Below are 144,179 nucleotides of genomic sequence, written 5' to 3' on the forward strand. Positions count from 1 at the left end.
CGCTCTGTTGTATGCCTTTCCCCCAGTGCCTTTAATTCACAGCGTCCTCATGAAGATCAAGCAGGACAAGGTGAAGGTGATCCTCATAGCACCAGCTTGGCCGCACCAGCACTGGTTCGGCATGCTTCTGGACCTCTCGGTGGCTGTCCTCTTACAGCTACTGCTCAGGCCGGACCTGCTGTCCCAAAACCACAGCAGTCTTCTGCATTCGAACCTGGCGGCAGTGCACCTGACGCTTGGCTGCTGCATGGTTAAATGCGGAGGAGCAGCAGTACTCAGCTGGTGTCCAAAAGGTCCTGTCGGGCAGCAGAAAGCCCTCCATGAGAGCGACCTACCTGGCCAAATGGAAACGGTTTGCTTGTTAAACCTCAGATAAAGGCATTCCGCCTGAGTGGGCCTCATTGCAGTTAATCTTGGACTATCTTCTGCATCTCAAGCTCCAAGGCCTTTCCCTTTCATCTATCAAGGTCCACTTGGCCACTATTTCGGCCTTCCATCAGCCGCTTGAGGGTAGGTTGGTTTTCACCCAAGACAGGACTGCCCGGTTCCTCCAGGGCTTCGAGCGCCTCTACCTGCATATCAGGAAATGCGACCTGAATCTTGTGCAGTCGCAGCTCACGGGGCCTCCCTTTGAGCCTCTGGCTTCCTGCTCTTTCCTTCTCCTTTCCTGGAAAGCCTTGTTCTTGGTTGCAATAACATCTACCCACCGGGTCTCTGAGATTAGGGCACTTACTTCAGAACCACCCTATGCGGTCTTTTACAAAGACCAGGTCCAGCTGTGGACTCACCCGGCTTTCCTTCCCAAGGGTAGTTTCACAGTTTCATACGGGCCAGGACATTTACTTACCTGTCTTCCAAAGCCACATAAGTTGGAGGAGTGTAGGTTCCACTCCCTAGACGTCAGGAGGGTGCTAGCCTTCTACATTGAAAGGATCAAGCCATTCCGCAAATCAAAGCAATTGTTCATCTGCTGCTGGCCTGGGGTACTGGCCGCCGGCCCCCTTGTTACGCAGACAAAACTACACAGGATTGTTTCAGGGGACAAGACGAGATGTCACGTTTATTATAACACAATTTGATTTATGACCAATAACTAATATCTATGTACACACACGCACACGCACATCAAATGTTCTGCAGCTGCTGTATAGTTACCAGTCCTGAATGTAGCTTGAGTTCGTGGCTTGGGTTCGTAGCTTGTGGCGGCTAACTGGCCAGGAAAGCCGGGCACAAGGAAGAGCTGGGTCTCTGTTGGGCATGCACCGGTGCCCTTCCATGTTGGCAGCAGAATGTTACCCTCCAAAGTTTTCCATCTCACCCATCCTTTCTGTAGGCTTTAGTTTGAATCCAGAGTCTATAGGTCTTGCTGTGTCATGCTGCCTCTGGTTTCGGTATGATTGATCACCTGTCAATTGCAGACATGACTTTCAGCTTAGGACCTGGCTTTGATGTTTCTTCAATTGGACTTTTGTTCTTTTCTTTTTAGGGTGGACTCTTCTTGTTTTGTCAGGGGGTTGTCTGCATCTTCAGCCATTGGTGTTTACACTTTATTTCATCAGGACAGGCTGGGGCTGGAGGTTGATTCCATCATCCATCCATACCTCATTCACACATCTAAACTAAACTAATAAGATTACAGCAGGGTTTTGCAAAAATGAAGGTTGCAGCAAGCTTTTACAAAATGGAGTGAGCATTTTAAAATGGAGTTTGAGTTACAATATGGACAAGTGTAAGGAATGGCAAACAGTGAACAGAAGTTACAATATAGAAAACTATAATGAATGACAAACAGTGAGTGGAAGTTACAATGTTGAAACAGTGTAAGTTTCAGTGATTTAAGCAGCAATTGGATTGAAAGTGAAACTCAATTAGGCAGTTATTGGGGTAACCAGTTTTATGAATGAATGTTGTTTCATTTATAAAACTTTACCTATGAAGTTATATTAATAAAGTGAACAATTAAAAACAATTTCATTGATCAGTTCTACACCCTGCCAGCTAGGGTTCCAGCCACCAGCCACGAGTCGTGGGGGCTCCGCTGCTGGCCTGGGGTACCAGCTGCCAGCCCCCTGCCAGCCAGGGTTCCATGCGCCGGCCCCGCTCAGCCCGCTGCCGGCCTGGGGTCCTGGCCACTGGCACTGGGCTCTGCAGCCGCCCCCAGCTGGGGCCCACTGGCCCCAGCCTGGGGCAGTGAGGGGTACACACAGGGACAAGACGAGTCACAGCTCAGCACCCCCACCTTAAAAATTGTTCCAGCGCCACTGTACTGGGATATTTTTAAGTGCTGATTTGTTGCTTACATCACTATCATGCCACGTGGAACAGCGCACTGCATTTGACGTTGAGATTAGAATGTACATGCAAGAACTGGAATCAGAATTTTCTGATAAATTTCAAGATTTCCAGCAATTTGGCCAGTGCTTTCTTTTCTAATTAAACCTAAAAAGTTCAACAAGAGCAACTTGGATTGGTCTGTATTTCAGTCGATGGGTGTTGAAGATTTCGAAATGCAGCTCATTCCGTTAAAAAGCTCAGAATTGTGGGCATCAAAGTCTGGAGGTCTGCGGAGTGCACTTGAAGCTACTGAGAGAGATCATGGGGCCTCTGTTCTGACCTGCTGGACGTCCCTGCCAGTGAAATTTAACTGTTTGAAGAAAATTGTGTTTGCAATGCTTTCAGCATTTGGATCCACATACCTGTGCAAACAGGTATTTTCACACATTAAATCTGTCCTCTGTCTCTCTACAGTGGATGGCACTTTGACCTAATAGCTGGAGATCCATGTTGTCATCAAATGGAGTTGCAAAGAGTTGCAGAACAATCAATTTATAAGCACCTGGAGGATAATAGGATGATAAGTAATAACCAACATGGATTTCTCAAGAACAAATCATGCCAAACCAACCTAATTTCCTTCTTTGACAGAGTTATGGGCCTAGTGGATGGGGGGGAAGCAATAGATGTAATATATCTTGATTTTAGTAAAGTTTTGACAGAGTCCCACATGACATTCACAGAAACAAACCAGGGAAATGTGGTCTAGATTAAAGTACTATAAAGTGGGTGCACAACTGGTTGAAAAACATATTCAAAGAGTAGCTACCAATGCTTCACTGTCAAACTGGGAGGACATAATTAGTGGATTTTTAATTCAATATTTTAATTGATGACTTTGATAATGAAGTAGAAAGTATGCATATCAAATTTGCAGATGACATCAAGCAGAGAGGGGTTGCAAGCACGTTAGACGTCAAGATTAGAATTCAAAACAACCTTGACAAACTGGAGAATTTGCTTGAAAAAAAAGAAAAATCAGTGAAAATAATTGCAAAGCAGTACACTTAGGAAGGAAGAATCAAATGCACAAAGATAAAATGGGGAATAACTGGCTAGGTAGTAGTGCTGCAGAAAAGGATCTGGTGGTTATAGTGTGTCACAAATTTAACATGAGTTAACAATTCTGGGGTGTATTAACAAGAATGTTGTTTGTAAGACATGGGAAGGAGTTGTCCTGCTCTACTAGGCACCAGTGAGGCCTGAGCTGGAGTATTGTGTCCAATTCCATGCACCACAAAAAATATGTGGACAAATAGGAGAGAGTCCAGAGGAGAGCAACAAAAATGCAAAGAAGTTTAGAAAAACATGACCTATTAGGCAAAGGAAAAATTAGGTATGTTTTATCTTAAGAAACGAAGATTGAGGGTAGACCTGATAATAGTCTTCAAATATGTTAAGTGCTGTCACAAAGAGGATAATGATCAACTATTTTCTATGTCCACTGGCAGTAGAACAAGAAATAATCAACTTAATCCATTCTGCAGCAAGGGAAATTTAGATTAGATATTAGGCTATATCTACACCACAGTTTATGTTGGCATAATTCATGTCATTCAGGAGTGTGAATCACCCCTATGAGTGACATAAATTACATCAACATAAGCTCTGGTATGGACAGTGCTATGTTGGTTGGAGAGCTGCTACCACCTCTCGTGGAGGTGGTTTTATTATGCTGATGGGAGAGCTCTCTCCTGTTGGAATAGAGCGCCTTCACCAGATATGCTTCAGAACTCTATGTGTAGACAAACCCATAGAAAAAACTTTTTAACTATAAAGATAGTTAAGCACTGGAATATGCTTTCAAGGGAGGTTGTGGAATCCCTGTCTTTGTTTGTTTTTAAGAACAGGATAGACAAAAATCAGCCAGAAATGATCCAGGTATACTTGTGCTCTTTCTCAAGGTCCCTTCCACCCCTCCATTTCTATGATTCTATGGTCTAACATTGTTTTGCAAGACATGACATTGCATGACTAAATCATGTCATCATGACATGCTGAAATCATATTAGCAACAGTTCTCAACCAGGGATCCAGGGCTCCCTGGGGGGTCACGAGCAGGTTTCAGGGGGACACCAAAATAAACCAGAGAGCCAGTGTTAGACTTGCTAAGGCCCAGGGCAGAAAGTTGAAGCCTGAGCAACTTAGCTTCGTGGGGCCCCCTATGGTGTGGGGCCCTCGGCAATTGCCTTCCTTGGCTTCCCCCTAATGCCAGCCCTGACTTTTAATTTACTGGGTATGCAGAAAAACAGTTGTTGTGGCACAAGTGCGCCATGGAATTTTTATAGCATGTTGGGGGTGGAGGGACTTAGAAAGAAAAAGGTTGAGAACCCCTGATATTAGGATATGAAGATGTAGCATCACCATTCCCTGGCTGATAGGAGAGAGAGAGAGTATTTCCATCCTATTGTCTCTCCTCATATTCCCTTGTGATAGAATCTTCACTGAGATGCAGGTCAGTTTGCTTAGTAATACTTGTGCTACCTAATAAAGTGCCACCTTACTAACCCCAGGCTGAATACCACTGCTGTAAAGGATAATGGCCACATTTATGCTCATGTTTTCTACTCCACTTTTAATTTTAATATAAAAACAGATTTCCTCCTATATCCTTCCCACTGTTATTTAATTTATCCCATATTTTTACACTGTCCATTTGATATCTTGCCCCTTCCCCTCAAAGTGTGTCTAAAATCTTGGGGAAAATAAACTCGCTTGTGGTTTACCACTGGAAGGACTACCAATATGGTATTACTACCCATTGTAAAAATAGAAACTTTCTAGTTTACACACTGCTTGCCATACAGTATTGTTAATACTCAAATGGAGTTAATAATTTGAATCAACTTGTTAAAATACACCAATAAAATTATTTATATTTTTATTATATATGGTCAATTGTGGAAGTCTTGCTTTGTGAAATGTATCTTATCAATGTACCAACTATTGGGTTGCATATTTCACATTAATTTTATAATTTATGTTATTAGAGGTTGAGATGCTGTAACTGTGCCTTAGTGGGTCACAACTGAGGATACCAAATTTAGGACAAACTGCTGAGAAATAGGGCAAACACAACCCAAAACTGGTGATTATTCTTTTATAAGATTTACCAAACCACCCACAAAAGTAAACTTCTATTTCACCACACTGACTAACAAGAAAACATAAAGGCAGTTTCCTCAGGCATTCCAGTTCTTATATCACCACCAAAAACACTGGATTCAGAGATGAGTGGTTCTTTACAACCAGTCTCATCAAATAATAGGTTCTTCTGATCCCAAAGGACCAACCACACACACCCAGGTCAATATAAAACTTAGATCTTACCCAAAAATCATGCTGATGCCAATCCTTTTGTATCTAAAATTAAAGGTTTATTTATAAAAAGAAAGAAAGAAGAGAGTTAAAAATTGGTAAAAGGAATCAATTACATACAATAATGGCAAAGATGTTGGTTCAGGCTTGTAGCAGTGATGGAATAAACTGCTGGCTTAAGTCAAGTTTCTGGAGTACATCCACAGCTTGGATGGGTCATTCAGTCCTTTGTTCAGAGCTTCAGTTTGTCGCAAAGTTCCTCCAGAGGTAAGAAGCAGAATTGAAGACAAAATGGAGAAGGTGCAGCTGCCTTTTATAGTCTTTTGCCATGCAGCCTGTGCTTCCTTTGTTTCAGACACAAGCTGCCCAGCACCTATTAGAGTTCTTTCCATGGGCATGTCCATGCCTGCCTTGCTGAGTCATAAGGTGTATCTGCCTTCTCTCAATGGGTCAATTGTATAGCTGATGGTCCATAACGGACCATCAAGCAGCAAGCAGTGCTGATGCCAAACTGTCTGGGGGTGTCACCCAGAATCATAGCACAAGTCTGAAATACAGACATACATACATATCTATAACTCATAATACAAAGGTGATGCAAACATATAAACAAGATTACCATATCTGGCAAATTATAACATTTGTGCAGATATCTTACATGCCAAATTTGGCTGTGACCAGTGTCCCAGTGGGGGATAACTATGGTCACTCAATTAGGATGAACTGCAAAGAATGGGGCAGACAATTCCCATAAAACTGGTGGATATTCCAATACTTATAACTTCACATACAAAAATGACATATGCATACAGATAGCATAATCGTAACCAGCAAAACATAACCTTTTCATAGACACCTCACTCGACAACCTTTGTACAATATTTGCTGCAAAAATATAACAGTGGTTGCAACAATGCTCTATATGGTCATATTCTAATCAGATAACATCACAGATGCTATTTTGGACAAGACAAGAAAGAGAATTTGTAAATAGGATTGACAAATCTGTTTTTCCAGTATTGACTTCTAGGTTAGTCTTAACTAAGAAAATGATAGTAGACTGTGACTGTACACCTCTCCAATTGGCACTAGTGAGAAAAAATATGTAAATGAATGCATCTTAAATTAATCTACATTTGCAATGCAAAGTCATTATTTTGGTCATTGAAATCTAACTATGAGGCCTTTTAATATTACATAAAGATGACTGAGCAAACTGTTCTGTCAAAATCATTGCTGTAAGAGATGTACGTCCTGCTCCTGCAAAGACTTACACACATGCTTCACTTTCGCTTCGAATGGCACTATTTATGTGCATAAAGTTAAGCATACGATAAATCTTTGCAGGAGCAGGACTTTATACACAGGTGTTTGATATCAACCAAATGAAAATAAAATGCTGATAATTTGTTTTAGGTGCAAAACCAATTAAGAAGTTACAATAGCACACTTGTTTTACAAACCAGACAAGGAAGTAAACATTGTTTGAAAAAGGTCACTTATTTTGTCATCCAACCTGGCTAAGAGGAACAAAGAAGAATCTTTCATAATGATCAGAATGCAAGCCTGAGTCAATCTCCTGAGACCGAACAGTTTTCTTTATTACTGCCAGAATAAAATGTTAATGTGGAAGAAGAATAAATTGCATTTTATTTATCTGGATCTATAAAAATGGCTCCTAGCCATATACTCTAGGCATTACTGACATATTTTGTAAGTATTTTTAAGTTAGTACTCTAACATAACTGAACTACTTCAGTCAACTTCAATACAGTCAACAACCACCAAACCAGCAACTTAAAAGCTCAGTTTCCATCTCCAACAATTTCTTTCCATTACAATTTCCCCATTCCTGTTTTCAAATATCTGGGGAAAAGATAAGCCTTGCAACAGGCCTTGAAGATCATCTGATTCAAGCTATTTTGGACCAAGCAGGGAGCACATTCCAAAACCAGAGAGCCCCTTTTGTGAAATTTGCCCTGCTAGCAGCCCTTTCTCATTATAACAGCAGGATTTCAGCTTGAGCATATCTGCTGATCTCAGTTGTGGTAAGGGGGAAAGAATATTTAAGGTAGGTAGGTCCTAAGATATTTCAGGTTTCACAGATCAAAACCAATTTTATATGGGAATGTTCAATCACTATTTGAATAATTAGTATTTAGTTTATTTATTTACATGGTGTATTTAACTTTTATTTGTTTAACAAAGATAATACTTACTAAAATGCTGTTGTATAATAGAATTCAGGAATTCACCCAGAAGTACAAGTAATGGCTTTTAAGGACAGAGGCTATGAAAGAAGACATGCTGGTAACTAGCGGATAAGCAAGGAGGTAAAATAATCCTAAAAGACATTGTGTGTGCACACATCCTAAAGGACTATAGGCTGCAGGATCAGGTTTCTGTGGGTTTTTGTGGGGTTAGAGCTAAGGATATGTTGTAGACCTGCAGGAAGCTACCATCGAGAATGCATTCTAATCCTATTAACGTTAACTCCTGTTGGTCTCTTCTCTGCACTGTCATGCCTTCTCAGAGGATGGGAAAAGAAGGCTGGGCAGTATGACTCCTCAAATTCAAGTATGATGTTTCTGAATTCTAATAATATTTCAGAAGTAGAAAGGTAAAGACATGACCACAAAAGGTCTGAAACATTATATCCAGGAAGATGTTACACTCGTGTTGAAGTAACAGATATACAGATTACATTGCTGTTTAGATCCCATTCCTTCATATGCAAAGTGTGGTACCTCTCACATGACCAGACCACAGAGGTTTTATTGCTTTTTCCATGCTTATCACAGAAAGAAGGGCATCTCATTATGTCATGTAGCTTTTTTTCCTCTCCCTTCCTTCTGGGAGAGGCCTCATCCCATATGCCTTATGCACCTGCAACTCATGAATAGAAGGTGGAATGGACATTACGGATAGTTTGAAAAAAAAAATCCATGATTCCAGAAGGACTTTTGGCATTCCATGGACTTTTATTGAGAAAGCGGCAATGAAAAAATTAATAAAATGCACTAGGTTAAAACATACATCCCTGATAAATTAAGAACAAAAGCAAAGTAAACTTATTCTCACAAGGTTGAAAGTCAAAATAAATATTCCAAAGGCCATTCATTTATCTGTTCTGCCCAGCTATGACCCAGGCAATCCTCTTCCAGTTACTGAAGGCAAACTCTCCCAGAGTTCTGTCTTCCCTGTTATTCTAAAAGCCCAGTGAAACTCCAAAGCAAATTTCACACTCTTATAACACACACATATCACTGACAAAAACCACAACCAAGTGAGTTCTGAAACCATGAATCTCCATCAAGCAATGCTTGCATAACATACCATGTCTTATGTGTGTCCATGTATGTTTGTATATGATATACACTGATGCCCTCTACTGGATGAAATGTCAAATTGTTCAAGGGTTATCTTGTTACGGCATAAGGACAAACTTATGTATATATTATTAATAATAATACACTGCCATAAGTATATTTGTTGCTTTACAAACAAATGAAAGATAGGCTATCTGCCCTGAAGAGTTTGCAATTTGGTCATTAGTTGGGGAAACTGAAGGGGAGGAAAAAGAAAGAAGAAACAACAACAACAAAACCAACAAACATGCACACAAGGATCAAAAGAGACTGGTGGAAAATTGCTAACACACATTGTTATCTTTTTACTCCCTCCTTAATATCTACCATTGTTGTGATTAGTACAAATCACCACCATCTGTGACTACTACCTTATATAATCACATCTGTCTCTCCCTTGCCCTCTACTTCCTACCCATTTGTCTGTGTATTCACCTGTTGCACATTAAATCCTGGATTGTGAACTCTCTGGAGCAGAGATTGCCTTTGTGTTATTTGTACAGTGCCTAGCATGATGGGACCCTAATCCCGGTTTGCAGTATCTGTTCAGTACCACAATTTAAATAAAAAGGAGTACTTGTGGCACCTTAGAGACGAACAAATTTATTTGAGCATAAACTTTCGTGAGCTACAGCTCACTTCATCGGATGCATGCAGTGGAAAATACAGTGGGGGATTTATATACACAGAGAACATGAAACAACGGGTGTTACCATACACACTGTAACCTTTCCCTCCCCCATCCTCTCCTCCCCGCTCTCTTGCTGGTAATAGCTCACCTTCCCTGATCACTCTTGTTACAGTGTGTATGGTAACACCCATTGTTTCATGTTCTCTGTGTATATAAATCTCCCCTCTGTATTTTCCACTGCATGCATCCGATGAAGTGAGCTGTAGCTCACGAAAGCTTATGCTCAAATAAATTTTTTAGTCTCTAAGGTGCCACAAGTACTCCTTTTCTTTTTGCGGATACAGACTAACACGGCTGCTACTCTGAAACCTGATAATTTAAATAATAATCTCTAATTAGTGTATGGTATTTAGGACTGGTCTACACACAAAATTGCACCAGATTAACTGAACATGTGATGTTAAACCAATGTAGCTTGCACCTAAACTGCTAAAAACTAGGTTTAAACCATTGTTAGGGTCCACACACAAAGTTACATTGATTTAACTAAAATGGTTTACCATCTCATCTTTTATTATACCAGTGCAAGTAGACAAACCTCTAAATACCACAGTGATATATGCTTTGAATGACCTAGAGGAGACAGATTGAAGCATATATGAGAAAATACCTGTAATGGAGATTGTGCTGTAGCTCAAATGAGTGAGGCCTATGTTTCTGGAATGGAAGGTTTGGGGTCAATGCTACTAAACTACTTAAGACTAGATGATCTAGGAGTCCTTTAGGAGTCACAGAACAACTTGCAGGAGAGTATATTTACAGCATTGCTAACCTTTGCACTATTTGTACTTGTCTTAAAGCCCCAACTCCTGGATTCATGCAATTAAACAAAAGGAGGAAAAAAGCAAATTTCTAGCCGTCCTAGTTGTGGAGAAAAACCTTGGGACCCACATTCACACTAAAGGCTTAAAAACTAGAAAACGAATCAACTGAGCCAAAAGATATTTTTTAATAATCTCTGGATTTTTGGAGGCCTGGACTCCTGATTTTTGACCACTTGCGATTGGAGATAACCCTGGAAAGTGTGTGTGTGTGTGTAAGCTAACATTACAGGTGTTGCATTGCTGAGGACAAGAAGCAACACACCTCTAAACTGACATGAGGCACAGCCCCCTGATGCCGCCAAGCTGCAGTGCTTAGGGCCTCAAAGCCCTGGGCCATATATGTGGGGGAGGGAAGGGGAGGGGAGAGCGAGCAGGAAGGTTATGACGCCAGCCAGCCAGAGGGGAGAGCCGCCTTACCTCCTTGAGCGACAGAGCACCAGCGCCAGGAGAAAAACTACATCCCCCACAATGCACCGGCGGCCCATGATGGCGTCCCCGTGGCGGGAGGGGGAGGGCTGTTATACGCCGCCCGGCGGCGGGGGGAGGGGGAGAAGCGGAAGTGGGTTCTCCCCGCAGGGAGGCCGGCTGGGTCCGGTTCCGGGTGTCACCTACTTGGCGGTGCTGGTGGAGGGGGGAGGAAGATGGCGTCGGACTTGGAGACGGAGGTTCAGGCTATTGACAGGAACTTGCTGGAATGTTCTGCCGAGGAGGCTGCCGTGGTGAGGCTCGTCCGCCCGCGGGTCCGTTAGGGGCTCGGTCCCGCGGGGCGGGGCGGGTATGTGGGCGGCGGGCGGGCCGGCAGGCAGGGGGTCTGTAGGGCCAGGCCCGGGGCGGCCGGCGCTGGCAGGGGGGAGGCGGTCTCTAGGGCTGCCGGAGGGGAGGGGGGAGGCGAGGCGAGGCCTGAGGGAGACGGGGAGTAAATGCGCTGGATGGCGAGGGGCGGTTGCGGCGGGGCTGTTCAAAGGGGTCCCGTGACTTAGGCTCATTCTGCCCCCTGCGTGTGAACTTGCTGCTGTGACAAGCCCGGCGAGGGGTGACGGGACCTGGAAGGGAGGCGCAGAAGCCGCTCTCCCGTCTGCCTGGCTTGTGCGCGTGACAGCCCTGCCGGGAAGAGTCCGCCCTGCTGTTTCCTCTCTCAGACCGGTCACTCGCCCCGTCTCTTGTTCTTAACTGACTGTGTTTCAGGTGGCTGGTTCCTCCTCCCTTCGCAGTTTTAAAGTGTTGTTCTTAAGATTTCTTGGGAGAAGGTTTTAGAAACAGTGTTTCCCTTCTTCCCCCTCCTTAGCTTTTAGGTCCCAAGCTTGGAAGGAGCTTCATGTGTACAGACCCGTGAACGGCGTCCCATTGATTTCAGTGGGATTCTGTGGGAGAGCAGTGGCCTGCCCTCATGGACCTGTTTGCAGGATTGGGGCTTTCATAAGCAAGCAGTTTTGTGTTCTGTGCCAAGTGTGTTTGGGGTTATTAGGAGGAAAAGCCCAAGAGAAGATGTTAGTAAGAACAGTTTAATATCTAAAATTTCCTATGCTATTACATTGAGTTTTAAGGTACAACTGCAGGATGATGGACCTCTCATGCTCATGGAAACATTTAAGAGCACTGTGTTTAATGTCTCTCTTGTGGGACCAAGGCCCTGTAAGCACTTATGTATGAGAGTTCCATGATTCAGGTGCAGAACTCTTGGGTGTAACTAGCATCAGAGCCTAAAGCTCTTTGTATGTACATTTCAATGACAGATTTACAATTACTTATATGGAGGAAAAAAAGACATTCCCGTAATTCAGATTATCATAATATTTTTATTCTACTAATATGTATGTTACCTCTTTTAATGCAGGTATGGGGTGGCAACTGTGAAAATTGATTTGTTCCATGTTTTCTCTGCATTTTATTTAGCTGGTGTGTTTAATGTAGGGGAATAAAAACACTTTGCATACAGTGGATATTTAAAAATATTTACCTACATAAACATGACTAGGTCACTGTCACAGGTTCTTAAAACGTTTACAAGGACTAGAGCAGGGATTGGCAACCTATGGCACTTGGCCCGCGCCGCTTCCTGCAGCCCCCATTGGCTTGGAGCAGCAAACTGCAGCCAGTGGGAGCTGTGATCGGCCAAATCTGAGGACGCGCCAGGTAAACAAACTGTCCCGGCCCACCAGGGGGCTTACCCTGGCGGGCTGCATGCCAAAGGTTGCTGATTTGCCGGTGGCAAAAAGCTATTACCAGAGAGTAAGGCTTTTGGGGAAAGGAGCAGCAAAGGAGCATGCATCCTTTTGCTTCTGATAAGAGCCTCTCATCCTGTGGTAAAATGTAATTTTTTCCTTTTTCTCCCACACATCACTTTACATATTGGTATTTACATCCTAAATTCAGTCATGGATTGATCTCTTTCAGATATGCAGTAATTACATCAGAGACTAAATTACAAGCTTTGTGGTGGTTTTATTGCAGTTTCAGTCTTCTGAAATGGAAATCTTTTGAGAAACATAAATATACTTTTAATTATGTTTTACGTTTAAGTAAATCACTTATACATGCTTTGCAATGTTGAGTTGACTTCTTGCAGGCTCATTGAGTGAGAGGTATTCCTGTTCTGGAACTGCCTCTGGGCCTTGCCTACTGATCTCCAATTGCCAGATTTGCTTGGTGGTAAAGCGGTCTTTGCCATATTCTAACATTCTTACTGTCCAAAAATGATTTCTATGTCACATTTTTCCTGTTACTCATTTTGTCAGCCAACTTTTTGGGACAGTTCAGGAAAAACTCATTTGATCCTGCTCTGGGATACATTACTTTCTCCTAGTAGTCCATACTACTTCGCTTCTGATTTCTGTTTAGACAAGCCGGGACTTGAGTCGAATCTTAAAAGCCCCAGTGAGGTCACTGGGGCTCTGGACAGACATGGGGCATGTGGGTGGAGATGACACTACGCAGCTTGTGGCATTGGAGCCTAAAATTTCCACATGCAGTTACTTTGTATAAAATTTAGTATTTGCATATGCAGCTTAGTTATTTAGCTTTGTCTTGCATGGGCAGATACTACAGCTTGTACGTGTAATTGCAATATTTGTCAGACAAATTAAGCAATCAGTTCATACATGTATTTGAAAATGGAACCCTTGCTGAGATTTGATAGGCCTCAGAGTTTTATTTAGAAAATTAAGTTCTGTATCCTTGGCTAAATGTAACCTACTTCAGGGCAAAATTAAAAATAGATTTATTAAAACAGTTAATAATTTTAGAAAATATCACTGACTTTCAAGGATAAATTAGCAGTTTATGTGAGACCCTTACAGAGAATCTTTCTACCAGTATCAGAATAACCACAATTATTGGGAAGGGTAGGCTGCTTACCAGGGACATGAGATTTTTCTCTGACTGGGTACTTGTCTGAGCTTGTAGTAAAATGAACTCCGGTTTTTCCAGATAGAAGGTAGTAATATACTATAGAGTTGAGATGAAGCAAATTTAAGATACTTGGCTAAGGAAAGAATTGAAACAATAGACCTTATGTGTACTGCAGAAAATGGCCTTGGAAATGACCCACTTCTTGGAGAAACACCGTAGGAGATGCAAGGTCAATTCTAATGTAATTAGATTTAGTTCCCGATACAGTAGTAGAAGATATTCGGCACAAATGAGGAAGACTAGATTTTTTTTTCAAAAAGTTTTTATTTATTTATTTACGAAGGCTTACAAGAACAAAAAGTTCAAATTCTTGGAGAGAAAAGAAGATGCGGGGGGGCGGGAAGACAGTGTAGTTTCTTTGGTCTCTTATAAGAATGGTTGGTTTAACTATAGAACAAAGTAACTCTGAGATTTTTGGTTGATGGATTTTATTTTTATTTTTTTTTGTAGTCTTTCACCCAGGGCCAGGTTGGAAAAATTCCAGTTCTCTGAGCACCAAAGGTAGTTTAGTACTAGGAGACCGAGTAGTTTCATTCCCAGGGCTTTGAGAAGTCAGGACTGGGGGCAGGAAGGGTAGAGTAAATTTCTACCATCAGTTCTAAGAATTGTATCAGAAATAGTCTAGCAGTAAAATTAGCTGCTTCTAAACTGTTTAAATATGAAATTTTCTGCTATGGTTCTAGGTGTTCAGCATTTTCCAAAGAGGCACTGTGTGAGTATCATAAATGGAAAAATTGCTATATAAATTTAAAATTGCAAACAGTATATAAATAAGGGTAAACCCTAAGCTCTTTCATGAAGATTGTTTCAGAATGGTGTTTGTCTACTCTAATATAGGTCCTTAAGACAATAAATTATTGCAGTGAGATCAAGCTATAGCATCTGGTTTCTAAAACCAGTTATTTCTGTATGAATAGTTCTTGCTTTTCATCCATCTTTGGGTTAATTCGGAATGAATTAACTAGTATTCTCATAATCTGAAGTTACCAAGAAGTATTTGGTAGTAGTAATTACATGTTGGTAAGGTTTATACACAGTACAATACTGAATCAGTGCATACTTGTAGTATATGTATATGTTCGTTGTTGTTTATATTCTGTAGTAATGATTATCAGTAAAAATGGCAAACAGTAAAGTCTTCAGTTACATGGTTGAAATAAAACAAATATAATGAGAGGGACAAACTTTTACAATATACATATGTCATCTCACCTTTTGTACCTTGTGTAATTGAGGGGGAAAATTTTTGACTCTAGGGGATACAGCGAACACACCCTTTGAAGGTCACTGTTCAACTTGAAACTTTTAAAAACTGGAATAACAATTCCAGTTTCAGACAGATTACCCTTTTAAACAGTATGTCCTGAGTTTGTTTTTAAAAAGGATTCTTTAAACAAAAAAGTGTAAGGAATTTTCTTCTTTATTGATGTTTGAAGGTCCTTTCAGAAAGGAAAGAATGGACTATACGCTATGATGGAGATTTTTGAGAGTTAGGCGCTAATTCTCCTTTGTGCCTTTGAAAATCTCCCTGTGTGTGCTGTCAAATTCACAAAATATTCAATCTGGAAAAAAAATTTTTTGCTAATGGTTTATTTGTAGTAATCTATGTTACTTGTAACTGTAGTAGTTGCAAAATTTTCACAGAGAAATTTGACTTTAAAGTTTGCGGTGTCCCTTTAGCTCTTAGGTTGAAAAGAAAGGTGCTACAACGTTTATGACTGGGTGGTGTTGATTTTATTTGTGAGTAATTTTGTTTAATGTTTTCTTTTTAATTAAAGAAATGGCTACAAGCACCTGATCTTCCTAAAGAAGTATACCTGCATCTAGCCTACTATGTACCAAAAATTTACTGTAGGGGTCCTAACCCTGCTCCACAAAGAGAAGACATGCTCGCACAACATGTACTGCTGGGACCAATGGAATGGTATCTATGTGGTGAAGATCCTGCATTTGGATTTCCAAAACTTGAGCAAGCAAACAAACCTTCCCATCTCTGTGGTCGGGTTTTTAAAGTGGGGGAACCTACATACTCTTGCAGGTAGGTTAATTCTGCAATTCCCGTAAATTATTAATTCTCAACTTTTTTTGGTGGAAACATTTTTGTCCTAATGAAAATGTTAATTGTCCATATGTATTTTTAGTATACTTGAAACATGGTGGGTGTTGTTTGGTTTGTTTTTGGTAACATACTAAAGGCTTAGGAGGAAGAAAAATTAATTACAGCATCAGTATAATTAAACAGCCTTAGTTTTTGAAAATGACAGCGTTGGTTATTTTAAAAAAAAAATACTCTTAGATAAAGGGGAAGGGAAGGTGGATAAACTGTCAAATCATGTCCAGGGCTTAAATGCAAAAATTGAAATTAATTAATTCAAATGTTTAACATGCATCTACAGATGTCCCGCCTGTGTTCTGAATATTTTCCAATGAAAAGTTCAATTAGTGGTGATTTAGATTGATAGGCAAAAGAAACTAACTTGTTCATCAAGCCCACGCCCCCATTCAGATGTCTCTTAAAAATCTCATTTCTGTTGTGAAGCCTACAAGAAGTGAATAGGAGGATGTTACCAACAATATTAAAAAACACACTGTCAAGACCTGTATATGACTTAAAGTAACTATGATTTTATTGTCACCTTGTCTGTCTTGTTCCTTTCCCATTTTTTGCTATGTTAACCTTTGTACATTTTCAGCACAAGAACCACATTAGAATGGTCATACTGGGTCAGACCAGTGGTCTGTCTAGCCCAGTATCATGTCATCTGACAGTGCGCAATGCCAGATGCTTTAAAAGGGAATGAACAGAATGGCAATCATCAAATGATCCGTCCCCTTTCACCCAGCCCCAGCACACCTGGCAGTCGGAGGCCGAAGGACACCCAGAGCATGGGGTTGTGTACCTGACCATCTTGGCTAATAGCCACTGATGGACCTATCCTTCATGAACTTATCTAATTTATTTTTTGAACCCAGTTATGGTTTTGGCCTTCACAGCATCCTCTGGCAACGAGTTCCACAGGTTGACAGTGTTGTGTGAAGAAGTACTTCCTTTTGTTTGTTTTAAATCTGCTGCCTATTAATTTCATTGGATGATCCCTGGTTCTTGTGTTATGTTAAGGAGTAAATAACACTTCCTTATTAACTTTCTCCACAGCATTCATGATTTTATAGATCTCTATCATATTCCCCCTTTAGTCGTCCTTTTCTAAGCTGAATAGTCCCAGTCTTTTTAATCTCTTCATATGGAAGCTGTTCCATACCTTCAATCATTTTTGTTGCCCTTCTCTTTATCTTTTCCAATTCTAATATCTTTTTTGACACGGGATGACCAAAACTGCATGCAGAATTCAAGGTGTGAGCATATTTACTGCCATCTTATCTATCCCTTTCTTAATGGTTCCTAACATTGTCATCTTTTTTGACTGTTGCTGTACACTGAGGAGATGTTTTCAGAGAGTTGTCCACAGTGACTCAAAGATGTCTTTCTGGAATGGTAAAGCTAATTTAGACCCAATCATTTTGTGTGTATAGTTGGGCTTATGTTTTCCAATCGGCATTATTTTGCCTTTATCAACGATAATACTTCTTATTTTATGAAGTGCTTAGCACACTTCCGGTTACTTGAAAAATTATGCTTAAATAAATTGGTTAGTCTCTAAGGTACCACAAGTACTCCTTTTCTTTTTGCGAATACAGACTAACATGGCTGCTACTCTGAAACCATGAATAATAAGCTTATCCTAAATTTAAGCAATTTATTTCTGTTCTGTCATTCCCCTTTTCTCATTCTGGGATATTTGGGGGTCTTAATTTTTTGTCTTTTGCACCTGTCCTCTGTGTCTCTGTTCCCCTTTTCACTGAGCCATTGGAGAATGCTGGCCATTGGAGAAAGCTGGGGGAGAATGTGGACTATCAAATCCACTCCACTATCAGAAACTCAGTACTGGCTAAAGTGCTGAGCAAGTGTGGAAATAAGTACCTACAAGCAGATTTTCTTCTGCCTCACTATTGCAGCAAGCTAGTGAAGGACGTAGGGTCATAAATTGAGTTGTGTGAATATCTGATTTTTTTTCAGTTTGCTGGCAGTTCAAAGGGAAAAATTATTTTGAGTCAACTCAAAACTGAGTTACTTTTTGAATTTCATCTAATTGCAAAGTTGGGGGAAAAGCTTCATTTTGGGTCAAATGAAACATTTTATTTGAGCTGAAACAAAACATGTTTTGGCAATTTAAACTTTTTTCAATAAAAGCAAATGATATTTTGGTCTAGATTCACAAAACTGAGGAGGTGGTGGGCATGGTGGTGCCCCCTTTTTACCCAATAGCCCAGGATCTGGGACTTGAACCCATGTTTCCTATATCCCAGGTGATTGCCCTAATAACCAGGCTATTGGTTATTATGGGATGGGTCTCTGAGTCTCCCCTGTTGAAGCTGTTTCGTTTTGTATTAATTATTAATTGGAGCAGGGACTGGAACCGGGGTGAGGCTGCTTTCCCTCCCGCCCCTTACCCCCTGGTTAGTGTCATTCTCCCTCTCTGGATTGATGAATAATTTTTTATACAAAGTGGAGCAGCTTCAACAGGAGATATTGAGACACAGGGGGGTCTCACCTGGGATATGGAAATCTGGATTCAAGTCCCAGTGGGGAGTTGAAGCTGGATCTCCCACATTCTGGGTGAGCAACCTAACCACTGGACTATGGGGTGTAAGGGTGGTAGTGGCAGCAGAACCATCTCACCACCTTTGGTTTTGTGAGTAGCTCCTAAATACTTTTGTGAATCTAGCCTGAAAAAAATCAAATCTAATTCCTAATCACTGGGCTATAAAGTCATTCTTACTCTTTCTAGCCCAGAAAAATGAAATTTCCCTTACTTGAGCTGATGAAAACTGCCCTGTGGGAATTAGAGTAACTTCTTCCAAACCTGTATTTTCAACACCAACATCTCAAGATATTAAGACAACAATAGCCAGTGTTATAGGAAAGCATGGAAAAATGCAGTTCCTTGATACAATCGTCAGAGAATGATAGTTTTACTGTTTAAATTCACTTGGTATCTTTATCTCAGCAGAAAATGTGAAAAATAGTTCAGGTACACCAATATGGTTGATCTTTGCAGTTTTCAATATGGAAAAGTGATTTGTGCATATCAGGATTGAGTCTCTACTTTTCTGCTAGGGCTATAGTACATATATTGTTCCTGAGAATCCTTTTGTACTTAATAGCTTATACTTCATAGTTGGCGGCAAATGGGGGAGAATAATCTTTTTTTTAAACCCTCCAGGATACAATTTTTTTTATTTTTTGTAATCCATGAAATACTCTAAAAGTATGAGGACCTGAAAAATATTATTTTTATTTATTTATTTTTAAGAAGCTTGTAGACCTGCAGCAATGGATGTTAGGTTTCCATACTTGCCAAATAAATCATCTTTATAACTGCTGGTGAATGGCCATGTGCATTTTTAAAAATCCCATGATTATTAAACAGTTAATTTCCCCCTACACAATATAATAAAAATAATTGACTGCCTGTAACCAACCAGAAACAAGAGGTTATACAAATGTAAGTTATTCAGAACAAAACAGCTTGCTGGGATTAGTCACAGGTTTGTGTTTTCCCCACTAATTAAATTTGCACTTAAAATAAACTAATGTAAACAAAAAATAGTATTGGTAATATTTATGTATATTTATGCTGCGGATCCATGATTATCCCTCTACTAATACTGATTAATTGGGCAAAATGGAATTAAGAATATAGTAGGTGCTTCATAGTCGGTTTCTTTTTTTAAATCAAATAAGGGATTAGTTCATGTGAGTTCTTGTTTTATATTCTTTCCTGATGGACATCTCAGGAAATCCTTAGTTTCTCTCCAGATATTTTTTTAGGTGGTCTTTATTTTTCCGTTTTGAAATCTGACTCCCTGAATCTATCTCAGTGGCTGTCAGTCAGTTGCCTATAGTGTCAATATATCATTGATCATTCTTGTGATTTGTTTTTTTTCAAATGTTTGGCTATATGTAATATACAATTGCCTTGTTCAGCCGTTCACCTATTTTCTAGAGGTGGTATATCCAAGTGATACAGTTAGTACCTGTAAAAAGTGTTTGCCTTCTCTAAGTGGTCCTTGACCTTCTGGTTGTTGTGAAAATCTTGTTCTTGGAACTCATTAGAAGATTGTAGGACTAAACTTAGAAGCAAAGAGTTGGTTCCTAATCCTTTTGCATGTAAAAGTTTCATATCAAGGTGTGATGAAAATCTATTTGCACTGATTATTTAGAGCCATGTCTAGCACTTGCATCCTATATCCTGAGAAAACTTGCTTCCTATACCTTAAAAACAGGTTTGAATCTGGTAACATAGCTGGGTTACCAGTTAATGTACTTGTTTCATCTACTGAAGGTAATATGTACATTACCCAAATGCTTTTCCAGGCCTACTGCCCAGGCTGTTTTTCATAGCCATTCCTGCTCTGGGAATAGTTTTTGATAAGACAATGAGAGGAAATTCTATCCCATTTCTGAATAGCAAACAGTTTAGCAAGAAGGCTCACATTCATGTATTTTGAAAATAAACTGTTGTGAGATGCATAGTTAAAAGCTAAAGTAATATTTTTTATGTTTAATTTTTTCCTCTGTTTGTTTACAGAGACTGTGCAGTTGACCCAACTTGTGTGTTATGTATGGAGTGCTTTTTGGGAAGTATTCATAGAGAGCATCGATACAGGGTTAGTAATCTTATTGGAGTATATGAATTGGGTATAATATTTCTCTTATGAATGGGTATATTCAGAGTTCCAGTATATAATTTATATTTAAGAGTGTGTATGTATTTCAAAATAAAGTGTGCATGCGAATATACATGCACAGTATGGTTGGAATGAAAAATGTGCAATGTAAACTTATCAGACCTGGGAGTTGTAACCTCAGTTTAAAAGCTTAGCTTTAACAAGACTTAGTTAATATTTGAAACCACTGAGCAAATTATTATAGTGTTCCTACACTTTAATCTTAAATATATTCACAATTCTAAATTAAACATAAACTGGAGTTAGTTTTATTATGTTAAACTTGTGGTTTTCAACCTTTTTCATTTGTGGACCCCTAAAAAATTTCAAATTGAGGTACAGACCCCTTTGAAAATTCAACCTGTGATCCACAGACCCCTACCATAGAAATCTGGGACTGAAAACTGACTGAACAGAATTCAACTATAAGTGTTGCATATGCTCAGCATGGCATTGAGCGCAGTGTGAGAAAGGGCACTAAACTGTGGGCTTCTATGGTAATGGCACTTTCAGATTTTGACCTGGAGGTGGGGGTATTCACATATTTTTGATTGATCAGAAAAATGGAATGCCCTTTTTGGAGTCTAAAACTTTATTTTCATGGTTACTTTATGCAGACACTTTAGACATAGTGTGCAGATCCCCAGGGGTCTGCAGACCACAGGTTGAAAATCACTGTGTTAGACATAGTTTCACTTAGTTTGGGCACTATATTTAGGCTGTTTTTTTTTTTTTTAAAAGGTGTTGAACAAACGTACGAGTGAGAGAAGTTAGCTTTAAAAAAAGGAACATTTTGGTTTCTTAGATTTAAACATACTTCTGCACTGCCACGAATTCCTGCACAACAGAAATTTGTGAATGCATGAGTAGGGACCGACCAAATTCATGGTCCATTTTGGTCAGTTTCACGGTCATAGGATTTTAAAAATCGTAAAAGTCTTGATTTCAGCTATTTAAATCTGAAATGTCATGGTGTTGTAATTGTAGCCGTCCAGATCCAAAAAGGACTTGTGAGGGTGTTGCAAGGTTATTGTGTGGGGGGGTTGCAGTACTGCTACCCTTACTTCTGCGCTGCTGCCTGCAGAGCTGGGCCCTCAGTCAGCAGCTGACACTCTCTGGTTGCCCAGCTCTGAAGGCAGCAGCACGGAAGTAAAAGTGACATGGTATGGTATTGCCACCCTTACTTCTGTACTGCTGCTGACGGGGCTCCGCCTTCAGAGCTGGGCGCCTGGCCAACAGCTGCCGCTCTCTGGCCACCCAGCTCTGAAGGCAGCACAGAAGTAAGGGTGGCAATATTGCAACCCCCCTAAAATAACCTTGTCGGGGCGGCAGGTTTGTATAATTTTTGGTGGTGCCCAGAATGGGTCCAAGTCTCTCTTCCCTCCTCCCCCCCCCCCCCCCAGCCCCTACCTGCCTAAGGCTCTGGGGGGGAGTTTTGGGTGCAGGAAGGGTGAGGGGTTGGGCTCTGGGCTGGGGCAGGGGGTTGGGGTGCAGGCGAGGGTGTGGGGGATGGGCTCTGGGAGGGAGTTTGGGTGCGGGCTCTGGGCTGGGACAGGGGGGTTGGGGTGTGGGAGGGGGTGCAGCGCTTACCTTGGACGGCTCCCAGAAGTGACCCACACCCCCCTCTGGCAGCAGCTCCTATGAGGGGTTTCCATGTGCCGCTGCCCACAGGCACCGCACCTGCAGCTCCCATTGGCTGCAGCTTGGGGTGGGGGCAGCACACGGAGACATGCCCCCCTCACCTCCCAGGGCTGCAGGGACAGGCTGGCTGCTTCCGGAAGTGGAGCAGGCAGGCAGGAAGCCACCTTAGCCCCTTTACACTGCCGGTGGTGGTGGTGGGGGCCCCGGGCCCTTTCAAATTGCTTGGGGGTGGCAGGCGGGGCCAGAGGGATGCTCCGGGGAAGGTGCGTGGGGGCAGCAGGCGGGGCCGGGGAGAGACCTGGCTCTGAACTTTGGTGGAGCCGGGCCCCCGTGCTCATATTGGTGGAGTACGCAAACTATGGGATGATACTTTGAACTGAACTTTGTGACCCATCTACAACTCCCTTTTGGGTCAGAACCCCCAATTTGAGAAATGCTGGTCTACCCTGTGAAATCTGTACAGTATAGGGTAAAAGCACACAAAAGACCAGATTTCACAGTCCATAAAGTGTTTTTCATGGTCGTGAATTTGGTAGGGCCCTCTGCATCAGAGAGAGAAAATGAAACTCTAGAAAGAAAAGTGACATAGATTAGTTTGTCAAGCTGAGTGAAATATGAAAGTAAATACACACAGCTGAAATGAGTAAAATAAAAATTTAAGCTTCTTTAATCTACAGTACTGTTAGTAGTACAGGTGAGTATATTTTTTTAAACTTGATGTTCCTTTTAACTAGCACAAGTATTTACTTAATTAGTCTTTACATATTAGTCCGTTTCTTTGGTATTGTCAAGTCTGTAATAGAATTTCTGTAAAAGTGTTACAGATGAAACAAGTGGAGAGAACTTCTTTTCCTTTCTCAATACCCTGTGATAGCATACTTACGTTTCCTATTGTGGAGGGTGTTAGTATGCACTCTTAATTTAATAACTAGTAATGCAATATGAAACAGGAATAGAGGTTTTTGGAGGTGTAAAGTATTCTGTCAAAATGAAAAGAGACCTGAGCACCATGACTAGACAGAAAAGGAGAATGTGTACTGTGAAGAATCTGTGCATCAAAAATAGGTGTCAGAATCATATGTATTTATGAACTCCATTCACAATTGTGATTTAGGAAAGAATTGTATTCAATACTTATTTCAAGAGCTTTTAATTTTAAAATGAACTAACAGTGTGGAAATAGAGCAGTGCAGTGTACACATGCACATATTTGTCATTAGAGAGACAAGGTGAGCGAGGTAATATTAGACCGACTTCTGCTGGTCAGAGACACAGGCTTTTGAGCTATGCAGAGCTCTTTGGGTCACAACACTGTACACAATTTTTTTCACTATCAACTTTAGTAAGTGTAACAGAAGCCAGTTGTTATAAATGTGGCCCTCAAACTCTACGGACTATCCCTCAGATATCCCTGTATAGTAGGATGTAGCAGTATACAATTCGTTTTGAAAACTAAGTGTACCGTTTATAAACGACATTATAATGCAAAAATTTTAAATATTGGAATTTGAATAAAAAAGATTCTATTTAAAAAATAAAAATAAAATCAGACCAGCCATCTGTGACTGATTCAGAATAAACATATGCTTGTAATTTCTGTGTTCTATAAATACATCCTATGCTGTATGCGACCTGCCCATGCCTATGCTCTAGAGTTACTTTAACAATATAATTGAAAAAGTGTTTTAAAAAAAAACAGATGAAGGATGTATTGACATGTTTTTACCATATTTATTTGAGTAGCATACAGGAAAATCTCTAACAACATAAAGGTTAATGTATTGGTGCTTTCAGTATACATAGATCTTGCACATGCATACAGTTTTGTGTGTTTTAAACAACTTCAGATGACAACATCAGGCGGAGGAGGTTTCTGTGATTGTGGTGATACTGAAGCTTGGAAAGAAGGTCCGTACTGTCAAAAGCATGAACTTAACACGGCAGAGACGGCAGAAGAGGAGGTAGTAAATACAATTTTTATATATAGATATTGTGTAATAGTGCTAACTTAGGACATTGAATGCAGCCAGACCAAATTATGCACAATTCTGAAATTCAGAAGGTAAGGGAAAATAAATCTCTAATCATTTTGTATGTGACTTCTGTAAGGTTATAAATTCACCTCAAAAATAAGAAAACTAAATGCTATAGAAATAATATCTATATACTTCAGTATTTTAGTGAAATGGTGGACTCTTACATTTTTAATAAATATTGGAGCATTCGTAGTGTCCTAATATTTGTTAAAGCTTTGAGACCATGAGTAAACCAAACTGAAAGAGAATTTGCGTTAAATTATTTAGTTGGTTGAAAATTTTGTCTTTATATATTTACTATATCATCTCAGCACATGGATATTTGTAACTTTTTATCTAAAGTAATTAAAAGAAGTTATTTAGGACGGAAGCTATTAGTCTTCTCTACTCAGCCAGTAAGTAAAACAAAGTGGAAGCTTGCAGCATGCTAAATATAAATATTGGTACTATACCATATTATACACTAGATAAAATTAATATAAAATTACATATTAAAACTACTTTGAAAACAAGCTATTTAGATTGAAAAGTCAAGCATGCAAAAATAGAAAAAGCTAGATTTCTGGTTGCCCAAGTAGCCTTAGTTCTGTCCCTTCTGCATCCATCCTATGCACTGAGTGAAGAAAGAGTGCTGTGGGGAAAAAGAAGGGTAATTAAAGACTGTATTGCAATGCATGCATATAAGGGAGCAAACTAAGTTTGCACATGCAACCTAGATTCTGACATTTCTTAACACTCGTGCTAGACTTTGCAACCTAAATAACTTTCTTTTAAAGTAGTTTTTTAATGTAACTTCCAAGGGGTTTTTAACAGGAAAAAGTTTAAAACAAATACATTTTGTTAGTTACAACTGTAACAAACCCCTCATCATAGATCATCAGCAGGGTTTGAACCATGAATCTTCGGCACTGCAACAGAGTTCTACCAGTTGAGACACAGGGCTAATCATGTTAGCTGGTAGCATAAGAAGGACGTTATCCCAGAAAGACGGATGGACAGCTAATGCTGTGTGCTGGGTCCAAGGAGGTTTATGTGGGGAATCTGGCCTGGCTCTCCATTTCTTCTCCACTGGGTCTGAGAGAGCGCCTTCCCTTTTTTGGTGCCCCCAGAGAGAAGCTGGGACATGTGCTAAAGGGGATGGTGCAGGAGCCCAACATTGCTGTGTCTGGTGTGCGTGCATGCGCCCTCTCTCCTCTCCCCTCCCCCCCAACCCCCCAATTGCTACAGCTGCTCCAACAACTGCTAGATGTTTCCAGGTAGTGTGTGGTGGTGGTGGTATGGTGGTGCTGCTGCTGCTTGGTAAATGTGTGGGCCTGACTCTTCAGAGTGGTTTGTTAGTTACTTTTGTATGCTGCCAAAATTTCCCATGGAACACAAGTAACAGAAGGGAAATGGTGACTTTTAACAGTTTATAGCTCTGCCAGATCTGAACAGAACTTAATGGGAGAAGGGAAGAAAAGTCCCTAATCTGAGGGCCACGTCTCTGCTGAATTTCAAAGGCCTGCTGCAAAAAATGGAGATGTTTAGAGCCTCTCAAAATATTCTTGGGGTCTTATTTTTTTTTTTAATAACTGAAAGTGTTGGGCATCTCATTACTGTTGTTTTATAAATTTGTCTGTCTAACTGCTCTAGGAGCCTCTGACATATATTTAAAAATATATCAAATCAGAGAAAGAATCAGCAATCCCATATATTTAAAAAGCTAGGGAACAAGGCAGCCCAAATAAACCAAATCTCCATAATACTTAATATTCCCCAACACTATATACTTCTTCAGCAGCTCTTTTAAGAAGATGTGCCTGCAGCATTTATTATTTTTCGTTTGTATTTCCACATCATGTAGGAGTCCTAATCATGGATCAGGACCCCGTTGTGTGTGGTGTGGTACACAGAACAAAAAGACAGTCCATGCATTAAGAAGCTTACAATCTAAGTAATAAGACGAGATATAACCGATGGATACAGGCAGCGAGGTGGGGTGAGGACAAGGAAACAGTGAGACAGCATTGGTCAGCATTGTAGGCAGCAGTATCAGTGCAGCAGCAGCCACACAACTATTGTCAGTTTTTTTTCTGTAGGCATTATGGCAAAGGAGAGCTTTAAGCAGCGTTTTGAAAACAAGTTAGTAAGGTGGCTTTGTGCATGTTTAAAGGGAGCTCATAGCAAGTGTCACAGGGAACACAAAGGTTCTTGGTTTGAAAACTTAACAAATGGGTAATGCAGGCTGGCATCATGGGTTGATCAGAGGCAGGATAGGGAATGAGATGCTAGGTAGGGTGGGGAAGTTCAGAGGGCTCAGAAAGTGATAAGCAGTTTTAGGCTTGGTAGCATTAGATTTTTATCAGTAAATGTCTATTTTTTTACCATATACATACAAACTTGACAAAAATATTTCTAGCTGTGATGATCAAAATTTACAAATGGGCAATGTAAGCTTGAGAACTTATGAGAGTTTGATATTTATCTTTGTATGTTTTGGCATGTGATGTTGACAGTTTGTGTTTTAACAGTTATTAAATATTAACTACTTGAATCTTAACAGCTACATTCCCGCCTCCTAGTTTTTTGGTAGCTGTGAAATTTTAAATAGAAAAAATGCTGAAAACTCCTAATTTCATGTAACTGAAAATTTTAATTGATAAAAATCAGGAAGAGAAGCTTAGAAATAAACATAGATATTATCTGTCAAAATTACAACAAAAAAATTTGAATTCTGCCATGCCTACTTACGTTTGCTGCTACAAACAAAGGGAAGCCAGGGGAGAGATGCAGAGAGCAGATGAGAAGCCATTAGTGATGAAGGACTGGAACTTCCAGTCATGTTGCCAAGTGACAATGAGGAACAATGGCGAAAGAGAACAGGTGGTGGTCTGAGAGGGGGAACTCAGCAGCAGAGATTAAAAAGAGAGCAGTACTTGGTGAAGACCAAGTCAATTGAACAGCCCTTATGGTGAGTGGGAGAGTGTATCTAGGGCTACAGGTTTAATGAAGTGGAGAGGATGAGGAAACATGCAGCTTAAGGGGCAGATAGGTTATCATGGAAGTTAATGTCACCAAAAATGGGTGTGGGAGATTGCAAGGAGAGGAATAGAGGGAACTCGGAGTCAAAATCTCAGAGCAGGGCTGATGGGGATGAGTTGGGTGGACAGTAAAGTGGAGGAGGAGGAGGAGAGAAGAGTTGAATGCAGCAGTGTTCAGAAGAGGTGGAGGAGTGGGATGGGGAGGTGGGAGGGATTGGAAGTGACAGGAACAGGAGATCAGAAGACCAGCATCTTCACCATGGTGTGATCCAGAGTGGGGAGTGAAAGAGAAGGAGAGGCCTTCATAAGAGAAGGCAGTTGTATGGGCATTGTCAAAGGAAGGGATCCAGGTCACTGAGAGAGGCAGGAGCTGGAGGGAATAACCTATGAAGAGGCTGTGGATTGCTGTGATCTTTTTAGAGATGGATAGCTAGAGAAGAGGAGGGAGGTTAGGAATAGTGGCACAAGACGGGTAGAGATGGTGCTGGGGACAGGTGAGGGGATATAGTGCCAGAGTTGTCGTCAGAGGTGATGAGGACTTTCAGATTTGGGACCTAGATTTCTGCTGTTTGTGGAGGGAATTAGATAGGGTGGAGAGGGGCAGAGATGTAGGTAAAGATGGTAGAACTGTAGAGGGAGTGAGGGTAACCAGGAGGAGTTGTTGATGGTAGTGGGAGAAAAAGGAGGAGGAGAATAATGATGCAAAAAAGAGATGTGGTGACAGCTGTGGGTGAGTGGCAGATGGTCTGAAGTTTAATAGATCCTGGGGTATTTTGGACCTGGGGGAGGACAAGGAGTGCATTCCAAAGGAGAGCTAGATAGATTCATGGAAAATAGATCCATCAATGGCTATTAGCCAGGATGAGCAGGAATGGTGTCCCTAGCCTCTGTTTGCCAGAAGCTGGGATTGGGTGACAGGGCATGGATCACTTGATGATAACCTGTCTGTTAATTCCCTCTGGGGCACTTGCCATTGGCCACTGTCAGAGGACAGGATACTGGGCTTGATGGACCTTTGGTTTGACCCAATATGGCCGTTCTTATGGAATGTACTTTTTTTATGACACATGAATTTCTTAAAACTGAAAACTGCAATAATATGATACCCATCAGCCCTGCATAAAACTAATAAATCAATCATCTGGAGCTTTCTGAAGTTAAATTAGTTCATGGAAAAATTGGCTCTGTTTATCTTGAGGCTATTTTAATTCTCCTAATGGGGAGAAGAGGTTGTGTGGTGGTTTTTGTTTTGTTTTGTTTTTTGTTTGTTTTTTAATGAAAGGAGAAAGCACATGAGCCAGGAAAATAAGAGAAAAATGGTTATTGGAAAGTCACTATATCTGCATTAAGCCTCAATTTTAATAGATTATTTTCAGGAGCCAAAAAGAATATAACATCTGACTGACCTATCATGCATTATTTGTTTACTTAAATACACATTTTTAACTTAAGTCCAGGCTGTGGAGGTTTATTAAGTGGTTCCTAATTTTTGTTTCTATGTCCACTATGTGTGTGTGTTCTTCAAAAGGCTGCCTATATATATATAAAAACACATTGACCAGCCTTTGAAACCAAAAATACATCACTCAATTCTGATGACGGAAGGCTAGATTCTTCCACCTTCCTTAGATCTGGTAGAATAAGCGTGGCAGAATGTGGTGCTATGGCCTTGTAAACATAAAGACTATGATATTTTTTAGCTAAATATTTAAAGTGACTTCTGTGCAAAGGAAGCAACTCTTTTGCTGGTCTTTATCAGTCACACAGCTGATAACTGTTTAGTTTTCAATAAAATCCTAACAGTTCTGATGACATAGATTCTAAAATAAACGTGTAATTGTATCTATGTGCATAGTACAGAGTTACTACCTGGTACAAATTTCTTACATGGTCACACTGGCATGTTTGATACAAAGAAGTAGATACATAAGTGATAAGTCAGGCCTGATGTAATAGGATCTGTAACAATTATGTTCCCACTTATATATAATTTCTTTTTAAAAAGGATAACTTGCAAACATGGTGTTAATCTTAATTGTATGCTGGATACCCCAAATTGCCAAGATTATGAGGGTCATTCAGCACAAATTTATTTAAAATATCTTCAATTTTTGTTTTTGTTCAGTGAGTTGGTCCCCCTGAAATCTGGTCTGGTCAAGCCTTGCTCTGCACTTGCAGCATGCAGCAAGCTATATTGTCTCAATTACCATGGAAGTCCGTTATAGACTGGCTCCATGCTAGAGGGAAGATGAAACACTGGAGAGTTAGTGCATGGTGTGGTTTTACCATTTAAAAAACAAAACAAAAAAACTGCACTTTTTTTTACCCTTTTGATTGTAAAATAATTTTAAAAGGTAGTAAAATAGCACCATGTGCTCCAGAGGCTTTCTATCTGATGCCTATGCCTCTCAGGAGGCTACCTTTGCTCCAGTGAAGTTCTCTGGTACATCAAGTTGCATTCTGATGCATATGGTTGTGGAGTAGGAGTAGATAGCGGTTACTCCAGGGAATCTGAAATCATGAGTGGGCAAATACAACTTTTGAATCTTTGCTGTGCTCAACATCCTTCTTACTTTTCCTATTTTCAGACTGATGACATAACCTTAAAGATGGTTAATAATAAAATATCTATGGGTCACCTTTAAAATGTCATTTTATTTCAATATCCTTTCCTTCTCATGTGGACCATGCGCTCCTTTTAAGGAACAACCTAAATTTTCAGCATCGATGACATCACCAAACTAGTGTGCACTGCTTTCCAAAGTCAAGTTGTACTGCTTCTCACTCATTTATCTTAATTTATTATTATTATTTATTATTGTAATGACAGATTGGCTAAGGTTAACAGTTGCTTGGTCTTCATGTGTTTAATGCTACTTATCAGGAGGAGGTAAAAACTCTTATAAAAATTTGCTTTGGAGTAAAACTTGTCAAGAAGAAGGAGGGGAGACAGGGAATTGGTTTGCTAGTCCTGAAGGAACAGTTTGATTTTTTGCAAACGTTATTTCTAGTTTAAGATTCCAAGTTCTCAGTCATAAAGCTCTAAAAGGATTTCAGTTAAATAAACAAGCTGAAATGTGATTGTTCTACACTAGTTTCTAATCACTTGTTTTGTCCAAAAATAGAACCATTATCTGCTAATTTTAGTTGCCAGTCTGTCTTGTGCTATAGTTCGAGCAATGGCATTGCACTGCTGGGGGCTCAGTGAACCAACTTCATATTCTTTTGGGTTTTATTCTGTTTTCCTGTTAAGTTATGAAGATGCAGTAACAGTTTAAAATAAATCAGGGATGTTTTGGGTGCAAGCAGTCATTCTCCATTTCCTTTTCCACCCCTCCCTCCCCCATTGTCATTTAATTCCTTAGTGTAGATGACACCTACAAATTTGGACCATTTCTATTTTTCACATGCATATGGGGGGAATTCAGTACCTATTTCCCACCAGGCTATAATCACTTCAGTGAGCCATTATAATCAAACTGGCATTCTTCAGGTTTTGTGGAATTCATGCATGCTTTACAGACTTTTTTCTGCACTGAATTTCTACTTTTGAAAATAAATTAGTAAGGTATGCATAACTAGTGAATGGCTGTAATTTTAAATTCAACTGTGGCATTAAAATGGGATAGTATAAATTTAGTATTTATGTGTTTTGCATTTTGGTGTAAACTTTTAGTTTAGATGTGGCCATCGAATACCACCATATCTTAGAAATATTTAACAAGAAATCATCATATGGTTACACAGAAACAGGCAAGAGGGAGAGGAGTGAAATATACTATTTTGGCACCTGGAATCTTGTTTACAATTTGTAAGTACTATAACTAGTGTGAATACAAAATTTGACAAAAGGAGGTGTGGCTTTGATAATTGTTGATACTATAACTCACTAAGTTAAGTGAAATATGAATAATGAAATGTCCAATACAAGCAGGATAATGATGGTTTGAGCCCAAACTCAAATGGTTTTTGTTATTATTGCTCATTTTCTTTGTTTAATTTTCCTATAATGTTTTTCTACTATCTCACTACAATCAATTTCACTTTTCAGGATCCTCTGGTGCATTTATCAGAAGATATGATAGCAAGAGCTTATAACATTTTTGCTATCATGTTTCAATATGCAGTAGATATATTAACATGGGAAAAAGAAAATGAATTGCCACCTGGTTTAGAGTCTGTGTAAGTATATTCTTTGTGTTTGAGGTTTTCAAGACGTGCAGGTGTTTAAAGTATAAAACTTAAATGCTCACTTTAGTCTACATCAGTGATACTTGGACTGCGGCTCGCGAGCTGCAAGTGGCTCTTTAACGTGTCTTCTGCGCCTCTTTGCAGCACATGGTATTAAAACACTGATTTAATTATTAACGAGTCAGGATGTTTTTACTATGTTATTAACAAATTAAGTTATCAACTTGCACTAAGTTATTAACTTATTTGCTGTAAATACGAATAGTACTATAGTAAATGAAACAATGAAGTCACACTACTGTGGCTATTTTGAGTAAGCTCATCACTAATTTGGCTCCTGAACCACTGAGGTCTGTATCACCATGCTGTCTTCCTTTAACTCCAATAGGAAGATGATGTAGACAAGTGTCTTTCAAAACATTTTACAGTTGGGATCATACAATGGATCATCTCTCTTCCTTTTCCTGCTTGCACAGACCATCTCCAGTGTTGTCTGGTGCTCAGATAATATCCTTGTAGCAGCTACAATTGTTTACGAGGAAAAATAGTATTTAATTCTATGTATCATCTTAAAACAAGTAGGGCAGGTTGATGCCACTTGACCAACCAGCTCTCTTCAAACCCACTGTTGGTCCGTGAATTACAACTTGGGAATTATCGCTCTAGAGTGAAATAAATAGCACAAGGAATAAAACATCTTTATTTAAAATTTGATTCTACTACAGTAGTTTCTTTTAGTTCTGCTTTGTGTGGGAAAATACTGTAAATGGTGGAAGTTATAGAATTATATTTAACACTGATTTACATTTTTTTGATAAAAGTATGGAGAACTCGTCTAATGGCTTAATTGGTTTAGTATCTTATGTTATGAAGTGGTAAACATAGATTTGCAAAAGACTTCTGGATTCTGGTTGCTTGGTGGAGAGAGACCATTAGGGAGACCTAGAAAAGAAAGGGGTAGGAAAATAACGCCAAAGCTATGGGAGAATATTGTATAACAAGTATGATAGATAATTTTTCCTTACTAGAAAATGGCTAGCCCAGAATAAAAAAAGTGCACAGAAGTAAAGTCAGGAATTGTCAGACTAACTTAATACGCTGCATCTTTACTCACTAGGAGCTTAATCCTTCAAGGTGCTGAGCACTCCTGTAAGGTGCAGAATGCCTTTAACTCCCACTGAAGTCAGTGGGAGTAGAAGGCACTCATCAGCTTCAGGATAAAGCCGTGTTGATTTACATCATGAGTGCCAGGGTTAACCCAAGCTTAGATATTCGGCTTGTTGGAAATTATTAAAATTAAAAATAGATTAGAAGCTTAGTACTTAATTATATAAATGTGGTCTTTATTTTATAGTGAGAAGAGTGACACTTACTACTGCATGCTTTTTAATGATGAAGTCCACACGTATGAACAAGTTATATACACTCTCCAGAAAGCTGTAAACTGTACACAGAAAGAGGCCATTGGATTTGCAACAACAGTAGACAGAGATGTAAGTAACTTCCTTGCTGGAACTTGAATTAAAAGTAAGGTCAGGGTGAATATATATGACTAAACTTAGTGCTTTTTACCTTTAAAGTGGTTGTGAGTCTTCCCAGTATTCTTTCTCTCCTTTCACCCCTTGGCAGATAAAAGGCTTTCAGGAGGGGATAGAGAAGAGCTGGCAGTTTCACAGCAGCTGGAGAGAGCAGGGAGTTTAGCACCGAGTTGACTTTACCTTAAGGGGCCCACTGATCTCCTCAAGATCACCATCCTAGCTCTGCACATCCCACAGCTGATTGTGTGTGTTTGAGGATGGAATTCTTTTCTTCCAGGATACATTTGTGCCTCATTTCTACATCAAACCATTGGCCATCTCCTTCAGGGAAGGCACTTCCTCAATGTCCTTCTTTCAGACTGTTCTTTGCTGATGCGAAGTGAGAGAGTCAGTTTGGGGCCTCAAAATGTCTAAAGTTAAACATGACTTTTTTCAGTTGTTCTCCCTGTCCCAGATAATATTTTTGTAAATCATTGGTTAGGCATCATATAACTTAAAAGGGACACTCTGGTTAGGCGTAAAAAGTGCCGGACTTTTCCCATATTGTATGTCCACAATGCAAGCTTTTTTTTTTTTTTTTTTTAAACAACGGAACCTTGCTGCATGGTAAGAGACTGACACCTGAATTGATGTTTTGAAAGGAAACCAGTTCATATGTACTATAAAACATATACATATGTACATATAAAACATTTTGTGAGCCACTTTGTTTATAATACAACATGAATAAATCAACTGTGCACATTTTTAATAGGCATATTTAACACTAAAGAAAGAATCACTGATTATAAGGTCCCCAAAATATTCAGATAAAGCCAGCATTGCAGGTACTATCAGACTAGTCAGGTGAAACTATAGGCCTAACAAGCTTTACAATATAGCTTCTTTAAAGGTATTAAAATATATCTTATGATATAAAATGTCCTATTTTTAAATTAGCTGGAAAAGTACCTTCATACGAATACTATAAAATATACTTTAATAGGAATTAGTGTTAAATTTTTGAATAAGAAGGTCACTGTCAGATTCTTAGGATCATATTAAGCTTTTTCTAGAAAGCAACTGCAAATGTGATTAATATAAATGGTGACTTATTGCCTATGATTTGCTGTTCTTATTTACATTAAGACATAGAGTTGAAGCTTATTCTTGTGTTTCAACAAGCTGCTTATTATCATCTTGTTTTTATAAATTTAAAGGGACGTAGATCAGTCCGATATGGAGACTTCCAGTATTGTGATCAAGCAAAATCAGTAATAGTGGTGAGTGATTTTACATACTTAATCTGTTCTTCTTAGATTCCCATAAAATGCTTAGTACAGCACAGTTTTGAAATGCCATGTACTATTTTGATATTTTAATGTGCAAAATATTAATTTTAACTAATAACTCTGTGGTGGAGGTTGAGGATGGCAATACAATGCCAGTCTATACTTTCTCGCATCTTTCTGTGGCCTAATCCTCATACCAGTGCACTTCTGGAAACAAGAATCTCAGATCTAGGGCAGTTTTGACACATCATATTTCCATCTCTGTAATTCTCAATACTTAATCAGCATTTGGAATAATGTTTTTATTTCACTCTTAAAGAGCGGAAAATATCTCATGGAAATTTTTGTATTTACAAATTTCTCCTTTTCTTGATGGTTTTTTTTCCCTTCAGTTTCTTGTTTTTTAGGTACACTTGCATGAAAGGAGAATTTTTGTTACTTAGTTCATCTACTCTTAATTATTCCTTGCTTGAAATACTAATATTCTGTTATCACATTCAACTAGCTGTTGTCAGAGGGGATGACTTCAGGTTAAGCCTCAGAAGCAGATATTCATAAGCAGCAAAGAACCCTGGGTTTTTTATGCAAGTGTCATGAATAATAAAGGTTTATGTCTTCTACATTTGTGCTTGTCCTTTTTTAAGCTTTAGAATCAGAAATGCATAATATTTACCCAAGATTCTTTTAGTATATAAATTCTAGAAATTTTTAAATTTTAGACTAAACTGAATACAAGTTTGCAAATTCTACTTTACAGTAACGTTAACAAATATTGCTCTCTAAAGAAAAGAGAAAATATATTTCCAATCTCTCAGATTAAGCGTGTTACACAAATGTCTTTTTGTAGTTGATTTAAGGAACTGGGAAAATCATTTTCATGCTTCCAGATTGGAGCACAGTTCCTACTGTGGAAATATTTTACATCACTTTTTAAAGCAGCGCTTTCCAGTGAAGTTGTGGGGCATTCTCATTAAAATACATGGTATATGTCACAGTAGTTTTGAGACTACACATCAGATCATAGAAGTAAAAGTAACTTATAAAATGCTTAAGCTATCCTAGAATCTTAAACTTTATCAGTTAACACCAATAAAGTCAAGTAACTGAATTTGTTGTGTGTGTTACTTTGGTAAAAAATTGTTCATTTTTTTTTTTCAGTGAAAGCATAAGTCACTGAAATAATTAAACTGTTAAAACTTAAATTGTAAAACTGAAAATGTACTTAAGCTATAAAGATAAAAGTTGAATAATGTAAGGAAAATGAGTGAATTTATTCATAGGGACATCTGTTTACCATCAGCTTTTCAAGTGAATTACCTGTGTGAAACAATTTATTGTATGTATAGTATTAGACTATTTGGTTTTCATTCAGTTTTACTAACAGAAGTGACTATCTTCAAGTATTGAAGTATTTTGGAAAAAACATAATTTCATATCTCTGTGAACAGGCTTTCATGCTGCATGCTTGTTTAGGTTCCAGAAACACATAATTATGTTTCAAAATTTGGCATTTTATTTAGTTGAAGGGACACCATCAACTTGAAAATTGCATTTCCATATCAGTTATCTTTACCTGTTGTTATTACAAGTAATCCCAAAGATGAGTAGCACAGTAAGAGATCAAAGGGGAAATATATTTCTTTAATTTCAGTGTATTTACTTTGTGGATGGTTAGTTTCACTATTTGATTTTGGTAATCAGCTGCTATGTCACTCTTATGCATTGCTCTGGAGGAAGCTTGCTTTCATACTTTCTGCCTGAGGTTTTTCAAAAGGGTGTGTGTCAGTAAGAGGCAGGTGTTAGATGTGTGCCCAGGAGGAGAGGAAAGGTGATGGGGAGGGGCAGCTAAGCATGCTGGGTGTTAGTTTTTGACGTGGCCAAAAGATCCTTCAAAACATCTTATTTTTTTATTGGAAGTTTTTATAACAAACTGTTATACTGTTTCAGTGCTCAGTCAGAAAATTATACAGTGCGCTCCTGTTTATGTGAAGGGCCTGGGGAATAGTTGAAATGTCTGGTTAACTGGGGTTCTGTTGATCAGAAGTGCTATTAACTAATGTAGGCCTACTTTGGGTGGGGGAAGGGAGAAAATACTATGGATATCAATAAAGGGAATTCAGAAAACTGGAATTATACTGGATTTTTTTTCCCCAGCTAAAAATTTTAAGAATAGAATTGACAGTTTTCCTTGTTTATGTACTGTTGGAAATAATCCTATGTTGGAAGAACTATGATAGATTGCCTATTAATAGGTCTCCATTTTAATTTCTGTGATAAAATGTTTTAATTTAGTGTGCTGTGTGTTTCTCTACAACAAAACTTGTCTTTCCTGATATTCACTTTTAACTAAGCTTCCCCCTCCTCTTTTCTTTTTTAAGAGAAATACCAGTCGCCAGACAAAGCCACTGAAGGTTCAGGTTATGCATTCATCTATTGTTGCCCATCAGAGTTTTGGTTTGAAGCTCCTGACTTGGCTTGGCAACGTTATTGGATATTCAGGTAGGCAAATTCAAACACTTCTGCTATAGACTAGAGGATAATTTAGAGGCTAACTTAATGCTAAAAATAATAATAAAAATATTTTATATTAAAACAGCTTACCTCAAATACGTAACATGTTAGACAAACCCATTAATAACTTTTGACACACTTCATCCTATTGTCTGCGCATTGATTTGTGCTCCCCGAATCCTGACTCCCATATGAAAGTGCTTTATGTATTCACCATGCTAAAATTGCTAGTGTTGAGCAGAAACAGTTTGAGAATTGCTGTTGAGTGGTGTGTGCTAACAGCATACCTCTCCGCCCTTGATCACTTTTAAATGAATGAAATAAATTAAAACAAGGGCATCCTGAATAGATGTTAATAATACTCCTTTTTTTATTTAATGAGAACTGATTGTTTCATATATGTCACAGTGTAACTAGAACAGCAAAAATGTACTTAATGTTCTCAAATTCAAGGAGTGTGAGGGAGGAAGTGAGCCAGTGAAGCACTGAACAGAAGTTCGGAAGGAGATTCCCTCTGTAGAAGGAGGGAATCAAGGTATGCAGTCTCATTTCATGGGGAGTATCTTGTGAATTCTGCCTGAAGGGCTCTCTTCCCTCTCATACAACAGCATTCTTATGGTTGTGGCTAGGGAAATGAAAGTAGGGAAATATAGCTTATTAATGAACTATGGGCCTAACTTTTGATTTGGTTCCATCTGTGGCATTTACATGGCACCATGGTCCTGTTTAAAGAGGACTCTGTTAATGTGAACTAGGTACCTTTAATTTCATGCCTGCAATGGCTACCCTAGGAAGTTACAGTGCAACTTGCTAGCATGTGCTGCAGTTCACATCCCCGTAGTCTGAATTGTGGGGCCATGTAGACGTAACCTATGTCTTAGCCAACTAAAGGGACAGAAGTGAATTAAGAGGGAAGGGCTTTGGCATGGTTATCAAAATATAGATGTAACCCCACTAAAAATATTGTTTTGGCTATGTATGTTCAAAAATCTTCTAGAGTTATTAGTATAGTGTTTATGCCATCACCTGCAACATCATAGAATCATAGGACTGGAAGGGACCTCGAGAGGTCATCTAGTCCAGTCCCTTGCACTCATGGCATGGCTAAGTATTATCTACACCATCCTTGACAGGTGTTTGTCTAGCCTGCTCTTAAAAACCTCCAATGATGGAGAGTCCACAATCTCCGTAGGCAATTTTATTCCAGGGTTTAACCACCCTGACAGGACGTTTTTTCTGATGTTCAACCTAAATCTCCCTTTCTGCAATTTAAGCCCATTGCTTCTTGTTCTGTCCTCAGCGATTAAGAAGTAGAATTTTTCTCCATCCTCCTTGTAACAACCTTTTATGTACTTGAAAACTCACCTCAGCCTTCTCTTTTCCAGACTAAACAAACCGAATATTTTCAATCTTCCCTCATAGGTCATAATTTTTGTTGCTCTTCTCTGGGGTTTCTCTAATTTGTCCACATCTCTCCTAAAATATGGCGTTCAGAACTGGACACAATACTCCAGTTGAGGCCTAATCAGCAAGGAGTAGAGCGGAAGAATTACTTCTCATGTCTTGCTAAGAACACTCCTGCTAATACATCCCAGAATGGTGTTTGCTTTTTTTGCAACAGTGTTACACTGACAACTCACATTTAGCTTGTGGTCCACTATAACCCCCAGATCCCTTTCCGCAGTACTCCTTGGCAGTCATTTCCCATTTTGTATGTGTGCAACAGATTTTTCCTTCCTAAGTGGAATACTTCGCATTTGCCCGTATTCAATTTCATCCTATTAGCTTCAGCCCATTTCTCCAGTTTGTCCAGATCATTTTGAATTCTAATCCTATCATCCAAAGTACTTGCAACCCCGTGCAGCTTGGTATCATGTATACATTGCCATATCTAACTATGCACCAGTTTGAATGATTGGACATGTAGTTCTTTTCATATAATTTAATATATAAAGTAACATAAATCAGAAATTTCTGACTGGGTAGTGATAGTGCATGTGTTTGGTAATATACTGCACACGCTATATATCTGGGTTAGTTGTGAGTATGAACTAACGGAGAGACGAATGGGATATACAGTTTTGAGGAATGCTTACTCTGATTTTCAGGCAAAACTTTCAACCTGGCATTATCTGTGTTTCATTTTTTGTGAGCTCAATTTTGTGGTACAATTAGTTGTGCTAGTCACTTTCATAGATTCATAGATATTAAGGTCAGAAGCGACCATTATGATCATCTAGTCTGACCTCCTGCACAATGCAGGCCACAGAACCTCACCCACCCACTCCTGCAATAAACCTCTCACCTATGTCTGAGCTATTGAAGTCCTCAAATCGTGGTTTAAAGACTTCAAGGTGCAGAGAATCCTCCAGCAAGTGACCCATGTCCCATGCTACCGAGGAAGGCGAAAAACCCCAGGACCTCTTCCAATCTGCCCTGGAGGAAAATTCCTTCCCGACCCCAAATATGGCGATCAGCTGAACCCTGAACATGTGGGCAAGATTCACCAGCCAGATACTACAGAGAAGTCTTTTCTAGGTAACTCAGATCCCACCGCATCTAACATCCCATCACAGGCCATTGGGCCTATTTACCATGAATAGTTAAAGATCAATTAATTGCCAAAATCATGTTATCCCATCATACCATCTCCTCCATAAACTTATCGAGTTTAATCTTGAAGCCAGATATGTCTTTTGCCCCCACTGGTTCCCTTGGAAGGCTGTTCCAGAACTTCACTCCTCTGATGGTTAGCAACCTTCATCTAATTTTAAGTCTAAACTTCTCAATGGCCAGTTTATATCCATTTGTTCTTGTGTCCACATTGGTACTGAGCTTAAATAATTCCTCTCCCTCCCTGGTATTTATTCCTCTGATATATTTACAGAGAGCAATCATATCTCCCCTTAGCCTTCTTTTTGTTAGGCTAAACAAGCCAAGCTCCTTGAGTCTCCTTTCATAAGACAGGTTTTCTATTCCTCGGATCATCCTAGTAGCCCTTCTCTGAACCTGTTCCAGTTTGAATTCATCCTTCTTAAACATGGGAGACCAGAACTGCACACAGTATTCCAGATGAGGTCTCACCAGTGCCTTGTATAACGGTACTAACACCTCCTTATCTCTACTGGAAATATCTCGCCTGATGCATCCCAAGACCGCATTAGCTTTTTTCACGGCCATATCACATTGGCGGCTCATAGTCATCCTGTGGTCAAGTACCAGATTGCACCTGCATATAAGTGACTTAAACATATGAGTGAAAGTGAGGGTCAATACAGTTTTGTGCCCACAACTGACTAAATTAAACCTTTTTATGATTCAAAAGGAAAAAAAATTCTATATTTGCTGGTGAGAATAATATGCTTACATCCTAATTTCTGAACTCTATATATTGGTAGGAAATAAGACATGGGTCTCTTGTCGTTACTTTGCTGAATGATTTAAGCATCTCGGAAATGCAATATTGTACTCTCTAAGGTGTCATCTTATGAAATGGGATTTAGAAATTTAAAAATGGTCTTCTTTGGCCTTTTGTACTCTTGCTCCCAGCCCATCCAGATTCTGCCCACCAATTTGTGCAAGCCTCAGATCTGCTGAGTACCTTTCACAGGGTCTGAAGGAAGGAGGGGAGAAATGTGCTGCAGAGGTGATTGAGCCCCAATTCTGCATGGGCAGAAGGAGAGCCACATATGAAAGGTCTACTCTGGCCACCCACCTAGGAGTAATGATCTGGGCCTTCATATTTTATGAAATGAATGTCAAGCCTTTGCCAGCGCATGAAGCGGAAAGCTTATTCTGGTATTTGCATAATAGGATGCAAACTCCTGAGTAAACCAACAATAAACTAGCAAACATATAGTTCTTATCCTTTCGGAAATAAACTGTCTATTCACCTTTTATTGGACAGTGTGGTGGAGTTCTTATTCCCCATCTTTCCCAATATAAAAATAAACAAACTGAATGCTAGGAGTTTAGTGTGCATCCGCAGTGGGGGGATTGTTATAGCTGCATGTGAAATGAAAATATCACTTCCCTCCCATTACCAGCGTGCTGAACAACCTGTTGTAATCAGACTCCTTCAATAGGGCATAGAAAGGCAGAAGTGTAATCCGTCAGCATTATTCCTTTTAGTTGGATGTTTTATGATGGTCAACCTGCTGTAAAATTTTAAAAAGGAATTTGAAGCAAATCATGTAGTGCAGCAGTCTCCTGAGACACACATTAACCTTATATAGGACTGGAAAGTCCTTATTACAAAATGTGTGTAGTTATAGAAGCATAACTGGAACAGCATATTGAATAGCAAATGGGGAGATTGCCCTAAAGATTCTACTATCTATGTAGGTTTCATATTTCTGAAATGTTCCTATGGGCCCACCACTCTGATAATCTCTAACCCTTGATGGCCACTTTATCCCTTCGATGTCTCTGCTGCCATCCTCAGCTGCTCAACATGACTTGGGCAATAAAATAGTTCCATTAAAAATATACCACGATTTAATCCCTGTCCTTTCTAAAAAAACTATTTTTAATATAGTTGCAGAAAGCATGTTTGTGATATAATAATAATTATTGTGAATGGACTTTACTGCAGAGTTTTTGTTTGTATCTTTCTGCCACCCTTGTCTTTTCCCCCCCAATTACATAGACTTTTTTTTACTTTGAAGTACATTTCATATGATACTTAAAGAAGAAATATCTAGGAAACTTTTTTTTTAAGGAGTCAGTTGTTGCTTTTTAAATGCAGGAATATTTGAGATTTGTTTCTGATGAACTCCCTCTAGCAATCTAAGATGATAGAGAAGAGTTCTGACTTTTTTATAACTGTTCACAAGGTTTGAACAACAAGGTACAGTCTCCTTTTCAAATCCAAACCCAAACTGTTTGCCCTAGATATGAAAAAATGTAACATTGGAAAAAATCTCTGTAGGGAGAGGAAAAAATAAAACTCAAAGGGTACCGGCAAGGGCCCCAAACCTCTATTTGCATCTGTTAGGAGCTGTGCACAGGTCAGCACTATTAAATTAACAGGGTTCTGCACATCCACTGGGTTCCATGCTTAGAGCCCTCCGTAGATACAAAATTTGTATCCACATCAGATCCGCAAGCTGCAAAAATGGTCCACAGGTATAAAATAGATATTTGCAGATTTACCGGGCTCTAGATACAAAATTCGTATCTCCATCCGATCCGCAGTCCACAAATTTTTTTCTGTGGATAGCTGAGGATTTGCTTGGCTCTGTCCATGTTCACTGATCCAGTAGGACTAGGGCTTAGAATTCTGCTTTGGGAAAGTACATGCATAATGATTATTGCTATCAGTGTGATCAATTCACAAACGGAAATGTAAACTTCAACCTTGGAACTTCTTATTTTAGGATGATAGAGTTTATCAGTTTATTTTGTTTGGAAACAGTATTAAACTGTCGTTTTTTGAGTAGATTGTAAGCAACAGCATACATTGTATGTCATAATTACCATCCTTCATTCTTTCCAAAGACCTGCAGAAGAGGAGGATTAGGAGCTAACCTTTTTGGAAATAAATCATGTGATTCTTTTGTTGGCAAATATCCATTGCAGCGTTCTTCCCATAAGAGATTAATTGAATGCTAAAATTGTCCATGCATTGATTATTAGATTTTTTTTCCAGGAAAATCCATTATTAGAAAACATCTTTTGGAGAATGGGGTTTTGTTTATATTCTGTACATTCACATACAGAGAAGAACTTTCTGTTTTATAGTTCAGCCAATTATAAGAAAATGGCTTTTGGGGATATACTTCTAAAGCTTTCTACTCAAAACCCCCACCTGTGGGCCAAGACTGGTTGCATGGGATTGGTACAGATACCAGTATTTGGATGTATATAGTATTATAAAAAGGGGAAGGACATAAAATTAATGGGATTAAATGGAGAGTTTTCTTTATATTAAGTTCTCCAATAGTGAGAGATGTTAATCTGTGAAATAAACTCTCAACAGAATAAGTGGAAGCTATTTGTAAATTTATAGTGAGTGGTCCTGTATTGTCACAAAGATAAACTAGATGACTTAATAGGTTTGTCCATCTCCAGGTTTTGAAACATTGGAAGCATGTAGTCTTCATGAGCTATTTCTAACGTGTATTTATTCATCAGCTGCTGGGTGTGGTGCATTGTATAAAAACACATGAAGTGAAAAAGTTTGTTTAAAATGGTATAGGTAGCCATTTTTGTAATGTTCTTCATCCATTAAACTGAAAAGGGACTTAGTTTCCTTTTGAATCTTCCTTTTTATCATAAAACACAACCATTTCCAGACCTGGGTGTTTAAAATTGGGCTCCCAGAACTACATTTATGCAGTTAAATCAAGATGGACTGATTTTTTCAAAAGGTGCTGAGCCCTTGATTTCACTGGGATTTGAGAATGCTCAGAGCTTCTGAAAATGAACCATTTAGCTGTCTAAATGGCTTAAGATACCCAATTTTAGACACCTGAGTTGAAAAATTTTCAGCTCATAACTTTTCATTATAACAGTTTATATGCAAACAGTTCTTGAAACCATTTGCTTTTGCTAGTTAACTTCCTCAAGAGAGGGAAAATGTACGCTCATTAAACCTGGGATAAGGAGTCAGGAGATCTAGTCAGGTCTCTGCTCAGATAAAGATTTATTATCTTAGTATCTAAGGGCAGAAGTACATGAATTTAGGGTGGGATTTTTTTAAAAGCGCAATTTATGCACATTTGAGAAATCCCACCCTTAGTTTGGTAGTCTTTCAGTGTAACTGGATATTTTTATTAGAGGGAAAAATAATTGTCCCTCTTAATTTCCTGTGCAGCCATCTGTAGGCAGAAATGCAACACTTTTGCTGCATGGGAGGCCAGACATTGGAGTGTTCTGCTCATTCTGCTGAAAGCACACTAACCACGGTGCACAGGAGTGGAGAAATAGAATCATGGCTGGACCAGGAGAACAGGGAGGATATGGTCAATTGTTTCCTGTAGATGAGGAAGCCACTGACTAAAACATATGGGAAGTAGGAACCAGTGTTTATGTCCACTGCTCCACCAGGCCTTTAATCCTCTGCCTTATTCACTTTGAGCGTGCCCATGAGCAGTTTATAATTGATATGTGCCTGCCCTGGCTCTCCCCTTCCCCCAGAATTAGCTTTTATTTCCTTTCTTATTATGAAAGGACAGTTCAAAAGCAAAAGAAAGTGGAAGATATATTTCAGACCTTGATTATTTTTGCTTGGTGAGCTTAAAAATAAATATTGTGTGCGCGCGTGCGCACACCCACCCACACCGATGCACACTCAGTATATTATGTAAACTTCCATTATGCTACATACACATTTAACATAACTTTTTAATGTTAAATAACTTTTGTATATTTATTCCATGATTTGTTTTTGTTAAGATGGCCTTCGTCGAATATTGTGTCAGGTTGGTTTACAGGAGGGACCAGATGGTGAAAATTCTTCTCTTGTAGATAAACTAATGCTGTCTGATTCTAAACTGTGGAAAGGTGAGTTGTCCCCCACTATTTTTAAGAAAATGACTTTGTATGTGGTAATAGAAAGCACTCTGACCATTTTATTTTGTCTTATCTGTTCATGTTTTAAGCAATTTTTATTGCCATCCATTATAGATGCAATTGCCTGTTTAGATATACTGTGTTTTACCTCTTCACAAATTGGGATTATGCTGAATTGTGAAAGAATGGGATGGCCCTTTTAGCACTATAGTGAAGGTGGAGTAGAGCTTTCTGTTTAGAACCGACTTTTCAAAGGGCTGTAAAGTTTACATGTGTATACATATTGACCTGAAAATTGCTAGGCCAGTTGAAGGCCCAGAGTAAAGACAGCAGCACAAATATGCCGTCCTTTGGGGTTCCTGAGACAGAGGCACATTCCTCCAAAATGGTCTTGTTTTAAAATTTGCTGGTTCTGTATAAAGACAGAAAGATGCAGAGCAATTTTTTCAGGATGTATTCAAACCCATTGAGCCGAGAACACCCTATGGAAATGACTGCAGCAGTTCACACACCTGTAAGTCTCCTGTGCTGCTATTCCAAAGTGCTTTAAAATCCACTGGCTTAATATGATTGGCCTGAAAATCGTCAGTTCAGGGAGTGTGGTAGAGTCTGATATAAATTTTGAGTCCTTTGTTCTAGGGCATCCTGAGATACATCCTCCCCCCATCCAAATTGACCTGTTTTTAAAATGACATTTAAAACAAACATTAGAAAACCAGGAAATACATAGTTTGCCCCTGTGGCAGTGAATGGAAATATAACAGAATTTTTCCAATCACAAACACATGCCACTTTCTCGATGCCTCCACAACTCCAGATCTCTGTGCTATTGATGTGTTTCCAGGAACCCTCACTGTGCTCTGTGCACAACGTTGGTCTGAGGAGTAATAGAAGGGATTGGCAGACATATCTCCATAGGCACTAATTGTATGTTTACACTGCAGTTAAAAACCCATGGTTGGCCTGTCCCAGCTGACTCAGGCTAAGGGGCTCAGACTAAGGGGCTGCCTAATTGCAAGGTAGACAGTTGGTAGACAATTGGTGCTTGGGCAGCAGCCCAGGCTCTAGACACTGTGAGGTGGGAGGGTCCAGATACTCAGACTGCAGCCCCTTTCCAAATATCTACGCCACGATTAAATGGCCTCTTAGCCTGAGCCAGAGCTAACTGGCACAGGTCAGCTGCGGGTGTCTAATTGTAGTGTCGACCTATCCTAAGGCTATGTGTATGCTGCCCCTCAGTTCAGACTGTGCGGGTATGAATAGCAGTGTGCACTAATGTGCAGCACTGTAACTCTCCCATGTGGGCTCGGCAGGTGTGAACTAAATGGTTCCTAGCCAGAACTTCTGGGTTCTAATTCCAGTTCTGCCATTGACTCCTTGGGTGTCCTTGGTAAAGTGGCTTTGCCCTTCTTTGCCTCAGTTTCCCCACCTGCAAAATGGAGATAATGACACTGACCCACCGCACAGAGGAAATTAGGCTGATGATTATTATACATTAATGTGAACTAGGAACCTTTTAGATTGTGTCCACAGCACTCACATGGGGGAATTACAGTGAAGTGCTTTATGCACTGTTCACACCTCTGTGGTCCAAACTGCAGAGCAGTATAGACAAGCCCTTCAACTAAATGAAGGATAATGTGATGCAGTCTCTGTGTAAGGGACTCATTAGAGCAGGGATTTAAGTACACTTTAAAGTTTCTCCCATACTGCTTTCTTTCCTCCTTCCTGCTGACCTCCAAGTGTCTTGAGGAAATGTATAGTGCTGTAAACTGATTCCCATTCTAATGGTTCCAGTAGGCAAATGGGAAGAGTTAGGGTTGCATGTAGCAGGGGAAGAATGACCATACCTGTACTTTTCCTGATTTTCTAACACTTTTATTTTGTGTGGTTGAGTATTTTCCTTGTCTTCAGAATTTTCTGTTTTTGACTGCAAACTTCAGTGTTCTTGAAAGTTATGAGGCACTGATAATTGACCATCCCTTCCCTTTTACCAAAGTTTTTGTTGTTGTTGCAGAATCTCACATGTAAACAGGAAGTAGAATGAAAGTTCAGATTTCTATTGTAACTTTTGGAACTATTTGTCAATTTTCAGGGGGAACAAATATCTGTAATCATTCCACATTAAACAATTTCATGTGTTTAATTATTGGTATTTGACTTAAAACTGATCTATAAAGATTTTGTTTTTAAAAACTATGTTAACAACATAGTGACGGAATTTATGTGGAGAATTAGTAAAAATAACACACAGACATACTTTAAAACAAAATAGTTCTGAACTAGTTCCTTCTTATCTGACAAATCCTGAGTGCACTGTTTTTTGTATTTCCTTGCAACAGTTGACTATGTCCTCAATGGTGCAGAAAAACATAGGGAAGAAGAAATAACCCTACAGGAAAAGTACTTTTTGGGGGAACCTGAAACTTTTTCTCTCCATTTTCTATCAACTGCCAAATGTTATCAAAACACTCTTCCCTCTAGATTGGAGGGCAAAATTTCTTCTTTCTTTACGAGGCTACCATTACAATTACTTCCATAATAATCTGACAGTCAATAATGGCAAAATAACATGTACATTTTCTTAACAGGAGCTAGAAGCGTGTACCATCAGTTATTCATGAGCAGTCTACTTATGGATTTGAAATACAAGAAACTTTTTGCTATCCGGTTCGCAAGAGTAAGTAACTCTTATGATGAATGGAAAATGCTTCAAAATATAGCCTAGAAAACAGTTTCAAGTAGAACATACAAAACTAATGATACTCTGTTGTTTGGAATATTGGTTGGGATTGTTTGTTGTTTTTTTTAACAGGTGAAACTCTTTAAATTAGAACCTCTCTTGATTTGCTTCTGTGTTCAAAAACTTAGTTATCATAGTACCTTACCACCCATAAAGAAAATAGGTCTTTTGGGTTCCCAATCTAATGCAGTTGTTAGATCATCTCAAACACAGAATGCATCACCTCTGATGTTTTATCCTTCCCAACCAACCATCCAGGATCCCATTACTTGAGAATCAGTCATTAACCATTGTTGGTAGTGCTATCCTGAAGTGACCTCTGAAAGTCAACTATATTTAATATTATTACTTGCAACAACTCATTTTTGAGATGCTTTTAATCAGCTTTCTGACATTCTGCTCACTTTCTTGCCTCAAACAAATAACTTTTTTTAAATTAGTAAATAAAATATTAGTAGTCTTCATAGTGGTAATTAGAATGGGTGAGTTGATTTTATGCATGTGTAACGCCGACAGACTGTTAGCTAAGGCTGTAGAGCAGACTCATAATCTCTTTTTCTCTCTAAGTGGTTTCAGTGCCATTCGATGGGACAGAATACCACACCCAGAAGGTGTGTGGGTTATATACTTCCCCTAGCTGAGGAAGCACATCCAGAGCTTCAGAGACTTCCCAGTTGAAATCCCGGATGAGCCCCCACTTGTAACACCGACGGACCCTGGTTGTCGGTGGGCAAGACTGAACCTGGAACCTATGGAGCTTAGTGCATGAGCCTCTACCACATGAGCTAAAAGCCAACTGGCTGTTAGCTAAGGCTGTAGAGCAGACTCATAATCTCTGTCTGTCTCTCTCTAAGTGGTCTCAGTGCCACTAGATGGGACAGAACACCACACCCAGAAGGTGTGTGGGTTACACATGGGCTGGAAAATTGTCATCCCACTGTGCAAGGTTTCCTTTTAATGATGGATCAGTACCACTGTCTATCATAGTGTTGAATTTCCCCAGTGCAGACATTGAATTTAAAGCAAACGTCAGGTCAGTGTGGATTAGAGGTGAATTTCCCCCTTGTTGTTTAGAATTACCGGCAGTTGCAGAGAGATTTTATGGAGGATGATCACGAGCGGGCAGTGTCGGTGACTGCTCTATCTGTCCAACTCTTCACTGTACCTACTCTGGTGAGTAGTGCTTGCCTTTTTTAAAAACTGATAGTTGGCACTCCTTGCCTTTTTTTGCCTCCTTCTTAATAGAACTATGAGCGATTGCAGAGTGATTATGTGAAAGATGACCACGACAGAGAGTTCTCAATTGCTGACCTCTCGGTACAGATATTCACAGTGCCTTCACTTGTAAGTACTAAAAACTTAAAAAAAGAAACTCTTTTTTTGTTAGGAGCTGCACTAAGAACTTGAGCTTATAGATCACTAGATCTCTCTGAACATTTGTAGTACTACTGTGCAAATCAGTGTGCTGCTGACTTATGAAAACTAATTAGTAGTTTGTAAATATAGGTACAATTTACTAAGTGGAGCTGGACCTATGCTGCTAAATTTTGAATCTGTATCAGAACGTCCCAGAGTAAATGGGACCTATTCCTTTATTTTGGACACATCTCTTAATTTTTTTCCATTAATAAATATATATAGAGAGATTACCACTTAATAAATAGTTTTAACTTCTGACTATGCCAAATATCCATGGTAGGTGTTGTAGGGGGTGGTCACAGAGCACACCATCCCACGGTGCGGCACTGCACCTACCATACCTCAATTCCCTTCTTGATTCTCCATTCCACCCATATGCAGCCAGGAGTGTTCACATAAGGTTCCCTGTCTTGGGATCTGATTTATTAAATCCTCACAGAATAAATCTGCAGTTCCTTTGGCCCTTCTAGGTTCAAATTCTTCTTTCCTTGGGGCTTCCAATTTATTCTTCCTTCAGGCTATATTTCTCTCCGCTCCCCAGTTCTCTCTATGCCTGAGGACATCAGACAATCGCACTCCATCATCTGGGCTTCTCTGGGAAGACCTGGGCTTAAACTTTTTCTTCTCTTAGGGCAGGGTCTCCACAGCATCTTTGGTCTGTGATTTAATCCTGATAGGTTTCCCCAGTCCACCACCATCCTGGTTCTACCACAGGAGACCCTCCTTGCAGGTCTCTGTTGACTCTTGGTTTCCTTTGAACGTGAACTGAGAACACTCCTTTTTAATTTAAATGGACAGACCAACCTGTTACAATAAGGTTTCTATTAAAAATCAACTACTGCCTTTTGCAGGATTTTGAAAACTTTTTTCTAACAGAAATCATGTCTGTCTGTATATCATAAATTATTTTTTAAAGTGAAGAATACTTAAAAAGAGTAGATGAACTCAACAGAGATTCTATCTTCATGAAGACATCTTTGGAAATTAAATAAAATGAGGAAAGAAAATCTGACTTACATAGAATATTTCTAAAAAGAATGCTGTTGGAAGTTTTCCAAGTGGAATCAACTTAAAAGTAGATTTAAATTTCTGAGACACTGGAAATCGTGGCAGTCAGGTAGGTGTTTTAGGAACTGATTTTAGGATAACTGTTCTAAATTGTGATTTGTTTTTAACAGTTTGCTAGGTGCTGGAGATGTCAGCTGGTAGCATATTCTTACCTCTTGATTCAGGAAGTCAGGGTTCTCTTCCTAACTCTGTCACTGACTTTCCCTGTGTGCTAGGGCACACCACTTAAACTCAGTTTGCTCTTCAGTAAAATGGTATCCCCACCACTTGCGCTGGTGTTGTGGGGCTTATCTAGGTAATGTTAGTAAAATACTTAGTATCACTTAAAAACAAATTATGTTTTAAAGCATATTCCTAAAATGTTTTTTTAAAAAGTTTTAAGTGTTATTAGAGAGAGAGAAGCCAAAAAGGAAGTGTGAAAGAGGTCAGAGTTGTAGCCATAAGGATTGAGACAAAGAAAATATTTTTTGAAGTATAAAGGTAATATTTTAAAAAATAAGATCAATTAGATTAGTCAAAAGCCTCAGTCTCATTTCCAGGTTCTTTGCTAGCATATTTCCCCAATTAAAGCCATTATGTATTGGCTTAACTTAATTAATCCTCTTAATCTTATTAAAAATTGCTCTTGTACAACACGATCACTTGGTTGTACATGGGATATAATCATGTACTTTGTATGACCTTGATTCAGCAAGGTACTTTATTCATGTGCTTAAAAGTCAGGCACATGCTTATCATTTTGGATTCCATGGGATTGCTCATGTACTTAAAGTTAGACATGTTTCTAATTACCATACTGAATGAGGGATCAATCCTTCAAGATGACCACACGTTTAAATTAGACTGCAGTTTTGGTTTAAGTTTTTATCACTTAGTGCTTTCTTTGTGTATAGTGTAGTAAATTATCAGGGTACTTAAAAACATGTTTAAACTGGTTAATTAAATTAAAGAATGGAAAGTCCTCAAAAAAGGTAGTGGGCAAAATTTTCAAAGGGCCTCTGTGATGTAGGAGCCTAAGTTCCAGTGTAAATCCATGGTACTTAAACCACTTAATCAATGACTAGCTGCTGAAAATTTTACCCAGTAAACAACTGTGAAGAGGAAGCAGGAATAATCTTTCTGGTCTTTTGTTTGCAGCCTCAGCGTTTATTCCCAAATAAATTAATTGTTTTTCTTTGGCAATATTGCAGAAAATCTTTTGGGGTATTTATTTTCTTACCATAGTCACTAGATGACCCAATTCTGCACCAGTACTCCATTGTGCCTGATGCTTACAAACCCAGAAGAACAAAGATGACCCTTAGCCCCATCACATCTTGCCTCTTGTCTTTTACTTAGATTGTAACAGGTGGATTCAGACAAATGGGGGAGGACAAAGAAATGCAACAGTATTGGTTAGCATGATAGACATGGAGGTAGGCAATAGATAGCTTTACAGATGAATTTTTATTTTCCCCATGAACACCGTTTTAAAGTAATGTTAAAATATAGAGGAACACCAGCAATATAAATGGTTTGACTGAAAAGGCATAGATTTTACTGGTAAAAATGCAATATTAGCCTCTTTCTCCTGTCAGTGATGTCTGTTGATTACAACAAACTTTAATGTACTTTTGCATAGGCTCGAATGCTGATAACAGAAGAAAATCTTATGACTACGATCATCAAAACTTTTATGGACCACTTAAGGCACCGTGACATCCAGGGCAGGTTTCAGTTTGAACGATATACTGCCCTTCAAGCTTTCAAATTCAGGCGGGTGCAGAGCCTTATTTTGGATCTCAAGTAAGTATCTCGATACTAATCAAATTATTGAGTACTTTAAAAATGATTAAAACTAACTCACAGACTTGTTTCTTCTGTATTCAGGTATGTGTTGATAAGCAAGCCAGCTGACTGGACAAATGACCTGAGGCAAAAGTTTTTAGAGGGTTTTGATGCCTTCTTAGAGTTACTAAAGTGTATGCAGGTATGTGAATCTGTGAATTTTAAAATAAGCACTATAAATTTTCTGTCTTAGTAAAATGAGTTTTGTCAGATGTAGAACACGTTTTGTTTTTTATTAGTAAAATTGTTACTTCAAAGTACTGGTCATCTTCAGGAAATTAAGTTATTTGAGCATTACCAAGTGTACTCACCTCTGTACAAACATACTGAGAAACAAAGTCCTTGTCCCAAGGAACTTTATGAATTTATAGCCTTGATGGTATCCTTTACTGTAATGTTTTTTGATCCCTTAATACAGTGGTCTCCTATGTTTCTTGTGGGAATAGCATATTGCTATTCCCAGAAAACTATGGCGGGCGCCAGACACCCTGCTGCTGAAATGCTGCCGAGAAGCGGCAGCGGCAAGAAGCAGCGCTGCCGAATGCCTCCGAGAAACGGCAACGCTTCTTGGCGGCATTTTGGCGGGTGGTTCTTCGGCGGCGGCATTTCAGCGATGGGGTGTCCTGCGGGCGCACAAAAGTGCCCTGGCAGGTGCTATGACACCTGCGGGCACTGCGTTGGGGACCACTGCTTTAATATATTACATGTTGTTTTAAATTTTTTAAGTATTTTGAGACTAATGACGCTTTTATAAGGACAAACTACTACTAGGGCAAAAAGGCCTGACCGAACAACACTCAGTCTTCTCAGTGCTCAGTGACTGGATAGCATGCTTTTCCCAGAAAATGTTTGCTTTTGTTCATCCTTTTAATACATTTATTTTTGCTGGGGGCAGTCCATCCTAATCAGACCATGCTTGAATGTCCTTTTGGGTTTTAAATTATTCAGATCCACAAACTAACAAAAAATAAATCCCCAGAAACATCTTTAACAAACTGAATTTGATATTTAGAGGTTTTTCCTTTTTAAGGTTTTGCCTCTTGATTAAAAACTTATTTAGAGAGAATTAATGACTCTGTCTTCAATTTGAGATGCTTCCTAAATCAAAAATAGGATTTGCCTTACCAATCAGACCAGTGACCTGTCTAATCCAGTATTCTTTTATTTCCTCTGCATCCTGAATTGTTTAATACCATTTTTTTCCTCTTTGTTTTTAAATTTGGCTCTTTGATTTCTCTCAAGATTTTTTCTATACTTCTGTGATATGAGCAGAATGTTGAAACTGTATCAGTAATTACTCACTTAGTCTTATGTTAGCACCAGTAGGGGTTTTCAATAACAGTTAATCTTTATGATTCTTTGTGGTTTTTAGGGTATGGATCCAATAACTCGTCAAATAGGACAGCATATCGAAATGGAACCAGAATGGGAAGCAGCATTTACATTACAGATGAAATTAACACATGTTATTTCAATGATGCAGGACTGGTGTGCTTTAGATGTAAGCTGCTTCTGCTTTTATATATGAAGGGAGATGTAGGTAGATGCATATCTAATTAATAGTAATAGAGCAAACATACATACCTGCACAGATTTATTTTGCCCAGAAGCAGTATTTTTAATCTGTGATGGATTAAACCTACATAGGGTTTCAATTAACAAAAAATCTGTGTATGTTTCTTGGAATGGACATAGGAGATCACTCTGAACATTTTGGAGTTCAGCTAAGTATCCAAAAGTTTGTATTGACACAGTGTCTTAAGAGTATATTTACTGGAGAAGAAAGAGGGGAATAATTTTGTAATAGAGGAGTTATCAGGTCCCAGGCCCTCTTGATGCCATCCAGAGAGGAAAACAGATTGCTGAACTCTAACAGGATGATATGCAATCTCTCTGATGACAATTCCCTCCTTAAATGGACCTGCTGAATAGGACTTCATATGTGGTGAGGGCTCCTTTTAGAACATATGAGCCCAGAATAGTCAAATATTAAATTTGACTTTAAACTGTAAATATTCACCATAATCATGAACATGGATGGAACATGGAACAGCAGGCTCATATAGCGACAGGTACACGGTAAATTCTGATACATACTCCTATTTAATCGGACTTAGCTTGGTGATTTGTGTCCTCTTTAATGAGTGAACAGCACTTGGGAAAGAGAGGAACCATTGACCTTCTGTGCTAATAAGGAAATCTTCAATTTTAAAATAGTAAGATTATATTAAGAAAAGTAAAAGAAACTTTGCATTGAGAAAAAAGTATTTTTGCATTTAGTATGTTATAGACTGTACATCATTTCAAAGGGCTCTGTTTTCTTCATGATGTTGATAAACCACAATCTTTTTTTGTAGGAAAAAGTACTTATTGAAGCTTATAAGAAATGCTTGACTGTGCTGATGCAGTGTCACAGTGGCTTTACTGATGGTGAACAGCCTATCGTTCTCAGTATATGTGGTCATTCTGTTGAGACCATCAGATACTGTGTTTCTCAGGAAAAAGTTAGCATTCATCTCCCAGTTTCTCGTTTACTTGCAGGTAGGAATGAACCTGGTTTTAAAAACGTTTCAGAAAATTGAAGTAACACAAATATGCATCTTGCATGCTCACAGATATGCAATTATATGCCATCTGAGGATAGCCAGAATACAGTGTACTCTTGCCATCTCCCCAAGACCTCTCCATGCCAGGGGCTGTGGGAAGAGAGGTGTAGGGGATGGCTATGCTGGCACTGTGCCTGCTTGGGATCCCTTTATGCCCTGGGAATCCCCAACAGGGGGTTTGCAGGTGGTTTCTGCTCCTTCTGTGTCACCTCAGTGGAACAAAGGGGAGTAGACAGGGCAGAGGATCTGCCCCAATGTATGGATTATGGTTCCATGCTGTTTTTGAAATATGTTCAGCCCTCAGGCTGAAAAGATTGGACACCACTGTATTAGAGAAATGGTTGCAAAATATTATCTATGCATTACAACCAGCATTGTTCATCAGGAATTTAGGTAGTGATTGCATTTTTTCCCCTTACATTTTGGTTCAGTAATTGAGCAGTTCTATTGGAAATAGATGAAGGACATTAGGAGCGTTTTACTGGTATAGGAATACTGGTATACTTAGCCTACTGGCAAGGTGCTTCTAGCATGAGCACAGCTGTACCAGCAAAGCTGCACTTTTACTGGTATAGTAAAACTGCCCCCCTTGAATAAAACAGGCCATACTGGTAAGAGCACAGTTTTGTCAGTAGAACTGTCTACATTAAGGGGTTGGACAGAGCCGTGCCATCAGGTCAGGAATTCACGCATCTGACTGACATAGCTACGCTGGCAGAAGTCTGTTATGTTGACCTGGCCTTTGACTGAACTTTAGCTCAAGTTGAATCAGTAAGTCATTTAGTAGCAAGAGTGACTGGCATGCTGACAGTTAAATATTGGAAATTAAGTGGGCATTTGATATTGCAAGTTCAGTCGGTCAGGGTCAAATTATTTTGAATCTTCACAAGCAGCAGAAGTGTTCAAATTAAGAAAAACTTGTCATGTTTAATAGCTCTTAAAATTAAAGTCTGAAGACTGAAAGAAGGGGAAAGTGAGTTTGTCATTGGTAACTTGCTCTTATAGGTAAAGGATGGTAATTGGGGAATATTTCTTTTATGAAGAGAGCCGGTATTAATGAAACATGTATCCTTTGTTGCTGAATAGTATTTCCAAGACAAGGGAAAGAGCTTTACTTCTTGTACTATGTATCTTTGTATGTGTGTGCACGTGTGTGTGTGTGCTGTTCTATATACACTGCAAAGCTGATCATCTGCAAAACTGAGAGGGCATGCCTTAGGAAAGGTCGGATACCGTGGTGATGAACGCAGTATAAAAATCTGAAAAGAATAAAATTGTTTAAATGAGGTGATCTTTTTGTAACTATTGAAATACTATATTAACTGAATTTCATTCATTATGTTAGCTGCCAATTATGGCCTCTGTTTGATTGAGACAGGGGTATAACTTCAGTATTTTGGTTAAAAAAGGATCTATACAATAGGAACAGACTTCATCCAAAGGTTAATCTTTGACATGCTCATACGTAATTTCATAGGCGTCTTGATGAGATGTATGAAAATTTGATTGTGTGTACATTCTGCATGACTTGGGGACTTTGGCTGGATATACTGATGTGTCTTAAAACAGTGTGGAAAGCTTAAACTATGCAGATTGTGGCAAGAAATGTATTTTTTTTAGGCTAATATGAAGTATGTATTAAAATGTATACTTTTATTTTGGATATCCATACAGGTTTGCATGTGTTGCTAAGCAAAAGTGAAGTGGCATACAAGTTTCCAGAGCTGTTACCACTGGTACTGTGAAATTTAATTAATGTTTATAATACATTTTGAAGATGAAAAATGCCATATAAGTGTTTAGAATTTAGGGGTAACAAAATAACTTTTTTGTTATATACTTTATTTAGGAAGACAATCTGTTTCAAATATTGGTAGTTCTTTAAGAGTCAATCCACAATCAGTGTTTTATTAAAACTGTTTAAAGATTTTATATTAAAATCTCATTTTTGTTTCTCATACCCTATCTCCACTTCATGTTTCAAGTTGAGTTTTGGGACTGTTGCCAGAAATTAACTCCTTCTGTTGGCAGTGACAGCTTTAGCATATCCTGATCCAATACTCTCCTGTTCTCCACGTGTCTCTTTTGGGGCACCTCATGCAATCGTTTTAAATATAAATATGGACATTGCTTAAATTTTAAGTGTGGAGGAGAGGGAGGTGGGATGTTATAAGAAAAGGGCTAAATGGAAAGAACATATAAAAAAGAAAGGACGAGGGGGTTGAATTGGCGGAAGAGATGACACTGACTTGTAAAAGAAGAAATAGTTAACTTTTGAATGAATAAGGGATACACAGAGTAAGAGAACAAACAAAAGGAAGAGGAAGAAAATGATAGAGAGTTAAGAGGAGAAATGGTGATCTATGATTAACTTTCCAAAAATATTAAATAGTATGATAGTATTGATGCATTTTTTTTTTCACATTCAGGAGAAACTTAAAGTATAAAAACAGCTAAGGGTTTTAAGAGTAGGATATTGACCGTGGCCAGTACAATACCAAACAAAGGTAAAATGTGGGATAAGTTAACAGGAAGGGTTGATTAACTCATTTTAATCTATTTAATTTAAACACTTACAATATGTTTGTGTTGTGTTTCCTTTTTCTGTTCCTAAAAGTCTTCAATGGTTTTATGTCATCTTAGATTAATTACATTTTTGGTAATTAAACTAAGGTTTTGCTATTTTATATTTTATTTTCTGTAGAGTGAACTTAGCCCACCTTTGTTAATAGAACACACGCTACGATGTCTAGTTTTGTGTGCCCAAGTGCATGCAGGCATGTGGAGAAGAAATGGGTTCTCCCTTGTTAATCAAGTAAGTGGTTTGATAGCTGTGATGTATATGTTTATGCTAGTTTGTTGTAATGATCCTTGTGCCATTGTTGGAAATGGCTAGAATATACTCTTTCTATTAAAAACAAAAAACCCTCTAATCTAACTTTAAAAAGTCACTGAGGGTATGTCTACAATGCAAAAAAAAAAAAAAAAAAAAGACCCATAACTGTGAGTCTCAGAGCCTGGGTCAGCTGACTCATGTCTGTGCTACAGGGATAAAAATATCTGTGTAGACATTTGGGCTTGGGCTGGAGCCTGGCCCCCTTGCTGGGTTTAAGAGCCCGGATTCCAGCCAGAGCCCAAACAACCATGCAGCTATATTTATCCCTGTAGAATGATCCCCACAAGCCAGAGCTGGTTGACCTGGGCACTGAGACGCTGCCACAGATCTTGTTTTTGTAGTATAGATGAGAGTTTAGGAGCCTAAATCCAGCTGAAAGTTTTTGGGACGTACACTTCTAAATCATGTAGTAGATGTGTGTTTTGAAAATTTTAATCAGTCTTTAATTACATGCTCACATAAGGTTTGTTTCCACAGGACCCCTGCCTCATTGAGTGAACAGGCCAGGTAGTGCTGAATAAATGAGGCAGCTGCTAAAGGTTTTTATTCTCTTCATTCAGTTAATGGCCCCAGACTTATTTATTGCACACTATTCAAAGCATGCAAGAAATACAGAATTAAGTATTTCCTCATGCCCTTTTTGTAGGGTGCTCATCGCTGTAGTATTGAAGTGTCTCACAAATGCTAATTTATTTGCATGCCTCCACTGTGAGATCAGAGAGCAGCATTATCCTCATTTTACAGATGAGGAAATGGAGACAAAGAGACTAGCCTGAGGCTGCACAGTAAGTGGCAGAACCAGGATTAGAACTAAAAAGAAAAGGAGGACTTGTGGCACCTTAGAGACTAACCAATTTATTAGAGCATAAGCTTTCGTGAGCTACAGCTCACTTCCTCAGATGCATATCGTGGAAACTGCAGCAGGCTTTATATATACACAGAGAATATGAAACAATACCTATTCCCACCCCACTGTCCTGCTGGTAATAGCTTATCTAAAGTGATTTCCAGCACAAATCCAGGTTTTCTCACCCTCCACCCCCCCACACAAATTCACTCTCCTGCTGGTGATAGCCCATCCAAAGTGACAACTCTTTACACAATGTGCATGACAATCAAGCTGGGCTATTTCCTGCATAAATCCAGGTTCTCACATCCCCCCCACCCCCATACACACACAAACTCACTCTCCTGCTGGTAATAGCTCATCCAAACTGACCACTCTTCAAGTTAAAATCCAAGTTAAACCAGAACATCTGGGGGCGGGGGGTAGGAAAAAACAAGAGGAAACAGGCTACCTTGCATAATGACTTAGCCACTCCAAGTCTCTATTTAAGCCTAAATTAATAGTATCCAATTTGCAAATGAATTCCAATTCAGCAGTTTCTCGCTGGAGTCTGGATTTGAAGTTTTTTTGTTTTAAGATAGCGACCTTCATGTCTGTGATCGCGTGACCAGAGAGATTGAAGTGTTCTCCGACTGGTTTATGAATGTTATAATTCTTGACATCTGATTTGTGTCCATTTATTCTTTTACGTAGAGACTGTCCAGTTTGACCAATGTACATGGCAGAGGGGCATTGCTGGCACATGATGGCATATATCACATTGGTGGATGTGCAGGTGAACGAGCCTCTGATAGTGTGGCTGATGTTATTAGGCCCTGTGATGGTGTCCCCTGAATAGATATGTGGGCACAGTTGGCAACGGGCTTTGTTGCAAGGATAAGTTTCTGGGTTAGTGGTTCTGTTGTGTGGTATGTGGTTGTTGGTGAGTATTTGCTTCAGGTTGCGGGGCTGTCTGTAGGCAAGGACTGGCCTGTCTCCCAAGATTTGTGAGAGTGTTGGGTCATCCTTTAGGATAGGTTGTAGATCCTTAATAATGCGTTGGAGGGGTTTTAGTTGGGGGCTGAAGGTGACGGCTAGTGGCGTTCTGTTATTTTCTTTGTTAGGCCTGTCCTGTAGTAGGTAACTTCTGGGAACTCTTCTGGCTCTATCAATCTGTTTCTTTACTTCTGCAGGTGGGTATTGTAGTTGTAAGAAAGCTTGACAGAGATCTTGTAGGTGTTTGTCTCTGTCTGAGGGGTTGGAGCAAATGCGGTTGTATCGCAGAGCTTGGCTGTAGACGATGGATCGTGTGGTGTGGTCAGGGTGAAAGCTGGAGGCATGCAGGTAGGAATAGCGGTCAGTAGGTTTCCGGTATAGGGTGGTGTTTATGTGACCATTGTTTATTAGCACTGTAGTGTCCAGGAAGTGGATCTCTTGTGTGGACTGGACCAGGCTGAGGTTGGTGGTGGGATGGAAATTGTTGAAATCATGGTGGAATTCCTCAAGGGCTTCTTTTCCATGGGTCCAGATGATGAAGATGTCCTCAATATAGCGCAAGTAGAGTAGGGGCTTTAGGGGACGAGAGCTGAGGAAGCGTTGTTCTAAATCAGCCATAAAAATGTTGGCATACTGTGGGGCCATGCGGGTACCCATAGCAGTGCCGCTGATCTGAAGGTATACATTGTCCCCAAATGTGAAGTAGTTATGGGTAAGGACAAAGTCACAAAGTTCAGCCACCAGGTTAGCCGTGACATTATCGGGGATAGTGTTCTTGACGGCTTGTAGTCCATCTTTGTGTGGAATGTTGGTGTAGAGGGCTTCTACATCCATAGTGGCCAGGATGGTGTTATCAGGAAGATCACCGATGGATTGTAGTTTCCTCAGGAAGTCAGTGGTGTCTCGAAGGTAGCTGGGAGTGCTGGTAGCGTAGGGCCTGAGGAGGGAGTCTACATAGCCAGACAATCCTGCTGTCAGGGTGCCAATGCCTGAGATGATGGGGCGCCCAGGATTTCCAGGTTTATGGATCTTGGGTAGTAGATAGAATATCCCAGGTCGGGGTTCCAGGGGTGTGTCTGTGCGGATTTGATCTTGTGCTTTTTCAGGAAGTTTCTTGAGCAAATGCTGTAGTTGCTTTTGGTAACTCTCAGTGGGATCAGAGGGTAATGGCTTGTAGAAACTCGTGTTGGAGAGCTGCCGAGCAGCCTCTTGTTCATATTCCGACCTATTCATGACGACAACAGCACCTCCTTTGTCAGCCTTTTTGATTATGATGTCAGAGTTGTTTCTGAGGCTGTGGATGGCATTGCGTTCCGCATGGCTGAGGTTATGGGGCAAGTGATGCTGCTTTTCCACAATTTCAGCCCGTGCACGTCGGCGGAAGCACTCTATGTAGAAGTCCAGTCTGCTGTTTCGACCTTCAGGAGGAGTCCACCTAGAATCCCTCTTTCTGTAGTGTTGGTAGGGAGACCTCTGTGGATTAGTATGCTGTTCAGAGGTATTTTGGAAATATTCCTTGAGTCGGAGACGTCGAAAATAGTAGAGGTATTTTGGAAATATTCCTTGAGTCGGAGACGTCGAAAATAGATTAGATTAGAACTGAATCTCATAATTTCTAACCTTGTGCTCATGCCTCCAGATCACATTTTGGAGTTGCTGAGCATGCACAGCTCCCATTGACTTCAGTTGCAGGTGTGAGTTCTGTGTTTCCGCAGATCAGGCCCCATGTGTGTCAAGTTGAGCAGTCAGTAAACAAGGAATACACAGCTAGTGGCTACCTGCCGAAGTGATTTGCTCAGGATAACATAGACTATGGCAGAAACAGGAAAAGAGCTCAGTTCTTGTTTGTGGTGTTCACTTCACTTAACCACAAAACCAGCCTTTCTCTCCCTTTAGTCCCCTACCACATTCACTACACACTTTCCAACTTCTGCAACAAATGAGGCAGGAATCCTACAAACAGCCTCATTCGCTACTCAATCCTAATTCATCCTTTGAACACCATCCATTCTGTGCACTGAATAAGATGGGTCCTGTGGGAAAAATTGTATGTGATCATATAATTAAATATGGTGGTGTAGTTCAGCCTCCTTGGGTACATGCATTAAGGTTGTGTGGTATAGGGTTGAAAGGTGTAGTTTTAAATTCTTGGAGGCCAAGTAATTTAATTTTAAAAATGACTACAAATATTTATTTTAGAGAAACAATAGTAGGCCAGTGCTTAGTAATTGTTTCTCTTACTCTTGGGGTGTGGCTCTCTTGGCTTAGTCATATTGGGGCTCTTTTAGGTACCTTAGGGGATACCCTGATTACGACCAAGCAGAATACTCACAATTATTAACCATGGCTATTTTATTATTAAAGAAGGGACGGGAACACTGAACACAAATGATAAACTGGTTACTTTTGTTAGTCTCTTTGTACATCTCTCTGTGGGGAGCTTTTAAGAGAGATTACACCTCTAGGGCTCCTTTTCTCCTGAAACAAAATTATTTTACCTAAGGACATACTGTGGAATGGATTCGCAATCATATTAGTCTTAACTTATTACTCAAGACTAATATGATTACAAATCCATTCCATTGTATGTCCTTAGATAACTAAAAATGTTTATAGAGGGCCAAAACAATTTTGTTTCATGGTATATTGACCTGTTGGCTATTAATAAATAAGCAACCAAGTTTGTTGTTGTTGTTAAAGTAAGCAATCTTAAGTACATCCTATGAAATTGAAAAAAATATTTAAACCAGTTATTTAGAAGAAACCACTTAAGGAGCTGTCTTGAGACAGGCCAGTTAAGCAATATTAAGAATGTTCGCAAAAAGAAAAGGAGTACTTGTGGCACCTTAGAGACTAACCAATTTATTTGAGCATGAGCTTTCGTGAGCTACAGCTCAGTTCATCGGATGCATACCGTGGAAACTGCAGCAGACTTTATATACACACAGAGAATATGAAACAATACCTCCTCCCACCCCACTGTCCTGCTGGTAATAGCTTATCTAAAGTGATCATCAAGTTGGGCCATTTCCAGCACAAATCTAGGTTTTCTCACCCTCTACCCCCCCCCCCACAAATTCACTCTCCTGCTGGTGATAGCCCATCCAAAGTGACAACTCTCTACACAATGTGCATGATAATCAAGTTGGGCCATTTCCTGCACAAATCCAGGTTCTCTTACCCCCTCACCCCCCTACCAAAAACCACACACACAAACTCACTCTCCTGCTGGTAATAGCTCATCCAAAGTGACCACTCTCCCTACAATGTGCATGATAATCAAGGTGGGCCATTTCCAGCACAAATCCAGGTTTTCTCACCCCTCCCATCCCCACCCCCATACACACACAAACTCACTCTCCTGCTGGTAATAGCTCATCCAAACTGACCACTCTCCAAGTTTAAATCCAAGTTAAACGAGAACATCTGGGGGGATTTAACTTGTATTTAAACTTGGAGAGTGGTCAGTTTGGATGAGCTATTACCAGCAGGAGAGTGAGTTTGTGTGTGTGGTTTTTGTGAGGGGGTGAGAGAACCTGGATTTGTGCAGGAAATGGCCCAACTTGATTATCATGCACATTGTGTAGAGAGTTGTCACTTTGGATGGGCTATCACCAGCAGGAGAGTGAGTTTGTGTGTGTGGGGGGGGGGGGGGCGGAGGGTGAGAAAACCTGGATTTGTGCTGGAAATGGCCCAACGTGATGATCACTTTAAATAAGCTATTACCAGCAGGACAGTGGGGTGGGAGGAGGTATTGTTTCATATTCTCTGTGTGTATATAAAGTCTGCTGCAGTTTCCACGGTAGGCATCCGATGAAGTGAGCTGTAGCTCACGAAAGCTCATGCTAAAATAAATTGGTTAGTCTCTAAGGTGCCACGAGTACTCCTTTTCTTTTTGCGAATACAGACTAACACGGCTGTTACTCTGAAACCTGTCATTCAGAATGTTAAATCCCCCTATTTCTCTGCTTACTGAAGTTTAGCCCCTGTCTTCTCTCCAGGAGTACACATACTAACAACTTGGTGATTAACAAGAGAAACTATTAGTCCTTTAAGTTACAATAGCATTTCAGTACCCATAAGTTTTAAATATAGTGTCTGAATTAACTTCCTCTCGCCAATCCATGTTGAAGTTGTGGAAGGGTTTTCCTTGGTTGGTTTCCTCCTGAGTTTTCTCTCTTTCTTATCTGCCTGTGGCAGCTTGCTTGTGGAGATGGAAAGCATGAGTTGTGGTGTACTTGCTGTCTAAAAAGAGTAGCTGGAAGTGCGTGGGTGGTGTGCCCACTTAAGATCTTTTATATCCTTTCTCCTATTTTCATGATATTATAGGAAAACACTCCTTTTTCAGGCTTGTTTAGATTCAAGTTCAGTGCTGTCACTCTTTTCACTGGCTCCATGCCTTTGTGGATGGTCCTCGTTCTTATGAATATGTAGTTTATTAATGAGTATGCAACATTTCTTTAATTGCATTTTTTTTTTCTTGTGGCAGGAAAACATCAGACAACTTTCAAAGCTAGTTATAACTTTTTTCTTTTTTATTCATTCCATTTTCTGAGAGATTATTTAACTTTTATTAGAATTTGACAGGAAATGAAAATCTGTTTTCAAAAACTCCCAAACACTCCGGTTCTTTGTATTGGAAATTTTCAGTTCTCAAAACAATCTTTTAAAATTAAGTAACTCTTAAAAGTCTGTTTAAATTGTGTCTTCTGTATGACAATTTTTGGATTAATGAGTTTGCTCATCTTCCTGAGTAGATTGAGTTGTTTGAACCTAATGCCAGTAACTAACTAATTTCCAACCATATCCATATTCTGTACTTAAATTACTTCTTATATTAGTAACCAGTTATAGCATCAAATTACCTTTCTGTATTTGTACATAAAACAAGTTACTATTTATATAATAATATCAGGCAGTTGTTACATGAACATTTCATTTAGATACCAAATATACATTTCAAAATAAGTTTGCCATCTTAAGCATTTGAACACTTAAAATACTTCCAGCCATACATGTTTTTCTTAGCGGCTTATCCGAATGAAGTTTTCAGAGTAATTATAAGATTAATTTCAATTAGATTATTTCTAGAATTCCATGTGTGGCTTTAACTGAGGTTTTCTTTGCACAAATCAGGCTAATAGACCTGCTCGTATGCCTTCGTTTATTGCTCCAACTCATCCTACTGATTAACAGTCCCTACTACTGATAATACACCTTAACATACCCTCTACTTCAAACATATATGTTTTGCATTTTCTGCCTTCTTGAGGTATGCTTCTCCTTGGGAGACAGAAGCAGAAACTTTCTGAAATTCCTTTGGTTAACTTTAGATATACAAGGTAGATGAGAGAGTGCCTTTTATTGGACCAACTTCTGTTGGTAAAAGAGAGATGTTGCAGAAATTTAACGTTTTGTAACATAAGTAGCTAAATATACCTATTGTTATATTTCCAAGATCCTGGCTATAACAGTATTGTAGCTATCTCTCAACATTCAGAAAAGGTGCAAATAAGTTTGTAACTACTTTAAAATAGTAAGTTATAATTTTATTAATATAGTTTTTGCATCAATATTGAGGTCTCTTCTCCACAAGGGGCAGCCTAAGTTCTGGCTGTTCCTAACTTTCATGTGCTTGACTTTGCAGTGTTCTTTTAGCATATGGCTTTTGGAATGTATTTTTATTTATTTATTTTTTTTAAGGAAAAAGGTAAAAGCAAATTCTGTTATGTGCAACTATCACAACTGGTCCACTGTGCATCATCACTAGGGTTTGAACCCTGAATCTTCAGCATTGCAGCACAGCTTGAGCTAGTTATCTGGAGGAGAAGGCTGTTTTCCTGGAGATTTGGGGTAGAAATGGACATCTGAGTGGGAAGGGGGTTCAGGGAGAGCCTCATCCAGATCTCTCCCCCCCCCCCCGGAGTTGAGGGAGGTCCTTCCCCATGTGATGTCCCTAGAGAGAGGGGGTCCGCTTGAGCCATGTAGTGAGTTCTGGGGTTGCTGGGGGGAACCTGGTAAGTCTGTGACGCTGGCCCACGCCCCAAAAGTTCCTGGAGAGGGTGTCTGTTCCTTGGGTTTCCTGTACATTGTGTTTGGTGCTGCTGCTTTGGGCGTATTGTGAGGCAGACTTAAATTAAAATATTCGTGTTAAATTGTTTGGGCATGCTCTCAGTAGAAGCGAAATGGCAGTTCTCAAAAGTGTCTGTCAACCAACCTGAACTGAATGTCATGGGAGAAAGAAAAGATACTTTTTTGGCCACAGGACTTTCTCACTGGTGAATTTCAAACAATGGCAAACAAATGAGGGTGTTAAAATTTTTCAAAAGAGATCAGGAGTCTTTCCTAATGGAAAATATTAGGCAACCTAGATATATGGGTTGTTCCAGTTCCCTCTTTAACTATCTTCAGGTATATTACCTCACAGTGAGTCAAAGGTACGTAGGTATCCAATGTGCATTTGATTTTTCAGGAATTCCTCTAATCCATTGGCTAATTCATCCCTTTTTCTCTAATCCTCTATCATGAGACAGAGTTAGTTTCTCCATTGACTAAAGAAAGCATTTTCAGAGCAGGAGGAGAATTTATTAATAAAATGCATTATTTTTCAGATCTATTACTATCATAATGTGAAATGCAGACGGGAGATGTTTGATAAAGATATAATAATGCTTCAGGTAATCGCTTCTTTGTGTTATATGTTATATATGTATATTGATAGAGAAACCTTAATATTGTATGTCCTGAATTTTTAACTTCTTCACATTTTTTTATTGGGGTTTCAGTTCTCCCCTTTTGTGTTTAAATTGTCTTTTTCAAGGGAGGAACATATCATTTAGGGGGAACTGTGAAACTGACTATTCTGTAGAGCTGTCAGATGAACTAAGTAAACAAACTGAAAGACTGGGGAGAAAACATTTCAATCTGGCTTCTTTCAATTATCAGTGTTACCAACTCTTGCAATTTTCATGAGTCTCATAATATCTGGTGTTTTTTCTTAAACCCTGATCCTGATTATTTAAATCTCAGCATCATTTTAAAAAAATAAAAATAAAAAATCTCACCCTCATGATTAAAAAGAGAAGCTTGAATAATAAAAGCTCAAAAACCAGAATGCAACCCCAAATTTATTTCTAAAATCTCATTTTTAAGACCATTCCATGATTTTTTTGGCTCTGACTCATGATTTTTGAACGTTTGGGGTTGGCAACTCTGTTATCATAATCATTTGTTACTTGTAAGTATAGAAAGTACAAAATTTTCAGACACATGATTTGCAAGATGGTATCTCCTTAATGCAGTATTTTAATCATAGAGATGCATATACATAAATCAATTCTATAAGTAAAATTTTATTTGGAAGTCTTGGATTTTGGTTTTGTCCTCTATCACAACGGTAAACACAACAGGCCTGACCCGACAAGATATTGAGCTGCTCATCACTTCAGAAGATAAGGCCCTAATTTTGTCATCTAGATTAACATTAAGATGAATATTCAAGAGCAGCTCTATTTTTGATCCCCACTTCAGGTTAGAGGGAAGTGTTAAGGCCTGTATTTGCCCAATGTTAATCTAATTTAAAATATTCTCTTTGCAAGAATTTAAGAGTGTTTAGGGTCCCCAAAAATCCCTGATCCTAAGCTCTGCCCTTAAAGCTGCCTTCTGGCAGCAGTAGAGCCAGGGTCCCTGTAGTTAGTGGAAGGTGTGTGGTAGTGGCTGCACCCCTAACCCCTGAATTGATAGAGCCAAGCACGATAAGAATCAATGGACGCCTTCCATCCTTTCCTAAGGTATTTAGCTGGATGATAGGCAAGGTGGAGAACAAACATCCATACCAGAGATGTCCCTCTACTCTTTAATGCCCCAGCCTCTCTATGAATTGGGAAACAAGCATCTTCCTCTTCCTCCTCCCCCATAAGTCCCCTGAATGGGGAGAAGGACTGAGATGGGGGTTTGTGTCGAGGATAACACAGCCTGTTGTTCCTCTGTCCTTTGTGTTGCATTAAAGGGAGCTCTGAGAGCAAGGAGAAGCCAGTGTGGCTCTTCTTGTACCAGGGCTGTTGGAGCTCAGGTGGCTGGTTTGGCCATGGCTCTCCCTGCTCTTCTTTCTCCCTGTGTATTGATGTAGATATGGAAACCATAGCCATAGTATGTTAAACACACAGGCCGAAACTGTATTTAAAACTACTACCCAATTGAGGTAACCATTCCAAACTACCCAGTGGGGTGGTTGCAGTGCAGACCTCAATTAGTACCAGTGATCCCAGGTACTACAGACCTAAGGGCAGGCTTTGTATGCTGTCAGGCCTGCCCAGGGACCCTAACTGGAAGCTGGAGTCCTGCCTTTCTGTCATCCTCTCTGCTACGGATAGGAGAGATGGGTGGAGCCACATGCTGTATGACAAACTGGGGCATACTACCTCACCATGCCCAACTGTGCCCATGACCAATGCCCAGGCAACCCACAGAATTAGAGACCTCAAATTAAACATTTTCTGAACCATCTCCATGGAACCTGTCCAAGTTGTGATGATTGATTGTAATTCTAAACCCTAAAATTCAGCTTCCAAGATCCTGAATGGAAGGTGATAACCCATGCAGCAGTTTCCCACTTTTGCCATATGGTAAAAATCCCTTCCGTATCCCAAACTGGTGATCAGCCCCCAGGATCGAAGGAGATCCATCATACTAGCTTAATGGTGGGAAAGGTGGGGCTGACAGGCAGTGTGAAATGGCTGCTCACTTGTTCAGCAAACTGTAGTGATTTATCTTCTGCTCCAGCTCTTCTTGGCTGGAGTGAATCACCAGGTCCCATTAAATCTGCACCACTCAATGCAGCAATGGCATGAGGGACAGGCTCTGTTGCCTGGATGCAGCATTCAGTATCTTTCACCCCTCCCTGCAGCACAAGGAAGATGGGGAAGGTGAAAGAGAAGCATGAACCCCACAAGTGTGCTGAAGACAAATGACGGGGGAAGCAGAGGGAGCATGTGGATCATTGCCCTCACTACTACTTCTGGTAGAGATTTCATTTCTTTCTGACTCTTGCTGTTTCCATCCCTGTTAAAGCCACACCCTCGCACAGATCCAGAGGGCAAGTGTGCTTCCAATCTTTATAATCGTTGTGGGAGCATTCCCCTTCTGTGCTAGGCTACTACAAGACTGGTCCCTCTGGCTCCAGCACGGCTGTTTGTTCATGTGGTTCCTTCAGCAAGCCCAAAAGGACAAACTGGAATGAGCAACAGGGGATGGATCACTTGATGATTACCTATTCTGTTCATTCCCTCTGGGGCACCTGGCACTGGCCACTGTCAGAAGACAGGATACTGGGCTAGATGGACCTTTGGTCTGACCCACTAGGGCCATTCTTATGTTCTTATGGAGTCTTTACCCTTTTGGGAGCTATGTGACTTGCAGATGTTTGCAGTGACACAAGGCAGTCTTTTCAAAACAAGACCGCTTTTATTAGTCAACTGGAATACCATTTTTTAGGGTCCTTAGGTTGGGATGGAAAAAAAAGCTTACTTGTGTTTATGTTGGCAGCAATACCTGCCTCTTTGGCCCCCAATATCCAGGATTTCATCTCTTCTCCGATACTGAGCAGCAAAGTTCTTATCACAGTGTGCTCTGACTTCCAGTCACTCTGTTTTGCCTTCCCGTCACTAGAAGTTAATGCCCTTTGTTGATCTTTTATTGTATCTCCAATTTAAATCCATTTACATATTGACAGTTCTTGATCACATAGGCATGTTTGAATTGGAATGAATGAATGATCAACACCCATCTCTTATTCCCCTGTCTCAGAGAAGGATTTAACCCCATAAGTCCTAGTAGGTCACAATACATAAGTGAGTGGGGAAACGGAGTCGTGCGTATTTTTTATAAAAATGCAGACATGTTACACATTCTCCACTTCTCACTCCCTCCCTTCAAGAAGAAACTGAGGGGGATCACGTGTCCAGTGGTCTAGAGATGTTTGTGCTATTGTGCACTACTTTCAGGACAAAGCATCTGCTATTGCATTTGTGCTCCTCTTAAAATGAGTTACTTCCATGTCATAATCTTGGCGGTGTAGACTCCATCTTAACAACTTGGTGTTAAAAAAACTCTCATTTGATACAGCTCAGCCAGGCGTGGTGGTTTCTCATTCGTGATTAGCATGATAGTGTATATGTAAGTATTTTTAAAAGGGGCTTTTCAAGGACCTAAATCTTTCTATCATTAAACTAAAAGCCAAGAGAAGATGTGCTCATCTGTCATAGGTAAAGCCAAATAGCTAGCATGAATTATGAACAGTTCAGGAAAGATGGGTTTCTGAGCTAGGTTCGTTTGCTGCTGATCAGTAAAAATTGGAGCTGATGGCTATGCTGCGCTTACTTGTCCCGAGGCATGATGAAGCACCTGTTCCAAATGGGGGACCAGAAAAGGTCCCCTGTTCTCCTGAAGGAAACCAAGCAAGGTGAGCAGTTGTAACATTAGAGTTTTGAGTTATCCACAGTCCTTTTCAGTGAACATCAGCAGAGGGATATGGCATATTCCTGGGTTGAGGACAGGAGTTCTCAGGGGTTCTAACACAATCATTCACCCATAGATTATTTTATTTTTTTAAATAGGTCCAGGTTATTCAAATAGATAATGTTAGGCAATTATGGATCCTGGTCCTCATTTTTTCTTAAACTGTAGATTGATGGGGAAAGGAATGTTACCACATTTTAAACCAGTATTCTTTTTTTTATAATATTATTTTCTTATCAGGGAAAGCTTGGAAAGTCTTCATTTACCAAGTGTTTTGGGGAGGAATTATTTTTAAATAAGTAAAAACTTCATTTATATAGGCATATTCAATGATCCACAGTACTTCTTAGTTTCACAAATTGGGGTGGCAGAAACAAAAAGATAGTGATGAGATAAGCCTAAGAACTGAAAATTTAGCTTGTATGGATTTTATTTATGACACATTCGCGAAAGATCTTAAGTTGTAACTTTTTTGGGGTAGGGACTGAGTCTCTGTTTTTAAAGCACCAAGTCCTATGGGGTCCTGTCCACGATTAGGGCCTCACGAAGTTGTTAATTCAAATCTTGCATTTCAACTGTCTGGTAAAAACCAGAAGGAAAACAGCCCTGGTCTTGCAAGAGACTCTGTTCAGGCAAACCTGTACACCTCTCTGGCATCACTTGCAGGATTGGTGCCTATATGAGTAATTTAAGTTTGTATGGAGAAAAATAAATTCCATAAGGAATATACTATGAACAAATATAGTACTTTGTGCATAATATCCATCCACCCCATAATTCCACCTGTTCACTTTTGTACATGTGTAATAAACTTTTTCTGTTTTTCCCTTGAACTTTTTTTTAAATAGACAGGTGTGTCCATGATGGATCCAAACCATTTCCTGATGATAATGCTGAGTCGCTTTGAACTTTATCAGATATTTAGCACTCCAGACTATGGCAAAAGATTTAATACTGAAAATACCAATAAGGTACTCTTTTTTTTAAAAAAAAAAAATTTTTGTCATAATTTTTTAAATGGAAAAACTGCTAAAAAAATTTTTTTTTAAACTCTTAATGGTAAACAGATGACTACAAAAAAAACCTACAATTTAATAGTCTAGGGCCTTGTCTACCCTGGCACTTTTGTCGTTAAAATGTCTGTCACTCAGGGGTGTGAAAATAACCCCCACTGCCCCTGGTGATGGAGCTACTGCCCTTCATTGGAGGTGGTTTTATTTTGTCGCCAAGAGAGCTCTCTCCTGGCTACAAAGAGAGGCTACACGGTGCACCTTACAATGGTGTGGCTGCAGTGGCACAGCTGTGCCGTTGTAAGTTGCGAAGTGTAGAAATAGCCTTAGAATGACAAAGTAACGGCATTGAAAGGAGTGTGGAAGTTTTGATTCCTGGGCCATGTAGCACTAAAGCAGAAATTTCCCCTTATAAGGAGCTCTTGGGTGGTTTTAAAATGTAGGTTTAAAATGTCATACCACTATTGTTGTCTCACTCTGGCTAATCAGGTTCTGATGTTCTGCGAAGACATTACACTGGACTCTTGGTGAAGAGAGTTTCTCATGTCGTTCAACAGCAGTCTGGTTAGAGAAAAGTGATGATGTTGGATTCCAGAGGGAGAATCTGGCAGAAACAGTGGTTATTACTCAAAATAATACCATGGCAGAAATAGTGTCCCTAGCCTCTGTTTGCCAGAAGCTGGGAATGAGCGACAGGGGATGGATCACTTGATGATTACCTGTTCTGTTCATTCCCTCTGGGGCACCAGGCACTGGCCACTGTTGGAAGACAAGATACTGGGCTAGATGGATCCTTGGTCTGACCCAGTAGGGCCATTCTTATGTTCATATCTGACATGGGTTAACACAAGTGAACTTGGGAAACAAGAGAAGCTGTTTTGAAAGTGCTAAACTTTATAAATTTAAGTTATGATGCATTAATTAGAAAATCCATTAAATAAACACCTTCAAAGTTGATATGCACAAACTTTTACCTAAGTTTCTAAAAAACAAAACGAGAAACAAACAGAACCAGTCCTCCATACAGATGTTTAAATTGTTGAAGAATCTTCAACAAAACCAAGATTCTCGGTTTGCATGTGGCGAAAAACTTGCATGTTGTGATGTTCCTTGCCTCATAAACTTGCATCTGGGTATTGAAATGCACACAAAAAAAATCACACTCAAAACTTGCTATGGGTGCAATTTTGTGTAAATAAACTGGAATTTTAAAGTAACACCACAAATTAATAATGGATCATACGTTTAGCATTTAAGAAGAGTGTAAAGAATTATTACTGCATCTCAATAAATGACTAGCACTGATAGGTTTAAGGGTGAGCATGGGCAACAGACCTTAAGCTGCAGTTTGAAATCCTAGAAAATCTATTTTCAAAAAATATTTTAAAATATGTTGTTAACTGAAAAATGTTTATTCATTTTTTCTCCATTTATTTTCATTCAGGATGTAGTTCAACAGAATAATACTCTTATAGAAGAAATGCTATATCTAATTATAATGATTGTTGGTAAGTTAAGATGTGTTTAATCAATTCATTTCAAGTTGGATCATCTTGGTATCATTTTACATAGCCGTGTGGACCACTTGAGTTTGTTTCTGTTCTCTCATTTCTTGCACCTCATGATCCTTTCCTAGGAGAAAGGAAAGACCCTTCTTTGTTCAGCAGTGGCCCTTCTGACATAAGAGTCACATTTACCAGTCCCTAAAAGTGTTCACTCCAGTCATTCTTCTCTAGACGTATACTCATAAAGATACAGGGCCTCAAGACTAGGTTGGCTTAATTTGTGTCTTGGGAAGAGTGGTGGGTGAGCCAGAGTTCATGAAAGCTCCTTTCCCTGAGGCTATGCGGGGAAAGAGAATAAGAATACTTATTTTAAACTAGTTTTTCAGTGAGTAATTATGAATTTATGTTCATTATTGTGTTCATAATTATGTTAATTAATTGCTTTTATTTTTACAGGAGAGAGATTTAGTCCTGGAGTAGGACAGGTAAATGCTACAGATGAAATCAAGCGAGAAATTATCCATCAGTTGAGCATCAGACCCATGGCCCACAGTGAATTAGTAAAAGCATTACCAGAAGATGTAAGTAATTTAAAAAAAAATATGTACAAAGTAACCTGTATCGAAACCTTATGTGTCTGAATCTTCTGAAACAGGCTTGTGTCCCATACCTTAAGCTGGGAATGTGTTCCTCTGTAAGATAAGGGTATGGGCAAGTTCAGATAAATGCTACTCAAACAGTTGGTGGAGAGTTGTGTGGTGGAAGAAGGAAATTCTATAGAAGAGGAAGGAGTGGAGCATCAGGAACTCCTCAGCCATCTGCCTTCATGCTGTCCATAATTGGGAGACCTGATGATGTGCTTTTGCTCACCATCTGAGTACCTTTCCCAGACCTGAAGAAGAGATCTGTGTGGCTTCAAAGCTTGTCTATATCACTAACAGAAGTTGATCCAACAAAAGATATTACTTCACCCACCTTGTCTCTTCGAATGTATAGTCAGTAGAGGATCCTAACTGCAGGTTTAAAACCTACTGAGCAGCTCTTGCAACAATATAAACTTTCAATTAGCTTAGGTGTATTCAGCATCCCCAAAGTTCTTGGCTAATTGAGACTGCATGGTATTATGCCCAATATAGCGTACCGTAAAATGGAACGCTGTACTTGGATAAGAAGAAACACTGATTATTGTAAATCTTGGATAAATACTTGTATAAGATAGCAAAAAGAGCATTCTTCCAATGTTTTTAAAATGTGGCTTTAAAAAAAATTTAAAACTGAAAACTCTGGAAGAATTGTGACCTACTTTCAAGTTGTGTAATAAATTTTCATTGATTAAAAAAGAAACTTTTTTATGAAGATGATTCCAATCTCTGTGAATCACTCGAGAAAGTAAAAGTAGATTAAAACCTGGAATTTAAAATGAGTTACATTTGTGATTCTTGAGTAGTTAAATAAGGTAGTATTTACTGATCCAGAGAGAATGTCTGAATGTCTGGTTTGGTTTTTGTAACACATCTTAAAGGGGGGATGCTTGCATGCAACTTGAAATCTAATAAATTTTTAAAAATGCTTTAAGTACTTCACTAACCATGAGTTGTCCTGCCGGGTATGTTGTTTTTTTTGTTTTTGTTTTGGTGGGGGAGTTTGAAAGGGGGATTGCAAGCACATTTTACTATTTTTTACTTTGCTCACTTGTATTTGTATAAAAGGCTCTTAGAAACAGAAGAAACTGACAATACATAGGACGCTGTCAAATGCATAAAATAACAAAAGAAAATAGTTCTGTTTTTTAATCTTTCAGTTCCAGTAATTTTAGGTGTAACTTGTACAATAGTAGCTTTAAAACAAAAAAAAAAGACTGAAGTGTAACTCTAAAATTGGCATGGTCTCTTTTAAGATAAAACTGTAAAAACCATTGAATTTGTTTAAGACTGCTAAAAAAGACATACGTAGAAAGTGCCAGAAGAATGACTTAGTACTGCATATATTTTGCATCATGTGCCTGGTGCTGTATTTGATATGTCAGGAAATAAGTTAATCAGATAACTAATGTGGTTATGCATAATTTCTTTTTTTTTTTCCAACTCCATGCAGGAGAACAAAGAGACTGGAATGGAAAGTGTAATTGAAGCCGTTGCCTGTTTCAAGTATGTTTTACTTTTTATTCTGATATCTCATTTTAAAATATTGAATGCGAGTTATTTATGTAAGGGAGTAAAACCATAGGCTAGAGCCGAAGCATTTCCCCACACAGCTCTGCTCAGGTGCCTCATTCATAACCTGTATCACCTCTGCTGTTTTATTCCTAGGATGTTTCATGAGCAGCAATTTTTAATCATGCCAATTTAGTATTAAGTTGCTCATATCAATGGTTTAACTAACGTATGTTCTTTCTTTATAGAAAACCTGGATTAACAGGCAGAGGATTGTATGAACTAAAACCAGAATGTACCAAGGATTTCAATCTCTATTTCTATCACTTTTCAAGGGCAGAGCAATCTAAGGTAACTAACAAAAACCAAGAGACTTATCACTTTTTACATTGTCTTCTGTGTACTTGGCTTCTAAAGCTGTATTCTTCTTTTAAGGGCTAATATGAGCCAATATTTTACAAAAAGCTTTACTCTTCTAGAGCATGTTTAGAGATTTTGACTCTGATTCTACAGGAAAACCCTATGCCAGTGAAAAGAACAGGAGTACTTGTGGCACCTTAGAGACTAACAAATTTATTTGAGCACAAGCTTTCGTGGGCTACAGCTCACTTCACCACGGTGCAGAGATCCACTGAAATCAGTGAAGCTTCATGTAGGTGTAGGAGTCTGCCTGCACAGAACTCATTGCTTGGTTAGGGTCTTAATGTACCAAAAATACTTTGATGTCATAAGTTTCCATTCAGTTTTATGGAGTTCACCACTTCAGTGGTTCTGATTTATAAAAGTTCTGATTTGTCTCAAAATTGTTGTGTTAAAATAAATCCAGATTGAATCAAAATACAAGAAAAACTTAGAGCAACACTAACAGTGAAATAATCAAATACAAATGTAACTTAAAGTAAAGTATAAAGCAAGAAAGTAATAAATGTAATTTCCAGTGAGTTTTGCTAGTGTCTTTAATGTAAAGATTATGGGGTAGAAGGAAAAATTGAAAGGACACAACCAGGAAAGTAGAGGGTGTGTGTGTGTAGTCACTTTGTGTCTTTGTACAGATTTGGAATAATCTTAGCACCATTCCTTTTGTCAGGCAGAGGAAGCACAAAGAAAGCTGAAAAGACAAAACAGAGAAGATACAGGTATTACTTCTTGGGGAAGTAGAGGAGAGGGGAAGTATGGTATATGTATTCCCATGGATGCCCCCATTTTCTCTTATTTTCACACTCAAAGGCTATGCATTAGAATAACACCACCTTTTAGAGTAGCCAAAAAGCAATCTTTTTCTCCAACCCAGTAAGCAAGGATTTGAATTTAAATCTATCTTGGAGCCAGCCTTCTGAACTCCTTATCCCCCCAGCATAGTTGCTTTTCTGACTCAGAGTAATTCTTGTTAAACAAAGGTGTCCTATTTTCAGAAAAAAAAATTGGTCTAATATCTGTAATGCCTACTCTTAGTGTTTTATATATTAATGCTTTTACTTCATTTCATTACCCCAATAATGTAAAGCAAAACGTTTGTGCAGAAATTAATGCTTTCCTTTGTTCCATGTCTCTGTTTAATGCTTTTTTATAATTCAGTTAAGTAGTTTTTAGGTTTATGAAGTACTTTACCTAATAATACAACTTATCAAGCAATTACATAGTACAGTATATTGGTTTAGATTCTACTAAATTGTTAAGAGAAGTTCTAAATTGTATAGGTATTGGGAACGTTTCAAAAGCTTTAATGTTTAGCAAATGAATTTCTGTTTCAGCACTTCCACCTCCTGTTCTGCCTCCTCTCTCTCCTCTTTTTGCAAGCCTGATTAATATTCTCCAGTCCGATGTCATGTTGTGCATTTTGGGAACAATACTCCAGTGGGCAGTAGAACATAACAGCTATGCCTGGTCTGAGTCCATGCTGCAGAGGGTATGTATAGACATTTAAGTCTGTGCACATGTTAGAGTAGAAATATCCATTTTAGTGTATTGATATTTACATCTATGTATAGATCCTGGTAACTTTAATGGCATCAGGAATATCTTAACAGCCAAATGAGCTAAGCTGAAAAATGTAGAAGATCAAATGTAAATTGAGGATTTTTTTTCTAGCTTACTGTTAGTTAGAAAAATAACACATAGTGTCTTCACCTAGTTAATTAGTATTAGTTTTGAATTGCATGCAGCAAATCATCTTTGAGTATGAAAGCACAGGTAGGGGAAGCAGGTTCTAGAGCTCTTGGTACATTTTTAACAGGTGGCGTCAATTTCAAATATATTTGTATATGTAGGAGGAAAGAATTCTGTTTGGACTAGTTAGAATAATTAATTTTATGGTAGGGAAAGCATTTGCCTTCTCTTGCAACCTTGTATTTTCAAGATTCTGTAACTTTCAAAAAACAGTACATTTGGGGGTTGAAATATCGAAAGCTTGTTCTCTACTCAAAGGTAAATCTTTTTTGAAAAATGTGATTTTTTTAAAACAACAAAAAAACAAAAAAAACCAAACGGAATGAAATTCTGAGACACACAAACAAAACTAAAAAGCAATTTTCTCCAGTTACGGGACTTTTGAGATTCTCTGTCAATTTATAATTGCCTTTTTTTAATAAAAACACATTTTCAAGCTTGGCATAGACTTAATTCCCCCATGAGGGCCCTTGTCTTTGATGTATGAAAAAAATTAGTTTACAAATAAAAATTTAATCTTAACTGGCAAAAATAAGGATTACTCATTTATTTAAAGACTGTAGGATTGGGCTCAAAATTCTAACCATTTGAAAATGTTTTTGATTCTGAGATCATACATGTCTTTATTGGAATGTTGAGACTGAATTTCCCAATTGTGCTTTTAAAATTCACTCTGTTTTGATGCTTTGCACTCAAAATATGCAGTGTATAAATTTGAACTGAATTGAATATCACATAAAAAGAAAAGGAGGACTTGTGGCAACTTAGAGACTAACCAATTTATTTGAGCATAAGCTTTCGTGAGATACAGCTCACTTCATCGGATGCTGTAGCTGTAGCTCACGAAAGCTTATGCTCAAATAAATTGGTTAGTGTCTAAGGTGCCACAAGTACTCCTTTTCTTTTTGCGGATACAGATTAACACAGCTGCTACTCTGAAACCTGAATATCACACCATAATATTGTACAAAATAATAACTATGTGCTAGAGGGACAAGATGTAGTTGCTGTGGGAACCATAACATTGAAATCTTAACAACATAAGAGTCAGGAAGTTTAATCATAATTAAGGCTACAATTTAGTCAAGGAGGTCACAGCAGTCACGGATTCCATGAATATACCGGACCTATGTGACTTCGTCCGCTTCAGCTGTGCTGAAGCCAGGGCTGGAGGCGGGACTGTGTGCCCTTGCCCTGCTGCAACTGGGGCTGGATGGCTAGAATCAGGATCCTGCAGCTCCTGCCCCACGGTTTGTGGAGGGACTGCAGCAGAGTCTACACGTCCCTGCTCCATGGCTGTGGCCAGCTCCAGAACTGTGGCTGCACCTTCCCCCACTGTAACCCCCCTTCCTGTGGCTACTGCCGGGGGCTGTGCACCTCAGCCTCGTGGCTTCTGCCAGGAGCTACAGCTGGGGCCACATGCCCCTACCCGGCAGCAGCAGCTGGCTGCGGCCAGCTCCAAAGCTGGGGCTGCACCTCCCCTGCTGTGCCCCAGCCAGCCCTGTGGCTTCTGCTGGGCATTGTGCTGTAGCTGGGGCTGTGTGGCCCTGCCTGGGGGCTGCAGCCAGCTCTGGAGCTGGGGGTGTCCCCTGCAATGGTGGGCATCTTGGCCTGTCAGTCTCCCCCTTCCCCCATGAGACTCCTTTCATCCTCCCTATTTAGCCCTGCCCCCACTTATTTTTAATAGTCACCGATAGTTCACGGGCTCCATGAATTTATGTTTATTGCCTGTCACCTGTCCATGACTTCTACTTAAAATAACCGTGACAAAATCTTAGCCTTAATTGTAATTCAATAACACATTTTTCATATGTTTAATAGTCAGTATTTGAATATGTGAGCCTAATTCTACTCTGATATTTGCATATTAGTCCCATTGGAGTGAATGGAAGTTGAATGCATGTATTGGAGAGCAGAATTTTGCCCAAACAGTGACAGACTGCATCATATTGACAATTACCCATCATATTGACAATTACCCATCATATTGACAATTACCCATCATATTGACAATTATCAGATAGTTTGGCTTGAATTAATAGTTTTCCAGTTAATTCATTTTAGTTCCTTGGTTATGTTGGAGGATCCCAGGGCTTTGCACTTTCGCTTTATTATCTTCAGCAGTGTTACACTCAGGATTAGTGACTGTTTGTCTAATAAATGGCCCAAGGTGGTTACAATTTACTAGGTTGCTCTTGTTGTTAATTCCTGGAATTGAATGCTCCAGGACATGTGGAAGAACTTTCTCTGACTTTTCTGGAACTTAATCTATGTTAGCCAGAGACAGTATGTTTGACAAGCTTCAGAGCTCACTAATAGGTTTATCTATTTTAAACTCTTGATTTCGGCCATTTTATGGCCAGTTGGGGCAGTCTGTATTTTCAGTTTAATGCGGCACCATTTATAAATTGGTAAATAGCTGGATAACTATGGGTGCTTCACCTTAGGATGTATGTGCTCCCACGCGTTCTTGATCACAGACTTTTAGTTAGCAGGGCCTGCACCTGCATGCGATACACCATTGTGCTCTGATCAAGGATATGTAGGGAGGGCAAACCTGCCACTGCCACTCCAGTTCCTTCACAGATGTCTTTGGCTCAAGATGGAGCATTGTAGTGTCCATGTTAGCTTCACAGCTACTGCCTTTATTCTTTATTTTTTTCTCAGTGTTTTATTTAATTTTGTTCTTTGTTTCTCATTTGGTTTAAGCACAGGCTTATGCTTTTGGGGGGTCCTCCCCTCAGTCCCCAGCCAGTTTTTTTTTTGTGGTTAGGGCCTTCTTCACCTTTGGTGTTCGTCTGCATTCTCCCTGGTTAGATTATGCCAAAGATCCTGGGTTTCCAACCCTGCAAGACCTGCCACGCTTCGTTCCCCTCAGTGATGGGCATTCCAGGTGCCTCAGATAGAGTCCCATGTCCCATCTAAGTGCAAGGTCTGTTCCAGATTAAGAGCAGATCTAGGAAACTGAGGAAAGATAGATAGAAGCTCCTCTTAATGGCGTATTCTTGAGAGGTGTGGGGGGGTCCTACTTCCTCTCTGTACATTGGCCTCAGCTGCTCAGACTGTTCCGGTGTCTTCAACCTTGGTAAACAGAGACCCTGGGCCAGCTTTGGAAATGAAACATTCTAAAAGGAAGAAACCACATTCCCTAGAGAGACTCCAGAAGAAGGGAAAAGTCACCTTTGAGGCCAGGGAACTAGGAGACTTCGCATCCTGATACGAGTACTGCTAAGTCTTTTACAGGCCCCTGGACCAAGATGCCAATAGACCAAGACGACTTCTGGTACACCACTCATCGAAAAGTCTTCTAGCGAACTGCATCAAAGAGCACTGTCATCGTTGGTACCAGAGGCGGAGACCTCTCGACCAAAGGACTCCTTGAGGAGCAAGGACTTCTCTAAGAAGCCTTCTTCAACTCCAGTACCATCCTTGGGTCACTGTGTGACCCAGGGAGTCACTCAGTGCCAAGTGGCAGAGGACACGCCATCCTGTAACTTGCATCAGGTCAGACACACTCGTTGCTCCATCATTGCCTTCCCATCTGCTGCAGAGTCTTTTGGGGTTTTTGGTTGAGAAGGAATGGAGCGGTGGCAGGTCTGCCCCTCCTTATATACCCTTGCACTGGAGCATGAGGGCATAGGTGCAGACCTCTGGACCCATGGCTACTGCTAACTAAAAGTCTCCAAGAACGGACTGTAGCATGCACATCCTAAGGTGGAGCAACGACAGGGACAACACCTCCAAGAACTCCAGTTACTGTACAGATAAGTAACCTTTTCTTCACAGTTGCTACACAGGAATACAAAACCTTGGAAACACTCATGTAGTATACAGTACTTTTTGTGACTTGGATACAGTAATAAAAACTCTGTTTTCAGAATTAAGACAGATATGCCAAAGACAATCTTAGAGAGAGAGGGTGGGTGAGGTAATATCTTTTATTGGACCAACTTCTGTTAGTGAGAGAGACAAGTTTTCGAGCCACACAGAGCTCTTCCTCATGTCTCTGTGTGGCTTGAAAGTTTCTATCATCAACAGAAGTTGGTTCAATAAATTATCTCACCCACTTTGTCTCTTTCTAATATCCTGGGATTGACACAGGTACAACTACGTTGCAAAGACAATGTAGGTAGTTACTAAATGAAGTTCACTTTCTTGTAATTTTGCTTTTTACTCAATTGTTTTTCTCTCAATATAGTGTTTTTAGTTCCTTATAGACATTAGGGGATTGTATAAAATGATTTTTGATACAATGTCTGAAATTAGTGATTTTTATATAGGTTTTGCACTTGATTGGAATGGCACTACAAGAAGAAAAACAACACCTAGAGAATCTCACTGAAGAGAATGTTGTAACATTTACCTTCACTCAGAAGATCTCAAGTATGTCCATTCCTCAAATGTTTAGCAAATTCAAAATCAGGAATATTAATCTCTAATATTTTGTATATAAAACTCTTCTGCCCTTCTGAATTGAGATGCATTAAAAGGCCACTTTAAAAGATGCTTTTTTAATTCACTTTAATGCTGTATGTATATAATTCAATGCATAAAACCCCCAGAAGTGTAGAATTCTACAAAAATAATCCGTTGTAGAAAATGTGCATGTACATAAGTGTTTAGGTTCTGAAATATCTAATAATAGGGGTAGTGTCTGATAAGCTTAATATTTATCCTCTTGTGTTTTAAATATTATCTTTTTCTAATATTACATTTTTCTAAAATGTCCCACTGATAAGCTTTTTTGTTGTTTGTTTTACTACGAATTGACTAAATTAATATTGCAACAATCTTAAATCCTGCTCCTTAACTTAATGACCAAACACTGGGTATTTTGGGCTGATAGCTGTATATTTGATATAAGTATCTTGTTATCCCTCCCATGCATCTTCCAGCTAGTTCCTGTGATCTGGTAAAGTCACTAAATTGACAAGATTCTTGCTTTGAAGTGAGCAGAAAGTTTCTCTCTATCATTCCCTTGCGCCAGTTCCAAGCTAGCACAGAGGGCAAGTGGACAATGTGTATGGTCTTGAAAACCCGGTCAAAATTATCTCTTAATCTATAGGATTTAGAGATGGCTTATGAAGTTATTTTGAAACATAACATGTTTAGTCCAGTATAAACAGGTCAAATACACTAAATATAGCTGTCTATATCTTTGCTCTAGGACCTGGAGAGGCACCCAGTAATTCCCCTAGTATATTAGCTATGCTAGAAACTTTGCAAAATGCACCTCATCTGGAAGTGCACAAAGACATGATCAGATGGATACTGAAGGTAAATCAGAGTTTTATTTCCAGGATTTTTCATGAATGATATAAAATGTTCATAATACATAGCTAATTAAATTGGACTGGTTTTAGAAATGCATTATTAGAAAAAGTCACTGTTTCCGTATGCTTTCCTCCACCAGTTTGTTTGTTGCATCCTCTCATCTTACAGCATCCAGCACAGTGGTGTTCTGGTCCATGAATGGGAACCTTATACACTATCATAATACAAATAATAATTGTATGTTAGTTAAATGCCATAAATTAACTAATTTTTCTTGTTGCAGACTTTTAATGCCATTAAGAAACTAAGAGAGAGCTCTTCTACGAGTCCTGTGCCTGAAACTGAAGGAAATATTATAGAAGAGGTAAAAATAAGCTACAACAGGTTGTTGTTAGTTGTACTAAAACAGATACAGGTCATGAACTGCAATGGACTACATTTTTAATTAGTGACCTAAAATCAGGGTAGAATCTGCAGATATGTCTTTTAAAAATATAGTTCACATTCTGGCACACAAGCTGTAGTTTAGTCAGCCTAGGTACAGAGATGTTAGTTCAGTCTGTGGGGAGGGGTTCTTACTATATAACTTCATCAGTGAGTTTGCATTTTTCCTGCCTGAGGCCTCCCTAGCTGGTAAGCAGGGCCTGGAGACTCTACTCTTTCCATTATTTCTGACTATTTTGGAGGCTGCTCAGAGACATTTAAGAGAGAAATATTGTTTCTCCTGTTCTGTAGGTCATTCCATGTGAAAGGGTATTAGATCACCCTACCTATTTAGGTCTAGACTGTGCTCATTAGGCATGGCTTGGAGTAAAGGGTATTGGGAAGACACAGTACTTTAGGGAAGCACAACTTATATGGAGGGGAAAGCAGTGCCATGGCCCCACCTCCTTCACAGGAGAAGAAATGAAGCAACTTCTGCACTTCTGGGACTCACACATGGTCTGCAATTCTGCCTGTCTCTTACATGAGCCAGACAGATGAGAGGACTGCATAAGAGCCAAACAGAATCATTCTATTTATTTAGATTGTATAATCTTTTGTGACTTATAAATAACTGAGGAATTTAAAAGTAAATATGTTAAAAATTGGAAATGTAACATTAAGTTCTCGGAGTGCTTGCACATGTTCATTCCAGTGTAGGTGTGTGCGTGCCCCGAGCACAGTTGCTGGCATTTTTTCCCTTAGTGGTATACATTTGGTTGGTTCTAGTGCTCCCTGGCATTGCGGGCTCATAGCGTTTGTATAAAGGTCCCTACCGACTCCGCTCCCCTTCAGTTCCTTCTTACTGCCCATGACGGTTGCTGGAACTTTCATTGCCTAGGCAATACTTCCCTTAGTGGATTTTCTCTCAGTTTTAGTGTACATAGTTATTGTAGTTTTAGAAGTTAGTGTAGTTTTAGTAAAAAGAAAAGGAGTACTAGTGGCACCTTAGAGACTGACCAGTTTATTTGAGCATAAGCTTTCGTGAGCTACAGCTCCCGAAAGCTTATGCTCAAATAAATTGGTTAGTCTCTAAAGTGCCACAAGTACTCCTTTTCTTTTTGCGAATACAGACTAACATGGCTGCTACTCTGAAACCTGTAGATTTTAGTAGTTTCTAGATTGCTTGGGCTCCTCCACTTTTAGATAATGGAGTTGTCCACTGTCCCGGTGCCGAGGCATGCTTTGGTCACCAGGGTTCAAGCCTTGCACTTTGTGCAGTAAGTCTATGCCTTTGAGAAACCCGCACTTGAGCTGCCTCAAGCGTTTAGGGCATGCTCATAGGAAAGACTGCTGTCAAATTTGCAAGGAGCTTAAGCCCTGGATTCAGAAGGACCGAGCTGCTCGATTGAAGATCCTACTCATGGGGTAGCCCTAAGGCCAGCCCCAGAGCCACGCTCAGACTCAGCACCAAGTGCCTCGGTGCAGAGCGCTCCTCCATCAGCCGGGACTCCTGGCACTGATCATCTTTCCTGGTGTACAAGAAGAAACACTGCAAGCACCAAGAGAAGAGGAGTATCTTTGGTGCCAAAGGACTAGGGAGAGAGCAAGACCCATGCCAGGCTGCTCTTTGTCCCTGATACGTCACCGTCAGGAACCCGCAGCCACGGCACCACAGTGCCCTATAACGATGACTCAGAGTTGCTGACAGCGGCAAGATCTCTTCAGCGACCCTCTTCGGCACTGAGTGGCATGGCACCGCCCTGGTCTCCACAGTGCAGCTCATAGTCGTCAGACTTGGAATTGGGACTGTAGTCCCCCACATCGGTGCAGCCGACCCCACCGCTCCCCAGGCGTTCTTACCCCACCTCAGCACCGAGTTCTTTGGTACCCCTGGGCACCTGGCTGTCATATCTGTGGGGTCTGACTACCATGCAGTGGCCTTTCTGGAACCCTTGGGGGTTTTTCCCCACCTCATGGACTTCTTTGAGAAACCAGGGCACCACCGGTACTGTGCAGGGATACCCCAGAATCGGACTCTGGTACCGAACACAGCACCAAGCCCCAGGACAAAGCACTGCAGGCTCCTGTGGGTGCTGAGGAACCAACCAAGGTGCCTGGTCCAACATTAGCCCCCTCTTCCTCCTCCCTGGACAAGGCCATGGTGGTACCAGCGACTTCCCCATCTCCAGATAACAATAAGGTTTACCATGATCTGTTGAAACAGGTAACCTCAAACCTAGGGGTCCAAGCGAGGATGGTCAAGGAGGTGACACATGGCCTCCTGGACATACTTTCGCCAGCGGGCCCCTCTAGAGTGGCTCTACTGCTGCATGATGCTCTCATGGAACTGCTTAAGGCCCTGTGGCAAACCCCTACCTCCCTCTCAATGGTGGCAAAGCTCACAGAGCGGAAATACTTTGTCCCCGCCAAGGGATACGAATTTCTTTTTTCACCCCCCCCCCCCCCCCCGGGGTCATTGGTGGTCGCAGCAGCCAATGAGCTAGGTCACCCAGGACAGCCAGGTTCTACGCCCAAAGCAAAGGACCCTAATAAGTTGGACCTATTTGGGCAGAACGCAAACTTGTCAGGGGCCTTCAGCTTTGTATAGCTAACCAGCAAGCCCTGCTGGGGCACTATGACTTTTTAATATGTGGGAATCAATGGCAAAATTTGGGGAGCTATTTCCCCAGGAACCCAGGCAGGGGTTTTCCTCCCTAAAATGAGGAAGGCAAGACCATGGCTCGAGTGTCTCTGCAGGTTGCCCCGGATGCTGCTGACTCTGTAGCCAGGTCAGTGGCAACTGCGGTTTCAACGCATAGGAGCTCTTGGTTGCAGTTCTGGGGGCTTCCCCAGGAAGTGCAACAGACCATCCCAGATCTCCCATTCAAGGGCTTCTCACTTTTCTTGGAGAAGACAGACGATAGACTGCACAGCTTTAAGGGTTCCCAGACAACCTTGAAATCCCTGAGACTTTATGTACCCAGCAAGTTCAAGGAAGCGGTATAGGCCTCGGCAGATGAGCCATTACTTCATGCAGACTGCCAGGCAGGATCAACAGAGGAGGAGGAACAGGAGATATAGGCTCAGACCCCTTCCCCAATCTTCCTCGATAGGTCCTGCACATTCGTTTCCCAGACAACCTGCATTGTCCAAATGCCTGTTTTGATGAGACACTTGAGGTCAACATCACAATCCAATATGTACTGGATCTAACTACCCCCAGTTCTCCAACCTCCTTTCCTATTTCCTGGATGCCTGAACCCATATCACCTCAGACCGCAGGGTTCTCAGCATGATCCAATTCCTTTCTACTCTCCTGCCCTTCCCTCTTCAGGGACCCTTTTCACAAGCTTCTGTTGGAACAAGAAAGCCAATCCCCCCTTCAGGTGGGAGCTGTCAGAAGGTTCCTATTCACTTGAGAGGAAAGGGGTTCTGTTCCCGCTATTTCCTAATTCTGAAAGCCAAAGGTGGTCTCAGACCTATTCTAGACTTGTGACATCTCAACTGATATCTCAAGAACCTGAGGTTCTTCATGGTCTCCTTGACTTCCATCATTTCGTCACTGGATCCCAGGGATTAGTATGCTGTCCTCGATCTAAAGGATGCCTACTTCCACATTTCAGTTTTTCCTGGTCACAGGCATTTGGTAATGTCTGTAGTGAACTGAAACCACTACCAGTTTGTGGTGCTCCCTTTTAGCCTGTCGACCGCCCTGCAGGTTTTCACAAAGTGCATGGTGGTAGTAGCAGCCTTCCTCAGAAAGAAGGGAATCCCCATGTTCGTATACCTTGACAACTGGCTGGTCAAGGGCCAGTCCAGAGCTCAAATGGAGGCCGCCATCTGTCTCATCCAGTTGATCTTCAAAGCATTAGGCCTTCTGTTAAATGTCCAGAAGTCCACCTTGATTCTGGTTTAGAGAATAGAGTTGATTGGAGCACTACTCGACTCTGTGCAAGCAAGGGCTCTACTTCTGGATGACAGGATCCTCTCAATTATGTCCCTAATAATATCTCTTCAAGGTCATCGGATCACAACCGTGCGAAACTGCCTGAGCATCCTGGGTCACGTGGTGTCATGCATACATATAGTACAACACTAGACTGACTCAGACATCTACAAGCCTGGCTAGCCACAGTCTACTCCCCCTCTTGCCATCACTTGGACTCAGTGCTCACGATTCTGGTACATGTCCTCAGCTTGCTAATATGGTGGCTAGATTGTATGTGCAGGGGTACCCTTCTCAAATACCCAGTCATCCTTGTCTCTGGTATGCGATGCGTTGGCTCTCTGCCAGGGAGCCCACCTGAGGTCCCTCAGAACCCAAGATCTTTGTACTCAAGAAGAGCTTTCCCTGCACATCAGTGTCAGGGAACTTAGGGCAGTGGGTCTAGCCTATCAATGTTTCTACCTCACCTGACTGGCAGATCCATTTCAGTCCTCATGGACAATACGATTGGTATGTTCTACATAAACAGGCAGGGCCGGGTGTGTTCTTTCCCCCTGTGCCAGGAAGCAATCCACCTGTGGGAGTTCTATATATCAATCACTCCATCAGTCAGAGGCATCTTATGTTCCTGGGACTCAGCAGATCTTTCTCCTCTCACTGTGAGAGGCCTTTTTGTCCAAACATTGTGAGGGACATCCCCTAATGATGGGGGACACCCCTTATAGATCAGTTTGGCACCTAAACCAACAGGAAATGCCACCAGTTTTCCCTGTGAGGTCACAGCCCAGGCTTTCTTGCAGATGCATTCTGGTTACAGTGTACAAGGCACCTGTGCTATACATTTCCTCCTATCCCACTGATTCACAAGGTTTTGATGAAGATCAAGTGGGACTGAGCATGGGTCGTCATCCTAGCCCCGGCAATATTGGTTCTCCATCCTTCTAGCCATGAAAATGGATATACCACTGCAGCTTCTGCTGAACCCAAACTTGATATCCTGGGGTCATAGCCAGCTGTAGCATTTGAACCTCGCATCCTTTCATCTGGTGGCCTGGGAGGTCCATGGCTGAATCCAGAGGAGCTAGTTTGCTTAGAGCAAGTCCATGAGGTCCTCATGGGCAGTAGAAAACCATTCACCAGAGCCACATACCTGGCAAAATGGAAGTGATCCTCCATCTGGTGTTCTTGACATCAAGTCCTGTCCTTGCAGTCATCCCTCCAACTTACTCTAGATACCTGCTTCTGCTCGGACAACAAAGTCTAGCCATTTTATCAGTCAAGGGCCATTTAGTGGCTAGCTTGGCCTTCCATCCCAAGATTGACAACTGCTGTCTTTTCACAGTCTGTCTTTTCATGGTCATCTGGTTTCTCAAAGGCCTGGAGAGAGTATACCTACAGGTTAGGGATCCCACCCCCACGTGGGACCTAAACTTTGTGCTGTCAAAGCTCACAGGACCCCCATTTGAACCCTCTGGCAACATGCTCGCTGTTACAGCTCTCCTGGAAAGTAGGCTTTCTGGTGGCCATCACTTTGGCCAGGCGAGTTTCGGAGATCCAAGCCTTCACCTCAGAGACCCCATATACCGTCTTTTTCAAGGACAAAGTTCAGTTGAGACCACACCTGAGATTCCTTCCGAAAGAGGTCTCGCAATTCCATTGCAATCCAGCAGTTTTTCTGTCAGTGTTCTGCTGTAAGCCACATGCAAATAGAGAAGTGCCTCCGCTGGTTGGACATTCGGTGTGCCCTGTCTGTTTTACATACAAAGAACCAAACCATTCCACAGATCCACTCAGTTCATTATAATAGCAGAAAGAATGAAAGGTCTCCCCATTTCTGTACAGAGAATCTCATCGTGGATTACTTTGTGTCTCAGAGCACGTTACGAGCTCGCAGATATTCTGCCCCGGCCTAACCTACAGTGCGTTCTACAAGGTCCCAAGCCTACTCCGCCGCTTTTTTGGCACAAGTTCCAATTCAGGACATCTGCAGGGTGGCAACTTGGTTGTCAGTTTACACGTTCATGACTCCATACGCCATTACAGAACAGATCAGAGAGCATGTCAGCTTCAACTGGGGTGTGTTCCAGTCAGCCTGTCCTTAATCTCCAAACCCACCTCCAGTGCAACTGCTTGCAAGTCACCTACATTGGAATGGACATGTGCAAACACTTGAAAAAGAAAAAATGGTTACTAGCCTTTCTGTAATGGTGGTCCTTTGACATATGTTGCACGTGTCCATTCCAAAATCTACCCTCCATCCCCTCTCTGAGGCAGTTGGCAAGTAGAAACTGAAGGGGAGCGGGGTTGGCAGGGTCCTTTTTACTGATGCTATGAGCACACTACTCCAGGGGGAACTAGAGCTGATCCAACTGATACAACTAAGGGGAAAAAATCCAGCAACTCTGCTGGGGACATGCACACACTTCCATTGAAATGGACATGTGCAACACATCTCGAAGAACAACAGTTACAGAAATGTTAGTAACCGTTTTTGGTCCATTGTAATATGTGTTTTAAAAATTATTAACTGAACAATAAAATTGCAGGGTTCACGAGATAAAGACAAAGCTGAGAGGAAGCGAAAAGCTGAGATTGCCAGGCTGCGCAGAGAGAAGATCATGGCTCAGATGTCTGAGATGCAGCGGCACTTCATTGATGAGAACAAAGAACTCTTTCAGCAGACTTTAGACGAACTAGCTACTTCAACCTCCAGAGTACTCGATAATAGGTGAAGGGAAAATATTTTAAGTAAAACTTTGAGAGAGTTGATAAATCTCTTTTGTTAATTTCAAATCAAATATTTTCTGGTCTTTCTATTTGAACTCAAAAGCTAAATTTTCCTTTTCTCAGTTGACAACTGTCCAGCTCTTTCAGACCATTTGTTGCTTTTTCAGACCACTTTTTCCCTGCACACTGCTAAAATTATAGCTGAATTTGCACTAAATATCTATGACTGATTCAGAAAATTAAACAGACAAAAAAAACCTGCCTGACTTATAAAATCTTGGTTAGGAAGTGTGGCCAGCATGATTAATTGTTAATTATACTAGGGAAAGTTGTTTTGGACATAGGGAAGTGGGAGTAACTTGTATCTGTTCGTGGGGAAAAATTATTTGTAACCAGCTGAAGATCTAAATTAAGGTGTATTTTGTGGGGGATTGGCAGATGGAAACCATGTGGTATTTGGTCTGTGAAGCAGTTGGGGGCAGCTGGGAAAAGTACAAGCTTGGCCTATATTTATATATTTCTGTTTTATCTGCTCTGAATAAAGATTTATAAAACTCTATGGTAGTACATATGAAATCCTGAAAGTAGTATTCCAAACCTAACAATAGACCATTAACATTAAAAAACCTACGTTATAAGAGAGTTAAAATGCCATCTTAAACTAACAAAACCAATCTGTTAAGAAGTTGTTGGGTAAAAACCAAAGCCTCCAGTATTTGAGTTTGGATGCTATCTTTAATGATGATCCCTGTCTACTAGGTATAATTGGATATTAAATTATTGTCCCCCTCCTTGTAAACTTTAAAAAACAAACCAAACTAAAGACTAAGATTTGCATACACCTCTCTAGCTTTTACTTTCAAGCTTAATGGTAACGATTTAATTACAATTTTAATCTGGAAACAGTTAAAATATGATTTCAAGAAAACAAAGAATATTTTCATGTTAACATCTGGAGGACATAAGGTCTCTCTGAAATGTATAGTTGTACAGTGGTTTTTGGGGACATGTGCATGGATGTATATACAGTAACTCCTCACTTAACGTCCTAGTTATGTTCTTGAAAAATGCAACTTTAAGCGAAATGATGTTAAGTGAATCCAATTTCCCCATAAGAACTAACTCCCCCCCACCCCATTTATATTATGTTGCAGGGAAATTTTTTCACCGGACAAGAGATTATATACATATACAGTATAAGTTTTAAATAATTTTAAACAAACAAATTAATAGAGTACTCACCAGTGATGATTGCGAAGCTTGGTTGAGGCAGGGACATAGCAGGGTTGGGGCACCAGGGCTTGCCCTGCTCCACCTGCCAGACACTCCAGCCGGGGAGCGGGCAAGCCCCCGTGCCTGGATCCTGCTACCAGGCTGGAGCACCGGGCTCGGGGGTGCCAAACAACGTTATAAGAGAACGTTGAAGAACTTCAAAGGAGTATGTTCTCTAATAGGTCAGCAACCTAATAACAAAACAACGTTAACCGGAACAACGTTAAGTGAGGAGTTAATATATGACAAATGTTTGCTTATTTACAAAATGAAAATGAATGAACATAAAACTACACCAATAAACTAATAAAAACTTAAAGCATGATCTAATTTAAATAATTGTCAAATAGTGTACTCACTGGTATAATTTGATTCCAGTCCTACAGTTTCAGATACAAAGCTTACAGCTTTGGGACCAAAGCAAACTAGAGTGACTGAACGGAGACAGGTTGTTACCTGTATATTGTGTCAAGAAGAGCAGGAGGTTAAAGTGGACAGCAGGGCTATGGTCTTGGCAGCATTTGTTCAGAGATCTACTGTATTGTCTAAAAACCGGAACAAAGTTATTCAGGATCCTGGTAAGTTGTGTTCATATTTTGACTATAACATTCAGAAAGAATCATCTGTATCTGCCCTGATTCTTATTCTGAAGTAGAGGTGTTCCACTGTGCCCCTTCTTATTAGTTATATATTTGTGAGCAAGTTCAGATATTGTAGTCAGTGGCAAAACGCTCACTGACTTTGTTAGCGACATGCCTCATAAGTAGTAGCTAGGAAACACAGGCAATATAATATCTAAAACGCTTCCTCTAGTCAGTTATAAATTCAGTTATTGAAAACTGAGGTGTATTAGGTGAAGGTACTATATATTTTCGTGGGTAGAGTAACGGGAATGAGAGAGGGTCAATATGGATGTATTGGAGCTGATATACCAGTCATTATTAAAAGGCTTGGGCATGTGAAGCCATTAAATGTTTTCCAGTTACTTGAGTTTAACACCAAGCCATTCCTCAGTGGCTTTCAGATGTTAGTCCCACGTTTTTCTTTATTCCATCCCAATTATTGGTTTCAGAGTAGCAGCCGTGTTAGTCTGTATTCGCAAAAAGAAAAGGAGTACTTGTGGCACCTTAGAGACTAACCAATTTATTTGAGCATAAGCTTTCGTGAGCTACAGCTCACTTCATCGGATGCATAAAATGGAAAGTACAGTGAGGAGATTTTATATATACACACAGACCATGAAAAAATATACATTGTAAGGAGAGTGATGACTTAAGATGAGCTATTACCAGCAGGAGAGTGGGGTGAGAGAAAACCTTTTGAAGTGATAATCAAGGTGGGCCATTTCCAGCACATTTCCAGGAGTTAACAAGACCGTCTGAGGAACAGTGGGAGTGGGGAAAGAATAAACAAGGGGAAATAGTTTCACTTAGTATAATGAGTCAACCACTCCCAGTCTCTATTCAAGCCTAAGTTAATTGTATGCAATTTGCAAATTAATTCCAATTCAGCAGTCTCTCGTTGGAGTCTGTTTTTGAAGTTTTTTTGTTGAAGGATAGTCACTTTGAGGTCAGAAATCGTGTGACCAGAGAGATTGAAGTGTTCTCCGACTGGTTTATGAATGTTATAATTCTTGACATCTGATTTGTGTCCATTTATTCTTTTACGTAGAGACTATCCAGTTTGCCCAATGTACATGGCAGAGGGACATTGCTGGCACATGATGGCATATATCACATTGGTGGATGTGCAGGTGAACGAGCCTCTGATAGTGTGGCTGATGTGATTAGGCCCTATGATGGTGTCCCCTGAATAGATATGTGGGCACAGTTGGCAGCGGGCTTTGTTGCAAGGATAGGTTCCTGGGTTAGTGGTTCTGTTGTGTGGTGTGTGGTTGCTGGTGAGTATTTGCTTCAGGTTGGGGGGCTGTCTGTAGGCAAGGACTGGCCTGTCTCCCAAGATTTGTGAGAGTGATGGGTCATCCTTCAGGATAGGTTGTAGATCCTTGATAATACGTTGGAGGGGTTTTAGTTGGGGGCTGAAGGTGACGGCTAGTGGCGTTCTGTTATTTTCTTTGTTGGGCCTGTCCTGTAGTAGGTGACTTCTGGGTACTCTTCTGGCTCTGTCAGTCTGTTTCTATAGGACAGGCCCAACAAAGAAAATAACAGAACACCACTAGCCGTCACCTTCAGCCCCCAGCTAAAATCTCTCCAACGCATTATCAAGGATCTACAACCTATCCTCACTGTACTTTCCACTTTATGCATCCAATGAAGTGAGCTGTAGCTCACGAAAGCTTATGCTCAAATAAATTGGTTAGTCTCTAAGGTGCCACAAGTACTCCTCTTCTTTTTGCCAATTATTGGTGTAACTTGAAGCCTGATAGTGCAAGATCTAGCAAAAATACCCCACATTCTGGTAGGCAAAATAAATAAATGAATGAAATAAAATATGCTATAATAAATTAAGAGGCAGTGCTGATATCTAGCTACAGTGGCAAATGGAGCTGCCTGCCCCAGTGTTTCAAATAGACCTTTCGCTATGCATGAGGAGGCTTGTTAGGAGCAGAATTACCAGCTCAGCTTCACAGTTGCCTCAGCCAATGAAACTCCTATAGTTTTCTGCTTGAGGATGTCTGCAGTGCAGGTGGGAGCGAGTTGCACAGCCTGCCTATACAGACTCATTAGCAGGGTCCAGGCTAGCATGCTAAAAGTATAAATGTGAATGTTCCTGCTTTGGCCTTCAAACTCACTTTATCCTCTAGGCTTGAGAGCTTGAACTGGAATGTCCCACGTTGATGTTTTTAGTGTGCTAATGCTAGCTCCCACCTGCAGCATAGACATGCCATCAGAGTCTCCCAATTCTCCCCCATTTATGCCCTCCTCAGAAATCACTCTGGGCCATAACCTCTCACTACACTGAGGATATATTTTTAGTACATATATCAGTTCTATACCTGGATTTATGTTAAACATTTGGCAGCAGTCAGTTCATTTAATGTGCATAGGTGACACATGCCTTAATAATCTGTGTAAAATATTTCTCAGTACAGGGTTTTTTTTTCCTTGTTAGATTCTTTTTGGTAGAGAAACTCAGAAAAAACACTTTGGTTTCAAGACTTTTCTGGTACAGCTAATTTTTGGTTGGTTGGGATTGCTTCATCCTAAATATTCTCTGTTTATATTACGTGTATACAAATACACAACATTTTTCTGTACTATACCTCTCTATTCCACTTACAGAAGATGAATAATTTTCTGTAGGCCTGATTCCCCTCCCCTCCCCCCCAGGGGTCCTGAGCACCCAAAATTCCAGTTAAACTGAATGGGTGCTGCTGGTGTTCAGTGCCTCTGAAATTCAGGGCCTGTTTGATGATTTCATCTTTAGTAACTAATTATTATGTATTTATAACTGAGCCTTTAAACGGTGTTTCAAATGACCTAGCTAAAAAGTATATTTGTAGGGATTGGTAGTATGCTTTAAATTGACTTTCTCAAAGGACTAGTAAAAAGGTGATTTTTTTAATAACATTTAATAAAGCATGTAAATGACAAATGTAAATATTTTAATGTCAGAAATAAATATCTGTTTATTATAGAAAGATTTAAATGCAAAATTGTTTGTTTTTACACAGAAAAATATGACCCATTATTCATGCATCCAGAGCTGTCATGTGGAACACACACGGGTAGCTGTGGACATATTATGCACGCTCACTGTTGGCAAAGGTAATTGCCATGTTTAGAGTTAATAGAAGTGAACTTTATTTTAAACTAGACATAAATGATCCAATCCTTCTCCCACTAATACCAGTTGGAGTCTTAACGTTTACTTCAGTGGAAGGATTAGATGTCAAATACATAATTTAAAATAAAGGCTGTTATAGACCAGTAAAGATATCTAAGATACAAAAGAGAGAACCCATTATAGCTAAATTGCAAACAAGATTTATTAGAAATGATAGTTTAGCATCTGTCATCTTGATATTTTGTCATATAGAGGAGGAATTTATGTGCATGTTGTTAATACTAAAAAAAATTAGTTTACAACTTAACGGTTTTTAAATTTGAGTGGATAAAAGTTTAAATAATGTCTGTAGAAGCCAGAAGGGCTTACCTTCATATGTAAATAGTACTTGTATAATGCTAGGATATTCCCATAATATTAAATATGCATCCTGAAATGATCAGTTCTTTACAGCCATTGCTAAATTTTAATGTTTAAAAAAATGTTTGAATTCTTGCTTAATCTGGAGTTGAGCAAATAATTTGCAGAGAATAACTTATTTGTTCAATATAGCCTTTTCTTCTGCTTGTAGGATGTCCGTATTTCCTTGAATTTGTTCTTTAATTTGCTAGACTGCTATTTTAGCTGGTACGTCTTAATGCAAGTATTCAGTAGTTGAGCTTCATTAATTTGTTGATTAGTCACAAGTCTTTAAGGCATTGCTTCTGCTTCCTGATTAGAACACAGTTTATGATCAGGAAAAGAGCTTGTAGAATAGTGGAAGTTGGCAGTATGTAAGGGCTTGTCTACACTTGGAAATTTAGTAAAAGAGCTATTCTGGAATATTTATTTCACTATAAGCTCCCATATGGACACATTCTCTTATTTTGGAATAAGTTCCCGTTTCTCATTTAGCTTAATCTACTTCCCAAGTGGCTTAACATCAATATTTGTTTCTTCTTCTCTGAGCAAGCAGACTCCCACCCTGCACTCAGGATTGAGTTCTATGTTTGGAATTTTGATTCTTTAGTTCTGGAACACTTATTACTGCATAAAACTTTGTCTTGGTACTTTGGTTTCCCTGGCAATGGCCAACAAAACTGGGAACAGAGAACAAATTTTCATAAAGAGAAGGAAGAGGCACTATTTATTGCTAAAAAAATTTTTTTTTCTGAATAAACCTGAAGCCAAGGATTCTCCCCAAAGCCTTCTTCTTACAGTCTATTTCAAACTTACTTAAAAAAAAAAAATCTAGAAAATCCTGATTTTTAAACCTGAAAAGAATCTTACTTTGTGATTTGAGGTCCATTGCACTAATATTTTTGGTTGAAAAATTAGCTAGAGCTAGCAATTCATAATATTTGATCAACAAGAATGTAATTTTCATATCCAATATTTGTATTTTAGATAATGTTCTTACATGAGCATGAAAAAAATGTCAATACATATTGATTCATACATTAAAATACTATTTTACTGACAAACATTAATATATTATTGTTTTCTAAAGGTATTTTGATGCTGTTCAAGCAAAGGAGCAACGAAGACAACAGAGATTACGTGTGCATACAAGTTATGATGTAGAAAATGGTGAATTCCTTTGCCCTCTTTGTGAATGTTTAAGCAACACTGTTGTTCCTCTGCTTCCTCCACCAAGAGGTTTATTTAACAGGTCAGTTTGCTTTTATAAGCATCCTTGTTAACTATGGAAAAAGCCCCCTCTTAAATCTGTGTAATCTAAAGAATCAGGGCACAATTCTGCACATGCCTGTTATCAGAGCTACACATAAGATGAGATGGTAAATGTTTGCAGAGTTGGGAGGTGCATGTGTACTTCTACCAAATTTTAAAATGCTTTGCTGTCAGTGAAACTAGAATGTGAATTAAACACAGTCAATGGACTACAGAATTGCCAACTCGCTTTGGTATAGAGAGTCTTGTGATATTTTTTTAAAAGTTGCTCATCTCAGGGACAGCAGTTTTTGTCATGTGAAAATCCTGAGCTTTTCAAAATTTTCACCATTTCCCATTATTTTAATAATCTGAAACTAGAACGAGGTTGCCCTCAGTCAAGATAGCTGCCTCTTATGCTTTGTGGTTTGGAAATTACGAGAGTATAGAGGGATAGGGAAATGAGGATAATTTTGTGAGGATAGAGGAATGTGTGGAGGGCAGAGAGGAAGATTGGTAGGAATCACGAATATAGAGTGGCAGGAAGGGTGACTGATTGGAGTCAGCAGGAGAGGAAAGGGCTGGAAAGAAATTGAAGGACTGTAAAGGGAGAATGGGAAAGGAAGGAAAAATCAGAGAGGAAGGTGAGTGTTGGGGGAAAGGTGGGTGTAGAAAGGAAAGACTAGCTGCTTCTGCACACCAGGGAGTGGAGTTTTCCCTCCAACTACCAGGGAAGGAGATGCTCTCATTACTGTGTGTGTGTATTTTTGTGTACGTGCAAGGTTGAATTTTCCACTTAATATGATCTCACATGCACTAAGGATTTTCCTCAGTCAGAAAGCAGACCTCCAAAACAACTTGAATTTATTCTTGTTAAATCATATGTACCAGTTCCATTATTTTGGTGGGTAGGGCATCGTGGCTTCTTGCTTTAATTGTTTTGGTAAGAACTTCAAATACCTTTGGACATAGGTGCCCTGTACATAAATTTATTACAAGTTTTAAACATTAAATATTTGTCAACCATGTGGCAGGGCTCACTTGCTCTTGTCTCTGCTCAAGTCCATGAACAGCTCAGAGACCTTTTTGCTGATAAAACACCCGGTGCAGTTTATTTACAATATTAGGTTCCACCATCCTTATACAATATATAGCCTTACCCCTATAGTCAAGGGAGCCCTCTTCTCCTTAGGCAAGCAGAGGAGAGTGATCCTCCACTTGCTTCTCCACTTCCATCTTGTGCCTCTTGTATCATCTGTGTAATGGCTTAATTAGCCTCTTAGTTCTCCTCAACCCATCAATTAGGCACAGCTTTTCTTAATAAGATCTCTTCTAGAGTAATTAATTAGAGTTGCAGTGACCAGAGTGCTGGCTCACCTGTTGGTGCCCAGCACCCTGTCACAAACCTACAATTCTTAAGGTCTTTGTAGATAGTACAGAAACTTTGTGGTCTGCTAAGTTGTTATAAGTTACTAATAATAGTAACTGACGGCATCAATGTGCCTCTGTATGATAAAACTAAATCTTGCATTAGTGCTGTGGAAGAACATAAGAATGGCCATACTGGGTCAGACCAAAGGTCCATCCAGCCCAGGATCCTGTCTACCAACCGTGGCCAATGCCAGGTGCCCCAGAGGGAGTGAACCTAACAGGTAATGATCAAGTGATCTCTCGCCTGCCATCCATCTCCACCCTCTGACAAACAGAAGCTAGGGACACCGTTCCTTACCCATCCTGGCTAATAGCCATTAATGGACTTAACCTCCATGAATTTATTCAGTTCTCTTTTAAACCCTGTTATAGTCCTAGCCTTCTTCACAACCTCTCCAGGCAAGACGTTCCACAGGTTGACTGTGTGCTGAGTGAAGAAGAACTTCCTTTTATTTGTTTTAAACTTGCTACCCATTAATTTCATTTGGTGGCCCCTAGTTCTTATGGGAACAAGTAAATAACTTTTCCTTATTCACTTTCTCCACACCTCTCATGATTTTATATACCTCTATTATATCCCTCCTTAGTCTCCTCTTTTCCAAGCTGAAAAGTCCTAACCTCTTTAATCTCTCCTCATCTGGGACCCGTTTCAAACCCCTAATCATTTTAGTTGCCAGTATATCTTTTCTGAGATGAGGGGACCACATCTGTACGCAGTATTCAAGATATGGGCGTACCATGGATTTATATAAGGGCAATAAGATATTCTCCATCTTATTCTCTATCCCTTTTTTAATGATTCTTAACATCCCGTTTGCTTTTTTGACTGCCATTGCACATTGCATTGACGTCTTCGGAGAACTATCCACGATGACTCCAAGATCTTTCTCCTGATTAGTTGCAGCTAAATTAACCCCTATCATATTGTATGTATAGTTGGGGTTATTTTTTACATTTATCCACATTAAATTTCATTTGCCATTTTGTTGCCCAATCACTTATTTTTGTGAGATCTTTTTGAAGTTCTTCACAGTCTGCTTTGGTCTTAACTATTTTGACCAGATCTTAGCTATCAGTGGAACACATGAATACAGTTTTCTTCAGTATGTCTGTTTCTGTTGTAGTGTACTGTCTCCACGTAACAATGAATTGTCTAGTTTCTCCAGGTCGAATATTGTCAAAGCAGATAAAACTAAAAAGATTAAGGGTGACTTTTTTGTAGATTACAGTACTGCTTATCTGTTAGCCTTTGTAATAGTTTTGTGACCATGGGAAAAAAAAATATTTACATACAGTCACTTTTATTCAAAGACATTTCATAAAGCAAGTTCTCTTTGTGAAATCCATAAATATTTTATTGTTTTGGTCATTATCTATTGAAAATTTCTATTGCCTGCATAGACGCACATATAAATTCAAAACTCTCTTCAGTAACCCAAGTTCTGGAATATAATAAACATTTTTAATGGTATCCTGATAAATTTTAGATTGGGTTCATAGGAAAAATATTTAATGTAAAAGATCTGTGTAGCACAGTGGCACATGGCAGAACCTGTAGTTGAGTAAACATCAATCATTATCAGATTAAGAGGTCAGAGCTGCATTAAAGAGATTTGCTCTGCCAGAGTAGAATCCACCACACGCAAACTGTCATGTGGATTAGTTGTCGTCCGTCCCCCTCCTTGAATGCTGTCTTATTTCTCATGGCAAGTACATTTTACAGGGGCAGTGACAAAACTATCTCCACACAACTTGAAACAGAGACTTTTATGGTTAAGTATTTACTAATTGTAACATGGGTCAAAAGTCATATTTGCAACCCAAAAAAATTACCAATAATTCAAACATGAAATTTGATTCTGTTGAAACTAAAATCTTTATGGAGACCTTAAGGCCTCAGGATTTGTGAATTTCTGTTATCCCTGTTGATGATAATATACAGATAGCTATATCAAACACTTCATTCAAAGTACTATCACAGTGAGTTGGTCTTCTGAATGAGGGGGTAGGAGATTTTAGCAAATGTGTAAGATGCACCACTGTAGAATATAGGAAAAGTAAGAGTAGTACTTTACATGGTAAATCCGAGTAATCTATAAAATATGCACACGTACCAGATATTCTATGGAACAGTGGAGCAGGACTGTGTTTCAGTTTTTTAAAAAAAAAAAGTCATGATGGCATATTGTGATGGTTTATTGCATTTTGAAGTATAATTATGGTTTACACCCCTCTTCTCCCATAATCTTAATATCTGATTTTTTTTCTCAAACTTTGTGCTCAACCTTTCATAGGAGAAATTATGCAAATTATTTTTTTCAGAAAGAGAACAATAATATATATTCTGAAATAGTTTAATTTTTAAAGAATGTCTGTATTCTGTCTTTTGACAGCTTGGATTTTTCAGACCAACCAAATCTAGCTCAATGGATGAGAACAATATCCCAGCAAATCAAAGCATTATATATACTTCGCGATGAAGAAACTGCTCGTAAGTCTGAAGATCTAATATTATATATTCTGAAGTATGGAAATGTTGTTGTCACTGAAAAGAGACTCGGCAAATTGTCACTTAGACATGGAGGTTTTACCTTCTGGTATTTTATTTAAATCCAGATCAGGTTGATAGTCTCTCTGAAAGTTCTCATTGGATAACTGCTCCTATGTGAATTGACTTTGTTGGTCTCCAGTTAGTTCTTAATGTACCAGTTCCATATGTCACAACTGATCTAGCTGGCGACCATGTTTGCAGTCTCAGTACTGAAGCCAAGAATTGCATGGCAATGAGGGTTGAATTAACACTTTCCATACAGCTGGTCTTTCTGTAGTGCAGCTGAGATGATGCTGGCAAAAAAATGTGGTGAAGTTACATCGCCACTGCCCATGTTATAATTATTCTGAGGAATTCTGAACTTTAGTTTCCAATGTTGTCAGTCTGCAACTTTCATGAGCAGTAAAATTCACAAATAGATAAAATAATATAATTACAGAGTTTATTGGACTTTTTTTATACAGATAATTCTTGTGGTAACTCAGAAAAAATGGATGAGCTACAACTACCTAAAGGATTTAGGCCAGACTTCCAACCAAAGTATGTATTTCATCTTTAAAAATTATTCATACCTTTATGTTATAGCAGGGATATAGGCAGAGGTGCAAGTAAGCCGGTACTCCCCGGTACAGCGTACCGGCATGAGCCGGTGCACCGTACTGAGGCAGCCCAGCTTCCCCGGGGGCAATTTAAAGGGCCTGGGGCTCCCAGCAGTGGCTGGAGCCCCAGGCCCTTTAAATTGCCTCCAGAGCCCTGCTGCTAGAGCCCTGGGGTAGCGGCTGCAGGGCTCCAGCGGCTATTTAAAAGGCCCGGAGCTCCCCTGCTTCTACCACCCCAGCCCTTTAAATAGCCACCAGAGCCCTGCCGCTGCTACTCCGGGGCCATTTAAAGGGCCGAGGCAGTAGAAGAGGGGAGCCCTGGGCCCTTTAAATAGCCCCCGGAACTCTGGGCTGCTGCAGCTACTCTGGGGGAGGGGCGTGCACTTACCTTTCAGGGTGGGCTGGGGCTGGCTCTGACCCCTTCCGCCCTAGACCCAGCCCCTTCTGGGGGCCAGACCTGGCCCCAGCGTACCAGTAAGTCACCCCTGGATATAGGTCTAAAACTGGGGTATATTTGTGTGCTATAGTGCTTCAGCTGAATAAGCTAAAGAACTCTGAATCACACTTCCATTAGAGGAGCTGAGCTTATGTTGAGAATTTGGCCATTGTACACCACTACTTTTGCACTACAGTCAATCCTCGATTTACATGGTAGTTATGTTACCTAAAAAAACACTGTGCAAATAAAATCGCATTAAAAAAATACCGAGTGTCTATGGGACATAAGGGTTTTGGTTCCAGGCTCACAAGATGACCTCTCTAATTTATACACTACAGTACTACAGGTTTTATTAAATATTTTTAATGAAATTTAAACTTATTACAGTACAGATACTAACCTTTACTGATGTGGAAGATGAACTTGATACAGTATCAGCATCATGTTGTTGAAGTCAGAAGTCTGAGTTTTTTGTTTATCTGGGGTGTCTGGGGCGGCTGGGGAGTGTGGAGCAGTGGGGTGGGCCTTGACTTTGAGTGGGTGGGCAATGATGAGGGCGGTGGAGGGGGGGCAGGAAGGGTGGGGCTGCCTCCACTCACCTCCTCCAGTTGGCCTTGTGGGGGTCCATAGACATTCTGGCAAGGGGCCCCCCAGGCACGCACCTGGGATAGGGGGTTGGAGTGTGGCAGCTTGCACTGCTACGCCTACCCGCCTGGAGCTCCTGCCAGAGCATCGGGTCAGGGGCTTGCCCTGCTCCGGCCGCCCAGCGCTTCTGCTGGAGAACAGGATCAGGGACTTGCCCCCTCCACCAGCCTGTCGCTCCTGCCAGAGAATGGGGTCAGGAGCTTGGCTCACCTGGTGCTCCTGCTGGAGAGCGGGGTTGGGGGCACACCTTGCTTGGGCTGCCCGGCGCTCCTGCCGGGGAGTGGGGTCAGGGGCACGCTCCGTTCAGGCCACCTGGCGCTCCTGCTTGGGAGCAGGGTCGGGAACATGCCCTGCTCCGCCCGGCTGGAATGCCAGGCAGGTGGAGTGGGGTAAGCCCCCCTGCCCTGACTCTTTCTTTTTTAATGGGAAAGTAAATTAAAAATTCTGCCCTCAAATTGGCACATATTACTCCCATTAGAGTCTTAAAGATATTCTACCCAGTTGTGTTGAGGGCAAAGTCTGGGTAGTGCTGTACAAATATGTAAAATTCCAGTCTAATCCAGACAACCAAAAAATTGATTACTGCATTGCATGGCACAAACTGTTTAAAATAGCATAAAGTGCCAAGTCTTTCTTCCAGTATTCACACAAATGCCACTATTTAGTTAGTAGACTACTTTGCTTGAGTCAGGTAAGCAGGACATGGTCCAAAAGATCTGTCAACTTTGTATAAATCAGAGCATTCAGATATTATGCTTCCACTTGATGTTTAATTTGCCTATTTTCAGAATAGACTTTTAATGCCAATCAACCAATATCTCTCATCTCAGGAGTCTTTATTCTGAAAGCATTAAAGAGATGCTGACAACATTTGGTACTGCAACATATAAAGTGGGACTGAAGGTGCATCCCAATGAACAAGATCTGCGTGTACCCATAATGTGCTGGGGTAGCTGTGCTTACACAATACAGGCTATAGGTAACATTTTGTTTGTAGTAACAACTACTGTGTGTTGGCAAGAGGCTTTTTATTTATTTAACTTTATTTATTTTTTATTTAAATTTACAGCTCTGAAACTTTTTTTTTTTGCCTTCTGCAGAAAGAATTTTAGCTGATGAAGATAAACCATTATTTGGTCATTTACCTTGCCGACAGGTAGGATCAAATAGCAGCCTCCGTTCTGAATCACTGGGTTGTCTTTTTTTTAATCCAGAGTGCCAAAATTGTAGCCTGAAATTATTGGAGAGTTTCATTTTAACTTGGGTTACACCCTTTTCTCTACTGATATCTGATATATTAACTTGAAACAAATGTAAAATATAATTAAGTTGTTTTTCTTCATGAATGCTAAGTATAATAGGCTTGGGTTTGTCTCGTCATAATGACAGTCAAAGCAGGGAGCTTTGAGATTGTAACTGTGTTCTGTAAATCTGTTTACACGTGTGCACACACACACACTGATATCTTTATTACATTGAATTTTTGGCATAATCTATATCTCTCAAAATTATGTGGTAAAGACTAGCTACCTATCTAGAGTAATGTACTATATAGATTATAAAGGCATCATTTTATTCCATCTTGAAGACCTTAATTGTGGTGATTAGTTTGGGGTTGTGTGGTTTTTTTTGGTTTTTTTTTAGGATGACTGCCTTACTTCATTAACAAGATTTGCAGCAGCACATTGGACAGTTTCATCTCTTTCGGCAGTACAGGGTCACTTTTGTAGGCTCTTCGCATGTAAGTTCAATACATTATACTAATTATTTTTGCATAATAAGTACAGCCACTGGTAAAGCTGACAAAAATTAGCTTACAGCAAGCAATATGATTATTTGAGAAACTATATAAGAAGATAAAACCCTGAAGAAACTTTAAAAGCTGTGAGACTTGCAAACGTTCTTTTTTATCTAAAATTTACATGATTTAACATTAATTTGATAAGAACATTTATTTCTGGCATACTTATTGTTACTGTGAATGCACGAATCAAGTTTCAAAAATACACTACAGGAAAGTAAATTTACAGAATCCCTATTGTGGAATGGACTGATGGTGGTTTTTCTTTGTGACCCAGATTTTTTTAACTATTGTTAACAATATTTTAAGTAATTTGGATCAATAATGCTGAGATTTCTCAGTATTAGAACTCGGGGGTGTTTTAGTTTGAGTAGCTGGAAAGCATAGCTTTTGATACTGGCTGAAAAAAAAATCTAATGTAATTACATTGTGTTAACTTGAAAACTATTTGAATTAAACTATCATAAAGCCCTAAGCTTGAAATGTTTGTGGAAATAGATGAGCAGTCTTAGACATCCCAACACTTGAGATCTAAGTCATCTGAAATAGAATATAATAAATAAGATATATTAGCCTGATTATTAGAGATTGTGCTGCTCAGCACCTTTGAAAATCAAGCCAATATCTATACCTTTGTATAAATACATGTATGCTATAAACAGTATATTTCTTGATGAAAAGAACAACACTGTCAAGAATTAAGTAATGTCAATGTCAATAGAACCCCAATGTAAAATTTAAAGCTGTATTAGTTTAACTTACCTTTTTTTTTTCTTCAAGTTACTTAAGTCCTTGTAAGATGAGATAAGTGACAGTAATAATAATCATCAGTAAAGCAACAATTACTTTAACACAAGGTTATTAGATGGGATGGCTTGTAGGGTCTGCACTATACAAAAAGTGCTGTTTTCAGACAATGTTGAGATTCATATATACTCTGAAGCTATTAATAGAATCAATAGAAGTGGATCAGTTGCTGACATCTGCAGTACTAAAGCCAACAGTGAACACTTGCAGTACTAAATCTCTGATAGAAACTGGGGGAAAAAATTATCATAGGTGTTTATGAGTTTGTTGAATTTACCAAAACACTAGCACTTGTAATCTGAAGGTATTGGAATCATCACAGTAGTAAATTGTTCTCAAATAACAATAGCTGTTTAAATTTGCCTAAGCATTCTTCAGTTATTAAGGGAAGATTAAGTGCTCTGGAAACAGTAAATCACCTCTTCACTTGGAGTATTTGCAGCGGTCAACATAAAAATATTCTCAGGTGTGGTGGCTTACATTACTGTACAGTTTGTGACTAAGATTTTTATTATGCTCTTCATCTGGATTTTTCTATCTGGGGTAACGATGTTCAGAGGGAATGCTTTGTGATATTTTTCTTTGGATGTTGCTTTAAATAGTAGATGGTTGTATCTTCAAGGAGGTTGGTTTTTTGTTTTGGTTTTAAATGGAGGTACTCTCCATGCAAAATGGGTGATCTATTATTGCATGGAGTGCTTGATTTATGTTTACTGTATGCTTGCTATTCTAAGTTTACATTTGCACATGGTACGCTAAAAAAAAACCAAACGTACTGTTTTGTTAGTTGCATTATTATTCCACTGGTTACATTTATTTAAAGTAAAATTTAAAACTGTGGGAAGCACTAGTGCCAAATCAAAGCAGGGGTTTAAACCAAGGCTCATATTAAGCTGACTCTCAGCCATGTACATATCAACTGCTATCCTATTTTCCAAAATCAAAGCTTTGTCTTTGCTACAGACTCACTCAAAAAAAAAAAAATCTCAAAAATGTGATCTCAGCTGGAACAATAGCTCTGAGAGGTGTCACTTTCCCCATTCATCTCAGTGAGGTGTTGTCATCACTGGGCTTCTGAGTTGATTTAAATTTTAGCATGGTAATTAATTTGTCTTATAAAATAGGAGAGAAGATTCACAGATCTACACAATTTCTGTGAGTAAGGTCTCATTTTTGGTGCCATAAGTGGAGATAACACCACTTATTTATTTTTCCCTCATTAAGAAGGAGCCAACCCCAAAGAGCACTGCAGAGATTATGGACATATTGAAGCCCAGAGAGGGGAACCAGGCTCAAGTAGCCCAGCAGAGTTCAGAGAGCTGCATAATATCATATTTTAAATGTCTGCATAATCTACAGTGAGCAGTGTCTCATTTTGGTAACTCGCATGGGCAGAGCTTGGGAGAGTACCACCACTTTTTCTATTGCAGTCCCAGTTGTAACCAAAAGAAAAATCAGAACAGAATGTACTATACAGTTTTATACAAATTATTTTGTTCTTATCTCATTTTGGTGAAATATAAAGTTTGGAAACTAGAATAGAACCTGCTCCAGCAGTGTGCATAAGTTCTTGAATTAATTTATTCCTAGCCAAAAACGGAAAGAACTTGTGAGTAGACACTTAAAACATTTAACACACAATTAAGATTGCTATAGTCTATTCTGTAGCAAAAATCAGTGCCAATTCTCTTTGTTGTGTAATTAATACATTTTTTGTTTTTTATATATTCAGCACTGGTGCCTAATGAAAAAAATGGAAATCTTCCATGCATACTTGATATTGACATGTTTCATTTATTGGTAAGTTTTTCATAATGAATACACCTACACCTTTGGTCCTATAGATTACATCTACACTGCAAAAAAACATGGGGCAGTGAGTCTCAAAACCTGGGTCAAATGAGAGCGTGTGAGCCCTATGATTCTATGGGGCTAAAAATTGCAGCGTAGACATTCCTGCTCAGGCTGGAATCCAGCTCTGAGATCCTCACCGGGTTTCAGAGTCCAGGCTCCAGCCCAAGCAGGAACATCTACACTGCTACTTTTAGCCCTGTACTCTAAGCCTGAGTCAGTTGACCCAGGCTCTGAGACTCGCACTGCTGGGCTTTTTGCAGTGTAGATGTACCCTTAAGCATCTTTTATATATCAAAGCTGCAGTTATATATTTTCTGCATAACCACAAGAGTTTCGAGGAAAATGTATGGCAAGTTACGATTCTTTCTCACAGATGTTTAAACTTAATATTTTTTGCTATATTACAGTTTATTCTCTGACTTGGGAAAAAGGGCAGGGAACCCTGCATTATTTGACAGTTATCCCTATGACACATGAAGGAATGGGATAACTGGCATTAAAATTAGTCTCATCGAGTGTCCTGCAGCACAAAGGATGACATCAAGAAAAAACTTACTTATTCTTGAGGCTGTGGCAGAGAAGGGGAAGATATTCATTCTCTTATACTTTCTATTTTTTTCTATTACAGGTAAGCTTGGTGCTCTCTTTTCCTGCCATATACTGTCAGGATTTTTCAGGGGTTAGTCTTGGCACTGGAGATCTTCACATCTTCCATCTTGTCACAATGGCACACATAGTGCAAATTTTACTTACTTCATCAACAGGTAATGCCTCCGTTTTTTGTTTCACTATAAATTTTTCTTTTAATGAACACTAAGGCCGGGTCTACACTTGAAAGTATAGCTATGTTGCTATTTCATACAAGCAAAGAACCCTTAGTGCTAATTAAAATCTATCAGTCACAAATCATACACCCCCATCAGCATAACTGTGCTGGCAAAAGATTACGGCGCAGGCTGGGTTTAAACTTTTGTTTCCCAAAGAAAATAATCTGTGCTTACTAAAGAAAGGAATTAATGCATCCTGCTTTTAGTACTCATGTAACAAGAGGGTCTGGATATGGTATATTGTGCAAAAAAGATCTGTTCTGTGTGACATTGGCAGCCATTCCTGATCCCTGGGAGGAGACAAAACAATCTTTTCCTTGTTTTCTAATGGGGTATTTCTCTTGTTTGTTCTTGGCCTTCTTGTCAACATTTGGTTTGTCATTATTTTAAATGTTTGATACCGATGATAATATAGCCAGGTCTTTAATGCTTCATTTATAAACATCTGTAGTATTCAGAGCTTCACCTCCTCTCTCAACTATTTCTAAAAAAGATTTGTCCATTAAAAATTAAGTGATTTCTAGGTTTAGAATTGTACCTGATTTATTTTTTCTTTGATCTTCAGAAGAAAATGGCATGGACCAAGAAAACCCTAATGGTGAAGAAGAAGTAGCAGTGCTTACTTTGTATAAATTTCTTTGCCAGCATACAGGAAGGTAAAATTATAGTCTCTAGTTTACACAACCATTGTTTGGTGGTGGGACCAGCAGAGAATCTGTAACACCATATAAAGGCTGAATTTGATGTACTGATGCTGTTAAGAGAATCATATTTTAAATTAAAAAGTTCTTACACCTTGTGTGCTACCAATTAATCCTGGTTCATGATTAACTGAAAAAAGTCACATGACAAATCAGAAAATTTCTGTAATTTACCTCTTTAGAGTTCAGTAATATTGGACTATAGAATAGAATAATTTTGATCAGCCATTTGGCATACATAAATAAATCTTGATAGGTTGCAGATGAGTTCCAAGAACTTATTTACTTCTTAGCCACTCAGCCTCTCCCAAATTTTTGATTCCTTATTGTGTTATCTATTGAAATTTAGAGATTCATAAAAAATATTTATCTTCCCATTAGTGTTAGCTTCAAAGTAAACACTCTTTACCTGACATTTGTTTTAGCCAAAGTCAAAAACTGCTCAATATGAAGTATGGCCTAACTTTTATTAAACATATTGTTGTTTAGCTCAGCAGCTTTGTATTAGCTCTATTTTTTACTTACACGCACACTCTCTCTCTCTCACTAATTTTATTCATTCTGTTTTAAGTGCCTTGAAAGAAATGTCCTCAGGCTGGCATCTGTGCAGGAGTATAAAAGCTGGAATTATGCCTTTCCTGAGATGCTCTGCTTTGTTTTTCCATTATTTAAATGGAGTCCCAGCACCATCAGAAATTCAAGGTAATGTCCATTTATTGCTAGATGTACAGGGACAGCTTTGTAAATGGCATGGAAAAAAATGATTTAAATGCCAATGAAAATAAACCACATTAAACTGTCCTTTCTGTAGTAGGTGAAATTAATACTTATTAATAATTAATATTATAAAAGTATAATTAATGCTAATTAATAATGCTGACTTATTACTGATTCAGGACTGTATCTGCACAAAACTGCAAAGCAACAGAAAAGGTTTTTTTGTTTTTGAAAAGTCACTTTTTAATTAAAAATAGGCAAAAACCAAACAATTTTGCACTGTTGTATCTTTGTGTTTCAAAATAATATAGGACACGAAATTGATATTCTAGCGGTTAAAAGGAAGTAAAGGCTCATTGCTTGTTTGAAATCTCATCTTTATTACCTTGAGCATTCTTCTCGTATGAGACCTGCTCCTGCTCCCTTTGACTTCAGTGAGATTAGCAGCAGGCCCTTAATTTTGAATTAATCTTCAAAAGTGAGAGTGTTACACTATATTTACACTACAGTTGAATTCGTGATAGCAACAACCGTAGCTGAGTTCCAGCTATGGTTCAGATAGGATTTAGATATAAGTCTGGAGGTGTTAGTCATAATCAAAAAGAAAAGGCACATATGAACACATACTACTCTCGGTTCCCCATATTTAAAATTGAATTATTTGATATTTTAGTTCTGAATTAAAATTAAAGTCAGTATTTTTTTTCATATAGGCTATTATCAAGACTAGCTCTTGCTGTGTAACATTTCCTTGAGTTATGGCCCCTCGACAAAATGTTGAAACGAGTAAAGGATACTTTTATTGGACTGTATGCAAGACTTTGAGTGAAAAACACTCCCTTCTTCCCTGAACTTCTGTTTTACATAGCTGGGCTTTCCAGTTTTTTCACAGTCTGGACCACATCTTAACTGGGAGCTCATTTCATGAGCCATAACTGGCACTAACTTGCAACCTTATTTGCACTGCCATTGCTTGTGCTATATCTGTTTTGTGAATAAACAGAGAACTTCAGACTCCAGGACTTTCAATCTGGCACCTCTGACCAGCCTTAAATTCACAACACATCTTAACATGGAGTGTGTGGGGGGAAAAGTCACCCTTTTACATTATAATTAAGGCTATAAGTATGTCACGGAGGTTGCGGAAGTCAGAGAATCTGTGACTTCCAGAGACCACTGCAACACTGGGGCCCCGGAGTTCCCCAGCTGCCACCACCAGTGGGGGATTCTCCCTCCGCCCCCCAGCTCCCAACCCTGCAGGGTGGTGGGGGATCCCCCGGAGATCCCCAGCCACCCCCTCCCCGGGGGTGGGGGATCCCTCCGGAGCATCTTTGGGGGTGGGGGATCCCTCCCAGCCACTGGGCAGGGGTGGAGGGCTGCAGCTCCATGCTGCTGCATGCAGTGGGGCATGGTGCTGGACCCTCCTCCCTCTCCCTTTTTTCAGGGATGTTTTTAGTAAAAGTCAGGGACAGGTCATGGCTTCCATGAATTTTTGTTTATTGCCTGTGACCTGTCCAAGACTTTTACTAAAATTATCCATGACAAAATTATAGGCTTAATTATAATCCCCAATTAGGGTTGTGTTTTATTTGCTGTTGGTGATATCTTCCAAATGCAACTATTTATTGTCTGTCTTTTTCTGCATTTACAGTAACTGGGGCAAGCCAGTTTGAACATTTATGTAGCTATCTTTCCTTGCCAAACAACCTCATTTGCCTTTTTCAAGAAAATAGCAAAATTATGAACACATTAGTAGAAAGGTATGAAACTTTATTCTTTAATTCTAACATAAAGTATGCTGCCCCAGAAATTTAGTGTAAATATTTTCCCAGTAATGCATATATTTGGAAATGAAAGATGAATGTATTTTAAAAATTACCTGTAAAATACAGAAGTTTTTGGAAGAAGTCTTTTGGGATGGAAAGTATATTAAATAGATCTATATTTTTTACTTGTTAGTAGTTGTTCCTCTATAATATTATTTAATGAAGACTAAATGGCATCTTTTTTTCTCTTGAAGTTGGTGTAGTAACAATGAAGTAAAAAGGTACCTGGAAGGCAAAAGACAAGCCATAAGGTGAGTATGGAGGGATTTTAGGATGGGGGAGAAAAGTTTTGGGTTTTTTTGTTGTTTTTTTCCCCCCTCTGTAACTAAATGTAGCAATTTTTCCTGTACTTGGTCTGTCAATAAAGTAACTTACAAAAATACAGCTTCAAAATGCAATTGAAAAGCATAGCTAGAGGAAGAACCAAGATATATTTAATTATCTGTAAGGAGAGTGAAATACTGTTTAAATTCAGAGATTCTGTGAAGCTTATAATGATCTGTTCTGGATATCTCATTTAACCTCCTGCATAACACTCAGGCCATAGAATTTCATTCAGAAGTTTCTGCATCAAGCCCATAACTACTGGTTGAGCTCCAGCATATCAGTTTGAAAGACATTATTAAAACTTACATTGTGTAGAACAGTGGTTCTCAACCTATTTACCTTTGCGGGCTGCATGTGCAGCTCTCTGTGGGCCGCATCCGCACAATATATATACTACAGTAGAAGCTGTGTTATCTGGCACTTTACCAACTGGAAAGCTGTAGAAACTGGCATTTCTGATATCCATTAAAAGTCTGGTTGGTGCAGGGCAAACAGACTCCCCGCCTGGCTCCACGTGGCTCCCCGGAAGCGGTGACATGTCCCTGCTACTCCCTAGGTGGAGGAACAGCTATGCGGGCTCTGTGCGCTGCCCCCGCACCAAGCACTGGCTCCTCAGCTCCCATTGGCCAGGAACCGCAGCCAATGGGAACTGCCAAGGCGGCACCTGTGGGTGGAGGCAGCGCACAGAGCTGCCTGGCCACGCTTCCACCTAGGAGCAGCAGGGACATGTCACTGCTTGTGGGGAGCCGCCCAAGCTGAGCGCCGCCTGGATCCGGCACCCCAAAACCCCTCCCAAAGCCTGTACCCTGCACCCCATCCCGTGCCCCATCCCCTGAGCCCCATCCCACACCCAGACCCCACCCTCCCACCCCGTTGGTAAGTATAATGCTTAGTTAACTGGAATTTTTGACTTAGCGGCACCCCCCAGGCCCTCACATGCCGGATAACAAAGCTTTTACTGTACCTGTATGGCCCTGAGGATGTCACGTGGGCCACAGCTCTTCGCTGATCAGGCCGCTAGTGGGCTGCAGGTTGAGACCACTGGGGTAGAATCTGAAGGGAAAATATGAAGGTCTTGACATTAATACTCATGATTTCCCAATTACATAAATATTCAGTGTTAGTGTTTGTGTAATGAAAAAAAGAAACACAAATTTACTCCTTGTAGCAGAAGTCTCTTGGATTAGAGAGTGGCTGTTTTCAAAACAATATTAGTTGTATCAGAGACTTGCTTACAATATTCTGATCCTTTAGCAGGAGAAATGTTCATATAATCCTATCGTGTATCAGGTTGAAACACTGTCTAAAGTATGTAAATGAAAGAATATATAATTCTTGGACTTTTCTTGAGCCATACAGGAAAAATAATAAAAATATGACTCCATGCAAACCAAATCTAGTGTGTTTCAGTTATGGGATGTTGGAGTCCTATTTGGTACATCAGTTTATGAGGCTTATCACATCAAGCTGAAAATGTGCTGCTGTTTAACTATTCACATGGGCAGAGAGGAAGAAAACTAAGGCTTGTGAGTAGTGCTATGAAACAGCAAATGGAACAGTATCAAGTAAGGGCTTATTTATGTGGTGAGGTAATACACTCAAGAAGGGTGTGATATCTAAAGTGCACTGACTTGTGCATTAATTGGTCTGTGTAAACCCTGTTGATGCACCCTAGAAGTTCATTAGTGTCCTTTAACATAGCACTGGGATGAATGTGGTTCCAGCATGCCTCCACCAATACTTATTAGGTAATCATATAAATTGTTCTATGATTTAATATAAAATCAGTGTAATATTTAAAGAAATGTGTGTTCACAGTAATTTTTATATCAAATTTCTTACCCCTATATGCCATTTTAATGTATTGTCATAGATGCAGAGACTGGTGTAAGATATGGAAGACAAAATTGAGTGATTTACATAAGATTGTTACTGAGGTAACACTTGGGAAAATATGAGTTTGCAATGATTGCGTCCACTGTTTGTTAAACATTTGATTGTTTGTTTCATTTTAGCTATGCAAGAGAATCTAACAAATTAATAGACCTTCCAGATGATTACAGCTGCCTCATTAATCAAGCATCTAATTTCTCGTAAGTTTTTTATGCAGTTATGATGGTGAGCGTTAAAAGCCACTTGTTGCTTTTGATGAACGGAAAAATCTTCTAGCATGAGAGCCTTGAAAAGATTGTTTAGAAAATCATAAAGTAAATGGCATATGTTCACTGCCATCTTTTCCACTAATGTGCCTTATCTTCATTACTTATTTAAATGAAACATAAACTAAAAGGTTTGGGTGGGGGGAGGTATTAGAATCTGTAACTTCATTTAACTGGGGAAGTTTCCAGAATAAATTTGAATCTATTGATTACCATTTAAAGTACTGAGCTATAACTCCATAGTAAAGATTTAACTGTATTCACCTACCTGTATGGATTTTTTTTGTTTGCTTATGCAAAGGTGTCCAAAATCAGGTGGTGATAAAAGCAGAGCACCAACATTGTGCCTTGTATGTGGGACCATGCTATGCTCTCAGAGTTACTGTTGTCAAACAGAGTTAGAAGGGGAAGATGTTGGAGCCTGTACTGCACATACATATACATGTGGTTCTGGAGTGGGTATATTTCTCAGGTAAGGACTTCATTGTATCTAAATTTTATTAGTAGGGTACATGTTGTACATGAGCATGAAGTGAATATTTCCATAAATGTGACTGTTGTACTGTACGTAAAGACAATTATGTTCATAAAAAATAAGTTAATTAATAGTTGCACAAAAAATAGAGGTTTTTTTATCCTCATTGCACTTCAGAATTTTTAGGAGCTTTTATCTTTGAGGGAATAAGATCTCTTACAAGGTTCAAAGCTGAGCAGAAAAAGGATGTGTTCCATGTATTGTGTAACAGTTCATGGAAATAAATGAAATGATCATGGTAAACGTTCTATTTTTTCAGAAATCATGAAAATAACTTTGGTGTAAAACTTAGCTCTTAATTAATTTCACAGGAATAAAACTGTGGCATCAGATTATAATAATTCTCCCATCTGCTGACACAACAATACATGTGCATTGAAGGATTAGACCACACAACTTGTTTCAGGTTTTTCATAAACATTTGTTAATGAGAAGCCAATTTATTTATTTATTTTATTTTTGCAGTGTTAAGTAGCTTCTAAACAGATTAGTTCAGGCATGCTGATATTTATGCTGTAACAGATAAAATGTGGAACAACATTTTGTTTGTACTATTTTATTACGTATATACTATACACATGGCATGGGAGGGATTACAAATATTTTTGAATGGTACTTACATTTTAATTCCACGGTATGTGGAGATTATATAGAATCACAGATACATGTGTGAGTTGCAAGAAGCTAATGTTCGTGAAAATACCTGAAATGTGGTCACATCACAAAGTTCATGACTAAAATGTCCTATGTGTCTCTCTGTGCAGAGTACGAGAATGTCAAGTGCTATTTTTAGCTGGAAAAACAAAGGGCTGCTTTTATGCTCCTCCCTATCTTGATGACTATGGAGAAACAGACCAGGGACTCAGGTACATTTTCTAAAGAATGTTTTAAAATATTCATTGAAACACTTTTTTTTACTCTCAAAAGCAGTTGGTTCATATAATAAGCTTAGTTATGTATTAAATAATTTATAACTAAGCTGCTAAAGTTGGGCAATAATGTAGTTGTGTGCTGCAGTAATGTCTAAAACAAACCTTTAAAAAAATATTTACTTTGTTAGAAACATCTGATGAGAAATAATTTACCTGGTATAAAGAGGTTTCCTGAAGGGTAAAATCTTGAATAATGTCTCCGCATCTCTGAGGTTCCATAGACAATACAACTGACAAATATATATCCTACTTTTTATGCATAATTTGTTTATTAAATATAGTTAATTATGTATATATGTCTATATCAGATGAAAATCTCCTGTTGCAAGTTGACTTTATGTAGGTCTGCATGCTGGTTTCTGTGCTGAAGCCTTTAATCTTAGGGGGAGGAGGTAGCTTAGACTTCAGTAGCATTTACTCTTACTGGCTTTATAGGCAATGGAACCAGATCCTTCCAAATGGTCAGAATCATAAAGTGTAAGCTGGTGGTGGCATACAAAAATTGTTCAAAGCTCACTTCTATATTGCCCGAATCCTGGTGCTGCTTTGTACTTGCTGTTCCCCCAGCCCAGGAGCTGCTTGTAACTTATGCCAGCATTTAACAGTCACAGGGAACTAGAACAGGCCAAGTTTTGTGTGTCATGAGGGTGGGTCGTCCCCCTCCCCGACCCTCCCCAATTCTGTATCAGTGTCACCTTTTGTCCACAATGCTGGCAGGAGATGAGTTGAATAGTGTATTGGCCCATGCATTGTCTAGTACAGTCCTGCAAGGTCATTCTTGCCTGGGTCGGATAAATTAAGCTTGTGCTATACCACTGGTGTTATTTGACCATATAGTGGCACCTGACAATTTGATCCTCTATTTCCACTGGCTTCAGAGGGGAACATGCCTCACCTAAGCAGTTTTCTCAAAGTTTGCCATAATATGTACCTCACCTATAACCAGATCGTCCAAATATAGTGGGGTTGAGAAGCATGCTATGGTTGTCTCTCCTTAACTTCTTCTGCCTTTATAGATTATTTTTTCTCCAATATGCCTCCTACTGTGGGGGAGCATATGGCCCCAAACTAAGTTAGTATCTCTCCTCATCTTGAAGAGATGACATGTATCTACACAAATGTAAAGGGCTGTCATTTTTAATGATGCTCATTACGCAAGATGAAAATTTTGTCTGTAGAGCGTCAAATGAAATACTACAGGATCAAGTTACTTTGGCATCAACTCTCAGTGCAATTTTTGCAACAAAATATTATATATACAGTAACATTAAAAGATTATGTAAGTGTTTTGTGTATTATTTGTGAGTACATAAGTGCTCTATAAGACTTCACAGTTGTTAGTTTCCTGATAAATGTATTTTTTTTCAGGCGTGGGAATCCCTTACACCTGTGCAAAGAACGGTTTAAAAAGATTCAAAAACTCTGGCAACAGCACAGTATCACAGAAGAAATTGGACACGCACAAGAAGCAAATCAAACACTAGTTGGCATTGATTGGCAGCATTTATAATTGGTTATCATCTGAAGACTGGAACTTTATTTATGATGATTTTTGTAACCCAGTAAATTTTTCAAATAAAAGAGGGATTAGGAAAAATTTTTTGAGGAAAATAAAGACACAGTTCCAGTCCTTCTATTTAACCTTTGTTTTCCAGTTTATTTTGTAAAGATCCTGGTTACAATAACCATGTAAACTTTTTTCTATGTAAGCAGGTTTTACTAGTAGTATTATTTGCACTGTGCTTCCTTCACATGAAACCTCTTGGGGTATAGAACCTGGGCAAATGAACTTAAGTTTCTGGGTCAAAAGAATGACTCTTCTTGGAAATCTGACTCTGATTTTTCTAATGAACTGCAAGAGGGAAAAAAACTGCTGAAATGGAGACTAGATTAAGCACAATTATTGATTGTGTTTTGCCCTTTGCTAGTAATCTGAGCCGGTTTACTTTATTTATTATTCTGCATTTTAATACTTAAACTGTGTACATGCAATGGAATAAAGTAAGGATGAAAATAATGTAGCAAATGGATGTATCTGTCTGCATCAGTGGATAACTCTTAAACTCGGTGTATTTAAAATTTATTTTTTAATTCGTATTCTTGCAGATTTTTTTGCCTTCCAGTTGATTTTCTTTTTACTAAAAGAACTAACACTAGCTTATAAGTAAAACAATTTAATTTAAAGCTATTTCTGAAGCATTGCACTCCTTACACCTATTGTGTGGTTTGCAATTTGAATATAGTAGGGAAACCCTTTCATTTTTCATGATGTGATTGTTTTCCCAAATTTAAAGGGTTGACGTGTTTTAGAACATATCTTAAGGCAATTGGCAATATATTAAAAAAAAGTTACATTTTTCTTCATTTTTGACTTCCATCTTTAAAGGAGCAAATCCCACCTACATCTTATTGCAGTTTACTAATTTCAGGTCTTCAAATAGAAACTCTCAGACAAAAATGAACCATTTTCCTCTGCATATGAAGGACATCAGTCACAGAGCATTTGTTTACTCCTGTTCATTTCCTTTTAGTTGTACCATCAAGTACATTTACTTTCTGACATAGTAGACACTTGACTAAAGCTCTGTAAAGATGTTTGTCTATAGTATATTTTATAAATATATTTTCTATATCTGCACAGATTTTGCACTTGGTATGTAGGTGCCTGATGGTATAGTTGTATGTAGTAAATGCAATGTTAGACCCCCAAGAAATCTCAAAATGACATGCTTTCTGATAAAAAATCCATAATCTTAATGCCTTCCAAGTTTTTGGTAAATTATTAAAACAATTTATTTACATAGTCCTGAGTTTTAATAATCAAAGTGATTCTTTTACTCAGGCTTGCTTTTGATTTCCTCTTCAGCCCAGACAAGCAATCCTTTCAGTGGCTGCTGTCTTTATTTACAATAGGTTTGATTGGGTTGTTTGTATTTTTACAGATTTAATGTTTCAGAATAATTCTGTATATGTCACAGTGTACAGGACAATTCTCCACAGGCTCAGAAATAGTCTTGAATTAAGATGTAGACAATACAAAATAGAGAAACTGAACAATTATCAACTCCTATTTCTTAAGGCTGGTATTAGATACGACATTCTTGTCTGTAACGGCTCTTTGATCTTCATATATACACCTCACTTTTTTATAAGAAAGCTGCAAAATCTGCAGGAAGAAAATCAGCATTAATGTTCCGTCAGTCTACCCTTCCTCTCCTTAGTTATATATCAACTTCTTGCTGTGCATGTCATAAAAGAATTTTCTTCTTCTGCAACACTATTCTTTTTACTGAAAGGCTTGCTGCTTCTGCTTTATTCCTCCTGTCTAGGGAACTTAGTTAAAATTGCATTAAAAAAATCAGTTTTATCATGGGTATATATATTCCAGAAATAACAAAATGGTATCTGCCACAATTCATTACACTGACAGATTTTCTGGGTAAATCAAAATATTGATAGAAGGCATTTTTCTCATTTTTCTGAGATGCAGAGGGTTGAATGGATTGATGGAATTATGGCTGCAAAAAATAGCAAAGTAAACAATTTATCCTGTTTTCTGTAAGATTAGTCATTCTTAACAATCTGTTTTCTTTTCTGATTTGTTTTGCATGTATTTATGTTCACTGTAGAAATATTTATATAACATGGTTTCAGTATCAGGGAAGAAATACCTGTAATAAATTGGCTATAACTTTAATATCTGTGGACTACTTGTAAAATTTGGAATGTATCATATGTAAAAAAAAAAAAAAAAAAAAAGAGAGAGAGAGAAAAAAAGTTGGAAGTATCAAAATAAATGCTTTCGGTGTTGACATTAAATACTTTTATAATCTTTTATTTATTTTTAGAAAAAGTTTTTTGCTGAACTTTGGAATTGTTACCTTTGATTACCTTGTTGCTCCGTAGTGTTAATCACAGGATAAGAAAAATACCTGGATATGCAACACCTGCAATTCCCTGACTAAAAATTTAAGCTGATTATAATATTAGTGTCAGTTACTTTAGTTAACTAACCCTGTCTTGACCTCTACCAAAAAGTCTGATCATCATTTAGCAGACATACATTTTTTAAAGAGCTGATTAGTAAACACAATTTAAACTCACTCGGAAGTAAATCAAATGGGGCAAACAAAGCCTGCTATTTCTTTCCCCAGGAGGTAGGATGTTGCCTTTTCTGTTGCAAACTACTATGTACGTAATTTTGTTTTGTTTAGAACTCAGGTCTATCCGTCCTTTGTGCTTCATTCATAGCTGTCCAGAGGTCTGGGTCTCTTTGTCTTGTTCATGTCTGCTAATTACCTGGTAGCAGTTGTGCAGCTCAAAAATGTGAGTTATAACCTGTTGCATAACATTTGTAATGAATGAATGTCAGAGTTATTTAAGTTTACAACAACACATCTACTTAGTGAGTGAGACTCTTCTGAAGCCCCAAGCTTGTAGTAGAGAGAGCTTGCACAGAGTTTCCCTCCAAACCTGTTTCAAATTTTCCCACAAGGGCCTTCAGATCAGACCCTACCTTTTTCAGGCAAGATGGCACTTCTTTGCACTGTCCCTAACCTATCATGGGAAGCTGCCTCTTACTTTGGTGCAACAACCATATAGTGCAAGTTGTCTGCTGATGCTGTTGGTCCCCACAAGTCTGCATTAACTAACTTCACTGCTTTCTGTTGCTGGTTTCTGTTGGTGAAGAGTTGCTCATGCTAGCTCCACTGCAATTCTCTTCTGCACTCCCCTGCCCCGCCCCGAGCTGCCGTGTCTCCTCCCTCCCCCTCCCCCCCACACACACTCATGCATGCTCTCGTATGTCCCTCAGAGGGCTTCCCATACTACCTTCTGCATTGGTTAGTCCAGGATCCTTTCTACAAACGAGCATTGGCAGGGAGATGGATTTGGAGGATCTAATAGGTCTGTAAACACAATACTGATGGGCCTCCATTTTTGATTATTTTCTTTTTGATTTCCTGGTAATTTCAGTGTTCAAAAATTTTAAAAAATTGTGAAAATAGGTAAAAACCAAAAACAGAGGTGGGGAGCTGTATTAATGGGGGCTAAGGGCATGGGGTGCTAGCTATATCACAGTTGAGAGCCTCCTGCTCCCTGCATCATTGGGCAGTCTTGACTGCCAGAACCCTGCTTCCTGTTTTTCGGACTCCCCAACTGCACAGAGGAGGTGAACAGGGCTGTGCTAAATGACTGGGATCAGGAGATGAAAGGGAGGCTAAACCCTGTAAGTACCAGCTCCCCTGAAAGAGAAGAGCCTCTTCCTGGGCCCAGACCTTCAGCACAGCCCCATCTGCTTCCTGTGCACATGCTCTGTCCATCAGAGGAAGCAGATGAGTCTCTGTGCTCTGGGGTTGCGCTGAATGGCTGGGATCAGGAGATGGCTCTGTTCGGCAGGAGTCCAGTACTTATAGAGTGCAGCTTTCTAATCCCTGCGGGCCTGACACTGCAGTGGTCAAGTAATCTTGGCTGCTGGGACCTGGCACCCTGCCTGTCTCCAAAAAATTCTCAGATCCTGAAAAAGCCAAAATTTGGGTGACATTTGGTAAAAAAACAAAAAACAAACTAAATACGAGTTTTAAAAAAGACCAGGAGTTTTACTAAATAAATTGGTAAATACCAAAAACGAAGGACCCTACAACTACACTAATAAACCTCCTTACCTTGGATTGGCTCCTCCTAGAAGGCGAACAGCTGGCTTATTTACAGCCCACTTAGTGGAACAATCTCCGCTCACTAAGGCTCTTCACCTGTGCATTTCCTTCAAGCTGTCTGATGTGGTGAGGACCAAATCTTCAGTCCCACTCCCAACACTTTTCTACATACCAGGAACAACAGCACAGATGTTGTTTTAGTCAAACAGTGACCTAGTATCCTAGTACCCAGGTATGAAAAGGAAGTCTCATTGGATGAAATATAAATGAACCATTACTACTTGTAGTCATTGGAGATCCCATGTAAAATTCTGCAGATAACTGATCTTTCTGTTTGCTGATTGTTCTGAAAAATCAAAGAAAATCATTTATTTTAAATGTTTGAAAAATTTGAAAAATTCATTTCTGGTCAAACAAACCTGTTTAGATTTTGAGCTTTTAACATTTTATTTTTTTAAATTGATGATTATTTCAAAATAAAGTCACTTTGAAATGTTTCATTTTGAAAAGAGCAAAAGATTTGCGGGGAGTGTGTTTTGCCAGAACAATTGGGCAAAACTGACATGACTTCACAAAACACTTTGGTTTTGTCAAATCTACGTTTTTTGCTAACAGAGGGAAAAAAATAGGCTAAAAAATTTCACCCAGCACTAGTCCCATAGTACTTTGTGCATAAGCGTTTAGTGTTCTTGCCAAATTCTTACTCTGGTATTTTGATTTTACTAAATTCTTCCTGTCTTCTTGAGCTGGATGTTAATCTTCACTTGTACTGCTAAACAGCTGCCGCAACCCATTTCAGAGGTAAAATACCTACCTACCACTTGGGGTATCAAAGGTGTGATTCAATAACCTAAGTTTAATTAAAGATAAGTGTGTTGTATCTAAAAAATTGCCAAACTATGGTTCTACTCCTGCAACTAAGCAAGTGCCTGGCTGCAGCAGCCCATCCATATATTATCAATTTTGGTATAGGAGCCTAAATATTTACATTTCTGGGCTTAGACTTCCTGTGGAAAGCTTAGAGCACATTTTGCAGCTGATACAAACTTCAAGACAACAGATATTTTTGAATAGTACAAAAGTTATAATAAATTTAAGTATTTTTTCTTAACTAAAATGAGAAGTTCAGACCTAAGGAGAGGTGAGTGAAATTTTAAGGTCTCTTTTTGTTACATTTCATTTTCTGATGACAATATAAATCAGTACCAAATGATCCCAAATTAAACCTATAGTGGCATAACTTCATGGAAAGGGGAAAGAAATTATGCAGGGAATTTGTAGCACCAGTACTGTCTCTGTCCTTGGTTTATTTGGACAATTTTAGAGTAATTGCAAAGCAAATTAAGCATGCAGCTGCACTCACATTTTACATGCAGGATGGTTCAACTACATGTTTTATAATCTCTAGCTGTTAAGTCTGAGACTAATGATAATTTAATGTGCCACTAGGATAAATGGGACATTTCATTGCTCTTAGAACCATTTTTTGTCTACCGAGCTACATTAGTTTCTGTACAAAAGGCTACTTTTGCAAATAGCCGGACTCAGTTCTTTTTTTTAATGGAAGTTTCGCATTCTGCAGAATACGAAGGTGTCTTGGGGCTAGATAAATATATCAAGTGGGCTAGATCCTAACACCCCTTTATCTAGGATATGTTTGACAGAAATAATGGTTCATTTAACATGATTATTCACTTCTATTTCATTGGAAGTTGTAACATTCTGAAACTATTTCTGTGATCTCTTACTTCTAGAATTATGCTTCATTTTTCTTCTCTGATTTTTAATGGGAGATCTTACCATGAGTCAATTTGGGGAAGTATGTCTCTCATACTTGACACTTTCTGTCCCACTGAAGCAAAATGTGGTGTGTGTATATATCCTGCTGGTTAAAGTTGTTCTTAGTGAGTTTCAGGTGTGCCTGGTTTCTCCTGATTTCTGTTTCTAGTTGATGGTCACTGATTCTGTTTTGGGAGGAGGGGGCAGTCTGACATTCTCTCTCTCTCTCTCTCTAATGCATTGAAATTCAATAGCCTCATGAGGAAGTACAAAGCTTTAATTAGATGATCTATTGCAGACCTGCCAGATAGTCCTTTTGTGCTGACTTTTCATAGTGCATTTAATTCTAATGCTGGCCTTTTCTGAAAGTCTGATTTTTCTGCAGCATCAGTCAGAATAGTTGGTCACTAATGGTACATTGACATTCTAATGGGCTAACATCCATAAGATAAATTGATTATGACTACTTTGGGGAGCCATGTCTGGTGGTTTAAGTACAGGATTGGGAGTGCACAAAGCTGGGTTCTATTCCTATGTTTGTGAGCATACCTACCTCGAGTACATTTTGAGTCTTAATTTGTTTGTTTATAAAGTACTTTGGGATCCTCATATAAATGAGTCAGTCACTGAACATAATAGACGTGAAGTAAAATCTTGTAAAACATTGCTACAAGTATGACTACTTCCGATTTAACTGAAAATGAAGAGCTCTGCATTTCCTCACTGTTTATTTACCAAAAATAGCTTTATCTAGGCATTCATCTCCCAGTAGGGGACCATTATCACATGACTCTTCTCTTCCTCTAGCCTTATCTCTTAATTAACTAATCCCTAATGCTCTTTATTTTTTAAATAAGCATGTGATCTGTCCTCATTTTACATTGACTCAGTTAAGGGCAATGATTTTTTTAAAAAATCTAGTAAAAATTCAGTAGAGTGTTGCTGGAATGCCTTTCTTTACTCCATCCTTGTAAATTGTCTTTAACAATTGCAGTTCTTCTGGGGAGCCTAATATAGCCTTCCTATGTTACTTGCTAAGCCGTACGCACACAGAGAAGGGACTATTTGTTCAGTATTATCAGGTGTCCAGGGTAGTGTAATGCACGAAGGTTAATCTTATAAATTGTATTAAGGTTACTTAGGAACTGTTTGCTTTGAGGAAGCAGTTTATATTTTCCTCACTCGAACGCTTTATCAAATAAATGTAATTGATAAAATAGCCTCCTTTGCTGTGTAAACTATGTTTTAACAAAAAATAGCTGTTACTTAAATGGTTAAAATTTAAAACCTTAAGCCAGTTTTCAAACCTGGATGCCTGAAGTTAGGCTCCAGGAAGGTACCTTAAAACGAAGTGATCTGATTTGTATTCGTTTTGGGCATGCCCATCTCCTACTGAAGCCAATGTGAACTGTAGGTGCTTCAACACCATAAAAACCTTTTGGAAATCGGGCCTAACTTCAGTCACTCAGGTTTGAAATCTTTATCCTTATTATTTAATAAGGATAAAGTGGGGTGTTCTTTAATGCAATGGCTTTCTGGGTCAGATTTTTTTTTAAAAAAATGTTAAATTGAATTGTAAAACCCACTTGAATTGATTTTCAGAGATCCTGAGGACCTGCAGCTCCCAATGACTTCAGCTGAAGTTGTGCTTTTCATCACTTCTGAAAATCAGGCCCTGGAAAATTATATTGCTCTTGAGGTCATTGGGAGCTGCTGGGTGCCTGGACTTTTTAAAGTCAGGCCATTTACTTAGGTGCCTGAATATAGACTAAAGAGCCTAACTTGTGGATTTTATGCTTGAAAGTCTTGACCTTAACTCCTTTTTTTAATTCTCTATGGAGCAGTATATACATTAAGCATTCAGTCTTGCATACACAAAACTCCCAGTGATGTCAGTGGAGAGTGTTATGTGCACAAGGAACTCAAGAAGAGGTCCTAAATGAGTCCAGTGCATTGTGTTACCAGTAAGAACTGGGAGAGTTGGGGGAGTGTCTATACCTCCTTAACCTATCCAGAAGCTCAAGATGTGGAGCATATGGTTTTTCCTCAAAGTATTGTTCACAGGAAGGAAGGTTTCCAATTATGAAAACCTATAAAATAGGGCATTTATATACAAACTGAAGACCTTAATTTAGAACCCGAAAGATCAGCTATCATGCAAATTAAGGAAAAACTGTATTCAAGTGTATATATTTAACATTTTCATTTAACAAGTGTTTTTCTTGCAATATATTTTAATATCTAAATTTACATTTGTAAGCAGCATATATATATAGATCTATAGAACAGCATTTACAATATCACAGATTCTTTGGTTTCTGTCTGAGATTGGACAAATAATATATTATAGGTTATATAATACAAATCAGTCATCATACAATCCAGTAATAATCATAAGATATTACAGAGACCTTCCTTAAGTGGGAAACTTTCCTATTCAATGTTAGCGTATTTAGTATTTGATTTTATTTATGAGCCCAGTTTCAGTAACCAATAAAGCCTACCCTCTCTGTGTCCTGACACAGATCTGTCTCCTACAATGTGTCTGTCCATCTAACACAATGAGGCTACTGCTCTCGGGATCAGCTTTGTGATGCTGGTGGTAGAAGCAGAAGCGGATATGAAAGAGAACACAAAGAACCCTCATAAAGGGAGAGGTCAGAATCCTTGTCATGAAATTCTTCATCTAGGTCATCTTTTGCAAAGCTTTCTTACTGACAGATCTGGACATAAGAAACACCAATCAACAGCTTGTCCTTTGCCATGGACCAGCTGAGATGAGCACCAGGTCATGTGGATTTCTAACTGAGAAGAAGGCAGTTTAACTTTGTGCTATGCACAATTTTCCTCAGCAAAGCATGAATGGTAGCAAGTGGAGTTTAGCAAATGGACTTATCTGTTGATGCCCTCATGCTATTTCTGTTTTGTGGTGTAAAGAGCTAGTTTGATTTTTCTCACAATTGCTTTATATCCACCTTGAGGAGGTGGAAAGGTACAATAAGAAAAAACCCAACATGCAAATGACCTGTAATGTCCTGGACACCGAAATGTAGAATATGGTGTGACATACAGAACATCCATAACTGGCAAGTTATTAACTGATTCCATCCATCAAAAGAGGAGCTGTCCACTAGTTAAAATAAAAGTTACAGTAGCTGTGTCTCTGGAATACTGCTGGGGAGAACCATTTAGAAAACATACAATTCATTACAAAATATAGCTATTTAGCTGAACACTGATTAGGCAGCTGTAGACAAAGCATCTGAAGACCAGCAATCAACTAGATTGGTAAAATGTGGTTGAGAGAAAATACCCTCAATTAGACAAAAGAGTAAAACTTTTGCAGAGGGAAGTTTAAAAAGCTCAGTGCCTGACCATTGCAGATGCTTAATTCTTTAGAACTGTACCTATACTACTAACAATGTAGGTTAGGCTAGGTTTTGCCCTCTACAGTTTGTCTTTTTGCCTGGGCTTGTCCAGCAGCTGTGCAAACAAATACCCCAGATATCCCTTTTCAAGAGCCCGTACACAGCAAATTCATTCTATGTTTTATTCCAGCTTCTTAGAGCCTTGGTGTTTCTCTGGCTACCACCATATTTTGAGTGATATACAATGTGTTCCAAGTGCACCTAAAAGTAAATCTCTGACAAAGAATTAATAGAATGACACCCTAAATTTTCTCCTTTTAGCACCTTTTATCATGTGGTAAGTGATAAAGGAAATCAAAGGATCATAATCTGGCAAAATAATCTTCTCAAAGATTAGATTAGTCCTAATTTTTTCCAGTGGTCTAAGGATAGGTTTAATGCATTTTTCTACTTAAGGAACAAATGGAATGGATTTGTAAATAATTTGGAAAGCTCCTCTAATGCTTTAAGTGTTAATTTCCAAGGTGCCATTTTTTGTTATGAGTTGGTTGCAAGGAATTCTCTGGAGAAAGAGCTTAGGTTTCATATTATTTTAAACATATGTACAGAATAACCATAACTGGCATATGATTGCTTGATTTCACCCTTTAGTTTAAATATAGTTTAAATTACTTTAAATATAAAATTCAGTATAATATCTTCCATACCCCTTCATGATATATGGCTGAAAAACATTCTGAGAAACAGTAAGCATAAGCCGTATCTTAGTTATTGTCACGTTAGTTGCACTGTTCTATTTAATTACAATTTTTACACAGTGCATAAATTCTCAGTACAATTGTTTTTTATTCTGTTCATCTTGTGGTGAACATGAAAGAAAATACCATCTCTTAGCATATTAACAAACATCATATTATATGAGAGATTTGTGATAATACCAGGTAATCTAAAAGTTATATACATTTCTGAAAAACTTTCCTTCAGGTTTATTTTTAAAGATTTTACTCCACAAAATACCAACCTGTTTGCCTTTTAACTTTAATCATTAAAGTATGTTGCTCAAATAAATGTGTAAACATGAGTAAAAAACAATTAAGTTTTCAAATGCCCTTTTTACATTACCAAAAAAAAAAAAAAAAAATGGAAAGGGTCACAATGTGATGTCAGCCAATTTAAAAAAAAAATCTTTTGAAGTCTAACTATCATGCAGATATGTGTAGACCCAACTGTCCCGAACAAGTGAGCATGGAGTCTTAAAGCCCTAATTGTGGTCATTTCCCATAGAAGTTATGGAGACCATTACACTCACTATGAACATAGGTAAATATATTATCCCAAAGTGCACTATATAGCATACCCCACATATAAAAAAGTATGTAGAAATGTATACTTGTGATGGTTTATACATTTTTCTAAAGTACGTATTCACAATTCTCAGTTTTTTCATTTTTCTTTGATAAAGTCCACCTCTGTCGAGAAGCTCAACTGACTGTTGAGATGGCTGGAGTCTTTCCACCTTCCTCGCCTTCAGCCCCTTCAGCACCTGCATCCACTTGATTGAACTTACCAATCTTTTTCAAACTTTCTAATGCGGATTTGAAAGTGTCTGTCAGGCTCTGCTCCAGCAGCCACCCCTCGCTTTCACATTCAGGATCCTCAGGATTGGCGATGCTTTCCAGAGCGGTTTGCAAAAGACGCAAACCAACCATCACAGACACCTGCGTAGGATGCATTGGAAAAGGGCAATGAAATGCAGTAAACCCCTTCTGCACATGCGCACGGCTGAATAGCTTCACCCTCTAGCACCACAGAAGTAATACTCAACCTGTAAGTTGACTCTTGAGCCCTGCTGGTGGTATATGAGCCTCTGCAGGTCTGAGCAGTACTCCATTTTCTCTACCTGCATCTCAGGTGATTGCAGTGCAGTGCCAGGCACAGGAATGCTCTCTGACAGGCTCAAAAAGGCTGTGCAACCCAGAGCAGTGGTATGAGATTCCCCCAAGATTAAATGAGTTGCATGAACTCTCCCTTCTTTTGAGTAGCTAGGAGGAAGAAGAAAGTGGAGAGATTCCCTTGCCCCCAAAGGGTCAGAAGCGGGAGGCAGGATGGCGTAGCAAGGAGTGGGAGGAGAAGTAAAGACCCCGAGGAGCAAGGCAAGACAATGGGGCAGTAGAAAGGAGAAATTATGTTGCCTGGAATGAGGGAGGAACCACAAAATAACCACCAGGTGATGTGCTCTCATCCATGATTTCTGATATTTGGCTCATGGATGGTGGTGACATGGAATCTTGCTGAGGGAATACCCACAAAGTCAAGAAGTAGGTATTACAACATGTCAGACTGCTGCCCAATGGTGATTTTTTGTGCCTCTGACTCAGCTTGTTGTAAAAGTGCCTCTCCATCTCATCAGACGCTGCTGCTCTGTGGAGTATAGCCTTTCCAAAGGCATTTGAATGGCAAGTCCCATGTCTCTGCACTTGACCTTAACAAAACTTTGAGCAACATCAGCTTTAGTACCTTCAGTCTATTTTAACTAAACATAAACTCATTTTCATGCTGACTTACTGTCTTTGGCACATATCTTAATATGATCAAGGAGATTGTCCTGAACAAAAACCTGGTCATGAGGTCCAGGACCCTAGTGAGTTTAGTGTGTGGACCATCAGCTAATTCATTTGTAGTTCTGTTTTCTTTTTATATTTAAAAAGATAAAGGCAACACAAGAAGCAACACCAGTGTATTCGTCATTGTTTAAATCTGAAAAAAAAATTATTTGGGTAAAATATTTACCAGTTTCAGAAACCTCCATCATATATTTTCTATGGTGTTAGGGTGGTTTAACACCACTGACACTCACGGAGGAACCCATTAGACCTCAACTCTGACTTCGGAGAATAAGATGCCGTATGGGAACCTTTTGTTTTTAAGAGTTCTTCTGTCTCCTAATGCTGTTCTGAACTGCTCAGCTTCCTGCTGTGTTGTATTTATGGAGAAGACTGAGCTGACTGAGAGACACTAGTGAGAGGAAGGAAGCACTGCCTCTAGAAGAGCCAACTTTATGCAGCATAATAGAAGAGCAGGTAGGCTAAAAACAGGAAGAGAGCGCAATAGGGTTAATTCAGAAACAAGGTCTAGTCCACTTATTAATAATCTCGTGGCATTTGTTCGAGTAGAGTGTTAGCCCCATTATCCTGCCGAAATTCCAACCGTAGTAACTGCATTGTCTTCCTAAATTCCCCTGCCATTTCAACCCTCTACAGTATTCCACCTCACTTTTCTTATCCTAAACAGTTGTGTTGTTACTGTAGGCTGTTAACACATTAAATCCTAATGGCCATGCTTCATTGAAGTGATTGCTCTCTGTCTACAGCACAGTTGTGACTTAATTGATAGTGGTAAGGCACTTTGAGATTTTTATGATGAAAGGAGTCATTAATGTGTAAATATTAGTATTCATTAAGAGACCCTTTAAGGGATGGGGCAAGCTGCAAAACTTCAATCCAAATTTGTGATGGGAGTGATGCAGATCTGTGATTTGGTTCAGCCCCTTAGGATCAGTTGCAAAGTTCAGATCCAGATTTTGGACAACAATAAAGATTGGGCTGCCAAGCTCTGGAGTGTCGGTAAGACTACGTCTGATTTTAACCATCCCTAACATCAGGGTTATGGTTGAACACTGTCTCAGATCCCTAGTTAAATAAGACTACTTTTGGTTACCCCTCAATTCCACCCTACAAATGCTGCAGGCAATTTTGTCTTCTCTTACTCAAGAACAGAAAGGGGGGGAAAAAATCTAACACAGACTTCCCTAGCTACTCCACGTATCTCCCCAAGGGCAGCTGGAAAGAAAGTTGGCTATATACTATCGAGTGCCTTTCATCTCCTCTTTAGAATGGGACCATACAACAAAAAAAGACGCATGTCATTGTCCGCTACAAATGCTTCCGGAACCTGCTCCTGGAAAGCACTGAGTATTTTCTCATGAATTCACAAAATAAAAACTTTAGCAACTGACACCATTTTATACCAAGATCAAAGTGAACATTAATTTTCACAAATAACTCTTAGATGTTAACTGATTTCTGTCAATCTTGAGGTCAATCCTTCCAATTTTGGACCCAATCCTGCCACCCTTACTCATGAAATTAGTGCCATTGCCATCAATGATTTACTGCTGTGAGTAAAGGTTTACAAGAGTGGACCCAAAATGTAGTCTTCATATAACTATACAGCAAGTAATTTTCACTGTGCTACTCCATTGCTCATGAGCAGAAGTTCCTTTATGGCTGGCTCATAAGCGTTCCCACCATTTTATAGTGCATATAGTTCTCAACTGCTCTGAATTGTTTTGATATGGTTTTGGCAGCTAGTGTAGATGAAACAGCTTCAGACAAGGTTCCTTATTACATCCCACAATTTGACTCCCTTTTCTAACAAGGTCTCACTTTGTGGTTTTAAAATTCTGAGCCCCAAAACACACCTCTGATATGGACTGAGAGTGACTAACTAAAGAGCAATGCAATGCGCATCTCCTCCAGTGGCTCAGCCCACCTTTTCCACCACAGTTCCAGCTTCTGACTGTCTCAGGAGCCGGTGGGTTAATGGTTGAAAAGTGAACTTGTATGTCCTGTATGAGAGCACAGATCAATGATCTGTTTCTTGTTAAACTGAACTGTTTGGTAAATTATCTACCATACAGAAGTTTTTGTATAGCACCCATTAATATTGTATCAAGGTGCTGAACAGAACGGTTAGTTCTTCAAGTGTGTCTGCATATTCCCACTTATGAGCTCTGTGTCACCATGTGGTGCCTTGTGTTGGAACCTTCTTTTAGCAACATCAGCTAGAACACTCTTGCACTCCCCACTCCTCTCTTCAGTGTCACTCGTGCTCTAAAAGGAGGCATGTTTCCCCAGTTTCAAGATCGTCTTCCTCATCTCCTGTTACGAAGAAGAGGCCAGAAGGTGTCATTTGCCTGTTCGCAAAACATCCTATCCTTCTTCCCCCTACTACGCCTACGAGGTCCCCACAAAGCTGGATCTCCATACATCTCTCTGGATCCATTGTTATCCTCAGTACATTCTATCTCCGATCCAGAACAGGATTCTTACCAGGAAGAACGCAGAGATCTTTGGGTCATTTTGTATCACTCTTTGGTCTGCCTCCTGTAGGCATGTTCCCCCTACTCTAGCTGTTGGGGAGACTGGCAGTCCTGAGGCCAGTGGTCTTATTCAGGCCACCTCAGGAATTTTCAGTTACCCTCCACATGGATGGAGAGGTAATATTTCATCTGTAAAGGATCCAGCAGTCCAGAAATCCTGGGATCTGACTCTTCCAGATCTGTTGACATTAGACAGTGATCCCTGAAATGCTGTCTGAGGAAGACGAGGTGTAACCCTTCTTTTTAAACAAGAATATTTGGAAATGGACTAGGAACCTGGTTTATCACCTCTTCTCCTTCCAAAGATGCTACACAGTTCCATGATTTCGCGGAGGTCCACTTTAAATCTTTCTGCAATGCCTGTGGAATAAACTTCTAGCCTGGTGTTTGATATCCTTGGTGCTACTTCAATACAGAATATCCCCACCAATTTTGGATGGTTTGCTACAGCTGGCTAAATCTGTGTGCACCATGCCTGCTCCTTGTCAAAATGTTTCTAAGAAAGATCACAGGTTTGTATCAGATGCCCTTTGAAGGGTTTTCCTGCTTTCATATGCACCCTAATTCACTGGTGGTGGCTGCTGCCAGAAACAAGAAAAATCTGGACAACCACACTCCCCCCTTCCCCTCCCCAGCTGGCAAGGAAGGGAAAAGATTGATCGGTTGGGGCGAAAGGTGTTCTTTTCATTGACGGTGAATTCTCAGGTGGTCATGGCTTGCTACCAATTCCATTGATGGCAGAAGCTCACATTGTTTTTACAAGACTTACCTGACAACAGAAGGAGGTTGGAAATGTAGCCAAGCATTCCGTGGGGGTCTCTTTTGATGCTTCAGAGTCTGCTGCCAGGGCATTGGTGTCTGCTGTAACCATGAGGAGGCATGCTTGGTTTTTTTCATCCTCCCTAACTCTAGATACTAAGCGTAAGCTGGAGGAACTCTCCTTTGAAAACGGAGGATCTTTTCAGTGATGAAAAGACAAAAGACCTGCTGGAAAAAACTAAAGGACATGAGACAGGCGGCCCAATTTCTAGGTAGATTCCCTCTGTTATGAGGAGGCCTTCTACTCCTTTCTGGTACTAGCGACAGTACTCCCCAGTCTTCGTCTTACTTTTCATCCACTCAGAGATGTCAACAATACCAGCAGCCTTCTGCCTTCCAGAGTCAACATGGAAAAAGGTCTTTGAAGCCAAAGTTTAAATCTAAACAACCTGCTTCCTCATTAGAGTCTTTGTGGCAGAACAACAAGTGTCGTTTTTGATGAGATGATCAGGAGTCAAGAAGCAGCAAATCAGGACCAACCAACTGTTCTCTGGAGACAGACTAGCTCTGCATTATCAATACATCAAGGCAAGTTACATAGGATTTATGGGTACTAGAGATTGTAGCTCTCCCCAGAAATGGCCTCTCCCCAATTCACCCTACCCTTCACTCTTCAGGGACCCCTCTCATGGGACTGTTGTTCTTGCAGAATTAGATAAGTTGCTACGGATAGGAACAGTTGAGAAGGTCCCCAAATGCTGGAGGAGTCGTGGCTTTTACTGCTGTTACTTTCTGGTGCGGAGAAATGATGTATCAGACAAACTCTCTAGACTTAAGGGACCTGAATAAGTACATTTGGAAGTTTTGGTTCCATCGTACCTTTGCTGTCAGTCATGGATTGGTTTGCGACTCTTGATTTAAAGGATGCATATTTTCGTCAGTCGATTTGTCACAATCATCGAAAGTACCTTCAATTTGTGCTGGATGAATGCCATTTTCAGTACAGGGTGCTCTCATTTGGTCTCTCCACATCACCTGAGTTTTTACAAAGTGCCTGTCTCTGGCAGTGATTCACCTGAGAAATCAGGGTATTTTTGTTTACGTCTGTTTGGACAATTGTCTACTGAAGGCCAGTGTGCGCAAAGACCATTCTTTTTTCAGACCTCCAGGCTTCTTCTCAACTGTGCAAAGTCAATTCCTGTCCTACACAAAGGATTCTCTTTGTAGGGTCCATACTGGACTCTGTGGGAGGGAGAGCCTTCCTAGCAGAGGTCAGATTTCTCAAGATGAGCCATATCTATTAAAAACTCAACAGTGTCTCACTCAGAGTAAAATTCCTTTGTAGTCTCCTGGGGTCTGATGGCAGCCACTAATTATGTGACTCTATTTGCATGTCTGAGAATCAGACCTATGCAGCACTAGATGTCTCAGGTCTACAGACCAAGTCTTCATGTCGCACTATGCCCCAGAATGTCAGTCTCCCTAGAATACTGGTCAGTCAGAGTGAATGTGCTCGGAGGTTCAATCCCCCGGATCCATCTCGGATGGTAACTTCAGATGTGTCAAACAAGGATTGGGGGGATGCATTTGACAGTTCGAGGGCACTCGTATTGGGAGAGAGCCCTGCACATAAACAAGTTGGAATCGAGATCTGTTCATCTGGCCTGTCAGGTTATTCCTTCCTCACCTACAGGGGAGGGTTGTACAGGTGGTGGCAGACAATATATTGGCAAGGTATTACATTAACAAGCAGGGGCTGCTCATTCTGTTCTCCTGTGTGCAGAGTAGGTCTCTGGGATTGGTGTATCAGTCACTATGGCTATCTTGTGGCCCTAAATTAGCTTGGAAAAACCAATGTAGTCACAGATCATCTCAGCAGAGACAGCTCTCAGATGCCTGAATGGTCCCTAAAGGATCAGTTGGTTCAGACTATATTCCCCAGCTGGGGTTGACCAGAGCTGGACCTATTTGCAACGAGGTCCCACAAAGTGTCACCTCTTCTGTTCCAGAATGGACAGGGACAGTCTATCCCTGTCAGATGCTTTCCTTCTGTACTGGGGAAAGGGTTTGATATTTGCCTCCCCCTCCCCTCCCTTCAATTGATCCAGTTAGTGAGAAACGAACATCAGGGCAGGGCAAGGATGATTCTCATGTCCCTGTCTTGGACATGTCAACAATAGTTTACTGATCTTCTGAAACAGTCTGGCAGAGTCTATATGAATCTTCTTCTGTTTCCAAGCTACTGTCTCAGCAGGAGAGCAAGATCTTTCACCCGGACCCACAGTCTCTTCACCTGATGGTGGGTGGTCAGACCTTGACTCTGCTCTTGAGCAGTCATGTTCTTTGTGCAGGACATACTAATTAACTCCAGAAAATTATCTACTAGAAGCTGTTTCTGCTTAAAGTGGATCAAATTTCAGGCCTGGATGATGGGAAAACCTGATTCCCATGTATCTGCTTCTATTCTTTATGTCCTGGAATACTGAATGTATTTAAAATCTCAAGGGTTATCTAACACAGCATTAAAAGATCACTGGGCATTCATCTCAGAGTATCACACTTTAGTTAATGGTAGATTGCTGTTTGTTGATCGTTTGGTCACAAAGTTTATCAACTTTGTATTCCCCTCTTAGAGAGCCTGTCCCTTTTTGAGGTCTCAGTTTGGTGTTGGCCATGCTGATGAAATCACCCTTTGAACCCTTGGCTGAATGTTCTGCCTATTATTTATCTATCAAAACAGTTTTCATTATTGCTATTATGGTGGACAGGAGAGGGAGTGAATTGAATGTCCTAATGGCTGATCCGCCTTTCACTTCTTTTCATAAGGCCCAGGTAGTTCTCCGATCTGATCCTAGGTGCTTTCCTGAGGTGTCTGATTTCAACATCCGACACTTAATTTGGCATTTTCTGTTAAACTGCATTCCAATCGGAGGAATCTGTCCTACACACTTTAGATGCCAGAAGGGCCCTTTTTTACTACTAAGATAGAACTAAAAGTTTTTGTAAATCATCTAGATTGTTTGTCTTATGCTAAACACCATGTGGGTTATACAGTTCCTTCACAGCTCGATCATGTGTTACTGACTATTACTAGCAAAAGTTCCTGCATCTACTTCGATTCCACTGCATTCCACTAGAGCTGTGGCTACTTCCTTCACTTCTCTTAAGCAGGTGTCAGTTGCTGAAATTTGCAGAGCTGCAAGAGGGACTGTGGTGCACACTTTCACTCAACACTATGATTTGGACTTGGCCTCTAGGATGGATGTTGGATTTGGCAAGGCAATGCTTGTCTATTGAATTAGGATCCTGTTCCCACCTCCAAGTTAGTTTCAAGTACTGCTTATCAGTCTGTCCCGTAAGTGGGACTGTGCAGAGCCACTGGAAGAAATTTAAGTTACTTATTTGTAACTGGAGTTCATCGAGGGCTCTGCATATTCACACTTCTCTCACCCTTCCCCTCTCTGTCGGAGTCTTTGTTGTTGGGTGTCTCTAGCTTTGCGGTGGAAAGTGGCGAGTGCACTCCACTCCCTATATAGCCTCAGAATGTTGGTGATGCAGAGGGGAGGGGAAGGAGATGCAAGACCCTTCTAGCAGTGTCACCAAGAATACGGTTTTACCGCAAGGTGACACACACAGTGCCCGTAAATGTGATTATGCAGAGCCCTCTCAACGTACCAGTTACAAGAAACCTACCTTCATATCTCCATGCCAATGAAATGTTCATGTTATCAGCAAAATCAATGGAACTGGAGTAGAGTCTCAACTTCAAAAATACCCTTTTTGGTGCCTCACTGGTATGCGTTTCAGCTGTAGATCCTTGGCTAATTACAGTCCATCAGAGAAGTAGTGATAGTTGTGGTCTGAAAGCTTCATTGGTTTCATTGATTGTCCATTGCCAAGAGGAGATCAGTAAACATCTGTGATAAATATTAGTTTTATTAGCACCTTTGAATAGTGATGCATTGTTGACTTGCTGCAGGATCTTGGGGGGATGCCTAAAGCCATCCCTTGACTGGTTTTCGTGTTCTTCCCTTTTTTAAAGTTCTGAGTTGTTAATCACTGACTCTTTCATCTGGTCAACATACATATGAGATTGCTCGGTGAGGAGGTGGGGATGGTCTTGGCTGCAATGCCATCAGTATAATGACAACATTTAGCTTTAAATCTTCTTTAACACCAACGGTGTGGGTTCTCTTCTTTCTCGCAGTGGTTGACTGAGCTAGAAGGCATACTCAGCTGGCTGAGGATCAATTCAGATGCGACAGGTATGCTGGTGGGCAGGGGAAGTGTCACATGGATCTCATGATGGGCTAATGGTGACTGCTTGTTCTACTGAAGGAGTCAGCTCAACTTTAGTCAATGGGGTCATTTTAGACCTCTGGCTTACCTCTAGCTCTTTTACCAATTTATTGGGATAACAGACCTCCTTTCACTGCCATAGACGTCCCTTCAATGATCCATGCCTATGTTACCTACCTGTTAGACTTCTGGAACATGTTGCATATATGGCTACCTTTAAAAGTCACTAGGAGCCTTCATCAAGTGTTGAATGGAGCTGCATGTTTGCTTTTCAGGCTGAGTCATCCAGAGCACATCCTGTGTGTTTCAAAGGCTCCATTTGCCTCCTACTTGCTTCAGGGTCCAATTCTAAGTGTTGGGTTTACTCTTACACCACTCATGAGGCCTACCTAAGAACCCACCTCTCACTCTGAGCCATTGTGACAGCTGAGATCCATGTATATCTGTTTTATACAATGTTTTCTGAGAGTCTTAGCTACCAGATGAGCCTCCTCTGCTGGTAATCTTTAGTTTGCATTTCCTGGACAGTCCTTAGGTCTGGAAATTGCTCTCTGGACTGGTTAAAACAGGTAGGAAAAGTCACCAGAGTTTGAATTAGTTGACCTTCAGAGGGAAAGCCCATCTGTTTACCTGGGATTTATCCTGAAGCAGATTAGCCAGAAGGTGCTTTGAACTTTTTTTTTTACATTGAAGACGGTCAGTTATGTAGAGTCTAAATGTTCCCAGAGGATATGGCGTGTCACGTGTTTTTATAAACAAAGGAGCTTTAATACTTAACAATTTATTCACTGTTTGCTTCTAATGTTTCCCATAGAAGCTTGAAATGAAATGGTCTTTACAGTACTTGCTAATGGTTCTAAAGACAGATGGAGTCAATGCCTCTTTGCTCTTTATTCCTCTCTCTGCATACCAGTATCACTGAAACAATCGGAGGGAATACACACAGCTCTGAAAACATGGCATGGTGCTTATTAGTTAGGTGCTGTTGCAGTGCAACTAGTTTGAACTCTCACTGTTTCCGGGTACAAAGCAAAATCGGGAAGCTATGGTGGTGTTATTTGGCTTTTCAGCCACCCAGCGTAGATGAAAATAAAATGAGAGAAATGGCTTTTTGTAAAGGGAACTCATGCCTCACCAATCTATTACAATTCTTTGAGGGTGTCAACAAACGTGGACAATGGTGATCCAGTTGATATAGTGTACTTGCACTTTCCAAAAGCCTTTGACAAGGTCCCTTCCCAACAGTTCTTAAGCAATCTAAAGAGTCAGAGGATAAGACGGAAGGTCCTCTCATGGATCAGAAACTGGTTAAAAGACAGGAAATAAAGGGTAGGAATATATGGTCCGTTTTCCCCATAGAAGAGAGGTAAATAGCAGAGTTCCCCAGGGATCTATACTGTGTGACATTCATAAATGATCTGGAAAAGGGGGTGAACAGTGAGATGGCAAGGTTTGCTGATGATAGAAACTTATTCAACATAGTTAAGTCCAAAGCTGACTGTGAAGAGTTACAAAGGGATCTCATTAAACTGGGTGACAAAATGGCAGATGACATTCAATGTTAAGTGCATATTGGAATGCATAAAGTAATGCATATTGGAAAACATAATCCCAATTATACATACAAAATGATGGGGTCTAAATTAGCTAAATTAACTAAAATAAAAAAAGGGGGATCTTGGCATCACCGTGGTTAATTCTCTGAAAACATTCTCTGCTGAATGTGCAGCAGCAGTCACAAAAGCTTTACAATGTTAGGAACCATTAGAAAAGGGATAGATAAGACAAAACCTATCCTAGTGCCACTATGTAAATCCATGGTATGCCCGCATCTTGAATACTGTTTGTAGTTCTGGTTGCTCCATCTCAAAAAAGATATAGTAGAATTGGGAAAGGCGCAGAGAAGGGCAATGAAAATGATTAGGGGTATAGAACAGCTTACATAAGAGGGTAGAATAAAGAGATTGGCACTGTTCAGTTTAGAAAAGAGACATCTAAGGGAGGGGGATGTGAGAGGTCTATAAAATTATGAATAGTGTGGAGAAAGTGATTAGGGAAATGTTATTTACCCCTTGACATAACACAAGAACTAAGCCATTGTGGGTTAGGCACCCACAATGAAAGGCACCCAATGAAGTTAATAGGCTGCATATTTAAAAAAAAACAGACAAAAGTACTTCATATAACACGCAGCCAACCTGTGGAACTCATTGCTGTGGGATGTTGCAAAGGCCAAAACTGGTGCAGAAAGAATTAGATACATTCATGGAGGATAGGTCCATCAATGGTTATTAGCCAAGTTGGTCAAGGATGCTACCACATGCTTTGGGTATACTGAATCCTCTGACTTGCCAGAAGCTGGGACTGGACGACAGAGGATGACTTACCTAATAATTGCCCTGATCTGTTGATTTCCTCTGAAGCATCTGGCATGGGCTACTGTCAGACAGGATACTGGGTTAGATGGACTGTTGGTCTGACCCAGCATGACTGTTCTTATTTAGAATTTGAAGGATAATTTCTGATTTCAGTTTGTAGGTAGGCTGAATTCTCACCTAAGCCAAGGGGTCAGTGTCCCTTTAGTAATATTACCCAGTATAGAATAGTCTTCTCCTTATTTAATACTGACATGAATCTAAAGAAAGAACTGTAATATTATTGTATAAATTGGTGATTGTTGGTTTCCTAGATTGACTTCTTTCAAGGACCCCATGTAGTGGTAGCCTTCCCTTTGCTAAGCAAGGAGACGGTCATAAATGTGATTCTTCATCTGGTTAGACGGGGACTGAGTTCTTCCATAGCATCCTGTTCTTGGTAGCAGAGGGAGCTCAAGACCCAAATCTGGATCCCTTGCTCTGACACTACAACATCAGGCCAGCCACATATGAGGTGTCCCATCTTAAAACAATAAATATAGCTCAGTATTGCCATTGCTCATGGTTGTATTATGAGTCTCACGCTGTTCGGTGTTTTTCAGGAGCCCCAGTTCCTGGCATCCTCTGATTGTATGAAAATCACACCTTTCATTGAAAAAATGAAAGAAAAAAATTCCACTCCTTATTCCTACAGAGAAAAGCTTGAAAATGTGACTGGCTGCACCCTGAAGGTCTGGAAACTAAAAAGCAAATTTTTTTTTTCATTTAATGATTTCTATCGATTTCAATATTTCTGGGGCCTGATTCATGATTTAATTTACATTTGATTAGCATTAGCATATGGTCTGCTCCTCCATCCTGTAATTCATTGCCTTTTTTCATATATATCAGTACAAATAAGAAATGTATTTCCACTCCTCTGTTTGTAATGTCTCTTGGTTTTGATTTTCCATAAAGTTGCTGGCTGATTTTCCCCCCATATTATATGTTTTTACAAGAAGCATCAATGTCAGCGATGGGTGGGGATTGTTCATTTTTTAAAAAAAACAAACGCTGCATGTTCTGTTTTTCCTTTGGGTATGCAATGATTTTTAGAGGTAGGGAGGAAATTGAAGGTTTCAGTTGTATTTGCCAATAAAAAGCAAATTTATCCTTTTAAAGAGGAAGTAGAATATATGCAGACAACACACCACCACTTTATATTAGGGCTGTAATAAGTCATTGATTTGTATTTATTTAAACTTAAAAGTAACTCCGCATCAGAATGAAATATTTAAAATGGCTGCTCCCTACTGGCAGCAGCCATTTTAGGTATACTGCAAAGTATGCTTCCGCATATTTCCCAACCTGAACTGCACCCTTCCCTGCTGATCTGGCTCCCTCCTGCTATCCTGGCAGGCTCCGTACCTGCTCCCTCATACCAACGCCAGCCAGTTCCAGCCGATGCTCTGACTCCATTCACATTCAGTATTCACTAACTACTATAGCCAGTTAGCTGGCATTCACCCAAATGCAGAAAACGTCTTCCTCGCACTGTACAGAATGTAGCTTAAAAACAAAACTCCACTACCAGGAATGGTGTCCAGTAATAATTGCAATGTGCTGTTTTTAGACAATAATACATACTATGATTTTTAGATGCCGAATGGAAATGAATTCCTGTTCTACATTTAGCCAGTTCAACTAACCTATCATCTGTGCTCAAGTAGTTTGATAGAATCAGTCAGGAGGCCTAAACAAAAATCCTGGATCTGAACACCACTGAACCTTGTTGTGTTTGGACTCTGAACCTGGCTCCAGATCCAAATGTTAGGGATGGCTTGATCTCTTCACTGAATTTTACTTTCACTTTCTGCTCCAACATACACTAGCCATTTTTGACTTATGGGTTTAATATTTTTGACTCTGTTGTCTGTGACTCTCTCTCTCTCTCTCATTATTTTCTCCTAAAACTGTATTTTGTATTGAAACAGAAATGAAATCTGGTACCTTTTTTCTTTCTGACTATTTGTCCATGATATCTCAGTTCAACTCTGGGAAGAGGGGCTGGTTTTATAAATTAACCTGTTCCTCTGTTAGCTGACTAATTCTGATGCACAGCACAAAATATTGTAGGCCACAAAACAAGCATTAGCTATTGTTTTAGATTTGCCATCCATAGATTGGTGGATTATTTATTTTAAATAGCTATGTTAAATGAGAAGTACATTTTTCAATGGATAACACGGACTATTTCTACAATCACCGTTCTAATCAAACAGACATAGATGGAGAAACTGCCATGTCAGCATGTTACCTCAAAAAGCCAGACAAAGAGGACAACACCACCCATGGAGCTCATCATGCTGCTGTAGTAGAGCAGAAGTGCCTCCCTGCAGCCGCGATTCCATAGGTTGAGCTCCTCTGTTTGGTAGTCGTAGCTGTAGTGAGCTGAGTTGTTAGTGACTTGGTACTGGATGCAGGGTCTTGGGGAACTAGGATTGCAGCAACTGAAGGGAACTCCGTCAACCAAGTACCTTCCATCCACATTGCTTTTAATTCGACTATGAATGGGCAAAGGGCAGAAGAAAGTGTAAATACATAGATAATATTCAGCTGAGTGAGAATTTGAATACATGAGAAAGGGGGAACCAAAGGCAAAATAGTTTCCCAAGTGTTTTATGATCATGCACTTTCTAAAGATCCTGTCTGTGTCCTCCATATATACACTCATGTACACTTACCATGAAAAGCCTGCACCTGCTTTTCCTCTCTGTAGACCTAGGCATCATCTTTGTTGAAATAGCAACGTTCCATCCCCAATAATATGGGAAATTAAACAATATTAAAGACAGAAGTAAATTTCATGAGAGGTAATCGGAGAGGATTACTGCCATCCATGGCCATGGATAAAGATCTACCCCAGTCACTGGGGCTGTCATACCCAGCACCACCACTAATCCATCATCTTTTCTTTGACAATAGCCAATATCAGGGTACACTAATTAACTTTAGTGAAAGTCACCCAGGATTTAAAATAAGTGTGCTTTAGCAATGATATGTACAAGGGTGTTTGAAGTCTGTGCAGGAATTATTGACCTGTTGTACTCCATTTTCGAATTCAGCACTCAATAAAATAACCATTTAATCTAATTATTTGTGCCTCGGTGTGTCCAGCTAGATATTTATAAAGCCCCCAATCACTGTAAATATCTGTGCCTGTTTCCACCAAAAATTGAGAGGGGCAAAAATACTTTGATGGCTAGAGCACCAGCAAATATCCCCAGCTTATCTAACACCTTTACATTTGGTGCCCATGTGAAACAGACTCTGACATGCGAAGTATGTAAAAACCTTTTGGGAAATTTTAAAACCCTGAAATCTCCTCCTCGATCACCTGTAACTGCCAGCGAAGGCTATATTTTCAAAGCTGTGCTCCATGAGGGTGACCGCAAAATACGTGTGTGTGTGTGTGTGTGTGTGTGTGAACTGACAGCCAAATGGGTAGCAGCATGCACAAATGAATGGTTTTGTAGGTGCAAAGCTTTGAAACCATAGTCTTAAATGTCTCTGAATACCAAACAGAATCCAGTTCTGAATGTAGCATGCTTAGGTTCTGTTCTAACTCCCACTGACATGAACACCCAGAATCCCTTTCATTTCAGTAGACCATGAATCATGTTTAAAAAGAAAAATAAGATGCTGCAGGTGAAATCCTGGTGCCACTGAAATCAACAGGAGATTTGCCATTGACGTCAGTGAGGCCTGGATTTCACCCTAGATGCACATCCTGTGACTATACTGAGTCCTCTGCAATACACACAATTCTGAATTGAAGATCAGAATTGGGCCAATAGACTCAACCTGATGGGAAGCTGAATTTTTTAAAAAAAATTCATTCTACTTCCCACCTTAGTGTTGGGCAAATCTACAAAAGGAAATTGCCAGGAATCTCATATTCCTGAGCAAGACCCTATTTTTTAAACACAATATAATCCTGTTTTCTCCCAGTGCTTTGCCCTTCTGTTGTTGATGGATTAAGTTACAGCTCACAAATCTTCAGATAATGCTAGTAGGGTGAACATCTCATTATGTTTTCAAGTAGTTATTTATATCTAAGGATGTCTTCCGCAACTCAAAGTGCTCCCACATTAAGCAACAAATAAAAATGTATTTGTTGTAATGTCTCAGATCAAAATGCTACAGAATAATAGTTGAGTGGGTCTTCAATATTTTTAAAAGCAGCCAAAATGGCAAGCAAGCAAACAGATCATTCAGGGATCTGGCTTGGTGCATGTGAGAATATTTTTTTTTTAAATCGCTTCAGTCATTTACAGTTACATAAATTATTTTCAAAAATGCCTCAAGCCAGAAAGTCGTCTTTGTGCATCAGTAAAACATTATAAATTGATAACATTTTAATCAAAATTCATAGGCCACTGTTCTTAAATATTTAACTTGGCAAAAAGGTTGCTGGGTATTCACACTGAAATCTTTTTTTAATAAAACAAGTTAATTTGTTTGCACTTTTTTTTTTAAAAGAGTGGAATTTATGTGCCTGAATTGATCTGGAGATTAATACCTTCCTATACACTGACCTCCAAGCCATGAAGGTGTTTCTGGTCAATAATCCGTTCCACTTTCTATGAAATACAGAAGCCATATGAGGTCAACAGGAGCTTAACAGCAGTGTGTCATATATGTTCACCAAGATCTCAAGGACATATTTATTTTATAAAAGAAAAACCGCAAACAACATTAAGGGCTGGTTGATTTTAGTTTTCATTCAGTCTGAAGTATCAGCAAAGTCCGAAGTAAATTAATAAAAGGAAAAAAACCCACTACACCATTACAGCTATTGCTGTGTCCTCATTTCAGATTCTTGGAGTGATCTCATGTAACTTTTACCAAAATTCAGTGGAGTTGTGACAGTTTACCCCAGTTCAAGGTTTGCCCCCTGTACCAGAGCTGTAGCCATTGAAGTGCAGCACTGGGGACCCCAGAGAACTGTGTTCTAATCCTGGCTCTGCCAATGATTCACCAGGTATCCTTTGGCAAGTCACTTAACATCTGTTTCAGTTTCCATAACTGTAAGTAAGGATTATTCTTCCCAATTTATCCACCTTTCTCATAGGAATGGTGTGAAGGTAAACTCACTAAGGTTTGTAAAAACAGTTTAAACACTTAGCTGAATAAAGTCTAAGAATTATTTAATCTTATTCTCCCCTCCAGTCATAAGGATTTATAGGCTTCATTTTCTGTACATCAAGAAAATCTGAGTACCTTCACTCTGATATTCTCACTTTTGTTTTGTCAGATACAACATGATACTCATAGGTTTTATATTTTAAAGAATTACAGATAATGTTGACTGTTATGTTCTGTTACCTATTTCATGAAGAATACAGTAGATTTATTCTTTGTATTTTCCCTTTAATTTCATATCATCTGAGGATGGGGGCAATTTGTTCACATATTAAAGCACTCACACACAAAGCTGACTAGTTGTAAGTACTATACTAAAGGACAAGCACAGCACCCCAAAGGTCAGACAACAATTAATAGCACAACATGGTAGAGAGAGTATAATAAACCCATTAAGGGAAGTAAAAATTAAAATGCTGAAGGGATAAACAACCTTGTAGTTTTGATTTAAAAAAAACTGAATTAATAGTAAAGGAAATAATATACTTCAGCTGGCTTTCATAAAGATGAAGTAGTGATACAATGCCAGAGTCTAACAATTCCAACAGTTCTGCAAGACAAGGTCCTTTTTAACAGTAAGTCAGTGTTATTCAATGGAAATTCTCTTCAGAACAGGTAGAGTTTAATACTTTGTTATTCATGTACTCTATTTCTGGAGAAGGCAGGGAAATGCTCTATGCAACTGGGTTTATGATGTGGAAGAGCTGAAATATACATAGGCTTGGAAGTATTATATTTTTATCAATAAAATGTGAGTAAACATTGATTTCACTATACACACACCCGCTGATGAAGGAATATTTCCATCTATAATAATCAAAATGTACCAATAAGAAATGCTGCCTGAGACTCATGTTAGAGTTTGATTTAAGGATATTTATTTTGTATATTTTGACATGTGATGTTGACAACTTTTTGAATCAACATCTGTCATTAAATAAATATTGTCTGACACCCCTGCATAATTTTCTGCAACTGTGAAAATTTAAGTTTTTAAAAATGTTTAAACTCACTATTTTGTGCAACTGTGAAAATTTAAAACAAATAAAAATGCTGAACAATAAACAATCAATATCAAAAAGATAAATAAAAAGTGAGTTCTTCCAAGCCTAAATATACAAAAGGAAAGCCTGTTGAATGGCAAATAAAATGTTAGTTGTTTTTATATGGTCCTTTAATATTTAAGGCTAGATAGAAGAGGATAATAGCTCAGAATACTACATTTTTATGCCCCAGATAATGTGGGGTGAACTTGTCAGGAGATGGTCATCTGTTTGAGACCTTGGAATACTGGTCTCCTGATTTAAAGTATAAATGGAGAGAAAACCCATCCTAACCAAAAGTAGTATAACAACTCTGAACTTTCATCTCTGTTTCAATGTAGATTTTTTTAGTGTGAGATGGATCAAATAATTCTATAATATAAAATCACATTAAACAACTTACTCTTTCACTTCTTTGGAGCCAAAATCCAGATATCTGTTGCTGATCCACTGAATCTCAAACCAGTCTCTGAAACCATTGTTTCCACAGCATCTGAACTCAATTTGGAGCATGTCAATTGTCTTCTTCATGAAACATCTTCCTGGGGTATCAGTGTCCCTATAGAACTTCATGCCATTTTTTAGCCCATATGCTAATGTTGTCTCCAGAGAACCTCTCATGAGAAAGCAAATCAGAGCAATGAAAAAAATTAAGAAGTTAAAAAAGAAACACAACACCAGGTAAGGTTTCAGCAAAGGCTTCCACTTTGCAAATTTAGTTGGATCTAGAGAATCATAGCAAATTTTGCCAGCAAGAGCGTTGAAGGCGCAGGATAATATACCCATCAATATCAAAGAATTGGGCACAAAATGGCTTTCAGAATTGTCCATCACTTCACTTCGCTTCCGGAGCTCAATTTTGAGGAACAATCCCATGCTAAAAACAATGATTCCTGCGAACACTGAAAACCAGTTCATGAGCCATAGTCCCTGAGCTAGTTTTACCCTTTTCTTCTGGTTGAATTTGACTTTTAGTAGTGCCATCTTTGTAATACTGGATATTGAAAGATTCCACGGTATTGCTCCTTTTCTTGACTATGAGCAAATTTAGAACTATTCAGGCCTTTAAAAAGGCTCTGCATGGCATACTTTTAAGTGAGCCATTTTTCAGTCCTTCCATGTTGAGTTCCTAACCTAGGACCCAAGCAAGCAAATAACAGACGTTTCAAATTAACAATT

General features: G+C 39.5%; 2 protein-coding genes across 4 annotated transcripts; one reads left to right on the forward strand and one right to left on the reverse strand.

The window, feature by feature from the left end:
- The first annotated feature begins 11,100 nt into the window (after window positions 1-11,100).
- Window positions 11,101-117,155, forward strand: UBR2 (ubiquitin protein ligase E3 component n-recognin 2). Of its 3 annotated transcripts, none has more exons than XM_084624457.1 (47): window positions 11,101-11,254; window positions 15,722-15,981; window positions 20,594-20,672; window positions 24,221-24,334; window positions 31,481-31,611; window positions 32,975-33,113; window positions 34,358-34,420; window positions 36,808-36,928; window positions 44,339-44,446; window positions 47,047-47,135; window positions 48,273-48,371; window positions 51,307-51,470; window positions 51,555-51,654; window positions 52,885-53,013; window positions 53,870-54,053; window positions 55,793-55,854; window positions 56,823-56,933; window positions 65,448-65,513; window positions 70,200-70,322; window positions 71,806-71,869; window positions 72,323-72,447; window positions 73,961-74,013; window positions 74,268-74,370; window positions 75,107-75,155; window positions 75,771-75,925; window positions 80,466-80,568; window positions 81,353-81,462; window positions 81,743-81,823; window positions 88,378-88,559; window positions 90,209-90,408; window positions 93,465-93,558; window positions 95,067-95,228; window positions 99,052-99,149; window positions 99,674-99,749; window positions 101,723-101,871; window positions 101,993-102,048; window positions 102,537-102,633; window positions 105,233-105,300; window positions 105,983-106,118; window positions 106,747-106,837; window positions 107,454-107,584; window positions 109,251-109,359; window positions 109,620-109,676; window positions 111,768-111,845; window positions 112,213-112,383; window positions 113,211-113,312; window positions 114,747-117,155. In XM_084624457.1, the coding sequence occupies exons 1-47, from the start codon at window positions 11,177-11,179 to the stop codon at window positions 114,886-114,888; spliced, it is 5,262 nt and encodes a 1,753-aa protein (XP_084480583.1). In that variant the 5' UTR covers window positions 11,101-11,176; the 3' UTR covers window positions 114,889-117,155. The 3 variants fall into 3 exon arrangements, with proteins under 3 accessions (XP_084480583.1, XP_084480582.1, XP_084480584.1); XM_084624456.1 differs by lacking the exon at window positions 48,273-48,371 and adding an exon at window positions 48,444-48,542; XM_084624458.1 differs by lacking the exons at window positions 48,273-48,371; window positions 93,465-93,558; window positions 95,067-95,228; ... (13 more) ...; window positions 113,211-113,312; window positions 114,747-117,155 and adding exons at window positions 48,444-48,542; window positions 91,502-91,583.
- Window positions 117,156-125,660: 8,505 nt separating this feature from the next.
- PRPH2 (peripherin 2) lies at window positions 125,661-143,984 on the reverse strand (the record flags this gene model as incomplete). Its single annotated transcript, XM_084624713.1, has 3 exons — window positions 125,661-125,897; window positions 139,070-139,316; window positions 143,404-143,984. The coding sequence occupies 3 exons, from the start codon at window positions 143,982-143,984 to the stop codon at window positions 125,661-125,663; spliced, it is 1,065 nt and encodes a 354-aa protein (XP_084480839.1).
- Window positions 143,985-144,179: the final 195 nt, after the last annotated feature.

This window comes from Lepidochelys olivacea (genome assembly GCF_965140295.1).
Source record: "Lepidochelys olivacea isolate rLepOli2 genome assembly, chromosome: 3".
Classification (NCBI taxonomy): Eukaryota; Metazoa; Chordata; order Testudines; family Cheloniidae; genus Lepidochelys; species Lepidochelys olivacea.

Bases quoted from the DNA above. Each gene is read 5' to 3' on its own strand.
- UBR2 (XM_084624457.1), top strand. From the start codon at position 11,177: ATGGCGTCGGACTTGGAGACGGAGGTTCAGGCTATTGACAGGAACTTG. The intron at 81,463-81,742 runs GTAAATCAGAGT...TTCTTGTTGCAG, and splicing joins TGATCAGATGGATACTGAAG to ACTTTTAATGCCATTAAGAA. The intron at 81,824-88,377 runs GTAAAAATAAGC...ATAAAATTGCAG, and splicing joins AAGGAAATATTATAGAAGAG to GGTTCACGAGATAAAGACAA.